Source organism: Argopecten irradians, chromosome 6, assembly GCF_041381155.1.
Source record: "Argopecten irradians isolate NY chromosome 6, Ai_NY, whole genome shotgun sequence".
Lineage (NCBI taxonomy): Eukaryota > Metazoa > Mollusca > Bivalvia > Pectinida > Pectinidae > Argopecten > Argopecten irradians.
The window spans coordinates 33,220,964-33,365,142 of NC_091139.1; the positions used below are offsets into that span (position 1 = coordinate 33,220,964).

The 144,179-nt window shown below is 35.9% G+C and overlaps 9 protein-coding genes across 10 annotated transcripts; 6 read left to right on the top strand and 3 right to left on the bottom strand.

Annotated features, from left to right (window-relative positions):
- The first annotated feature begins 26,472 nt into the window (after nt 1-26,472).
- LOC138325675 (uncharacterized) lies at nt 26,473-31,438 on the top strand. Its single transcript, XM_069271494.1, has 2 exons — nt 26,473-27,466; nt 29,275-31,438. Exons 1-2 carry the CDS (start codon nt 26,495-26,497, stop codon nt 30,961-30,963), a joined length of 2,661 nt encoding a protein of 886 aa, XP_069127595.1. The 5' UTR covers nt 26,473-26,494; the 3' UTR covers nt 30,964-31,438.
- A 1,995-nt stretch (nt 31,439-33,433) lies between these two features.
- Nucleotides 33,434-36,151, bottom strand: LOC138325676 (uncharacterized). The gene is made up of 2 exons (XM_069271495.1): nt 35,410-36,151; nt 33,434-34,562 (listed from the first exon to the last, which is right to left on the bottom strand). Exons 1-2 carry the CDS (start codon nt 35,738-35,740, stop codon nt 33,742-33,744), a joined length of 1,152 nt encoding a protein of 383 aa, XP_069127596.1. The 5' UTR covers nt 35,741-36,151; the 3' UTR covers nt 33,434-33,741.
- Nucleotides 36,152-50,586: 14,435 nt separating this feature from the next.
- On the top strand, nt 50,587-55,826 carry LOC138325677 (uncharacterized). The gene is made up of 2 exons (XM_069271496.1): nt 50,587-51,826; nt 54,018-55,826. The coding sequence occupies exons 1-2, from the start codon at nt 51,520-51,522 to the stop codon at nt 55,166-55,168; spliced, it is 1,458 nt and encodes a 485-aa protein (XP_069127597.1). The 5' UTR covers nt 50,587-51,519; the 3' UTR covers nt 55,169-55,826.
- Nucleotides 55,827-59,100: 3,274 nt separating this feature from the next.
- LOC138325678 (inositol monophosphatase 3-like) lies at nt 59,101-72,911 on the bottom strand. Its single transcript, XM_069271497.1, has 5 exons — nt 72,548-72,911; nt 67,865-68,030; nt 66,897-66,992; nt 66,280-66,459; nt 59,101-65,317 (listed from the first exon to the last, which is right to left on the bottom strand). The coding sequence occupies exons 1-5, from the start codon at nt 72,869-72,871 to the stop codon at nt 65,037-65,039; spliced, it is 1,047 nt and encodes a 348-aa protein (XP_069127598.1). The 5' UTR covers nt 72,872-72,911; the 3' UTR covers nt 59,101-65,036.
- Nucleotides 72,912-73,090: 179 nt separating this feature from the next.
- On the top strand, nt 73,091-87,249 carry LOC138325679 (probable ubiquitin-conjugating enzyme E2 W-A). The gene is made up of 6 exons (XM_069271498.1): nt 73,091-73,131; nt 75,065-75,156; nt 76,020-76,122; nt 78,349-78,504; nt 79,136-79,211; nt 79,663-87,249. Exons 1-6 carry the CDS (start codon nt 73,117-73,119, stop codon nt 79,674-79,676), a joined length of 456 nt encoding a protein of 151 aa, XP_069127599.1. The 5' UTR covers nt 73,091-73,116; the 3' UTR covers nt 79,677-87,249.
- Nucleotides 87,250-88,815: 1,566 nt separating this feature from the next.
- On the top strand, nt 88,816-105,729 carry LOC138325680 (neurotrypsin-like). The gene is made up of 8 exons (XM_069271499.1): nt 88,816-88,991; nt 89,336-89,498; nt 97,169-97,359; nt 101,788-101,929; nt 103,003-103,208; nt 103,802-103,943; nt 104,427-104,592; nt 105,280-105,729. The coding sequence occupies exons 1-8, from the start codon at nt 88,895-88,897 to the stop codon at nt 105,280-105,282; spliced, it is 1,110 nt and encodes a 369-aa protein (XP_069127600.1). The 5' UTR covers nt 88,816-88,894; the 3' UTR covers nt 105,283-105,729.
- A 4,437-nt stretch (nt 105,730-110,166) lies between these two features.
- On the top strand, nt 110,167-114,650 carry LOC138326344 (uncharacterized). Its single transcript, XM_069272463.1, has 4 exons — nt 110,167-111,515; nt 112,151-112,420; nt 113,160-113,348; nt 113,981-114,650. Exons 1-4 carry the CDS (start codon nt 111,470-111,472, stop codon nt 114,181-114,183), a joined length of 708 nt encoding a protein of 235 aa, XP_069128564.1. The 5' UTR covers nt 110,167-111,469; the 3' UTR covers nt 114,184-114,650.
- A 4,189-nt stretch (nt 114,651-118,839) lies between these two features.
- On the top strand, nt 118,840-124,046 carry LOC138325682 (uncharacterized). Its single transcript, XM_069271502.1, has 2 exons — nt 118,840-119,947; nt 121,793-124,046. Exons 1-2 carry the CDS (start codon nt 118,898-118,900, stop codon nt 121,808-121,810), a joined length of 1,068 nt encoding a protein of 355 aa, XP_069127603.1. The 5' UTR covers nt 118,840-118,897; the 3' UTR covers nt 121,811-124,046.
- Nucleotides 124,047-129,384: 5,338 nt separating this feature from the next.
- On the bottom strand, nt 129,385-135,753 carry LOC138325681 (uncharacterized). 2 transcript variants are annotated; one of them, XM_069271500.1, is made up of 3 exons: nt 134,427-135,753; nt 131,434-131,529; nt 129,385-129,625 (listed from the first exon to the last, which is right to left on the bottom strand). In XM_069271500.1, the coding sequence occupies exons 1-2, from the start codon at nt 135,474-135,476 to the stop codon at nt 131,449-131,451; spliced, it is 1,131 nt and encodes a 376-aa protein (XP_069127601.1). In that variant the 5' UTR covers nt 135,477-135,753; the 3' UTR covers nt 129,385-129,625; nt 131,434-131,448. The 2 variants fall into 2 exon arrangements, with proteins under 2 accessions (XP_069127601.1, XP_069127602.1); XM_069271501.1 differs by lacking the exon at nt 131,434-131,529 and having other exon boundaries at nt 134,427-135,715.
- Nucleotides 135,754-144,179: the final 8,426 nt, after the last annotated feature.

Below are 144,179 nucleotides of genomic sequence, written 5' to 3' on the forward strand. Positions count from 1 at the left end.
TTAAATAGTATCATGGTATTGAAATGACGAATAAAACATTTTCACACAAACACATTTAAAATGCAGTAAATCAAATTTCCATCTATATGTTTGATTTCTATTATCGATGTTTCATAACTCAACAATTGTAATAATTAACATCTTACAGTGTTTCCCGCATCAATCACAAATTTCAGGTTTTTTTCAGATTGTCGAAAGGCTCTTTCGCTTAGCATGGAAAGTTGTATTCTCGGAATATTTGTTTCATAACGGATTACACGCTGTATATTACTAGGGTTGCTTACAATTGACTAGGCATCGATTTTAGGGTCGTACATGTACATTTACAAATGCACATACAAACGCCACCGCTACGTACTGTAATAAAGATTGAACATTTGAATTCGTGTTTCGCCATTTGCAGTTCTCTCATTTTATAGTTCATGCATATAATAAAGATATAAAGAATGAAAATATTTCACATCCAGTTATTTATATTCAAATTAAGTCTATTATGCATATCATTGATGACAACGACGGTGAAGATAGTGATGCACATGCATACATGTATGTACACTGAAGATAACTGTAAAATTGCATTGCGACAATTTTCTACGTATATTTGTAACTGGTGTAAGAAATATAGTCATTTGATCACATTTCACATCAAGCAACTCTTCAATTTACAGTTTTAAACAAATTAATTATTCATGCAATGTATAAGTGTAAGCTAATTCATTCCAACGTAATATATAGGAAAGCATATTGCACACATCAAAACTTTGAAATACGACAGTACATATATATGTGTATGTGAAATGTACTGTCACAGTGTATGGGGCACAGGTAAGTTGGGTATAACGTTAATCTTGTTTGTTTGTTTGATTAATTAACGTCCTATTAACAGCTATGGTCATGTAAGGACGGCCTCCCATGTATGCGGTGTGTTGCGTGTATGTTGTGGGAGGTGCGTGTTTTGGGAGACTGCGGTATATTCATGTTGTGTCTTCTTGTATAGTGGAACTGTTGCCCTTTTTATAGTGCTATATCATTGAAGCATGCCGCCGAAGACACCAAGCAACACACCCCACCCGGTCACATTATACTGACAACGGGCGAACCAGTCGTCCCACTCCCTGTATGCTGAGCGCTAAGCAGGAGCAGAAACTGCCACTTTTAAAGACTTTGGTGTGTCTCGGCCAGGGGACAGAACCCAGAGCCTTCCTCACAGGGGCGAACGCTCAACTCAAGGCCAAAAGTGAGGCGGTGCCAAGGGAGGCATTAGGAAAGATAAAGTCAGTTAGGGAGAAGAGAAAAGAGAAGATCCTAAATTTAGTCGCCTTTTACGACCATGCAATAGGGGCAGCAGGTACAATTCTAACGCCCTACCTGCAGGGCCAAACGTTAATCTCCCTCCCAAGAAGGTGTTAATTACAGGTGAACTCCGCCCGTGGCCAGCTACAGGGGGTCGACACAAGGTAACACCAGTCGTGACCTATATACCTGCGCAGGTAAAATACCCATGCGCGTCACGGTGGGAATTGAAGAGATTCCAGGTACAAATAACAACGAACACATGTGAGAAGGTGCCCGTGACTGTTCAGATTTTATTGATATGAGCTTAGACGTATATCCGTGTCTGATTTGACACGCGTACAGTACGTGTGAAGGCTTACAATGTAACGTATACCCCTGCATAGTTCGAATTCTCTACACGTGTTCTACATGTAGTTGTAGGTATACTCGTACCAGAAACATATATACATAGAGATTGGAAACTCCTTCTTTGTCTATGTTGACAGGCAGAGGGACCTCCAGTTTATATGCATTTTCCCTTGGCTAACTACTTTTAAGTGTATTCTTTTAAACATGATATTTTTGCATCAACACAAAGTTTAAACATTATATCATGGTTTGATGTGATCAGTTTTCCCAATTGATGTTATCTAATATGATTTTTGAAAGCATGAAAATGAGCAATTTTACCTGGTTTTTCGAAAATCAGGCATTCAAAACCGGAAGTGCATTTTGTTTTATTAATATGTAAGTTAAAATATTATTTTTTCTTTCCAAAATCGTACTCAAACCATCTGAAAATTACTTAACTTTTATAACACATCAAAGTTATTCTGCTGTATTTAACTATTTAAAAGTTTATCTAAAAGCCCCTAGGGACATACAGAGGTACATCTGCCTATCGTAAAAATGGCGAAGTTGACAATCTCTATGTATATATGTTTCTGCTCGTACATTGCAAACATTTACATCATTTTATTCCATTTTCATATAAATACAAGTACTAATTAATTGCGTTTAAAAATATGTACATGTAAATGCCAAATCTCACCTATTCCCCGTGTTCAAACTCGTCATATTAATGATTTTTAAATTTCACGAATTTATTTACAAATCTCCCGAGTCTTTTTTTGCGTTCTTCGTACATCGAAAATATTTAACATAACAAGAACAATATTATGCAGCGTGTCTGTAATAACATTTTTATATTTTTATTATCTGTTTTAGCTATTTTCTTGTGTAATCTTTCAGTTGTCGTGGATTCTTCCTAAAATAATGCTTTTGACATTCATTTTCTGTAAGACAGTTTCGTTAATATTTGAATTGCTTTCGCAGAAATCATAGTAACAACAAACATATATAAGATATATGTTTCTGATAAGAATAATAAAAAAAGTGAAAATCACATTAAGTTTTGAAATGTCATTTAAATACGAGTATTTCAGAACGTTTTCACGGATAGGAGCGTCATGTATGCGATCTTGTTACTGTACATATTTTTATTTCAACCACTTCTAACAAACATATTTACATCCAAAAGAGATATAAAATGCAATACAATACACTTTATTCATTTTTTTATTTCATAGATGTTATGATAATCTCTTCTACACGAAGCGGTAAACGATCTTAGTAGATAAAAACGAACATTATATCTGGATCGTCAAAGCATCTCACCGGCATTTGGTTCTATTTTTAGTGGTTAACGTTAGCGGAAGTGGGTCCTGCTAACGATTAACGCAAACGATTGTAAACGCAACTAACGATTAACGATTGCTAACGCAAACGATAACGATTAACGATAAACGATTGCTAACGCTAACGATTGCTAACGGAAATAACGCAAACGAAACGCAAATTTGGGAACGTTAAACGGTTCAGGTACTGTACATTGGCAATAACTTGTCCGATAAAACACATAATTGGTTTAACTGTCCGATTTCCCACGAAACACGTGTCCGATATTTGCCTTACCTGTCCGGTAATAAAAGGAATCGCTTTCGGTAATTGGTGACACTCTCCTGCATATATCATAGGGAAAAATACCGAGAATAACAGAATGGAACAGCAGATCGAGCAAGCTTCTGTATGTATACGTAGGCTTCTATCGGACAACACAACATTTTAGTGACGATTTCATGTAAATTGTCCGAAGGTGTCCGATAAATGCCGCATCTACTCTATACAAAGTTCTGTTCCCCTTCCCCCAAGGATGCTTGTGGCCAAATTTGGTCACAATCCATGCAGAACTCTAGGACAAGTAGCGATTTATAGGATTTACCTTTATTTCCCCTATTGGGCCCCGCCCCTCCTGCCCCCGGGGGAGTCAGAGCCAAAATGTATACAAGTTCTGTTCCCCTTCCCTCTAGAATGCTTGTGGCCAAATTTGGTCACAATCCATGCAGAACTCTAGGACAAGTAGCAATTTATAGGATTTACCTCAAATTCCCCTTTGCAATTTGTGGATGAAAAACCAACCACGTCGAACACATATCCATTTGTTTATTTGATTAATTAACGTCCTATTAACAGCTATGGTCATGTATTTGTTTGTTTGTTTGATTAATTAACGTCCTATTAACAGCTATGGTCATGTAAGGACGGCCTCCCATGTATGCGGTGTGTTGCGTGTATGTTGTGCGAGGTGCGTGTTTGTGGGAGACTGCGGTATATTCATGTTGTGTCTTCTTGTATAGTGGAACTTTTGCCCTTTTTATAGTGCTATATCACTGAAGCATGCCGCCGAAGACACCAAGCAACACACCCCACCCGGTCACATTATACTGACAACGGCGAGCCTTTAAATCATAGGCCAAAATAACATAAAGTATATATAAAAAATCACATTTTCATGTTTATTTCTCAGATAAGGGATGACATTATGTACATCAAAGGCTCGTGTTTGAACTCCATGAAGAAAAAGACAAGTGTGCAATATATTTCTGCCTTACCACCAGTCCTAGTGACGGTCCTGTTTTGCAGTATAGTATGCCTTTTGTCGGGGTCCTATTGGATACGAATTTCTTTAAAGATGCTCCACCGCCGATATAATAGAGCATAAATGATATTCATCATTTGAACAATAATTGGTGTTTAATCGTGTATATATGTATAATTAACACAAAAAATTAAATAAAACAATTTATTTTGTTTTTGGTGCATGTGAAATCAGCACTTCATTCCATATAGGATATAGTACCACGTATTTTTTTCGGGATGCAATTAATAATTTTTCATATTTTTAACTTGAAGTAAAATCAGAAGCTCAAACTTTTCAATGGTGAGAACGGTGAAAAGAAAGTAACTTTTGTAACTGAAGTAAAAATACTAAATCGTCTGCTCCTGTTTTTGATAGTGAAAAATACTATTTGTCAGCGGTGGAGCATCTTTAACTAATTCATGTTAATACACGAATTTCTTATGCAAAACACTGTTGAGAACTACGGGGATACAAATATGTTGACTTGCATAAAGCAGCATCTTTGTCACTTTGTCAACGAAAAATAATAATCTTTGTTACATTTACTTACAATGTTATATATACATTCAATATTTATCCCCCACCCAACGAAGTTGGCGGGGGACATACAAATGGGTTCCATCCGTCCGTCCATACGAATGGTTTCCGGAGCATAACTTTAAAACCAGTAGAGATATTTCAACGAAACTTCATACACACATTTAGGTTTTCATTTTTTGTATTTTTAGCTCACCTGGCCCGAAGGGCCGGTGAGCTTATGTCATGGCGCGGCGTCCGTCGTCCGTCCGTCCGTCCGTCCGTCCGTCGTCCGTCCGTCCGTCCGTCCGTCAACATTTCCTTTAAATCGCTACTAGTCATAGAGTTCTGCATGGATTGTAACCAAATTTGGCCACAAACATCCTTGGTTGAGGGGGAACAGAACTTGGCTCTGTCCCTCCCGGGGCAGGAGGAACGGGGCCCAATAGGGGAAATAGAGGTAAATCCTATAAATCGCTACTTGTCCTAGAGTTCTGCATGGATTGTAACCAAATTTGACCACAAACATCCTTGGGGGAGGGGGAACAGAACTTGTATAAATTTTGGCTCTGGTCCCCCGGGGGCAGGAGGGGCGGGGCCCAATAGGGGAAATAGAGGTAAATCCTTTAAATCGCTACTTGTCCTAGAGTTCTGCATGGATTGTAACCAAATTTGGCAACAAACATCCTTGAGGGAAGGGGAACAGAACTTGTATAAATTTTGGCTCTGATCCCCCGGGGGCAGGAGAAGCGGAGCCCCTCAGGGGAAATAGAGGTAAATCCTTTAAATCGCTACAAGTCATAGAGTTCTGAATGGAATGTAACCAAATTTGGCCACAAACATCCTTGGGGGAAGGGGAACAGAACTTGTATAAATTTTGGCTCTGACCCCCCGGGGGCAGGAGGGGCGGGGCCCAATAGGGGAAATAGAGGTAAATCCTTTAAATCGCTACTAGTCATAGAGTTCTGAATGGAATGTAACCAAATTTGGCCACAAACATCCTTGGGGGAAGGGGAACAGAACTTGTATAAATTTTGGCTCTGATCCCCCGGGTCAGGAGGGGCGGGGCCCAATAGGGGAAATAGAGGTAAATCCTTTAAATCGCTACTAGTCATAGAGTTCTACATGAATTGTAACCAAATTTGGCCACAAACATCCTTGGGGGAAGGGGAACAGAACTTGTATAAATTTTGACTCTGGTCCCCAGGGGGCAGGAGGGGCGGGGCCCAATAGGGGAAATAGAGGTAAATCCTTTAAATCGCTACTAGTCATAGAGTTCTGAATGGAATGTAACCAAATTTAACAAAACAACAATGGGGTAAGGGGAACAGAACTTGTATAAATTTTGGCTCTGGTCCCCCGGGGGCAGGAGGGGCGGGGCCCAAAAGGGGAAATAGAGGTAAATCCTTTAAATCGCTACTAGTCATAGAGTTCTGAATGGAATGTAACTAAATTTGGCCACAAACATCCTTGGGGGAAGGGGAACAGAACTTGTATAAATTTTGGCTCTGATCCCCCGGGGCAGGAGGGGCGGGGCCCAATAGGGGAAATAGAGGTAAATCCTTTAAATCGCTACTTGTCATAGAGTTCTGAATGGAATGTAACCAAATTTGGCCACAAACATCCTTGGGGGAAGGGGAACAGAACTTGTATAAATTTTGGCTCTGACCCCCCGGGGGCAGGAGGGGCGGGGCCCAATAGGGGTAATAGAGGTAAATCCTTTAAATCGCTACTTCTCCTAGAGTTCTGCATGGATTGTAACCAAAATTAGCAACAAACATCCTTGAGGGAAGGGGAACAGAACTTGTATAAATTTTGGCTCTGATCCCCCGGGGGCAGGAGGGGCGGAGCCCCTTAGGGGAAATAGAGGTAAATCCTTTAAATCGCTACAAGTCATAGAGTTCTGAATGGAATGTAACCAAATTTGGCCACAAACATCCTTGGGGGAAGGGAAACAGAACTTGTATAAATTTTGGCTCTGACCCCCCGTGGGCAGGAGGGGCGGGGCCCAATAGGGGTAATAAAGGTAAATCCTTTAAATCGCTACTCGTCATAGAGTTCTGAATGGAATGTAACCAAATTTGACAAAACAACAATGGGGTAAGGGGAACAGAACTTGTATAAATTTTGGCTCTGGTCCCCCGGGGGCAGGAGGGGCGGGGCCCAATAGGGGAAATAGAGGTAAATCCTTTAAATCGCTACTAGTCATAGAGTTCTGAATGGAATGTAACCAAATTTGGCCACAAACATCCTTGGGGGAAGGGGAACAGAACTTGTATAAATTTTGGCTCTGATCCCCCGGGTCAGGAGGGGCGGGGCCCAATAGGGGAAATAGAGGTAAATCCTTTAAATCGCTACTAGTCATAGAGTTCTACATGAATTGTAACCAAATTTGGCCACAAACATCCTTGGGGGAAGGGGAACAGAACTTGTATAAATTTTGACTCTGGTCCCCTGGGGGCAGGAGGGGCGGGGCCCAATAGGGGAAATAGAGGTAAATCCTTTAAATCGCTACTAGTCATAGAGTTCTGAATGGAATGTAACCAAATTTGGCAAAACAACAATGGGGTAAGGGGAACAGAACTTGTATAAATTTTGGCTCTGGTCCCCCGGGGGCAGGAGGGGCGGGGCCCAATAGGGGAAATAGAGGTAAATCCTTTAAATCGCTACTAGTCATAGAGTTCTGAATGGAATGTAACTAAATTTGGCCACAAACATCCTTGGGGGAAGGGGAACAGAACTTGTATAAATTTTGGCTCTGATCCCCCGGGTCAGGAGGGGCGGGGCCCAATAGGGGAAATAGAGGTAAATCCTTTAAATCGCTACTTGTCGTAGAGTTCTGAATGGAATGTAACTAAATTTGGCCACAAACATCCTTGGGGGAAGGGGAACAGAACTTGTATAAATTTTGGCTCTGACCCCCCGGGGGCAGGAGGGGCGGGGCCCAATAGGGGTAATAAAGGTAAATCCTTTAAATCGTTTCTCGTCATAGAGCTCTGAATGGAATGTAACCAAATTTGGCCACAAACATACTTTGGGGAAGGGGAACAGAACTTGTTTAAATTTTGGCTCTGGTCCCCCGGGGGCAGGAGGGGCGGGGCCCAATAGGGGTAATAGAGGTAAATCCTTTATATCGCTACTTGTAATAGAGTTCTACATGAATTGTAACCAAATTCGGCCACAAACATCCTTGGGGGAAGGGGAACAGAACTTGTATAAATTTTGACTCTGGTCCCCCGGGGGCAGGAGGGGCGGGGCCCAATAGGGGAAATAGAGGTAAATCCTTTAAATCGCTACTAGTCATAGAGTTCTGAATGGAATGTAACCAAATTTGGCAAAACAACAATGGGGTAAGGGGAACAGAACTTGTATAAATTTTGGCTCTGGTCCCCCGGGGGCAGGAGGGGCGGGGCCCAATAGGGGAAATAGAGGTAAATCCTTTAAATCGCTACTAGTCATAGAGTTCTGAATGGAATGTAACTAAATTTGGCCACAAACATCCTTGGGGGAAGGGGAACAGAACTTGTATAAATTTTGGCTCTGATCCCCCGGGTCAGGAGGGGCGGGGCCCAATAGGGGAAATAGAGGTAAATCCTTTAAATCGCTACTTGTCGTAGAGTTCTGAATGGAATGTAACTAAATTTGGCCACAAACATCCTTGGGGGAAGGGGAACAGAACTTGTATAAATTTTGGCTCTGACCCCCCGGGGGCAGGAGGGGCGGGGCCCAATAGGGGTAATAAAGGTAAATCCTTTAAATCGCTTCTCGTCATAGAGCTCTGAATGGAATGTAACCAAATTTGGCCACAAACATACTTTAGGGAAGGGGAACAGAACTTGTTTATATTTTGGCTCTGGTCCCCCGGGGGCAGGAGGGGTGGGGCCCAATAGGGGTAATAGAGGTAAATCCTTTAAATCGCTACTTGTCATAGAGTTCTACATGAATTGTAACCAAATTTGGCCACAAACATCCTTTGGGGAAGGGGAACAGAACTTGTATAAGTTTTGACTCTGGTCCCCCGGGGGCAGGAGGGGGCGGGGTCCAATAGGGGAAATAGAGGTAAATCCTTTAAATCGCTACTTGTCATAGAGTTCTGAATGGAATGTAACCAAATTTGGCCACAAACATCCTTTGGGGAAGGGGAACAGAACTTGTATAAATTTTGGCTCTGGTCCCCCGGGGGCAGGAGGGGCGGGGCCCAATAGGGGTAATAGAGGTAAATCCTTTAAATCGGTACTAGTCATAGAGTTCTGAATGGAATGTAACCAAATTTGGCCACAAGCATCCTTTGGGGAAGGGTAACAGAACTTGTATAAATTTTGGCTCTGACCCCCCGGGGGCAGGAGGGGCGGGGCCCAATAGGGGAAATAGAGGTAAATCCTTTAAATCGCTACTTGTCCTAGAGTTTTGCTTGGATTGTGACCAAATTTGGCCATAAACATCCTTGGGGGAAGGGGAACAGAACTTGTATAAATTTTGGCTCTGACCCCCTGGGGGCAGGAGGGGTGGGGCCCAATAGGGGATTTAGAGGTTAATATTAAAATTCCTTCAGAAAAGAAACAATGAACCTGTATTCAGAACATTACTTGGCATTACAAACCAGGTGAGCGATACAGGCCCTCTGGGCCTCTTGTTTTCCGTAACCATGGAAACATTGCTGAAAATATCATATTTTGTACCAGGTTCGTTTCCGGAGCTTAACTCTAAAACCAGAAGAGATATTTCCACGAAACTTCATAGACACTTTGGTCTTATGGTCTAGTAGTGTCTTTTGCTATTTTAAGGTTTTCAATTTTTGAACTTTTTTCTGTAACCATGGAAACATTGCTGAAAATGGCAGATTTTTGTGTAAGAATCGTTTCCGGAGCACAACTCTAAAACCAGCAGAGATATTTCCATGAAACTTCATAGACACATTGTTCTTATGGTCTAGTAGTGCCTTTTGCTATTTTTAGGTTTTCACTTTTTGTGTTTTTTTTCTGTAACCATAGAAACATTGCTGAAAATATCATGGTAAATGGTAAATGTTACTTTGCAAAACTCCACCCATCTTTGTGTATATAGTCTAATATAAATGTCAAGGCTGTATACCTGATTCAACAATTGCAGCCCCGCTCTACTTGAATTATACTCCATCTTTCTTTAGCTCAACTTCCTTTTTCCTGGTTTTTTTTTTCATACACATAAGTCTCCACAATCAAACTTACTTCAGCTTTGATATCTCCATTGGCGGGGGATCTGAATGACTATGTCCTTGTATTATTTAAGATGTGGAAAATGTAATATAAATTCATAAATTATTCAATATACTTCAATATACATTAATCATTCATACACCTCCAGAGAATAATAATGTTTTTTTTTTTTAAAGATTAGCAAGGTCTTGCAACCCTGCTTGCTCTAAATGGTAAATACAGACTGACTGAGGCACCGGTTGTTGATTTATATCTGGTCACTGAAGATGAATGTTTCTATTAATCAGGTTATTCAACTTACATGATTTCATTTATATTTTTGGTAGATATTGTTATATTTGACTGCAATACAAGCGATATAAGAGCTTGTGTACACATAACTCAATGCAGTGTTTTTAGTTACAGGTAACAGTTCCTCTATACAAGAAGAAACAAAACGAACCTACCGCAGTCTCCCAAGACACGCTTCTCGCACGCCACACACTGCAAACATTGTGTAATTATTTCATGTACATGATATAATGTATTTACCGAGACATACCAAAGTCTATAAAAGTGGTAGTTTCAGCTCCTGCTTAGCGCTCAGCATACAGGGAATGGGACGACTGGCTAGCCCGTTGTCAGTATAATGTGACCAGATGGGGCGTGTTGCGTGGTGTCTTCGGCGGCATGCTTCAGTGATATAGCACTATAAAAAGGGCAACAGTTCCACTATACAAGAAGACACAACATGAATATATCGCAGTCTCCCAAAACACGCACCTCGCACAACATACACGCAACACACCGCATACATGGGAGGCCGTCCTTACATGACCATAGCTGTTAATAGGACGTTAATTAATCAAACAAACAAACAAACAAAAGTATGTATATAACATGTATTTTATTAACCATAATATGTTTTACTAACCTTATAAGAGGACCTTGCGGTAGATAAGCCTTTGGCTAAGCACGTTATCCTATCTAAATAAAGATTATTATTATTATTACAAGCTAACCGATATTTACATAATATATTCATTTTTCGCATTTTCAGTAATGTGGAAATAACGGACATATCAATTATTTTACATGATGAATAATTTGCGTGTCCCTGTGTTCAGTAGAGGTGACCAATGTTACATTTTACGGACGGTCCCAGTGAGAAAGGCTCTGGGTTCTGTCCCCTGGCCGAGACAATTGAAAGTCAATAAAACTTTCTGCTCCTGCTTAGCGCTCAGCATACAGGGAGTGGGACGACTGGTTCGCCCGTTGTCAGTATAATGTGACCGGGTGGGGGTGTTGCTTGGTGTCTTCGGCGGCATGCTTCAGTGATATAGCACTATAAAAAGGGCAACAGTTCCACTATACAAGAAGACACAACATGAATATACCGCAGTCTCCCAAAAAACGCACCTCGCACAACATACACGCAACACACCACATACATGGGAGGCCGTCCTTACATGACCCTAGCTGTTAATATGACGTTAATTTATCAAACAAACAAAAGAGATGGGTTGTTTTTATCTTGTACAGACGTTCCATCCACATATGCATAGTTCTTATTATAACTTCGAAGACAAATGTATCTGAATCAAATAATCGATGAAAAGTTACATAATATAAGACCATATGCACGATCGAGTGAATTATGGGTAGCAATAGGCCTAGAACGTACCTTGCAGGCGGTGTGTGGAATTTGCAAATTATTATTTGCCTAAATGAAATAAATGATTTGTTTTAACGTCTAGAATTGTTTATATTATGTAAATAATGAATATACAAAACCCATATTTCCAACGTTAGACATTTTTATCTGTAATAAATATCGATGCTGGTATCGTTTGTACAAACCTCGTAACTCTTTCCGCGTCGACGCCAAAATAAAACCTGTAAGCATACTTTAAGATACTGACCGTGTATCCGATGTAAGATAAGTACGTTAACACTAAGCCAGATTACTGCTCATTTATATGTATAGTGATTTTTTTAAGTAGATAACACTGTTATTTTAATCACCTATCTAAGCAAAAAATATGATGAAGTATTACCGAATAGAAAAAAAAATGTAAATGTAATGTACATGTAGCTGTGGTTTTAAAATAAAGAAAAGTGAAAAAATGATAATAACACATTGATCACAAATCAGAAAGCTTTTTGTTGTTCATTAATGGTATACTGTAATTTTGTTTCTTGTTTATTGATTTTTTGCCTGAGGGGGATATCGCCGACAGCATGCAGGCCCGTGTTGACGAAAACAACAGTTTTTATTTCATAAAGGTACCATGGACTATAAACCTTATATGCTGTTATAAATTGCACAACACTATCTTTTTTTAGAATATATCTTTTGATCGAGCCTTCTGCGTATGCATCGTATAACTGCAGGTAAGCCTACAGTCGATGTCTGGAACAGGTTCGATTTGATGCATTCAACTCAAATATATAAAAAAAGTTAATCCTATTTCCGAAACTTTTTGGACTTTGAGTCTTCAAAGATCGCTACTTTTTTAATGAAAATAATAATTAAAAAAAAACCCACGATAAATGGTCGCGACCCAGTACGTACCCCAGTTCATCGGTTTTGGATGGCGGAAGACCAAAATAGATTTTTTTACACAAAATATCAAACATATTCAATCCAACTCATTAATTAAATGTTTAAGAAGCATGTTAATGATGTTTTTGTGAAATGTTTCATGAATTTCATCTACTAAACGAAGTATTTTATCGACAAACGCAGTAAGATACAATGTAGCCGGCCTACTGTTTCTTTTTCTATTTGTCAAAATGACGTTTAAATGATAAAATGTTTCAAGATAGATTTCCACAATTATTTCAATCTGTGTTATATTGTATATGAGTGCAAATTGCCACCATTATACCGCAAATGAATGTTTATTCCTTCAAAACGCAAACTTGCAAGGTAGACACCCGGGCTCAAGTCTAAAAAGTGACGTCATGATGCACTGGATTGTTCGGGATCAAAAGAAATGGTGATCAAAACAAAGAAATTAAACATATTTACTCACATCGTAATATTTTCCTATCGCAACTATTACAGGATATTCTTGTTATCTTGTATCGAGTTCTATGTCTGATTTATCTCGATATTAATGCTGAAAATATCTTGTTTATTAATATTGTTCCGCTCCTTTCGTTGAGTTTAAAGTCGCAAATTCGAAGGGCGTCAGAACGCTTGTTTTCAACCGGAATCAACACCGTAGTGAAAAAGACCTTCCAAGTGAATATTTGCATCGGGGGAACAGGGACATAAAAAGTTTATTAATTAAAATACATTAATTTTCTGGAACACTTAAAAATCATTCTGATTTCGGAACAGTTCGAATTATGAAGATACCTCTTACAGTATTTCTATATTATTATTATTATATATTAAGTAAGTTAATTATATTAAGATGGCTGGAGTGATTAAAATAACGCATGAACCACTGAATTACCTCCACAGTAGTCTCGATGCTCTAGTCTGTTTCAAATTTCTATCAGTTGTCTCTTTATAAGAAAAACAACGTTGGCCTACGTTGGCCTGTAGTTGACATCTTTTGGGTCATCGCTGTACAAGCCTCCTTCAAAGTATTCAGAACAAATATAACTAGCATTTGTCGGACACCAATCTTCTCTGTTGGCTGCCTTAATCCACGCCTGGCGTTTTCGTTTATTCTTGTGAACCGGAAAAAATACACATTTTTTTCCACGGTCGGTGGAACTGTTGTCCTTTTTATAGTGCTATAGGCAACACGAATATACCAGTCTCACAAAACAAGCATACATGGGAGGCCGTCCTTACATGACAATAGCTGTTCATTGGACGTTAATTAATCAAACAAACAAACAAACACAAAACACGCACTACATATACGCTACAAATGGGTTGCTGTTATAGGACGTTAGTTAATGAAACAAACAAACACACTTATATGCAGCTTAAGGTCCAAAGACCCCATTTGAACAATTTTGAATTAAAAATGACTTTGAAATTGCCTGCACAGTATTTTTTATAAACTAAAAAAACTTGATAATAAATTAAGCCTGCTTTGAAAATAAGCCTGTTTAAAGTAACTGACGAATATGGTATACATGTTGAATTCCATAATGATGCCATCTGGTCTTTGATAATCTTTTAGATAAAATTGCAAAATGAAACCCCTAATACTTGTACGTAATATTTGTGTATACATGCGAGTGAATATATGGTCCCGCGGTCGATAAAGTATAATAAATTATCTAATATTTAGTCCAATTCTATATGTTCAAGAAAAAGTTGTACTCTTATAATTAATTGATATACGTATATATCCATTTACACTCTGTGTATTACGTACTACACAGTAGCTACGTATAATATACTATATTATACAGATATATCTTGTACATTTATTTTAGATATCAAGAATTACAATTTCATTTGCAGTTATAGAGTGGCACTTAAACAATAGAGCAGCCAACCCTAGATCATTGCCTATTGTTTGATTTGGTCAAAGTATCGCACATTCAGGCTTCACCGCACACACCTGCAGATATATGGAGCGATATGCTCGGTTACCTCACCTGTACGTCCCTGCAGGTAGGGCGTTAGAATTGTACCTGCTGCCCCTATTGTATGATCGTAAAAGGCGACTAAATTTAGGATCTTATCTTTTCTCTTCTTCCTAGCTGACTTTATCTGTCCTAATGCCTTCCTTGGCACCGCCTCACTTTTGGCCTTGAGTTGAGCGTTCGCCCCTGTGAGGAAGGCTCTGGGTTCTGTCCCCTGGCCGAGACACACCAAAGTCTATAAAAGTGGTAGTTTCTGCTCCTGCTTAGCGTTCAGCATACAGGGAGTGGGACGACTGGTTCGCCCGTTGTCAGTATAATGTGACCGGGTGTAGTGTGTTGCTTGGTGTCTTCGGCGGCATGCTTCAGTGATATAGCACTATAAAAAGGGCAACAGTTCCACTATACAAGAAGACACAACACGAACATACCGCAGTCTCCCAGTACACTCACCTCGCACAACATACACGCAACACACCGCATGCATGGGAGGCCGTCCTTACATGACCATAGCTGTTAATAGGACGTAAATAAATCAAACAAACAAACAAACCTCACCTGTAAACTGACTAACGAGATGGGATATTCCGTTTAAATACGAAGTCAGATACGTAATTGTATATAAAAGTAATAATTGGAAATAATTAAAAATGAAGTATAGAATATGTTCAGTTGCTTGCATTATACTTGCCCTTGTTATTAAGAAAATAATGACATTTTACTGTAACAAATGAATTGAAAAAGGAAAAGTAAGGGAGTTAACTCAACTATAGAAATAAATTTAAAAAAAACTCGTAAATAAGCCATACCTTATTTGACTACTGCTGTCGAAAGTAAGCCCGTTCTAAAATAAGCCGGTATTTGAAAATAAGCTTGTAATCTCTTGCCGCGTCTTAATTTCAAGTTTTTACTTTTAAGGGTATTGAAATATTAGAACACAAAAAATGAACAATTTTAGCATAGCAGCAAACATTTGTGAATGACAACCAACATTATATCCAGATTCGTTTCCATTTAAAATACAAGTTATTGAAGTAACGCAACACACAAGTTTTACATGTAACCCTTCTACCCTGCAGGTAGGATGTTAGAATTGTACCTGCTGTCCCTATTGCAAAATGACAGTCGTTTATTTTAAAGAACTGAAGGCCCTCCTATTCCTTGATATCCTCCAGACTTGACAGCCTGGTGAAAGTTGAACTCCGAAATGCTAGATTTGTGAACAGCTATCCGCATAAGGGTATTGAGGAGATAAGGAGACATCCTGTTCCTATCAGCTGTTTTGATATCATTTTGAGTTGGAAAGCCACGCTCACAATCTGCTGTTTGTAGTGGTACAATACAAGCTAGTTCATCTAATTTCAGTATGTTTTCTAATTGATCTTTGTGAAATTGGAACAGGATCTTCCACAAGATGAAGATGTTTTCTGTTGGATATCTCTGTTGCAACACCAAATGCTTCAGGAGCTCCCACTCTTTCTTGACTAGACAGGGAACAATGCACGGCTGTTTATAGAACGTTAAAATAATCAAACAAACAAGCAAACTGGGAACAATACACGGTACATATGAAGGATTTGTGCCATAGAAGTCGCACAACAAGTTAATAACCTTTCTGTGCGTTTAGCAGCAAAAGAGCTACCCCTTAAACCAAAATTGCCAGGACACTTATGACAGATGTGTCGTAAACAGGAAGCTTCCTTTCGATTTGTACAAAACAACACATTAATACAATCTTGCCTAATATCTTATGAATGTGGGGTTTTTTTGGGGGTTTTTCAGACACCGTGTGCTTTCTGATTTTCAGTGAGCTCCCTCTCTTTACTGACTGCAGTTCTTGCATGTAATTTTCATAATTCCCCGACAAATGTTCTAGTTGGCGTATACTACTGTTCACTAGTTGGCGTATTATGTCTGTGTTCCGTTTGGAATGACAGTCTGAGATTGGTAAGTATTAGATTGATATCCATTAACATACATTGTATAAGTGACTCCTATGAGTTAAAGTTGTGTGAGTTGGAAAGGGATCCCTTTTGTAGTTCCATCCTTTTATGCATGTTTTCCTTGCTCGAAGAAGGTGACCGTTGATGACCATGTATAGTAGATAGCCTACAAAGCACTTGAAATGCGAACCTTTCAATTGTTTATCATGCTACGATTGCTTAATTTTCTTACGGTTTTAGTTCAAAGATATGCGTCAACATTTTCTTGTATTTTTACAGGTAAAAGATATGCGTCAACATTTTCTTGTATTTTTACAGGTAAGGTACACCCTCAGCTGATTGGCTGGTACACCAAGCTAGTTTGTGGGTCATGCAGTGGATATTGTTGTGATAAGGTTGATCATCCTTCAGTCTCGCACTTACACCTGATTTGGCCCTGTCATTACTGATGCACTATCATACCCGGAGAATATTATTCATACTGATATATATTCTTTGGGCTGTCCAATGCATTATTATAAACAGTCACCTTTATCTATTTCAGAATTTGCCAGGAATTGAGTTTCAGATTATCACAAGTAATAAATCGGACATACAGTGATGTATAGCACACGTTTCTTTTGTGTAGTAATGTCATCACACACTTATGATACACTACAGTGTTACATTTACGAAGTTTATTCTTGAGCTCATTTTCGATAACAGAACTTGGAATTCTTCAACTGATCTTTCTGACTGATATGAATCATTATTACCTGAAAGTAAGCTTTCATAGTCATCTCACCATTGTAGTCTCATTAATTTAATCAAAGAAGTAAGTTCCAAAGCAATTTATTCCTTACAAAGCCAATAAGCCAAATAACAGCTTTCTTTTTCTTCTCAAACGCTGACTGAACTTTCATTTTCAAATCTTTCTGCTCATTTACATCAGACAGTGCGCTTACATGGTCAAATGAAGTTTGGTGTTTAATTAAAGTGGACGTACAATCTGATACATCGGTAATTGGATTGTGTTTGAAGTTTTCATACTCAGTGAACACTGCATTCTAGAATTATCAAGTTTTATCAACCAGTTTTTTAGTCGGGGAAACCGACGAAGTCGGTTGTACCGACTCCAGCTATCATGCATTCTCAACAAGTCAACTCGCCAACTCGTCTGGCGCCTGCATTGAATACTACTTAATGCTTTATCGGCATGGGATGGTCCTGGCCCCTTTACATATCCTTGCACTATGAAAAATAGTACCTAATTGAAAGTTATAATAACTCAGTACTATATTTAATATGTAACAGATATTTGCAAAAAAGAAAGAACCTAGCGCATTTTGTTTATAAAGATAAAGTTAATAAGGTTAGATGTATTACTACGCGGAAAGTCAATCATGCCTGTCAAAATATATTTTTACCTGCTGTGTATAATTGGGTTACTGAAAAAGCCATCAGTGAAGGCTCTCGCCGCACTCCCCAACCCCCACTAGGTGGATTTAATCATAAATTGTTGACATGAGTTATGTCACCAGACATTGCCCCCCCCCCCCCCCCCCCCCACACACACACACACACACACACACATATACGTTTGTTTGTTTTTTTGATTAATTAACGTCCTATTAACAGCTATGGTCATGTAAGGACGGCCTCCCATGTATGCAGTGTGTTGCGTGTATGTTGTGCGAGGTGCGTATTTTGGGAGACTGCGGTAAATTCAGGCTATGTCTTCTTGTATAGTGGAACTATTGCCCTTTTTATAGTGCTTTATCACTGAAGCATAGGTTTTTAAAAGTGACACCGTCTAATTTTAAAACCGCTGATATCAGGCATTTTAAGTAAAAGTCTATGCATTGACTGTTTAAACACATGTAAAAGGAAACTGCAGATAATATTTCATAACAATTCCCTTATATATAACCTATATAGATATGAATAAGACCTGTCTATACTGAGTATTTAGTCTATCTGTTTCTGTTTTGACGGTAAAAGTAAACCATTATTTATACATATATATATCAATAGATGTAAACGATCATTGATATGGATTAGCATGTGCAGTAAATAGGGTGCTTAAAGCTTTTTGAGTTTCAATTATATGTTTTGTATTTATTAGAATTTAAAGTGCAAAATATATGTAAAACAAGAGGCCCATGGGCCTTAGCGGTCATCTGAGTTCGGATACAGAATGAAACAAAGACACAAAAACACTATATATTGGCCAATCAGACCCTTGAAACCAGTCAGTGATTTTGTAACTGACTTTTCAATCTATGAAGAGTATCTGGTTCCATCAAATCTGTGAATTCAGAAGATTTTATTTTCTTATTTCAGTCATTTTGACCCCTTTTGGCCCCGCCCATCTACCCCTGGAGGTTGGCCAGGACCAATATGGATATGATGCTAAAATGCTATCACAGGGTAATAATTCTAACCAAGTTTGACCTATTGAAAATAAAGCAAATAATGCTAATAAATGTGTTTTTCCAATATCAATTAAAATATTTTTGACCCCTAATCAGAGGAAAGTCTGAGATGCCAGGGCCATAAAATTCACAATTCTTGTAAAGGGCCTTAAAAAGACCTTCTAATCTATGAAGAGTAGATTTGGTTCCATCAAATTTGTAAATTCAGAAGGAGACACTTGAAATTTCAGCCATTTTGACCAATTTTGGTCCCACCCTCTGGCCCCTGGGGTCGGCCAGGACCAATATGGATATGATGTTAAAATACTATCTCAGGCTAATAATTCTAACAAAGTTTGACTCATTTCCTATTACACATGACCAAATAATACTCAAAAATGTCTTTTCCCTATATAAACTATAGTAAACTTGACCCCCCTTCCCAGGGGGGAACGTGAGACCCCAGGGTCATATAATTCACAATTTTTGTAAAGGACCTCAAGACCTTTCAATCTATGAAGAGTATTTGATTCTGCCATTTCTGGAATTTCAGAAGACGATTTTTGAAGTTTTAGCCTATTTGGCCCCACCCCTCAGGCCCCTGGGGGGGGGGGGGGGGGGCTGGGACCATATAATTCACAATTTTGGTTGACCTTTGGCTATGGAAGATTTCTGCAAAATTTCAACAAATTTGGTTCAGTAGTTTTGGAGAAGAAGTCGAAAAAGTAAATTGTTTATCGCCATACGACGCACGACGGACGACTGACGACGGACAAAAGGCAATTAGAATAGGTCACCTGAGAAATTGTCTCAGGTGACCTAAAAAAATCAGTGCCTTTAAAGGCAACCTGGCATATGGATCGTTTTCGGGCGAGTGCGCGCAAGAAAACATTTAGTGGACGGTCAGCTTCAGTAATAAAAACAACAAGCTGGCCTTATTTTAATTTAACTTATGACAATATACATGTATCTGATATTATACATAGAAAACATTTTCAATTAAGCCTACAATGTCAACTGTATTATGTTGCCTCATGTTTCCCTATTTAGCTAGAAATGCTAGATAGGAAGGAGAAAAAACATGTATCCAGCGGCAATCCAGAAAAAAATTCCTTTAATTTTGCATTGAAATAAAGCAACATACATGTGTTACATTCGTTTTCATGAACAAGAAAAAATAGACTATAACATTCTTTAAACAAGAGGCCCAGAGGGCCTGTATCGCTCACCTGGTTGTTTTTTTTTGTAATTATCACAAAGACTCTGATAATTAGAAAAATTAGCAAAATTGACTCCAAAAGTTTAATTTTGAATCACAACCATACAATGATGCTATTGATACCATACAAATATGCTATCCAATACATAGGTTCAGAGACAGTAATTTATATGAAAACAGTTAAGCGTAATTGACCTTTTTGACCCCGCATCTATTGCTGTCTAAAGCCCCGGGGGTCAGCCCTATCATTTGTACAATTTCATATTCCAACCCTATAAGGATGCTACCATTGCATTATGAGTGCTCTTCCATGCTTAGTTGCAGAGAAGAAGTCGTTTATATGGAAATAGCTAAATTGACCCCTTTTGACCCCACCCTTCAGGCCCCTGGGGGGTCAGCCCCATCATTTGCAAAATTTTGAATCCAAACCCTTTAAGGATGTAACCATTGCATTATGAGCGTAATCCCATGTTAAGTTGCAGAGAAGAAGTCATGTATATGGAAATTGACCACTTTTGACCACGCCCTTCAGGCCCCCAGGGGGGGTCAGTCCTATCATTTGCACAATTTGGAATACCCACCCTATAAGGATGCTACCATTGCATTATGGGTGCTATCCCATGCTTAGTTGCAGAGAAGAAGTCGTTTATATGGAAATAGCCAAATTGACCCCACCCTTCAGGCCCCCGGGGGGTCAGCCCCATCATTTGTACAATTTTGAATCCCCACCCTATAACGATACTACCATTGCATTATGAGTGCTATCTCATGCTTGGTTTCAGAGAAGAAGTCATTTATATGGAAATAGCCAAATTGACCCCTTTTGACCCCGCCCCTCAGGCCCCCGGGGGGTCAGCCCCATCATTTGTACAATTTTGAATCCCCACCCTATAAGGATGCTACCATTGCATTATGGGTGCTATCCCATGCTTGGTTTCAGAGAAGAAGTCATTTATATGGAAATAGCCAAATTGACCCCTTTTGACCCCGCCCCTTAGGCCCCCGGGGGGTCAGCCCTATCATTTGTACAATTTTGAATCCCCGACCTATAAGGATGCTACCAATGCATTATGGGTGCTATCCCATGCTTGGTTTCAAAGAAGTCGTTTATATGGAAATAGCCAAATTGACCCCTTTTGACCCCGCCCCTCAGGCCCCCGGGGGTCAGCCCCATCATTTGTACAATTTTGAATCCCCACCCTATAAGGATGCTACCATTGCACTATGGGTACTAATCATGCTTGGTTTCAGAGAAGAAGTCGTTTATATGGAAATAGCCAAATTGACCCCTTTTGACCCCGCCCCTCAGGCCCCCGGGGGGTCAGCCCTATCATTTGTACAATTTTGAATCCCCACCCTATAAGGATGCTACCATTGCATTATGGGGCTATACCATGCTTAGTTTCAGAGAAGAAGTCGTTTATATGGAAATAGCCAAATTGACCCCTTTTGACCCCGCCCCTCAGGCCCCCGGGGGTCAGCCCCATCATTTGTACAATTTTGAATCCCCACCCTATAAGGATGCTACCATTGCATTATGGGTGCTATCCCATGCTTGGTTTCAGAGAAGAAGTCGTTTATATGGAAATAGCCAAATTGACCCCTTTTGGCCCCGCCCCTCAGGCCCCTGGGGGGTCAGCCCCATCATTTGTACAATTTTCAGTTAGTAGCCCATAAGGATGCTACCAGTCAAATTTTGTTGAAATCCGACCAGCGGTTATGGAGAAGAAGTCAAATTTTGTTGACGGACGACGGACGCCGGACACTGCGGTATCCCATAAGTTCACCTCGGTCCTTCGGACCAGGTGAGCTAAAAATGGATGTTAATATGACGTTAATTTAATCAATCAACAAAGTTTTCGTGATGTATCCTAATCGACAATAATCTTAATATAAAGAATGATCAGAGACTAGATTTGTTTACATGGACTTAGTCATCCAAATATAAATGGCAACAACAGCAACGGGGCGTATCCCTCAGGTGTAGCATCACAGGTGTGGCAGCAGATCAGATATTCCTAGCAGTTACTAGCGTAATCATACTACCGATCATTCGTACGTCATTAATTTGTTTAATGTCCGGGTCATTAAGAATATCAGGTTTAATGTCGGAATACCCGGACTTGTAGCCAGTACCAGGCAATTGCCCACATGGGATTCCAACTCGTGAATCAGAGGTGGAGGGCCATTCGCGACATTCCAACCACTCAGCCACCACGGTCCAAATCGGTAGATAAATAAATAAATAAATGACATTGAATCGATCTAATAAATGCATTACAAATAAATGAAGCATTTATACCTGTAATTACAAACTAATAGATAAACGCATGAATTATATACATGTAACCTCCCTCGGGATAGCACCATTAATTCAGAGAGTCAACAGCTGGTCAAGTTAGGCTATTAGAGATTTAGAAGTGTGCATCACGCGGCAGGGATGAAGAGTGCGGCTCTTTTGACAACAATGATGGCTGGGTCGAGTCACACTTATGAAGGTATTTATACGTAGTAGTATACTCGCTATCAAGCAAAACGCACAGATATGGGTGTGTTTAAAACAGTTTATTTGCAACAATTAAACCAATACAAGATGTATCCTAATAATTATGTTTATACCATTTAGAACTTAATGATACTTTGTGTGAAAATGTGCTCAATGTGATATAAATTTCTCAAAATATATATATAGAAGTAATGTAGTTATTGCATTAAATAGCATAATAAATGATGGTAATGAAATCGATTTAATGATGACAATTTACTTCTAGATTGATTTAAACAAGAGGCCCATGGGCCTTTAACGGTCACATGATATTTGATACAAATTATTCATGGCATTAACTAGCCAACTGATGTCTTATGTTCACGAAACAAGAACATAGATCAAACAAAGTTTCATTAACCGCTTGACGCATATTTATTCACGGTATCATGTTCACAAGGTCCAATAATTACTATTTCAAAGGGCAATAAATTCGTAACTTACAATCGAATCAGGCCGCTTTTCATTCTCGTTCGAGATCTTTCCGATGTTAGTCTACATACAAAGTTTCAATGAAATCGGTTTATATTTACTCAAGTTTTCGCGTTCACAAGGTCCAATAATAATTTTTAGTGAAAAAGGCAATAAGGTCGTAAATTACAATCGGATCACGCTTGATTTTCAAACTTGTCCGAGATCTTTCCAATGTAAGTCTACATGAAAAGTTTCATTAAGCTCGGTTAATATTTACTCAAGTTATCGTGTTTACAAGGAAATGTTAACGGAGGACGCAGTACGTACGACGGACGACGACCTTAAAATATCAAAATCAAGAAATTGAAGCATTTTTTATTCTAGATAACTAGTTCTTGAGATCGGGATTGTTTGTTTGTTTGTTTGATTAATTAACGTCCTATTAACAGCTATAATCATGTAAGGACGGCCTCCCATGTATATCGGGAATAAGTCAAAATTTTGTAAGTTACTACATGCTTCCAAAGCCTATCGACAGCATATATCCCGCGCACATTTTACCATTAATCATTAACAGCTAGTTTTAAAGGAGTTTATTTGCTGTAAGCTAATTATTGTATGATATGAGAGATAACTGACGATTTTAGACATGAAATAGTTATTGTATGATAAAGAGAACTGATAACATGCATTTAGTTCCTAAATTAATATCTATATATATATATATATCGTAAATTGACGCACTCGGGAGTCTGATCGCAGTCAATTATGAACAGAGAAAACTAAATTATTATTGTACCACGGAACACATTTTTTTATGAAATAAGATTTAGATCTACATCGCAGGTTAAAATTTAAAAAAAATCAGAATTATTCAATATTTGTGTACATGTATTCACATGTATTTGTGATAACTCAAAATGAACACGTGCCGAAAATTAATATTAATTTTTAGCCCACCATCATCAGATGGTGGGCTATTCAAATCGCCCTGCGTCCGTGGTCGGTCGTCCGCCGTCCGTGGTCCGTGGTCCGTCGTCCGTCCGTAAACAATGCTTGTTATCACTATTTCTTAAAAACTGCTGCAGGGATTTTGTTCAAACTTCACATGGAGGGTCCCCTTGGTCCATATTTGTGCCATACAGATTTTGAGGCTGATCGGAAAAACAAGATGGCCGCCAGGCAGCCATCTTTGATTTTGGCAGTTGAAGTTTGTTATCGATATTTCTTGAGAACTACTGAAGGGATTTTGTTCAAAATTCACATAGAGGTTACCCTTGGTCCCTAGTTGTGCATACAGATTTTGAGGCTGATCGGAAAAACAAGATGGCGCCGCAGGCAGCCATCTTTGATTTTGGCAGTTGAAGTTTGTTATCGATATTTCTTGAGAAACTACTAAAGTAATTTTGTTCAAACTTCACATGGAGGTTACCCTTGGTCCCTTTTTGTGCCATACAGATTTTGAGGCTGATAGGAAAAACAAGATGGACGCCAGGCGGCCATCTTGGATTTTGATAGTTAAGGTTTGATATCCCCATTTCTCAAAAAGTGCTGAAGGGATCTTTCTCAAATTTAATATGTAGGTTCCCCTAGGGCCCTAGTTGTGCATATTGTGATTTGGGATCGATTGATCAACAAGATGGCCGCCAAGGAGTCATCTTGGATTTCAATAGTTAAAGTTTGTTATGGCTATTTCTCAGATAGTACTGAAGGGATCTGTCTCAAATTTCATATGTAGGTTCCCCTAGGGACCTAGTTGTGCATATTGCATTTTGGGACCGATCGGTTAACAAGATGGCCGCCAGGCAGCCATCTTAGATTTTAATATTCAAAGTTTGTTATCGCTATTTCTCAGAAAGTATTGAATGGATCTTTCTCAAATTTCACATGTAGGTTCCCCTAGGGACCTAGTTGTGCATATTGTGATTTGGGACCGATTGATCAACAAGATGGCCGCCAAGGAGTCATCTTGGATTTTGATAGTTGAAGTTTGTTACCGCTATTTCTCAAAAGGTACTGAAGCAATCAGTCTCAAATTTCATATGTAGTATGTTTGAAAAAGTTTAAAAAGTAGAGAAAAGATCCATCTTTCCTTTGTCAGATATAGATCATTCTTTGGTGGGCGCCAAGATCCCTCTGGGATCTCTTGTTACAATTTATGTTCGTATTCTGTCAATAATTGAAAACGGGTTGACCAAATGTCGAACTCGGTTATCATTTTATCATTATACCGACAAGTACTGAGATATCTGGAAAAATGCCGAAAACTTGCTATTCTTACAAAAACTGTATACGTACGTAAAAGCGATAAATTGAAATAAAAAGAGGCGAGGAGTTAAAGTACAATGTTTTCAAATTGATACGCATCGAACACGAAGGCATCGTGTTGTCACAGACGCAATCTCTGTTGCTCACAGTACGTCACTTCCGGTATATTCTAAAGGTATGTTTTTGAACGGTGATTACTTTAACGCCTTTTATAAATGTGAAATGGGGCACCGGGATTTTTCATGGTTTATTAATGATATTATTTTTGGTTTGTTTCCGTATTACACTACCTCTTTAACGGACGACGCACGACGACGGACAAAAGTCTAAAAAGGTCACCATGACCTATGGTCAGGTGACCTAATTTTCTCAGCGACGCTATATCATGAAAATTGTTTAAGATTAAAAAAGAAAGAACATTTAAGAATCGATTAAATTTTAAATAAGGTAAATAGAAATACTCCAGTTATAGTCCCTGCTCAGTGTTTATTAGGGATTTTCACCTATGGGTGAAAAGACCTATTGCTTGTATTATGTTTTTTATTATTATCATTATGCATCCAAAGTTGTGTGAAGATACGCCAATGAACTTATTACCATAGTGTATGGCATGAGTTAAAGATATGACAATAATATTCTTATGTTAGTCAGTAATCCAATATTATCGCTATGATATCACTTCCGTTTTAAGCTTATTTTTTATATGTTCTGTAGAATAAGAAATAGAACATACAAGCGATGCAACACTTGTCTATAAAATGTCACCGTCCGGTTGAAAATAAAGATTAAAGTTCAAAAATGCAGGTTTTCCTAAACATCATTTAAAACGTTTATCTCTTTAAATAAATATCTACAGCATTCATATTGAGAGATGTTATTTCCATTTTTGAAATTAAGTAGCCGCGACAGAAAGTTTTATAGTCCTTATGTTTAACACCTCGTCAATTTACAGTAATTATTGCAGGCTAAATTTAACTCCCTAAATTATATTATTCACTCATTTTTTATTTAATTTTTCGGGTTTCGGGGATATAATTTTGATTGTATCAATGACCTACCAACCCAAACACTTAGGTGTACAAAACATATTATCCTTGCAAAAAAAACAAGCTAATCAGTATTGTACATATAACTACTGAAACTACTAAAAAAACGTCATTCAGGTTTCAGATGTGGCCTATTAACTTCATCAACAAGTTTAACATGTATGGTCGTAGGAGTCACGTTTATTTACCTGGCGCAGTCTGTGACCACTACCAACGACTTCTTACAATATAGAAACAGCGGCCGTCTTCCAAATATCGTGGAGTTGTTTGGGAAATACTGTCCTGGAGTTAGTCTCTGTACTGTGAACCAAACAGATGATCATGGATCTGGTTCCCGCTGCTGCAATGCCTGCAGTTGTTCTTCACAATGCTTTCAACAAGGTAACTGTTGCCCAGATGTACTTCAATATAAAAGCGATACAATAAACAAGACATGTGTTCGTCCTCAGTATCTGCCATACGGCGTCACCAATTCGAGTTCGTATGTCTCTTACGATGTCATTCACAAGTGTGCACCGGATTTCAAAGATAAAGCCATTACTGAAAAGTGCGAAAATATACCACAAAATCCCAAAACTTTCGAAGACTTTGTGTACACATTGCCAGTCTCCAAAATAAACTCGAGTCTATCTTTTCGGAATGTGTACTGTGGTCGGTGTAACGGGGAATCTGAAGAGGGTTTAGTTCAATGGAAGATTGAGTTAACGTGTAATTCCAGAGAGGACTTAACAACTACCTCCTTTGATGAACTGCTGCACGTGCTATACCGAGACAGGAAATGCAATCTTTTGTACCGTGTACCCCTTAATATCGGCGTCAGGCCCCATCCCTGTTATTGGGGACAGTTTACTACATGTAATCAGACCGGGAACATGCTCAGCTATAATGAAACTCTGGACGATATGTGCGGAGCTTTTACATCGGTATATGCAGACAGGTATCGAAATGCATTTTGCTACTTGTGTAATGATAACAACCCGGGCATATGTCCTGATCCTGGACAAGGTATTGGTAAATTTGATATGTTATCATTTACGGCTATCTTGGACTTTGGACTCTTTAGCTCTTCAGATTCTCCTCCACTGTCTGACACAAATAAGTGTTCAACGAATCAAGAGTATGACAGTTACAAGGTATGTACAACTGATAGTGACAAGGAACATCTTGCTTTTATGGTGAGAATAAGATTATTTGGAAAAGCATACTTGCTTTTTATATTTCTTTGGTTGTACTGTATACATGTTGCTTCTTTGTCAAGATGATAACCATTTTATTATCATTTTGTTTATTGTTCAAACAGTATATATAGAGGTTACACGGTTAGTATCTTACAATACAAGGTTTATTTCGGTACGACACTTAGGAAAGCCGAGATGACCAGGCTTTGCCGAGTCATCTCGGCTTTCCGTGTCAAGCACCAAAATAAAACTTGTATTGTAAGATACTAACCGTGCATTCTGTTAATTCTGAAACCATTATGACATTCAGAACGAAAGCAAATTGTCATTTATTTAATTGGTTTCGCTCGAAGATTCATTCACTATACCAAAAGAGAGTGGACTCCTTTTTACTAATATATAAGCGCATTCGCAAACAGTACTTGTAATTCTATTCAGTGTGTAATATCACTAAAACAATGTGAAAAGCCTAAAAAACAATAATTACCCATCAAAAAGTTACTTTACATTACATAACTTTACAATGAGCAAAGAAAAAGACGACACCGCCATACGAGATTTTCGATATCGTAAAAACGACGTCATTCCTGTGAATGTGACGTCACCTTTTAGCGGAACTGAATGACGTTTCGTTCATGGTAAGGTCAAAATTCGGTGACAAATTAGAAAATGTTCCGTCAGAAGTGGAACAAATCCACGTGACCGTATTGACGGAAAAAGCATTTCGTATTGACGAATAGAGCACACGTTTATCCGGGAGTAGTTATCCGTCAGTATGTTGGACAGTTGCAGGATAAAAAGTAATACATGGTAGGTTAAACCTAAATTATCTTTGCAGTTTACACACCAGTAAACAACAAATAATAAAAATAATTCCTTAAAACAAACAAATAACAAATTACACATGTGCGTGTATCGCCAGTCGTAAGGTTTGGTTTATTAGATTGTCGTCTTATTAATATCTTGGGTCATTTAAGGACAGCCCCATGAATATCTAGGTTTTAGGTTACGGTATGTTCGGGTTGTGTTTCTTTGCAAAAGTGGAAACAGTCGTCCAAATCCCTTTATGCTTGGAGCTGAACAGCAGCAGGTCGGCCAGGGAACGTCATATATGAAGTAGGGATCAGATCTAAAATTAGTCGCCTTTCAATAGCGGTAGCAGGTACAATTTTGACACCATGCCTGAAATTATTTCATTAATAAAATCATTAATCGACTTAATTAAATTGGAAATTCTGATGAATCGATGGGAGTGATAATTTTTTGAAATTGCTCAAATTTAGGAAATGCACGTTCAGACAAGGATGGTTAAATCAGATGTTTTATTAATGAAATAATTCCAAACGGTTGACGATACGCGAACAATAAGTAGGAAAAACTAGCGCGACTAGTATGGTTGCATTTGTAACATTTAGGAAGGAGTATCTTACCTTATGGCACTAAAATGAGAAAAAACTAAAAAATTAAGAGATGTTTATTTTAAGAGACAAAACTTAGATTATTCGAGCTCAGCATAAACAACTAGTTTTGGGGTAGACATTATAACACGATCTAGTGAGCATGTTGTATTGTGACCTCGGCTGAATACTTCATTGACATTGCCGTATATTACAAAGTGACGCAAATATACATGTACCACAACCTCCAAAAAACCTTTCATAACCGTCCATAAATATCCTTAGCTGTTAATGGGACATTAAGCTAAATCACCCAAGTAATTACTAGTATTAACCTAATTATTTGTTTTGTTGTTTATATTTCAGGGGGTTTGCAGAAACATAACGTGTGCTGTGGGATCAATATACGTTAACGGATCGTGTAAACGACAGTATATTCATGAAGCCTTCAAGTCTTATGATATCTATTTCAAGGTGACAACCGAACAGGAGTTCTGCGTAACAGCTATGGACCAGTTTGGTACCGAACTTAGGAAATCTATGTTATCTGCACTTAATAACTCTTCCGTCCTTAAGGACAAGATTTGTTCGTTTGTTGCTGTTTTCTTGTTAGGAACTCAAGAATGTAGTGAAAGAAATTCTTCAGCAATGGCATTTGTTCTAGTCCATGTAGGTTTATACTCATCTAGCAGACACTCTGTCGACCAAGTGCTGACAGAGATGTCGTTCCTAGACAACAGTCGTATCATCGTCGGGTCCCAAACATTTACTATAACAATTGACTCGAGATACTATGGGGATATATTGTTTGATTCGTCCGTTAACACCCGGAAATATACGGATTCAGACACGAATGAGATGCTTTTGCACCTTCCCTCTCATGATTCCAGTGCCAGCCCTTGTGAGAGCCCTATTCGACACATGCACGTAACGAAGTTAACATACTGCCGACGTTTATTCTTGTCATCAGACGACTACAATGTCGTCTTTCTACATGGATCCGTCTGTTTAGATATTATAAATTTATGTTTAATTGATGGGACGTACGAACTGAAAGAAAATGGGTTAGAAATGTGTGCAGATACTTATTTAGATCATATTCAGAACTATTCAGGTGCATTATCCATGAATACGTGCAACAGTAACATCAATGGCAATATATATACTACTTATGAGGTAACATCGCTAATTTTTGCAATGATATCGATAATTTCGCTGGTTTTAACAATAGTAACATATAGTTTGTTCAAATCTTTGCGAACAACACCCGGCAAAAGCAACATGCTTTTATCAATTAACCTACTTATCGCTCAGACTCTCTTCCATTTCGGGCCTGGGCATAGAACTTTATTATTTAATGCAGGCTGTGCTGTGGTTGGTTCTCTGATTCACTACTTTTGGCTATCAGCCATTGTATGGATGAACATTTGTTCCATTCACATGTTAAGGGTATTTTATATTTTCCGAACAAAAACAAATTTACTCGTTGATAAAAACAAGGAAATGATAGTGTATATCGTATATTCTGTTTTAGCTCCTTTGATAATTGTGTCGATAAACATTCTAGTTAGTTTGATAACATCTAACGGATCTGATTTTGGCTATGGAGGTTGTATTTGTTATATTTCATCTAAACTCATGCTCCTTTTCACATTCGCCATTCCTATAGGAATTCTTATTACAACTAACACTATATGTTTTGTAATAGTTGTTATAGCTATCCGGAGATCGCAGCAATCAAAACTTTCTTCTAACCAAGATCAAATATCGATCATTGTGTATATGAAGCTTTCTTGTTTGACCGGTGCCTCCTGGATATTCGGCCTACTGTTTACGTGGATTAAATTAGACTTATTTGGTTACATATTTGTTATCCTGACTGCAGGACAGGGTTTTTTCATCTTTTTGTCTTTTATTTGTTCCAAAAGAGTTCTGAGACTGTACCGTGAACTACGATACCCGAGTACCAATGAAAACAAATGTTCTTCAGGATCAAGTAAGTCTGGAGTGTCTTCCCCTCTGACAAATTCCCAAAAATATGTAACAAGAATGTAAGAACTCTGAGATTGTTACGGTAGGATTATCTACTCAACATGTTTGTAGGTGTTGAAAAGGTTGTAGTGATGTTCGACACAAAGAAACCCACTTGACTTTGTTACTTTTGATATTAACCTATTTCTTCTCTTTGACTTGGTTTATTTTCGGTCCTTTTTGGCCCCAAAATCGTTCAATCAGTAATTTAAAGATGCTCCACCACCGACATGGCATAAACGGAAGTCATCTTTTGAACAATAATTGTTGTTTAATTGTGTATTTATTATATTTCTAATAAACATAAAAACTAAAATAAAATAATGTATTTGGTTTTGGTGCATGCTCAATCAGTATTTCATTTCATAAAGGACATAGTGCCATGGAATCTTGTCGGGACGCAATTAAACATTTTTGATATTTTTTTTATCTTGAAGTAGAATTAAAAGCTCAAACTTTTCAAGTAATTGATGAATTTCTAATATCAAACGCAACTCTGAAATAGTTTTATTGCACATTACATTGTTAAACATCCAAACTATACATCAATTAAGCAAGAGACATTGGTCATTTAAAACTTATTTTTACTAAACTGTTCATCTAGAAAGCATAAAGTGCATCATTGCACAATCTTTTGTCGTACTAGATATTCAGTTAACTAAAGAATAAGATTGATATTGTGTTTAGAAAAACAAATCTATGACTACTAGACCAGTAATAAATTGAAACTACCGCCATAGATGAATCAGGGATCTACTAAATACAACATATATCTACTATATTTATTTTGTTGACATTCTTTCAGCTATTAAAGGGAGGACATTGCACAATTGTGGACAAATTCGCAGTTGTACCGATAACGGATTTGTATGTAGTGTAGAAATAATTACCACCGTTGCATCCTTTACACGATAGTTGCTGTCGATAAACTCTGCTATTTTTTATTGTAAAATTTCAATTTATTTGCCAACAAAGGGTTTTTATATGTATGAAATTCTAAAGATATGTTATTTACTTTTGGCGAACAATAGGAAGTGGTAAGCCGAAAAAGAAAAGAAGTAATATTCATACTGTTGCAATTTATTCATCCTAGATAAATGTTCTGATACTGCTCTCTTATAGATAAAATCCTTATTTCGGCATTGGATTAGGGTAGAACTTTGCGAGAAAAGTTTTAAGCCATTGAAAGTGCTCTTATTTCAAAAGTAAAATTTTGCATTTTCATTTTATTGTTAATTAGAAATCGTTTATTGGTAGATGCTATATCTGCATTACGACATATTGTAATTGAGTTTTCACGGTTATTTCCATCGTGACTGAAATAGAATAATATATTTTGGTATGTTTGGGTCGTTTAGTTTTTCGTCAAGTAACAGCTAGGGTTATGTTCGGACGTGGGAGTGGCACGACTGGTTCGCCCGTTGTCAGTATAATGTAACCGGGTGGGGTGTGTTGCTTGGTGTCTTCGGTGGCATGGGTCAGTGATATATAGCACTATAAAAAGGGCAAGAGTTCCACTATACAAGAAGACACAACATGAATATACCGCAGTCTCCCAAAACACGCACCTCCCACAACTTACACGCAAAACACCGCCATCCTCACATAACCATAGATGTTAATAGGACGTTAATTAATCAAACAAACAAGATATTAAACTACAGCGTTTTAAATATCTTCTGTTTGAATTTGATTTTAGTGTTATCTATCTCTTAATGCCTTAAAATGTCGACGAAACTTTCATATAAAAATTCGTGAAACCATGACCAAACAAAACATCGCCATCCCATTAATAAAAAAGAGAATTCGAACCCCTTACTTTTCAGTAGAAAATAGCCAGGAAGTAAGACTGAAAGGTATATATTTTAGAAGTTTATCAGTCTAGCGTGATTCATGAAAGACTTGTTTGCGCTATGGCGATATGCTAATTGCATTTTTGTACGTTGTTGATATAGCTTATTATGTGATTATGTCAATGAACTTTTTTAAACACGGTGTAGGTGATTTCAGCGGTATTGAATTTCTTTTAATTTTACATTTGGCTTTTATGATATATGATTTAATCATTTCTAGATAATTTGCATAACCAAAACAATGTTCCGTGAAATCACAAAACTAACCTGCTATATATAAATCGATATTCCTTTTCGGTCTTCCACTAAATAAGCAACTTATATATTAAAACAGTACTTTCAACTCTATTGAAGAGAGATACATATCACATTACGCTTTACACAAAAAAAGTTTGAAGCTCTGTTTTATGAATTGTTATTCCATAATCATCACAAAGGGTATTTGATGTTTAGCTTAAATGCTACCTAATATCAAAAGAAGATATTTAAATTAGTTTGTTGGAGTGTCTGATCTATCATTCATTGTACCCACTTCACCACCAACCAAAACCCAACCCCCGGAAAAATACCCAAAACAAACATAACTGGAATTTAATGATATCATGGTGTTATTCCTCTTATCGTGATAACATAACACGTGATTTTAGAAGTAAACTTATATTTATTATCTGTTACTAGGGTGATGGTCTCGTCATTATACTTATTTCCGGAGCACAATGACTTGTCAGTACTATTTGATACATCATCAGTGGGTGTACATTATTTAAAAAGTTATGGATTAGGACAGTCAGCGTTGCATAATGTATATATCACTGTTACATATTATGACTTTATATTGGACAGATTGAATAACTTGCCAATAAAGACCATTATACATCAATACATGTGTATGTTATACATATATAATTATTACATTAAAGCTATATTTGATATTGGTATCCGTGTGGTTTTAGACATAAATGTGGGTTGTGGTCACGCCAAACCTTGCGCTGTTTGTAACACTTTGCATGTCCTCACGTGGAGTGCTTTCATGTAATGGGCGACCACTGGTTTGAGTAATTTCCTGTCCGAAATTGAATTTAAATTTCAGATCCATACAGAACTCCGCAGCATTTTCTTGGCACAATTGCGTTGCCTTTCGAACCACTGGGTTCGTTGCAAGGTCGCTTTTATTCAATGCCAGTTGAAATTTAAGTGTGGATGTTATTGGAAGTTCTATCATGGTATATCCTTGAGGGTCAAGCACGCATCCAACCAAAGTTGTTTCGTCAAACAAATCTAATAGAGTGAAAAGACCGGTGAATGTTTTCAGCCGAGGACGCCTTCTTCCACTGAGAAATCTCACGAGAGCAGGGAATTTCGCTGTCCTGATTAGACAGTCGCTGTCTACTGACAATTGGCCACTATGGCTGTTTTCATTCGGTATAACCTCTACAAATTCGCCTGTCTGTGATAAAGGAATAAGAACGTCCGTGTTTTTCTCGTCCCTGCACTTCAGGTACCTCACCTGCTTTTTAGATCCGCCACGGATGGTAAGCAGCCTGCCTTCACTCTGAATGTGTGTAGTCCCCAGGTAAATACGACCTACTAGGAACACGTTGCCAGGTCCATAGTCCACTGTATCTTTGGTGTCGGGACTGGACCCAATGACGTTTGCCTTGAGTTTCGTCATTGTAATGAAGGCCTGTGCTTGGTTATTAACTAAATCTTCAAGTTGTTTAAAGCAGTTGTTGTCCTTCGTAGTACGTGAATTCAAACGGAGGAAGCGACCTGTGAATAGTAGAGAAAAAAATAAGTGTAAAACCCATTTGAAAATTAATGAAAACAAACACCTGTCAAAAATATCAAGTTTCTGGTCTCAATATTTATTTGTTCGCCTTTATCATAGAGATCAACTGAAATATCGTTTGTAAAATGTATTTCCCGTAACGTATAACATTGTTTATTAGTTCCCTGTTGGTGAAACCGGGGGGGGGTCATCTTCAGTCTTCTCAGTCATGTAAATACAGACGCAGTTATGGAACAGTGAATACTTGAATGTTATTGTGCATTAATAGATAGGTTGAGTAACTGTGAAAAAATATCGAGAACAGGTGAATAAGAAAATATCGAAAACAGATGAATGAGAAAATATCGAGAACAGGTGAATAAGAAAATATCGAAAACAGATGAATGAGAAAATATCGAGAACAGGTGAATGCTTTTTACTTACATCAGATTCATGCCAACAAAATATGATCAGTTATACGTGTATTAATGATTGCCGTTTGGGTATACAAGTCAATACAAGGTTAAGTAGCACTTAAGCGGTTAAAATCAAATAACAATAGCACTAAAATGCAGTAAAAAAAGAACAACTTCAAGTCGCCAGTATTGTTAAATATCAAAAGGTGGGCCTAGAATCAGGCGATTGAAAATCCTGTTTGGTTGTGCCGGATAACAATACATTAGAATATGTTCAAAAACCAAAAAATGAGAAACCAAACTATCATGGAGTATATGACGTCAAAAAGCTAATGACTTAAGTCCAAAACCAAATAGATATGGCATTATGTATTCGAGAAGCAGGATTTATTACACCTGGGCTAATTGTTTTCATGCAATATAATGAACAAACCATCGTAATCTGCAGGAATGACAATGGTTTCGTCTTTTTCTGTGTAGCGTTCGGTCTCGGGGTCCATTACAACATTGCGGGCGAGTAGTTTCCTGATAGTCCTTTTCTGGTAGAGAAACACCGGCTGTGTTAGGTTCACTGGAAGCGACGAGTTTCTCTTTGTCAAGATCAATTGCTGTGTACATTTCACAATCTGTGGAAAAGGAAATTGTTTAACGATTTGGTCCACCGTAAAAGACTGAGTACTCCACTGTGCCCTGCCTCCCTCGGATTTAGCAGAATGAGAGCGGGTGGTAGTGCCATTATGGCTGAGAGAACGTCTGGTAGACATTTTTAGGCAGTAACCACAATATGATTTCCTCTAATTTCACCAACACAAGTTCTGTAGTATCATGTATAACATTCCTAGATAAGCTCTCACTATGCTTTCCAAAAATAGTTACATTATGAATAGTCTACTAGTTGATATGCGATCTGCAAATCCAGGTTGTCCAGACTCCAAGACTGAAACCAGCACTAAGGTCAATCAGCGTCCTAATTCCAACAGAACACCAATTAATATCTTAATACACACACGAGTTATTGTCATCCGTCTATACAACTCTAACCTTTCGAACACTCGTATTATCGTCCACCGACATTCTATTCTAATCCTGTTCTCCAAATAGCGAAAACCTGCCAACCTGCTGGACTGGTTTTCCGTCGACAAATACCGGGTACATTGTTGTCGCACTGCCAGGGACCCATTAATACTATTTCCCGGGGCGATAGGACCGGTGAGGTCTTTTTCGAATGAGTAAATAATCAGATTATTTATGTCAGCCACCTCTCTATTTATACGGGCACCTGTGTAGTTAGCACGAACAGTCCACAGCATGCCACTGACAAAGGATGGTCAGATAGAGACATCATTGGGTTATTGGGTTTACCTTACAGCACGGTCGTTTATTGCTGATTCCATCATTATGTATGGTTTACTGGTTATCTAGATATATTGCTTAGGCAAGCATATCTATCAAAAATATTATACATTGATGAGAATTTACCCCTGACAGTATGTATAATTAGGCTTATTGTGAGCAATGATAACTACATGTAGAGTGAGGCTAGCGGTAGCATAATTAACATTGAAGCTACACCGCTCGTGAATATTTCTTGACCCCGTCAGTATCCTACACAGTGATGAACTTTAAAAACATAACACTTTTTAATACATTGGAAACCTGTGTATGACAGGGGCTACCCAACTGTGACTCTCCAAACAGTTAGTGAAATTGTAATGAGCAGTACACATGAGTTTGCAATGAAAATGGAACAACAATTGACAGGTAGGTATGTGGAATACTTAGCTGATCGATTTACAAACCGATAGTCACTGAAGACATATATAATATATATATTGCTACTCATCGCTGTTCTCCTTTCGTCTTCAGAGTGGATGGAAATGTTAAAAAGAGAGGAATGTTATATTTTAAACAGTAATAACAGTGAAAATATTAGATAAATGTAATGAAGATCTTGTCAATTGTTGAGTGTTTTCTTCATTTTCTCCATGAAAAACGATCGTGTGTACTGCACATCTCTTAAACGTAAATATTTTAATAACACTGGAAAAACCAGGTGCAAGCATAGTTATTTTCATGACACTCAAAGAAGAAGAGATACGACAACTTGAGTGGTTGTATAAGTCCACTGTGATGTGAAAACCACTGAGGTCAAGTCCAAAGGATTAAAAGATGAATACAAGTCAAATGATTGTGGTCAGTTATTAATCCCATTCTTTAGGGACAATAGCAATGGCTCCTTTCGGTAGACGTTGTAGTCACAATGGTTAATCTTTAGCTTAACATATGGCAATTGTGCTGGCAGTTATATGTATATTACATGCCACGCACGGCAGTTAATGCTACTAAATAATTTACTACGTCGTTCAATATTTTCTATAGCCGGACATCAATATTCAACCACATTAAACACCATTTGGAGAAATTTGATAACTATACATACGGCTTAAAGAAATATTCTATCCATTCTGTTGTTTCTCTATCAGATATACCCATATGTAGCGGGATTGGACTAGGTAGCTCATCGGTGACCAAGTAGCTCAGTCAGTAGATCATTCGACTGGTGTTCGGAGGGTCCCGGATTCGAATCCCAGTCTGACCGCTCCATTTTCTCCTCTCCTGTTACAGAACTGACGCCCAACTAAATAACCCACTGTAGTGGTGTTTGGAAGGGTCTCGTATGTCTTCAAGGACGAAGACTTCGAGAAAGGAGGGAGGAGCTAGTGTAGCGGGATTGGACTGGGTAGATCATCGGTGACCAGATCATCGGTCAGTAGAGCACTCGGCTAGTGTCCGGAGGGTCCCTGGTTCGAATCTCGGTCTGATCGCTATTTTTTCTCCTCTCCTGTTACACATAATTTGATGGATTTGGCAGTAATGTAGAGATAATTTTGATGTGGTAAATTTTGACTTAGTAGACCCTCGGCACAGAATTCGAACATGGCACATATTACAATATTAGTATCGTCATGCAAAGCAATTCAAATGCATTAAACGATATGTTTGTATTCGAAGTGTCTGACGTAAAATAACGCAATTATATTCAGTTCCGTCGTTGGAAAGCTACTATCACTTATTTGTTCCATTTGGCAGATGATTTATTTTATTTGCTATTATATAATAACATATACTGCTCGGGTTTGTAAAATTGTAGTTTCTGCTAAGCGCTCACCATAAGGTTGTCAGTATAATTTGACCGGGTTGGATAGTGTATAGTGTATTTTACAATATGCTTCTGATTTTAAATTTGTGTTCATTTAACGATTTTTCGAAACGAGTCCAAGAAGTTTTTATTTTTAGGAGCCTTGGCTAATAACAGCTTTACGTGTCTCTGAATAAACTAACCCCCCCAATAAAATCACCATAGCATATAGACTCCATAGACTACACCGTATATAACCTGACTGCAATGCCCAAATTATTTAATTATTCGAATTATGTTCTCATTATTGATACATGCACATTTTTGAAAATAGTTTCAAACAAAACAACACTGAGCGTTATTAATTATCTTCTAGTCACACAAGGATATATTTCAACTATGGACTTTATATATTTGCCAGGAATAAACCTAACTATCATGCACTCCCCACTCACAAAATATGGTATGTAATGGGTCCTTCCTTGACTGACCTTAGCTGTAATATTGGCGTTAAGCAATATGAAACCAAACCAATATTTGGCAGTATGATTGATTAGATAGCATTATCCCGTAAAGTAAACAAGAGTTCTCGTTGTCATATAAGAAGTCGTAGATAAACACATCCACACGTAACACTGTTTACACAAGTATTCAAGAGGTTGTCTTATGAAATCCTACAAACATAAATGATAGTTGAGTGAAAATTATGAAAATTCCTATCTAAATACCACAAAAAATGTCTTATCCAACAAGAAGCGATACTCTAAAAACACCAGGACAGTACACATTTCCTGCAATGGTGTTTTGCCCATTTTGTACAATATACGAATAGAAAAGTGTATGTTGATGAAACAAGAGGCCCATGGGCCTTAACGGTCATCTGACTCATGGCACAAAACAACAAAGTCACAGTATAAAGTATTGGTTAACGATTAATATAAACAATACAAGGAACTCCTTAGTTGAATATGTAAGTTTCTGAAAAAGGTAAATGTCATTTGTTGAACAAACTTGGTAGCCCTTCATCCAAATATGGTCAAAACCCATTCAAGGATTAATATAAGGAGGAGTCAGATTTTAAAGCCAAATTTCAGCAAAGCTCCCATTTTGGACCTCGGTCATACTATCCCCATGGGTCTTACCTCGGTCCTTTATAAAATATGATTGTCCTTTCCTAAAGTTCCCCCTTCTGAATCAATTAAAACCACTATAGACCAATTTTCGTTAAGATCGGAGACTGAAACCTTAAAACAGGAAGTGGGCCAGCGGCCATCTTGGAATACCAAAATCTTTACGAAAATGTTTGCATGTTGTTCGGCATCAATTAAAACCCCTATGGACCAATTTTCATTGAGATCGGAGACTGAAACCTTAAATCAGGAAGTGGGCCAGCGGCCATCTTGGAATACCAAAATCTTTACGAAAATATTTGCATGTTGTTCGGCATCAAGTAAAACCCCTATAGACCAATTTTCAATGAGATCGGAGACTGAAACCTTAAAACAGGAAGTGAGCCAGCTAAAATTAAGAAAATTTGCCCTTTTGGGGCCCCACCCCTCAGTTCCTAGGGTTCAGACCAGACTCATTCATATAAAATATAATTGTGTTTCCCCAATGATGCTTCACACCAAATATGGATAAAATTCATCCAAGGATGGAGGAGGAGTAAGATTTTAAAGCTAAAATTAAGAAAATTTCCCCATTTGGGGCCCCACCCCTCAGCCCCTAGGGGTCGGACCAGGCTCATTTGTAATATGATTGTCCTTCCCCAATGATGTTTCACAACAAATATGGATGAAATCCATCCAAGGATGAAGGAGGAGAAGGATTTTAAAGCTAAAATTAAGAAAATTTCCCCATTTGGGGCCCCACCTCTCAGCCCCTAAGGGTCGGACCAGGCTCATTTATATCAAATATGATTGTCCGTCCCCAATGATGTTTCACATCAAATATGGATGAAATCCATCCAAGGATGAAGGAGGAGTAGGATTTTAAAGCTAAAATTAAGAAAATTTGCCCATTTGGGGCCCCACCCCTCAGCCCCTAGGGGTTGGACCACGCTCATTTACATCAAATATGATTATCCTTCCCCAATAATGTTTCACACCAAATATGGATGAAATCCATCCAAGGATGAAGGAGAAGTAGGATTTTAAAGCTAAAATTAAGAAAATTTGCCTTTTTGGGGCCCTACCCCTCAGCCCCTAGGGGTCGGACCAGGCTCATTTATATAAAATATGATTGTCCATCCCAAATGATGTTTCACACCAAATATGGATGAAATCCATCCAAGGATGAAGGAGGAGTAGGTTTTTAAAGCTAAAATTAAGAAAATTTGCCCTTTTGGGGCCCCACCATTCAGCCCCTAGGGGTCGGACCAAGCTCATTTATATAAAATATGATTGTCCTTCATCAATAATGTTTCACACCAAATATGGATGAAATCCATCCAAGGATGAAGGAGGAGTAGGATTTTAAAGCTTTAAATAAGAAAATTCGCCCTTTTGGGGCCCCACCCCTCAGCCCCTAGGGGTCACACCTATCTCAAATATATAAAATATGAATGTCCTTACCTAATGATGTTTCACACTAAATATGGATGAAATCCATCCAAGGATGAAGGAGGAGTAGGATTTTAAAGCTAAAATAAGAAAATTTGCCCTTTTGGGGCCCCACCCCTCAGCCCCTAGGGGTCGGACCAGGCTCATTTATATAAAATATGATTGTCCTTCCCCAATGATGTTTCAAACCAAATATGGATGAAATCCATCCAAGGATGAAGGAGGAGTAGGATTTTAAAGCTTAAAATAAGAAAATTTGCCCTTTTGTGGCCCCGCCCCTCTGACCCTAGGGGTCGGACCAGGCTCATTTATATAAAATATGATTGTCCTTCCCTAATGAAGTTTCACACCAAATATGGATGAAATCCATCCAAGGATGAAGGAGGAGTAGGATTTTAAAGCTAAAATTAAGAAAATTTGCCCTTTTGAGGCCCTGCCCCTCTGACCCTAGGGGTCGGACCAAGCTCATTTATATAAAATATGATTGTCCTTCCCTAATGAAGTTTCACACCAAATATGGATGAAATCCATCCAAGGATGAAGGAGGAGTAGGATTTTAAAGCTTAAAATAAGAAAATTTGCCCTTTTGGTGCCCCACCCCTCAGCCCCTAGGGGTCGGACCAGGCTCATTTATATAAAATATGATTGTCCTTCCCTAATGATGCTTCAAACCAAATATGGATGAAATCCATCAAAGGATGAAGGAGGAGTAGGCTTTTGTATAAATAGTCTTACGCACGACGCACGGCGCACGGCGCACGACGACGGACGAAACACGATGACAATAGGTCATCCTGACCTTCGGTCAGATGACCTAAAAATGTAGTTGATGAATTTTAGAGCATTTTGTGTGATTTTAAACAAATTACACAGAAATATTGATAGGTGAGATTTTATTAATTAGATACCCAAACCTTCCATTCATAGTCCCCTTCTTTTGTAGCATGTCATCACTTAACAAGGATCCATTGTTTCCGGGTCTAGACTTTACAGCTCTGTAGCTTTATAAGTGTACGTTCATAAGTAGAGCATCATTTAACTCAAGTTATCCTATCATCATTTTAATATCGTAAACTAGTGCAAGTTACCCCCCTTTGTATTGCCGAACTAACGGTAACACTTTTTTATGATTTTCTAGCTAAAAGCAGATATTTAGATATAACACTACGTCTCTGGTTCTTAAACTGATAATAAGGGCACTGGTTTTTCACAAGAGTATTGGTATTGCATACACACCTTTGGAATTTGGATGAGGGAAAATGAGAGTGTGTTGAGCACGATGATTACAGTACAGAGTTTGACCATCATTGTGTCATTTTAAGTCGGTAAATTTGTAAGAATTATGGCAATTTAGCACAAGATATAGAAACATAACTACCACCCATGATCATCTATCTGTTAATATGTTTTTAACATTTTTATAGTCCATAGTTCTATTTCTGTACCTGACTTGATTCCCTGATCAAAGAAAATGGAATTGTTCAAGAAGAATGAAACGTCATTTCATACAAATGGTTTATGCTGGTAGTAACAACATTGTTACATAGCCTATACATAAATACATGTATTCATTAATGCTTTCTCCTAGATCTGTTTAAATCAATGATATTTCGTGCGACAATAAATTACATTTTGGCGCAGTCGATCAGAACCACCTGAATCAAATGTGTATATGCATCATTATTAATATGAAGTTTTACTATTGACTATTGTCTAGCTTGTAAATATTGTTATGTATAATAACAATGGACTTTATTTTCATTTGATTGCACATTGAGCGACAATTTGTATAAAATGTACAGTATTTACAGCATAATTGATAAACATACAGTAACTATAAATCAGTAATCAGAATAAATTATAATATCAAAATTACAAAATAAAAAAATAATATCACAGGCTAGAGAAATACAGAAAATTGACATAAGTGTACACATAAAAGTCATCCATTTACAAAAACTCTCATAATGCAATAAGTGATAATGAAATAATAAACACAAATATGTGTCTGGTATACATAGATATCAATATAGCAAAAATTAAATTCGACAATACATAGCATACATTAAAACAAGAAATAGATGTAATATGATAACATGAAATACTAAAATAGGAATTGAAGATTGATCACATAATAATTGAAATCTCGGTTAACGTTCTAGTCCATACATCAAATCAATGACTGCAGTTATTCTTTTTTTATTATTGATTTCAAAGAAATGCCTTCTGCATTCCACCTGTGTTCGGGTTTTTATCTGTGACCCTTGCGGGAAGGCTATTCCAATTTGACAAATAGATGTTCACTGGGAGCACTATAATCTACATCTAAAATAATTTGCAGTGTCCTTTTCTGGATTTGTTCAAGTTTTTTTTAACAAATTTCTGTGAACTGTGTCCCCACATGTTGAAATAAAAATCAATATATGGCAAAATAAACCAATTATGGCAAATGATTCTAGCCGACATTGGTAGGTTTGTATTTTTTTATTCTACACAGCTGATTCATTTTGTTTTTTGTATATCCCAAGAAAGAAAGATTGTCAATGATATCACACCTAGAAGCTTTTTTGTTACTTACGATTTCCATGATATACTTAGTTCCTCTGCTTACTACCAATTAACATTGTCTTAGTCTTTAGGTCACCTGAGACGAAGTCTCAAGTGACCTATTCTAATCGCCTTTTGTCCGTCGTCGTGCGTCGTCCGTCGTCCGTCGTGCGTCGTCCGTCGTCCGTCGTGCGTCGTATGTCCGTAAACAATTTGCATTTTCGACTTCTCCAAAACTGCTGAAGCAAATTCAATGAAATTTTGTACAAACCTTCTTAGGCATAAGGCCAATCAAAATTGTGAATTATATGGCCCCCACCCCCCAGGGGGCTGTGGGAGGGGCCAAAAGGGGTTAAATTGACTAAAATTTAAAAAATCTTCTTCTCCACTCACAGATGTGGTAGAATCAAATACTCTTCATAGATAGAAAGGTCTTAAGGTCCTTTACAAAAATTGTGAATTATATGACCCTGGGGTCTCTAGTTTCCCCCTGGGGAGGGGGTTAAGTTTACTATAGTTTATATTGGGAAAACACATTTTTGCGCATTATTTGGTCATTTGTAATAGGAAATGAGTCAAATGTTGTCAGAATTATCAGTATGAGATGGCCATTTAATCCTATTAACAAATTTTCTATGACTGACCCCCAGGGGCCTTAGGGGCAGGGTCAAATAGGCTAAAACTTCAAAAATCTTCTTCTGAAATTCTGGAAATGGTAGAATCAAATACTTTTCATAAATAGAAAGGTCTTAAGGTCCCTTACAAAAATTGTGAATTATATGACCCTGGGGTCTCACGTTTCCCCCTGGGGAGGGGGTCAAGTTTACTATAGTTTATATAGGGAAAACACATTTATGAGCATGTTTTGCTCAATTTTCATTGGAAATGAGTCAAACTTGGTTAGAATTATTATCCTGAGATAGCATTTTAATATCATATCCACATTGGTCCTGGCCGACCCCCCTGGGGGCAGAGGGGCGGGGCTAAAAAGGGGTCAAATAGGCTAAAACTTCAAAAATCTTCTTCTGAAATTCTGGAAATGGTAGAACCAAATACTTTTCATAAATAGAAAGGTCTTAAGGTCCCTTACAAAAATTGTGAATTATATGACTCTGGGGTCTCACGTTTCCCCCTGGGGAGGGGGTCAAGTTTACTATAGTTTATATAGAGAAAACACATTTATGAGCATTTGTTGCTCAATTATCATTGGAAACGAGTCAAACGTGGTTAGAATTATTAGCCTGAGATAGCATTTTAATATCATATCCATATTGGTCCAGGCCGACCCCATGGGGGCAGAGGGGCGGGGCCAAAAAAGGTCAAATAGGCTAAAACTTCAAAAATATTCTTTTAAAATTCTGGAAATGGTACAATCAAATACACTTTATAGATGAAAAGGTCTTAAAGTTTGTTTATAAAAATTGTAAATTATATGACCCTGGGGTCTCACATTTCCCCTTGGGGAGGGGGTCAAGTTTACTACAGTTTATATAGGAAAAACACATTAATGAACATTTTTTGCTCAATTTTCATAGGAAATGAGTCAAACTTGGTTAGAATTATTAGCCTGAGATAGCACTTTAACATCATATCCACATTGGTCCTGGCCGACCCCCTGGGGGCAGAGGGGCGGGGCTAAAAAAGGGTCAAATAGGCTAGAACTTCAAAAATCTTCTAAAATTCTGGATATAGTACAATCAAATAATTATAGATAGAAAGGTCTTAAGGGGTTTTATAAAAATTGTGAATTATATGACCTTGGGGTCTCACGTTACCCCCTGGGGAGGGGTCAAGTTTACTTTAGTTTATATAGGAAAAACATATTTTTGAACAATATTTGCCCAATTTTCGTAGGAAATTAGTCAAACTTGATTAGAATTATTAGCCTAAGATATAGCATTTTAACATCCATATCCGTCCTTGATAACCCCCTGGGGGACCAGAGGGGCAATTAAAATTTAAAAAAATACCTCTAAGTTCACATGTATGATGGAAGCAAATACTCTTCATTGTCTAAAAAGTCAAATTTATAAATCACTGACCAATTTCAAGGCCCAGCATATAGTGTTTATATGTCTTTAATTTTTTTCATTATTTGTTTCATTATATATTCTAACTCAGGTGACCATTAAGGCCCATGGGCCTCTTGTTATTAATTACCATTTTATTATCATTATACCAGCTTCTAACATTATTAAAGCCATTTAGTAGACATGTTGCAATGATATTTATGTGATTGTCTGCTTTTTGCATAGAAGTTTTGTCTGCATTCATAAAAAGTTGTCATTGTTTAGATCATTTACATGCACCAAAACATAAAGGGCCCTAAATGGATCCTAGGGTAACTCCATATATATGATTCCAGGAGATTACAAAGAGCATAACTAAAATTATACTTTCTGTCATCGATGTGTGAAGTAGAAATTACAGAAATGAATACACATGTACATAACTCCCCTTATCCAGCTCATCATGTCATCGGTTTTTTGAGAGCAATTAGTGCAGTTTAAAATTCATAAAAAGTAGACCGGACATTTTATAAAACGACAAAATGTACATTTCAGGAGAAAACTTCCACATGGTTTTGAACATAATTCGGTCATCAAATATTGATTTCATTATGCCTACAATTATCTATAACAGGTTCTTACAGTGTTTGTTTGACGGAATTTGATTTTTACAAAACCATGCACATTAAGATATTTTTGGCACTGACATGCTGGCGATTGTAAATTACAGGACACAAGGCATATAGGAAAGTATTTCAATCATCAAAAACAATCAGATTATATACTTTGTACACCACGAAACATGAAACGAAGAAATAAGGTTTTAAGGCACAAATTCGCATACGATTGCTATTTTCAGGCAAAACAAAGCAAATTTGTGGGACAAGGCTAAAGTCGTTATTATTTATAATTAGAGGGAAAAGGAAATACAAAAATCAGTCATGAAATTATCGCATTCAATATATGTACATTCTTATCGATTGGAACCCTTCCATCTATCTCATATTTGCATGATGTAATTTAAACTGCCATATGCATCTAACGCACTCGATGCGTCTCCTAGGTGCTAATAGGACGTTAATCTTATCAATCATCCAGCCAAATAAACACTTGTAGTACAAGCTATATACACCTGTAGCCACAATACCATGTAGTAAAAAATACGAGCCAACATATGCATAGTTATATTGCACAAACGACTCAAACACAAAATATACCGTAGAAACTATAACAATTATTCAAAAATGTGTTGATGGCTGAGGGGATATAACAGCTGTGTTATTGACTCTCCAGCAAATGACCTGGCCTAAGTTGACAAAATGTAGTGATGTTCAACTGAAGTGATATAAAGGCATACAAATAGTCACTAGTTTAAACGGGGACTGATACACAAATCCCCTGTGGAGAGCTGCGTTATTTCAGCCCAAACGTTATGAAGGCGGGTTTGTTTGTTTTCGTTACAATAAAAATTTTCATCTAAAATTTTATGTCTTGACAATGTTTTGGACTTACTTTGAAAAGACTCGATAGAAATACAGATATATTTTATAGTCAGAACAGCATTAATACTTCATACCCACCAGTTCTTAAGCATTTGCCTAGAATAAATTAGAAATGGTTCTACAAAAGACATAAATATTTCGGAATCTCAAGAATATATCCGTACAGCCACAACGTATTGTGAAACATTTTTATGTACAGTGACATTCTGATGGAGTTTCGATGAAGTCCCGTCATTCTTGTAAACACTTGTTGAATTGTTATGTAAGCAATTATTAGGCCATTATAGTTTAAGATAATATTCATGATATCATATATGTTGTTATGTTTTCTAAAAAGACGTGGTGTCATTGTCAATAACATCGTATAAAATTACACCCATGTTATTTCACGGTGCATTGATATTACAGTTTTTATCAAGTAATATAACTTTGAAAAAAATGAATCAATACTTAAAAGCTGAGTCACGGGTTGTTCATATAAAAGACTATAACTTTGTAGATGATGCGTTTTTGGTTTACCAGATAATGCACAGTATTATTCGCATTAATATTATGATTATTACAAAACCTGTTTTCAATGAAAGTTGTGTTTTAATGATGACACCGCCTGATTTATGAATTAGCGACGAAGCATTTATATTTAAAGATAAGTGCGTTACACATGTTTTATGGGAATTCCTACACATCATGATCGGACATTTAGGCCACAAAACAAAATAAATTCGATTAAAATTAAAGCTGTTCGGTTTTTTCTTTTAAAGATTCGTAAAATTTCACAAAAACATGTAAATATTTTTATTTAATTACCTGTTCTATAGGGGCGTTGCCACAGTAACAGATATCCACGGGCTGTAAACGACTATTTTGTCCGGAAGGCTGATTGAAACACCTCGTTTACAACTATTGGGCTGTAAAGACGCGAGGAGTCACCTACCTGATCAAGATATGTATCGTACATCTAAATTCCATTACGGCCCTCAACAAAGCCGAGAATTGGCCGGAGGACTAAGGCTCGCTTTCTCACTCCGTAGGATGCGTTATGTTAGGACTGTTCGTGTCTGATTAAGATACTATGGTAATACACAGTGATGTTAGACATACAACATCTGTATAAAAAATAACCAGTTATTTCTTATAAATATTGAAAACATATCTGATTGTAACGATTCACAAAAAGAGCCGGTTGCCTTACAAACATGTATTATGTACATGTATAATGATCCATAAAAAGAGCCAGTTATTTCCTTCTAGATTTCGGAAAAATCGTATTTGTTATAGTAAACCACAAAAAGAATGTTTCTTTTCCTTATAGATATAAAAAATGAAATGTATTATGTATAATGATCCACAAAAATAATTCAGTTATTATAAATATCGAAAACTTGTGTTCGTAAAAATAATAATAATTGAAATCAACAAAGTTTACTTATAACTATTGAAAAATAATCTTAAATTGTTAAAAGGATTCACACAAAGGGGCATTCGTCTCTTTATAGATATCGAAAGATACCAATAATATATGTCTATGTATAATTATCTCCAAAAAGATCTAATTATTTCTTCATAAATATCGGGAATATATGTTATAATTATATTTTTTTAAATACGTTAAATCTTCTATTGTAGATGTATTGTATATTCAATGATATCATAAATGAAACGTATACACTACTTGCTTTCATATACCAACACGTGTAATACTGGCTGGTCCAGGGTAATGCACTCATGTCGCCTGAGGCTGTGTTGCATGACTGTCCATGCAATAAAGCCTCATGACGTAACGGCGTCAACAAAATCTCTATTTCATCGGTAAAATTTTAATTTTTTTTTTCACAAATATGACTGGTTTTACTATAAAAGATGAAAACAACGGAATTTGTGTTGAAAGTATCACGTAATTTTTCATGTATGGTAAATGGAATTCCAGTCATGGATTTCTTCGAATTTAATTAAAAATGGCGGGATATTATAGTTGTAAAATTGCAATAAAACGTCGAGGTATGAAAGAAAAATACTCTTTCATAAGTTGATATGAAAGATAGGATACAAGCCTCGGGTTTTACTACATTTTGTGACCCTCGGGTAGAATATCCTTCTCCTTCATATCCACATCTGAAAGAGCCTTATAGTATAATCTCTTTAACAGTGTGTTATACATTTTTGTTATTTGATACTCTATTACGTCGGTGTGTTTAGCGTAATAAAAATCTTGAATCTTGCAACTGATCATCACAACATACAAACCTCAAGTATTTGGGGTTTTACATTTGGGTGCTTCTAGATCAATAAGTTCAGTTCTTTCTTCCTTTATATATGTTACCTGATTTTTTTGTGAAACATTGAGTTCTTCAGGGTGGCGTCTAATGGTCACCGTTCTTAGCATCGTAGTAAGTATGGAAATCGGAGACTGTTTGTGACATTTGTCAAAGAATATACATATATGGTTTTATACCGCCCTGGTCGAATCTAAAATAATCAGTAAGCACCACTTACACTATATCAGGGCTATATAATATCATATAGACATCGACAAAGGTCCATAATTGCTAATTATTAATATATCTTTATTTGGTATCCTGCTTGCACAATTAGAAAGTTTCGTTTATATAATTATTCGTTGTTTTCGTAGAAGCGAATTTCGTTTTTTGTAAAATTATTAGTTATAATCTATCGACTTCCCACGATTATTTCCACCAACGAAATAATTTGAAAGTTCCCAAACGACGACGGAGAGTATCCGCATACGTTTCATTTTATACAGTATTGAATTCTCATATGTCATTTAATAAAATATTCTCACAGTAAAGGAAAATGTATTTTTTCTGTAAAATAAAAAGTCAACAATCTATTCTCACATCATTTTGGTATACTATTTGAACACACTTATCAACACATTATGTACTGTATCCTTACTTATCAACACATTATGTACTGTATCCTTACTTATCAACACATTATGTACTGTATCCTTACTTATCAACACATTATGTACTGTATCCTTACTTATCAACACATTATGTACTGTATCCTTACTTATCAACACATTATGTACTGTATCCTTACTTATCATATTACATTGAAAATCTTAACAAACATTTATTGAGAAAATTTAATGACTCAAATTTCAAAACACATTTGTATCATAAATGTTAACATCGGGGTTAACTTAACTGTGTGAAAAGAAATATGAAGTTATTATACAAAACTGTGTCTATATATGAAAACACATTAATATACATGTATTGTTACATACGTGTACAAAAACATGCATAAATAAATAATAGAACATATATAAATTAAATGAACCAATGTACATAATGATATGTTCAGTATGTTATGTTATGAGCATTTACATTAGCGGTACATTAAAGTACAAATAATGTATAAATAAGTAAAATATATTGACAAAAAACAAAGTGTGAAGAAAACATATGTATGTATAAAATTATCACGCTAATGTTATGATTTTTCGGCACTTGCAAAAACAAAACTGGTTAAAGTATTAATGAGAATCCAAAGGACGCAAAACAGAAAAAAACACAAACTAACTCGAGAAAATTTTATCACGTATTTTTACACACATAAAACTAATTTATTACGGTGCAAATCGTGACAAATATCCGATAAGCCAAACTCGATAATATCTGTAAGTACACAGATATTTTAAGGCACACCAAATCAGTTTCTTAATGGTAACGAAGTGGCATAGAGGTGTTTCACTTTAAACGTGAAGATACATAATCAACTAAGCCACTGTCATAAGAAGAAAAATCTTTAAAAATAGAAGGAAATAAAATGCGCATACAGGTGCTATATGTGGTTTATCAAGCCATACGTTTGAAGCTCTTGTAGCCGGTCTGGATCTCGAACAAAGTGTTGTCCATTTCCACTGAAGTATTATATGTGTTACAATCACTTGGCATAATGGTTATTTATCACGTATAGAAATTATACACTACTAGTCCCATTTATAGAAATATTCATTGCTGGACAATTAACACATGTCTGAAGTAGTTTTCTATACAACTTGCACACCATATAACCTACGTTAAAAGGAGCCTGTTCACAAACGTGTCCACCAGAGCGAGACCAATGGGCTGGCTGACATATTGTAAACATGGTGGATAGACGACGTATAACTGGTATGGCAAGTATTCAACTCATCACCTTACCGGCGTCCATTTTTTATTAATCATGAATAAGGATATGTTATAAACACTCTTAAGATACCAGTTGTGTTACTCCGACCATTGTCTGTCTGTGATATTGAACGTCAACTTTGTATGCAGTTCCATGAGGACATGTCATGTGGATTAAGTTCTGTATGGATGTATATTGTGGGCCATTACACATGTCTTGAATAACTCAGCTTTAAAATCATCACAAGTTTTCCTTTGTGTCATATTATGAGATGTGGGATCCAAAACGTTTAGGTCGCTGTTAGATATGTTTTGTTTTCTCAGCGCTAACAGTTTGTGTATTCATATGATTATAAAGTGACAACGACAGAGTTTAGGACACGAATCTGTGTGCATTTTTACATTACCATACAGGAAATATTCAGGATTAAAGCTATGTAAACCTGTCACCAGGTAAGTAATACTTGGAGAGACGTAGGAACCACAAAGAGACTAAATAGCTGTATCAAATATATATCGAAACTGTAACAGTGGACGTTATTTGTGAAGCAACTGCTACTTTCCATCACCAAACCTTGAACTGAAGCTTCAGGAATCTTTCAAAGAAAGTCATGATAAACTGTTTTCGTGACATACGTTTTAAGCAATGCTGCGTTGGAAAGTGAATGTCGTGAAGAAATCCCATGATCGTATGACAACTGACTTCACGTGGAGCACTCAATCATTTACCTTAAAGGGAATCCAGACAAAGTTCAAACTACCATGTGTGGTCAAGTGTTGTTACGAGTCATGTCCTGTGGATTGGGACGATTTCCACTTTGACCTTTCGCAGCCTCTGTTGCTTCACAGCTTCCGAAGGGTAAGGAAGCTAAGGGTCAGATGTGTCCAGAAAAAAGACAATGGTCAATCACAGGAGTTTGGTCCTGTACTGGTCATCCCTGAGGACTATGATGGTAAGGAATTTAAAGTCTAAAATATTCATTTTCAAACATATAACGATCAAGTATACACTTTTATAACAAAGAAATGACCCTGCACTCTTGGTATATATTTCCTCTATTTCAAAACACCATGTTACAGTCATTTAGATGGATGTCTGGTAATGTCCATAAGAATTTTAAGATTTCATTTCGTTATGACATGGGTTATGTTAAAGCCTATTGGTTAAATTCAGTAGCGGATTGTAATATTAAGATAACTTTATTATCATTTTCATCTGAGATTATCTTATTTAATTCTCTATATTCTAACTAAAACGTATATACAAAAATATATCATATTAAAGGCCAGATGTCGATGATTGTAATAAGAGAACAGGAAATAAATAATATTCAGTCTCTCTAGATAAGTATATGGGTAAACATGGTTAGGTTGCATTTCATCATTTTAATTTACGAATAAAACTGAATATTGTGGAAATGATATATTTTACTAATATGTATATAATAGTCCAATGTTATTATTACATGTAGTTCAATCCGCATGTTTGAATTAAAACAACTTTATAATGTTATTTCAATTAAAATATTCCTTTCGCAATCTAAGTAAAAAAAGTTCATAATCAAATAGGTATTTATATGATGCAGATATGTAAGACATTTATAATGTCAAGCAAACAGATTCGATACCGCAACAACAAGACTTTACTTTTTCGTTATTTCGTTAAACAATGGCTCAAAACAAATCTTAGATACCAGCGGCGTATACTTATTCTCCTATTGTGAAAGAAACTAAGAAAAGCTAGTGTATGAACTCGCAGTTGCTCTATTGTTTGAAACACCAACATTGGAACCGGGCTATATGATACCAAGTTAATAATCTGTGCCATCAACTGTAGTCCGGATACGTTTTCTCTACAATGATTCGGGTAGAGAGCGGCAGGTGTTATTGTTATGTCTGTTCACAGTTAAAGACTCGGTATGCCTTCTTCACAAATGACTTTGGTGGGGAAAAATAGGAAGCGACGGTTGTGTTCCGCTCTGATTAACAACTAAACAGATTTAAAAGTTAATATACGTACCCAATAACTTTGTTTACTGAATTTTAACAACCTACGCTAAACAAATTCGGAAAGTCTAATAAATAATAAAGCCTAAATCTGAGGAGATACGCCCTTATCAATGCTGGGTGTTCCTAGGGACGGAAACTTCAATTTAAAAAACAAAAGCTGAAATAATAAATGATCATGAGGATGTTTACAGCCATTTGCAAATAGTTTGATTTATGATGATCGTTTGTGCAACACAACGTTTGTGTTAGAACTTAAGATATTAATGTTAAATATAATTAGATAATGAAATTGGTTGTTTTATGGTAATGGGTATCGCTACCATTTAAACGGAAAATACAAGAACATGCTTGTTTGGAATGTAAATTAGAGTGATATCAAACCAATGAGACTCCTATACATTTTTCTGACAGTAGTGCTCTTTATTAAAGGAGTGGGACGACTGGTTTGCAATATGACAGTATAATGTGACTGGGTGATATGTGCTTGTTCTATGTCTCTGGTGGAATACTTCCGTGAGATAACTCTGTCAAGATTCACACACGAACATACGGCAGTCTCCAAAAACACGTACGCACTAGACACACCGCATACATGGGAAGCAGTCCTTAAATGACCCTGGCTGTTAATAGGACGTTTAATTTAATCAACCAACCAATCTTTGTTAAATGAACAACAGAACAAATATCCGAGTTGTATTCGAGGATATGTCAGTGAAGCTAGAATAAAAATATTTTTGTAAGTCTAGGACGTATAGCTTGAAATATCGAACAAATAAACCAATAGATCAGAAGATGCGAAAGATTAGGTCCATTAATTCAATTATTTTTTATGTTGAGGTCCAAATCACTTAAAAGTCAAGTATTTTGAATCGTATTGTTAATTTTTTCTACTCCCTGAAATTCATATGTCGACACAAAGGGGGCGGAGTTTGTGGAGTGGGGGACCGACAATTCTTTACGCTACATCGATCTTCCGCACCATTACATAATATTATGTTACATATCTTTCCAGTATTCATTTTATGTTTAAATCTTAATACACTTTCCGGGTATTCAAACAAAGAAATCCCTTTGAAGGAAATCCTGAGTTTCTTTTGTGTATTTCTTTAGGCGTCTAATTTCATGTGTTGACAGGCTGGTTTTATGAAATGAAGACGGACGATGCACGACCAAAGATCCACAAAACAGTGGCGTCTCTAACTGGGGGACCTGTGTCCAAGTTCTACGTGGCATCTAGCATTAGTTACCTCGCTCTCTGTGGTGAACCAGGCAAAAATCCACAAACCGTGGACAGCAGGCATATGGAAGCTGGGGAAATCCTCGAAGGATCGCAAACGGCTGGAACAGCAACTCTTAAAAAGGTGTTGAAGGTGAATACAGACAATGTTCCTGGTGGTCAGTTCCTTATCTGCACGGACGAAAAGGATGATAAAATGATACTACCATTTTCAAAGAATGGGAAATTCTATAAAATAGCAGACGACAGTGGGGGGTCTGATGGGCTGAGGACGATATCGTATATAATATCAAAGAAAGAAGATTTTCCTTTTAAAATCAGACATGTGATTGGGGAGCTTCCCTCCTTATCAACAAACTATAGAAACGTGTTGCAGTGTTTGGATGTCATTGAAGAAGAAACTGTATTAGCGTCCACGCTTGACAAAATGACAATGATACCGCTAGAACTGCAATTAGACTCCCCGTTCAAATTCAGAATGGGACTGAATGAGACACAGATAAGAAAATCGGATAACTACGCCGAGGCTTTGCATATGTGTGAGACCGACGGTGAGGAGTATGTGAGAGGAATCAAAGTAGCCTTCACTATATCGCCTGAAAGTCCTCTCACGGCTTCTAGCACTTCCATCGAAAGTGATATTGAAGGTAGTTTGGTGTCGCTGGCAAAGGTTCCCGAACCTTTAGAAACCGACATTAACGAAGCCCCACTATGCAAACGGTCCGCTACAGCAATACAAAGTGAGGTCACCATGACAACACAGCAGGAACGAGCATCTTACGCAGAAACTGAATCGTCTATGGATGACGTCCCGTCTTGTTATGATACCGGAAGTGAAGTAGAGGAGGAAGATGCGCAGTCGGAGTTCATGTTTAAATGGGCGCCACCGGAAACGCTCAAACGTGTATCCTCTAAGAAAAAGACATTAGTAAAAGTACCCGTGCCACCAAAAGTGTTCAACAGTTCTATTAATAAAATCAACAGTCCGAAATCCTCACTGGAGAAAAATATCAATGCTGTATGGAATGAAATGCCAGATGTTGTTTAGCCAAGAGTCCCTTTCATTAGCAAAATTTTGGATCATATTAATACCATAATCTGTACATATGTTGTATATGTCATCGTCAATATGACCTTTTGCAGTTGTTTTTATTTAGATTCATTGAGCAATAACTCTTAGAATGAGCCATGCTTACTTTTTGATTATTGATTTACTCGTTCTAAACTGAGCATAGCAATAAACGAAAAAGTATATTTGAAGAGAAAAAAATGCTTTTAAAAACAGAATATGGATAAACGAAAAAGTAAAAAAAAATGAAGTGACATATGTTCTTAATTGACTTGACCATATATATAATGAACAAAAAGTAAAAAGAGCTCATTTTTAAAGACAGATGCTTCTGTCTTCAATAACACGTTAAAAGAAGTAGCTTTATATTGTCATTATATAATGTTATATTCACATGCAAAGACATGCGTTGCTCGAACTCTTCATGTTTCGTTTGAATTCCATACCAGTACTACGTAATAAGCAGGAAATAACCATTAATCCTCCTGTGCTCCTGACCATCGTGCTTTGAACTTTGTTTATTATGTTGCTTAAATAACACTCGTAATAGTGCAATATATATTTATACATGTATATCTGGTTCAAGGTTATTTAATATTGGCTTTGAGAGAATATAATAAAGAGAAAGATACATTGATTTGGTGTTATTTTGTAATCAGAATACATGTACTACAATGCTATTTGACTACCTGGTTTAGAATATATTGGTCCAGACACACATTTCTCTCGCGGGTGTAATACTGGCTGGTCTAGTGTAATACATTCGTGCAGGCTGACACTGTATCACACGAATGGAATGGAATACAACCTCATGCCGTCACTGCGTCAACAAAATTACACAAGAGATCTCAGAGGGATCTTGGCGCCCATCAAACAATGATCTATGTCTGGCAATGGAAAGAGGGATCTTTTCCTTGCTTTTCAAACTTTTTTCAAACATACTACATATAGAATTTGAAACAGATCGCTTCAGTGCTTTCTGAGAAATAGCGTTAACAAACTTCAACGATGATTGGCCGGTTGGCCATCTTGTTGACCGATCAGTTACAAAATGCAATATGCACAACTAGGGCCCTAGGGGAACCTACATATGAAATTTGAGACAGATCCTTTCAGTGTTTTTTGAGAAATAGCGGTAACAAACTCTGACTATTAAAATCCAAGATGACTGCCAGGCGACTATCTTGTTGACCGATCGGTCCCAAAATGCAATATGCATAACTAGGGTCCTACGAACCTACATGTGAAATTAAAAAAGGATCCCTTCAGTACTTTCTGAGAAACAGCGTTAACAAACTTTAATCATCTAAATCCAAGATGGCAGGCTGTCGGCCATCTTGTTGACCGATCAGTCTCAAAATGCATTATGCACAACTAGGGCCTAAGAGGAACCTACGTATGGAATTTGAGAGAGTTCACGGTGAATTTTAACATTACGTTTTACTTGATAGCCATTATGCTTCGTCCGTCGTCATGCGCCGTCCGCCGTGCGCTGTCCGCCGTCAGTAAACTTTTCACATTTCAATCTTCTTCTCAAGTTTGAACAATGGCATTGAGCTGAAACTTTCCTGAGATGGTCCTGACCAAGTGTTGTTATTTTTTGAGTCAGTCCGAAATCCAAGATAGCCGCCACAGCCGCCATCTTGAAAACACATTTTGAACTTCTTTTCAAGTTCTAACGGTGCGATTTGGCTGAAACTTGCATGAAATGATCCTGACATGGTCCCGACAAAGTGTTGTTATTTTTCGAGTCGATCCGAAATCCAAGATGGCCGCCACAGCCGCCATCTTGAAAACACATTTTGAACTTCTTCTCAAGTTCTACCGGTGCCATTTGGCTGAAACTTGCATGAAATGATCCTGACATGGTCCCGACAAAGTGTTGTTATTTTTCGGGTCGATCCGAAATCCAAGATGGCCGCCACAGCCGCCATCTTGAAAACACATTTTGAACTTCTTCTCAAGTTCTACCGGTACGATTTGGCTGAAACTTGCATGAAATGATCCTGACATGGTCCCGAGAAAGTGTTGTTATTTTTCGGGTTGATCTAAAATCCAAGATGGCCGCCACAGCCGCCATCTTGAGTAACACATTTTGAACTTCTTCTCAAGATCTACCGGTGCGATTTGGCTGAAACTTGCATGAAATGATCCTGACATGGTCCTGACAAAGTGTTGTTACATCTCCGGTTGATCCCAAATCGAAGATGGCTACCATTACACGATATCTAATTAATTTTCTATATGATTACTGCCAAGGTAATCAGATGACCGTTAAGGCCCTTGGGCCTCTTGTTTTAAAATGCTGGTTTTTCTATAAAGAACACAAACAACGTGATTTGCGCTAAAAATATCACGTAATTTTCATATATGGATATTTAATTTACAGCGGTGGTTTTCTTTGAACTCATTACTCAAAATGGCAGGCTTTCATACTTGTATAATTAATCAAAAGTTGACGTATGAGAGAATAATACTCGGCAAGCCTCGGGTTTTCAAACATTTTGACATCATATGCGAGTATGGAAGAGTCTTAATATTCCATTGGGATAGTTCATTGTATATCTGTTATGATACAATGTTTCTAGAGTGGCAATCGCCATAAAATAAGACCACCACTAAGTCCATGAAGCACTAAAAAGGAACAAGAGATCCACTATTTCCAGACACGGAATACACGAATATACTGCATCCTCCCAAAACACACCGACATAATATTAAAAAATATGTACTTATGATAGTGTAGAATTAGAAGGTACCTGGCATTCTCTGTTCATCATTAGACCACGTGTACGGTGGCTAATCTGAAAATATCGAAAATGTGTAGCTTCATTTACTATAGTACATAATAATGTAATACCATTGACTGTGATAACGTAGCTTTTACAGTACGGCGGACGGATAGCACTTCGCACAGATGGTCGTTGTCAAAACCTTGGTTAGTTAGACATGGTATGAATATTCGTTCTGCAAAAAATATGTACAGGTACATTATTGTGTGTTGCTGCATGTGTATAGTATTAATACAGCTACATTGTTATATATTTTGTTTTTATTTTATATATCTTTTTTGAGGAGATCGAGGGAGAGGGGGTTTATTAATTATGAACTAGATAAGATAATGTACTATATAAGTTTCTGGTTAACCTATACCGGTAATCTAGCTAGAATAAATGTAGCTTCATGTACATGTACACTGCATCTAAAAATACCAGTTATTTCACTTTCAATAAAGTGCCTATGTATATGGCTATAATCATTACATTAGTGCTGTTGCTATTTAAGAATGACACTATGAAAAATTGACAAGTTTAATTGTCCATGCACACTGTTTGGATTACTTTCATCCCCCTTATTACAATTGTTAGTAATTGTAAGGATCCATAAATTATCCGGAAAATTTATTAATTTATTTATTTCAAAATGCATTAAGTTATACCACAAATTTGAATATACTTCTATTTGTAAGGTTATACTGGAACATGTGTGTGTCATAGCACTGTAAAACTGAAGTGCACTACGTAGTGCACTAGAATTAACACTGTAGTGCACTAGAGTTAACACTGTAGTGCACTAGAGTTCACATTGTAGTGCACTAGAGTTCACATCGTTGTGCACTCTAGTGCACTACAATGTTAAGTCTAGTGGACTATGTAGTTCACTACATGTGCACTACAAAGTGCACTAGATACCAAGTTAAGTTTGCCCCCAACTTGTACCTCTCACAGGGGCTCGAGAATGAGAACATATTGCATACATTTCTACAATTCTTACAACACTAGATGTTTTAGGGTGGGTCTAAATAGGTTAAACCCATATACAGTAGCTCTCACTTTATTTCCAAGTTTTATGCTTAGTGCTTGCTGTTGTACGTATCATCGAAAAAATAACTCAATCAATAAAACAACACATTTTTGTTCATATTGAATATATTTATTATCAAGTGAATGACATATTGATATTTACTGACCACGATCTATATAACCGACCACATGAATCGTGGTCATTTTAAATGACCACTATTGACATTAACCCATACACATGATGATGTACAATAGATCACAATAAACAAGCACCAATTACAATTAACATGAAACATAACATTTAAGTAAATTTAATACTCTGACGAGACATTATGTATTAAATTTAGATATGCGAGTTAGTATCGTTTTATAACAATGAACATACAACGTGTATGAGCTTGTCCGTTTTTTTGAGGTTTTTAAAAAGAAACTAATGATATTAGCAGGTTTAGCGGACTATATGTAGCTGTACCGTGTCTTTATGATGCTTTAATAGAACCACAGGCGTCTGCTTCTGGAAAAAATAAATTAGCTCACCCCTACCATATGAACATATAGTAGGCGTAAGCTATCATATTTTGTCCAAAACCAGAAGCAGGCGCCTGCGATATAAGGTCATAGAGCTGGCATTGGACATTCTGCTCTATAAGAATAATATACTTACTTCCCTTTATTTGTTTCAAAAGTGAAACAAAGGGAAATAAGTCCGATTGATCAGAATGACATTGGATTTCTTCTATAATCACCTATTGTCAATTTTCGGCCAGGTTTTTATTATTGTCAATTGTCATAATTTATAAAGATAGTTTTTCAATGCATTATAAACCAGAAGTAGCCAAGTTAAATGATATATCCCCTAATTGATCATCGTCAATAATGTTATATTTAGGTACTGAAAATACATTGTGATTACTGGAAACAAAACTGGATGTCATTGATAACTTCCTAGGTCAGTACTAAATAAGGTATATTTCAGTATCAAAATAACATCTTTGTTCAAGATATTTTGAAATCAAATAAGCGTACCTAAAACAGAAACTAACCCCCAATCATACTGAAATTGTAGCCGATTGCACTGGACTGACTCAGAGTAATTTAAAGATGCTCCACCGCCGACAGAGCATAAATGATATTCATCATTTGAACAATAATTGGTGTTTAATCGTGTATATATATGTCTAATTAAAACAAAAAATAATATGAAATAATTTATTTTGACTTTGGTGCATGCGCAATCAGTACTTCATTCCATATAGGATATAGTGACACGGATTTTTTTCGGGATGCAATTAATTATCTTTCATATCTTTAAGTTTGGAGTAAAATTAGAAGCTTAAACTTTTCAATGATGGTAATGGTGTAAAGTAAGTAACTTTTGTTACTGAAGAAAAATACAAAATCATCTGCTCCTGTTGGTGATAGTGAAAAAATACTATTTGTCAGCGGTGGAGCATCTTTAAATACCACATATTTGTTCATTAGGCTTTATTTAAAATACAAGTTTTAAAACCAGATGAAAGCGATTTGACAACCAATTAATTAAGTTAAAAGAAACAGACTTGAAAGTCTAAATGTCTAGATTAGCCGCTGTAACACATGACATATAAGTATATGCTGGATACACAGAAAATTCAGGAGATTCAAAGTATCAAACTTTGTTCAGTGCGATGATTAATGGGACATAGATGTAGATTTTTCCTGAAGTTGAAGCTCGTTCAGAATACCCAAAGACAATAATCCAGATATTGAAATAAACACGAACACATTATGAGTTGCTCTCTTGTTGATACAGTAGAACAAATGCCACATGTTATTTCAGTTACAAACATTACTTTTTGATAAATGTGTTTTAATATAAGTTGGCTACAAAAGTGAGCTAATCACAAGACTATAGACTTGTATCAATATAAAAATTGGATATGTCAATACCTGTAAGCTTATTTCCACCTGATAAATTAACTCATTCACCCCTGCAAATTCATAAATGAAATATTCCAGCATTGGAATTTGAATACTTCAAATGTGTGCCAGGGTGTCAACGATTTAATGCATCAAGATTATTTGTAAGTGAATGTACAAAATACTTCAATCTTTGATTGAAATTGACAAAATTATTTTTTTAGTGTTCTTTAAAAATGTGATTTACTTATCAATCTAATAAACATTGGATTAGATTAATAACTCCATCTGAATCTCACTTAAACCTTCCCTATGTTAATCAGAGAAAGACAATGACTTGTGTATATAAACTTACTCCAAGATTCATACAAATAAGGAAACATTATCATTTTATTTTAGTATGCTCTAAATTTGTCATCCAGAACAACATACAACTCAACAAACTTAAGTTACAAAACATATTCAGCTAATGAAATTAAACAAGAAATATGAAACAAGTGAAACAAACAGTAAATAAGAAAATGTTGGTTTAGATGCAGCTATCATGGATTTCTCATTTTAATACAGGTACATAGAGTATATCACTCTGGCACTCTGCCTCTCAGTATCAACATTATATAGACACAGAAACAACACCAAACTAAATTCCAACGAAAAAAGTCCCAACCAGTGACACCATCGTGTACTGATATACAGTATAAATATTGTCTATACTCATGGAGTATACAAATGTATATGATAACATTTTATAACAGTATAAATGTATGAGTACATCACCATAACAGCTAGCTATATGTAGCTATATAGAGAGATTTGGGACAGAACATTCACATTAATATATTTACATCATTTGGACATTACATTATATATAATACTGAATCGACAATATTTGGACTTAAAAGTATATATATTGTCACATAATAATTCGAATATCCCTATTATAAATCAACATAAATGGAAGATAGCAATACCGGTGATTCAATAGTATTAGATCAACACTTTAAGCATAATTGAATCAAATCAATGAATTAACAGTATTATTAGGTCACAATTAAATTACTGAATTATCAGCATATCGAGCCTTCATATTGACAATTTTAAATTCCAAATATTCTATCAAGTAGCCAACATACGCCATGGACATTATAGTTACGTAAATTAATTAACAATACATGGATATATTAAGTCAACAACAAGAAACACATCATAATCTGATTGCCGAAACTATAGGAGAGAAGTTTATAATTTATTTTTAATTTATTGTGAATCTGTGTATTATCATAATTTTCAAATTACTTACTGCAATACATTTTCTTATTTATTGATGATCTGGATTTTTTTTCTGAAAAAATATTTTTTATTGGTTTTATTGGGATCTGAACTATAAGGCACTCAGTTAAATATTAGTCTTCAATCTTCATGTCAGAAGCATTGAAGTTTCAATTAAGTAATCACCAAAAATAAATTAATGGGATCAACAGACATGATAAATATTTAATCCTCTGTATATTATTGTATAATCCTGTGCCAGATTTAAACTGCTACACTTGGTTTCAATTTTCCTCAAAATTGTGATGCAATTACATATTCCTAATCTACAATTGACAGTTTCACACATTTTTAACAGACACACATTTATATACCTCACCCTGGATACTATTTAAGATTACAGTGAATCACATGTAAGGACAAATACAATTATAAAGTACCAATACCACACTACAGTATGATGAAGTAAAGTTGTACATATAAATGTACATGTCATATGTTTACACCTTGTGGAAGACTATGAATGTTTCTATACCAAATGTCACCATGTACATCTACCATATCTGTTTACAGTCATAACATAATATTAACATAATATATACAAACATACAGTATATGTACAAGTTGTTGATCAGTCAAAATATTTCTTTGTAATAATATCCATGAGTGATACTATAATATCTTTATCTATATGAAAATAAACATGTATATATAGGATCAATGTTTCCGGCAAAATTTTTCCTAAAAGGATTACCTCAATTTTGTTGATTTTCAGATTTTCCTTCTCTTACTTTTGAAGCAGAAAAACTTTCTGGCATAACTGATATTATTTTACATCATAAAGAAAAACTTAATAAAAAAAACCAGTTAATTTATGCACCATTAAAATGAGAGATTTAAGCTATATTATCCTTCCTGCCATACAAAACACCACATTATGAAGAAATCACAGACCAGATGCAAAAAGAAGAATTCTATTAAATTATCAGACCAATCAAACTGAAATATTGATCCTGTCTTTGCGTATATTGTAGAGTTATGCAAAGTTTTGCTCAAAATTAACATTACAATCAATACCAACCTGCAAGGGCAGATAATTCTGTAATATACAACTGGCTCTCTTGACTCCAAAACCAATCTGAGTTACTTCCCTTTGTTGATTTACTATTCTGATCTCTTAAATTATTTACTCTCTTCGGTTCCATCTGAATCTTTATAGTGACAGAGGACCATAAAGTGTCTGTATACCAAAGAGCACTATCTGGATTATATAGACATCAGTGGATTGAATAAGGAAGGAATGCTACTGTTATGTATGCAAACTTAATGTATCATCACATTTCTCAACATTATAAATCTACAGGATTGTAATATACAAAATCCTATGTGAAAAACATGCAGTAACTAAAAAATATAATGATGAATACAGTCACCGGAAATACAATATTGTTTCAAAGTTTTTAAACAAAAAAAATCTTTGTACTGGCAATGTAAAATAATTACACAACTTCAACTAGTAAAATTTTAATACCAGATTTGTGAACAAATAGGTTTCCAATGCTATTATAAACAAACAATAACAAAAATTACATGATCCTTAATGAAAAAAGATGTTATGTTTTGAAAAATGAATTTACTTGGACTATTCAGTCTATGCCTATATTATTAAAGAGTTAACCTTATGGGTAGCTATAGATTGTTTACGAGTACAATTTTCAATTTTTTTTTTAGAGGAAAGGTACATATGACACAATTTTTCATCAACATAAAATAATAACATCAATATCAATATCTTCCCACAAGGGAGATAATTCTGTAACATGCAAAGATAGAATTGAGTTTGCATCGCAATGCAGCTTTACATGTACAAGCACCTTGAAAGCAGGGCTGGTATTGATTATTGAGCCAATCATTTAGAGAGACACTATCAGAGAGCATCATAAACAGTCCTGTAGGAAAATATACAGAATACAAATATTAACGTTCCTAAATTATGAATAAAAACAAAAATAAAAATAAAAGTAATAAGTATTTTTCATCATTAATTTTTCATTTGCTGGCAGGGTAAAACTAAAATCTACACATGAACACCCTAATTTTTCCCAATATTCATACATAAAAATGTAAAAATAATGATATTTTGAAACATTGATGCTGGCACTAATAACTAAATGTATCCTAAAGCCTTAAGGCCCAAAACAATTTTTTATGCAAAAACACTTGAAACAAATGAGTCAGTAAGACTATCATATGCATAGTATAAATTATTGTTACATACATGTATATCTTTGAAAATAGCTAAACACCTACGAGGAGGTCACACACATATAGAATAAAATGGACAAAGCAGAAAATCATGCATGTGATTAGGCTTAATTATAAATTATGTTTCATTTTGTATCAAAGAAATGCAACATTTTAAGTGTCATTCGAATTGTTTTCAAATGTACAACTTAAATACTTAATGTAAATTTTCTTTACTTACATGTATACATGTAGATTTACTTTTCCAGATTTCTGTATGTTGCCATATTCAATACTAGTACTTTAATTTTCTGCCCCTGTATCTACTAACCTTAGAACTAAACCAAGGAAATAATTGATTTTTCAGAAGAAAAAAAATCCAATTATATCATAAAAGTGAAAAGAGACAATTACCAATATTAGATATAAAACATGTGGGTATTGAAAATGAAATATATTCGTATATATAATGAAAATTTTATACAAAATATAATGATACATATCATGATTATGTACACCACTAATTAAAACATGATGAGATCCGTAATTATATATATAAAACACCTAATCGCAGTTACCCTCTAAGCCAATTAGCCTCCAAAAAATAATAAAAAATAAAACCATGTAATTTGTTAATGTTTAGAACTGACAGACTTTTTAGCCTCTTCAGCAACCTTTGATAATTTACTAAGGTATTCATAATGATCATTACCCGCTGCTGTAACTAAAAGTCCATCGTGATTTTTTACATCACCTCCAGCCTTGTAATCAATAGTATCTCCTTCGAGAGTGGTCATTTTTCCATTTAAAGCGGACAAAACAGCATTGCCAGCACAAATATCCCATTTCTTGATAAGCGTTATATGTACATATGCATCAGCCTTGCCTTTGATCACTTCTAATGTCTTGTATCCTGTGAATAATCAAAACAACATGTTTTGACAGTGAAAAGCAAAAGTTCTGTATTTGCATATTACAGATTTATCTCCCCTTACTGGTACAAGCTTAGTAGGTCTTTTTTTTGTCAGAGAAAACAATACAAGTTTTGCTCACAAGATAACGATGTCACAATTGATACTTATACCTGCAAGGGCAGACAACTATATGTAATATGCTTAGACAAAATAATATAGCAATAAAAGCACATTTTCTTATGACAGAGAAAATTATTCTTATGTCACACCGCAATCTGATTAAAATACAGATCCATATTATCACTACGTTGGATAAGAGGATCTGAGAATATCCCATTAGGGGTCATGTCCAGGTGACCTTTGGAAATGGCCAATCAAATTGCTGCTGGCAAAATTTTGACAGTGAATTTCAGGGGACAAATTAGTTTGAAAATATGTGAAGAATTATTTCCGTGTACGTAGTCATCTCACCCAAAGAGCACAACAAAGCTAATCGTATATTTATGTTGGAGCAAATGGTGTTGTCAATTAATATAGTAATGAGCAGAATATGCATTTGATCTGAATTACACGAGGTATAAAAGTCATCCGAACATGACCCTTAACGGGATAATTTCAGATCCTCTATTGAACGGAGTGGTAATAAGGATCTGTATTTCAATCAAGTTGGTCACACCGGAAATATATATAATAAACCTGTAAAGTATAAATGTCTAATCTGAATATGAAATTGGGGTGGGAGACGAGAAGATTGATGATAAATACAGATCAATATTTTTAAGTGGATACAATTCATATATAATCAACAAGCAAGTAGTTTAAAATCTAGCATTTGTAACTTGCAATAAGGGTATCAGTTTGAGAATGACAAATTTCCAATACATGCATGCTTATAAATGAACATTGATTGAAAATTTAAACTATTCTGTTAACAGTTTTATCTGAGCGTTGGAGTGCTTACCTGCACCGCCAGCTGGTACTATTTGAGTATCATTGCCGTAGGCCTTTTTAGCAATTTTCTCCACTGGTCCACTGTGTGAGCGAGACACTATTATTTTTTTAGGAGCCTTCACTTTACTGTCCTGTGCATTCTTAGAGTTTCCAAGGTTTTCTGAATGGCCATAACCAACCCAGGCCCATGCTGAAACAAAACCAATAAAGATGCTATTGATACATGTCAATGATGTATACCATGAAATTGAAAACTAAAAGATTACATAGTTGAAATGGTTAAAGCAATATTTATTTTTCCTTTTCTTTTTAAGCAGAATATATTTTTACAACCAAATAGTACTATGCCGTACCAAATCAGGAAAATATCAGATTGTACAGTTGTATTACATGTGTGAGTACATGATTCAAACTATTACAATTTATTTTAATATGTCATCAAAAATAATGATTTTAAAAGAAAAAATATTACCTTTCATCATTATTTGATTTTCAATACGGTATCTAAACTATCCAGTTTGTATCAGTTTTGTATATTTGTATTATAAGTTTCATAGCTATATCTTCTCAGAGAGAGATACTCAAAATTAATTTTTGTTCAGTATAAGAATTTCTATTGAGGTTTACCTGTTTGGTCTAGGAAAGGTTTGTATATGACTCCAATCTTTGGTGAGCCTTTCACTGCTACACATATCATTACTGTGACATACTCTTGTAAGTTTTCTGAAATATAAAAGATGTAAGTTTCACATTACAAACCTGCCTTAGCGACCCCCTGAATTAATCTTATAAAATCTAATTAAGACACAAATTAAGTCCAAAAGTACAATAAAACACTATAGAAAAAGAAGTAAAGTGAAATATTTATATAAAGGCTTGTTCCTATCATCAATAAAGTTCACTGTGCTATGGTATGTTTTATTATTGATATGTTAATGACATTAAATATATATATATATACGATATAACATATTTCCTTAAGTTTCTTTTTTTAAAACTTATGACCTCACAAGTTACTACAGAAGTAAGACTTCAATTCAAGAAGAGATAAGATACAAAGAGACTGGAAGTCACTTTCCATTGCATCCTCGTCCCTCGATACCCCAGGGGTTTATACTACAATGTATCACTGACTTAATATTCACCCCTATATCACAGGAAAAAACCTGAAGGCTCTGTCTACAACAACAGATGAGCAGGTACTTTGGTCTTTTGTTTATTTGTCTGTACATGAAAATGTACATCAAAAGAATTGAATAGCTTTGATATTGAGTGTCACTCTCTGTAAATCTTCAAAGGAACTTTCTGCTAGCCTTTGATTGGTCAGTTTTTTTCTCCAGTATTGCCTTCAGTTTTCCTATGGCATTTTCAAGGGGTGGATATAGTGACAGTGATAGTAACCCATGGAGTATAAAGGATGGATCTATTACTGTAGGTCCAAATTCAATGCCTAAGTTCAACAATTATTGGCTATGAAGACAACTTTTATACTTCCCTCGAATGGTCTTAATAAGACCGGTTTGACTGTCTGGTAATGCAGAAAAAGGTAGCACTTGCATACACATGTATGTGACGATATGAACAGATCATTTTACCTGTATATTCCTGTGTGGCATCTAATGGATCTACCCACACTGCAATGTCTTTCCTAGGCACCATCTCATCGCCTTTAATAATATTTTCAACTTCTTCAAGTTTTTTGCTCACATCTTCAATTATTTTAAAATTGACAGGCTTCAAATCAGTTTCTTCTGATATTATCTGAAATGTAAAATGAAACACATTAATTCGTCAGGAAATTAATTAACAAAAATACATACATTGTATGTACATGAGAATATGTATATATATAAGGAGATGTATTAGTGGGCCTTGTGCCAAAAATACCTACTGACAGGACTTCGGATAATGTGCTTATAAGGTACGTGTTAATTAATTGGTGATTGCCATTCATAATCCAATTTTCATGCCTGGTTGCTGTTTTGTGTCTGCACCTTCTAACCTAAATCTCATTGGGAATGGGGCCGAATATTGGCCCCTGACAGACCTTAGAAAAAGCCCTGAAGTACCATTACAATGTGCAATCTAGATCCTAGCATACATGAACATAGTTTCACTTTTATTTCTAATATACATAATTAGATAACAGTTGCTCGGATATTCCTCTATTCTTATTTATATAACCACACTGTCGTAAACCCATGAGTCGCCACTCTATTGTATTGTACAAATGATAGAGTGGTGACTTGTTACATGGGTGCACGCGTCTGACGATGATAAATAATTACTATAACTAATATAATTATAATTAATACATACAGGTGCACACATGCTGGTCAATGTAACTGCCATAGGCCCTATTTGAATGTTTTAGAAACATTAATTAATAAGTCAATATTTATGCTTTTAAAATTGCGATGAACTTCCAGCTATGTAAATACTGTATTGTGCTTGTGAACTCCATTGTCCAAACGTTCATGCAGTTCCTCAGGGTATACAAGCCCAATGGCAAATTGTTTTTCTTGTGCACATGTATCAGATAATCTTATAGTCATGACCATATACATGTACAATGTATACAAATAATTAAACATGATCATCGAATGTCTCTAAAGGCTAAACAGATATATAATAAATCTGCTGTATATAAATCAAAATACATCATTATCAGTATAAGGTCTGAGATTGGACATATCAAAATTGTTTTACAGTAACTCTTTCAAGGAATAATCTACTGTATATAATAGCCACTAGCTAGTATTTTGTTATCGTAATTTATTGTAATAGTAATTATCAAATTAGTTATATTGACATACACTGACATGTATATGTATCAGGAGAGGAGAAAATGTAGCAACCAGACCAGAATTAGAACCTGTGACCTCAGAATGCTAGCTGTGTCAGTAGCTTTACTGATTGAGCTACCTATACCTATATACTGCTACAATCCTCCCTCAGTTAAGCTCCAACATTTTTTTTTTAATTTTGCCATCAAACACATATACAAGACCCTTATATCTAACCACCACCATGGGTAATTTTAATATTAGTCACCAAGTTTGAACAAGAGACTGACTGGCCGAAGGAGAAAGAATGTAGAGATTGATCAGACTGAGATTCGAAACCAGGACTCCTGAATACTAACTGGATGCTCTAGATCTACCTATTGATCAGCTACGTACATGTACCAGGTCACTGATGATCAACCCTACTGGGCCCAGACTAAACATGCTCACATACAGTGTAGGTAATCTGAAAAGGTTATCTAGCTAGTTATGATAATATGTTAATATTGGCATAACTGCAACATGTATGTCTATAGAGCACATTATATTAAGATTGTCAGAAAATTAAGATTAGTAGCATTTAGCTAAGTTGTAAGTTATGTGGTGTACATGTTATCAGCCAGGATATCAATTGAATCCACAACCTCACCAGGGGCGTAGCTAGGTATTGAAAGACCTGCATGCTTCGGGGTGCAGGGGGCGACAGCCTCCTGCTCAGGGTCCAGGGGCGAAGCCCCAGTAGGGGGTATGGGGGGCAAAGCCCCTCAGAAGCTGAAGGGAAATTGTTACAATGTAGTAGCTATTTTACCTCTATGGTAACTATTAAAGTATCTACGAATGGTTAAATGGAGGTCACGATATTTATAGGCGATAACCATGCAAAAATAATTCACAAAATTAGAACAGTGGTGATTTTATTTTGTCTACACTATATAATCGTACTATACTAGACTCCCCTGACCTGGCCCCGATTTCTCGCAACAAAAGTGTATACCGTACTTAAGTCGAAACTTTTTTTTTCTTGTGTAACTCAAATGAAAATTTGTGACTTAAGGATGTATTCTTCTGTGGTTTCAGTCCCGTTAAAGTCTCGTTTCGACATAGATCATAAACGTTATGAGATTTTCAAATATGATTTATCAATATCTGTAGCATGTGGTCTGTAGCAAATTTTGTCAAAAAATTACATTTCTATTTTTAGTAGATTTTTTTACACAGCGATTTTTAGAAATGGCCCATTTGGCGGCCATTTTGAAATTGTGTCTTTTTTGGCTTTCAGAAGAGCCATCGTTTTCCCATTTTTTACTTAAATTGTTTTTACTTAAATCATCACCGCGTCAGCATTTTCAGTTGTAACGAGTTAATTTTTGCTGTAAATCTTCACTGTGTTCATGTTAATTAAAATATTGAACATTAATGTGTGAAATGATACACTTTTGTCACTTTATTTTAACATTTAATGGTAATTTGAGCACTTTTATTTTTTAGTCAAAAATATTAAAAAATAACATATATTTAAATGGGGCAAAAAAGTAAGCACACGGACCCCCCATTTTTCTGCCTGATTTAGAAAGAACAACCCTTTTCCTATTGATATGCAAACTATTGACAAAAGTTTAATACCAGAACTTTTTCTATAAAGTATTAAATTTGACAAAAATGGCTGAAAATGGTGCATTTTGGAGCTCAAAATTAAGGGGTAGGGGTAGCATATGTTGTTATTTTGAGAAAAAATATGACTCTTATTAATCATAACTGATATATCTTTAATGAAGACTACTGGAAAATAAATTCTACAAACATCCATACATATCAAACACCTCATTAGGAAATTATGGCTTTAAATTCTAGTGTATGTGGTCAAAACGGCGAAATTCCAATAAAATCCACTATTTTGTCATTTTGGTATCTTTGAGTGACAATAACTCAAAAACGAGCACACGGACATATGTTTTTTCTTCCATTTTCTTTCATGGTATGAACTCCTCTTTCCAAAAATTTATATGAGAAAAAAAGTTTAATACAAGAAAATTTTGACTTCTCAGAGGAGTACATCCTTAAGTCAGTTTTTGACTTAAAGTTTGTTTCGGGAAATCGGGGCCAGCGCTCGAACAAAAAACACGGATCTTGGCTGTAAAAATTAGAATAGAATTTTGTACTGAGGACAAACTAATGGCGAATATTTTCAACAAAATTAAAATTAGTTCACGTGTTGGTTTGTTTACGACAGCTAATCAAAGAACACTGTCAAAATGGGGAATTTGCGAAAGAAGGGACCACGAACACCCAATAAAGAAATTAAACATTTAATTTATGACAAGTTTTCTACATATTCTGGTATATTTAGATGTCTATTTCTAAAAAAAAACAAAAACAAAAAAAACAAACAAATATTTTCTAAATCCACAACCTGTTCATATTCCACAAAAAAACAAAGTCAACTATTTTGTGAGTAACACATATGTACACCAGAAATCATGGATTAACACGCGTTTTATAACGGGGTGGGAAATAAACAGAAATTGAAAAATTCACATTTTTTTTCGTTTCTAAGGCCAAAAACATATTGCAAGTGCAATTTTAGATGTTTTGCTATCATTGTAACATAATTATTTGTTTTTAGAATATTTCTAACATTTCATGCTATATTGTTTATTTTGGTAATCGTAAGTGTGTATGTTTGCCTATTCAAAATCCACATTTGCTTTAGAGATTTTGGTAAAGAAGTCTAATATTGTCTTCGACATGATTCAAACATAGCCATATTTAACAACTTGGTAACCGGAAATATCAAATTTCTGGAATGGCCAATCTTCACTAAGTCTTTCAAATGTGCACAAAGTTATGTTAAGCATACAGTGGGTCATATCACATGTATTTATACGTCATTTATATTCTACAGCGTTACGTGAATGCAAATGTTGCGGGTATTTTTCTTGACTGATTGAACAAAAATGTTTAGTCAGATTATTTTTTGCATGCTCAAGCATGCAAGCATGCACGGGCACTATGCCACTGCCCACAGACCTATACAAGTGTAGCAGGTAGCTAGTAGCGATATTGGACTGGGTCGATCATCGGTGACCAGGTAGCTCAGTCAGTAGATATATACTCCAACAATGTTAGAGGTATAGCACAACAAGACACTTTTGATCATTACGTCGTGTCTAACCTCTAACAATAGAGGCATGATTCACATTGCGCATAAATAGGCTCGATAAGTCAGAAGGTGATATCTTTACCGCTACAACAGTAGCTACAGTATGCCACTACATTTTCTCCTCTCCAATTATTGTTGACTCAGATCATAAGCTAAAGGTAATTTTGAAATTCCTTCTACCGGAATTAAAGCTAGAAAGTGACTGTATCTTTACTTGCAACTAACACATAGTAGGAGCCTACAATAGTGGATTATATGAGGGACTACGTATTCAACTTTGGTTTAAATCTGGACACTTGGGGCAATATCAGTTAATTATCAATCAGTTATACCTGAACACCAGTAAATGCCTTAGACATCCCATACACAATGGCTCTATTCGATTCCATATCTCCTCTTGTTAACATTTCTTTGGCCCCTTCCGCTGTTTTCCCTTTCTCCTTTTCTTCTAAAGCGTTTTGCAGTCGTATATCTTTGACTTTTATTCCTCCACGTCGTGCCAGTTCGATGCTCGCTGAAAGGAGTTCTTTCATACTTACGCTAGGCTCTCTATTGAACCAATTGGGAACACCAAACGCATATATAATTAAACATAATGCTACAGCAAGAAACATCGCCGCCCCAACAGGATTTAGTTTTATGTTAGCTGGACCCATGTTGCCTTCGTGTGTGTTTTAACGGATGTGTGTGATGTGGCCGAAATGACACTATCCTTAGTTTCGTAAATTTCCGAAAATAAAAAGTCATTTTATATTGAAAATTAATTTTAGGATCAATTGTATATATATCTTACGATTTAAAAAAATGTATTTTTATATTAAATAAAATCTCAACAATTAAATGTTATTCTGTTTTGACGGTCACTATTGTACGAAAATAACTGTAAACAGGAACGAGAAATATGGCTTCCATGGAGGTGAGTAAAATTTTCCGGACATCTTTTACTTCCTTTTCATCGGTTTCTATTCCACATAAAGTTGTTCGAATTAAGTTAATTGGGTTATTTTATCACCACATTCGTTCTTTGAGTGGGACATATTTCTACGACACAATATTCATGTCATTCAAGAACGTGATCATCAGCTGATCATTATGGAAACCATCCATGTCCAGCTGCTGATCAGTGGCAGCCTTGTATCGTGTCTGACAGTCTGAAGAAGTGACCATTAGACTATGATCATCTTGTCGTTGGCCCAGTTAGACATTGTTTTCTTGATTTGAGTTATCAATGTGTACAATATACACAAAGAAAACAATATACAACCGGGAAGAATTAATATTGATATTGGTTTTCATTTACATTGACAAACATTATGAACATATCTCTTTTAGATATTACGTCTGTTATTGCATAGAACATTTTCTTTCAGTTACAAGACGTGTTTAATTTAACACGATATATAAATTGAGTGGGTGTAAAAAGAAAAGAAAAAACAATTAATCCTTTTAAATTTGATTTGAAGAGAAATGAGGAAAAAGTGATAGTTACACCATAGGTATTTAGCACGCTGATAAGTCAGAGACCTACTAGGCCTATAGACTAATATATAGATATATATATATTAGTCTATAGTGGGTCTTTGACTTACCAGTGTGCTAAATACCTATGGTTACACACAATTTTTTGGTGAATGAATTGAAGTCATCTTCTGAGAGAAGACACTTCCAAGTTTTGACAAGAAACGGTTAAACCTAATGCCATTTCCACTATAAATGCTTGACAAATTCATGTGTATAATGAATCATACAAAAACTTTAATTCTAGGGGGAGATAATCAAGTATTGGAATTATATACAATGCAAAATATGCCCAGCTGTGTATAAAGATGAGCTATATGGATCTCTGACACTGTACTATCGCATTATCCGTAGTTAAAGCCCCTCCCATGGCCATGCACTATACGTACATGTATACATGCCCCTTCCCTTTTCTGGAGAAGAATTGAGGTGTATAAACGCCCTATCCCATGGATTTAACGACGTTTTATAACATGTGATGCCTCTACCACCAGCATTGTATCCCATATTACATGCACTTGTAATATAAGTCTTTTACATGTGAATCACAAAGGATAAAAGGCATATGCATGTTTTATTGTTTAATGTTTACTGTAATAGATTAATTAAATGTGGCATGAGTACAGAAAGAGAAATATGTCTGATTTTGTTTTTCATCCACAAGTTACATTTTGGTTCACTATAAATAAGCACCCCTTAAGCTTTGTTACAATTATTGTTATTTAAGCACCATGGGCGGTTAGGGTGAATAGGGTATTAATTAGATTACATTGTTCCACCTGTAGCTGTGATTCAATGTACCAGCTGCCAATTAACTAAATTAATGAAATTAGTACTGTACAACAATGCATGTAACATATAACGATATTGAGTCTTTACAGCATATCAAAATACATGTATAATGTGATCTAGAACACAAAGTAAAAAACGTCTTCAAAACTAATTATAATGATAATTATTTAAACATTATTGTCAGTATATCTTTTGTGTTACAATGTACTGTTTATGAAATCATAGACATAAAATGGAAGCAAAAGGATATTTTTTATAGACATGAATGTCCTTCCATTTTTTGTCTATGACTTCATCAACCTAAAAGATATTGAGAATGATATATATGCTTATCGTCTAATTTGAATAAGACAAGTTTGGCCAATGACTTTGTTGCTTTTATGACGTCATAATAGTTATTATACTCAACATACAAATCTTTTAGTATATGCAAAAAAATCCCTCAAACTTCTTACCAATAGAAAATTAGAAATGAGTGTAACGTATGTTTATGAAATCAACACTTATATAATTATAAGCCTTTTCTTTTGTTTATACAGAAGCGGTTACAGAAAGAGCTTCTAGCTCTAACAAAGGATCCCCCTGCTGGTGTAAAGGTGGACTCAAAAAGTATATGTACAAATCTATCGGAGTAAGTGTAATCATTTCATGTTTGCATATTACAGAATTATCTGTCCTTGCAGTTATAGGTATACGTATTGATTGTGACATCATGTGTTTACGACCACATCAAATGACATATCTTTCACCCACAAAACAATGACATCACAATCAATACCTTTACAGAGTTTGAGCTTGGTGTATATGTTCCAGAAATGGAGTCTTTCTCAGGTAAAAAGGGGTGCCCTAATGTAATTGGAATGGAGTTTTAGAAAAAAGTGTGGTCCTTGTGGTTTTATCATCCTTGATACTCCAGGGGTTTCGATCACTTATGATTTCTACACCCCTGAACTATCTCACAGTAAAACTGAAGGCAGCTGATCAGATGAAAAAAATCTGAATGAATCACAGGCCTGCAAAGATTTCATATGAATATAACAGAGAGAGCGACACCAACTTCAAAGCCACATAGTCAACCACAGTGTACCGTTATTTGGCTCTTTTGAAGTACATCAAAGGAATAAATTTCTTGATCTGTTCTGTTACCTCCAGTTTTACTATGAGATAGCTATAGTCCAGGGGTGTAGAGATCGTAGGTGGTCGGAGACCCTGGTAGTGGAGTATCAAGGATGTGGTTTTATATGCTTAAAAAGAATATGGGGACGTCACACTGTAAATGCAAACCCTGCCTACATGTACCAAAAAGTGCAGAAAACTCAGATCTGTAAACTGCTAACTTAATTAAGACAGAATAAAGTGCTTGTTTTAAAACCTAAAAAATGTCTCAGCAACTTTGTTTACAAGTGATTAATTAATTTCCAAGTATTAACTAGAGTTTGAAGGTGGTTTGATTAATTAACTTGAAATACATGTGTTTGTTTTATATCACTGCAGGTGGACTGTTGACTTAGAAGGAGCCCCAGAGTCTATATACGAGGGAGAAAAATTCCAGTTAATGTTTAAATTTGGTGCCAGATATCCGTTTGAATCTCCTCAGGTAAAAATGGGTTTATATATAGAATTATGTTTCCACTGTAAATTATGTATTCTGTAGCAATTGCAATATGTAAAATAATAATTATAATTAATTTTTTCTTTGTTTTCATACTAAATCTGGCTTTCTTATTCGCCAATACTTTTTTTGCATACCACTATGAGAAAAAAAATCTGAGAATGGCGCGAAACCCCGACGCTACTGTGACATCACAATAGAGATATTGAGGTAACATATTGATTGGGAAAAAAATCCCTTGAAATATCACTAGAACGTTACATTTAAACCTACTTTATTTAATAAGATAGATTGTAATCCGCTACAATTTTTTTTCATATCCTGATGAAGTTAAAAAACAGTGATATCAATGCTTAAAGGTGCTCCACCGCTGACAAATGGTATTTTCTCACTATCAAAAATAACAGCAGACGATTTAGTATTTTTCTTCAGTTACAAAAGTTACTTACGTTACACCATTACCACCATTAAAAAGTTTGAGCTTCTTATTTTACGTCAAGATAAAAATATTAACTAGAAATATGTCTGTTAGACATTAAGTGCTCGCTAACTACTTCCTAACCTTAATTTCTGCTATGAAATCATCCTCTGCAACAGGCGTACAGAGCACTTTCGCTCATTATCCTTGGGACTATTCCAAGGAGATGGTTTACGCCCTTGGTGCATTGTAATAAATACTGTCCTTTACTTCACCAGAACTTTAAATGTGAAATAACTTTAAAGTTCTTTGTTACATAAAAGTGTGTTTATTATCATATTGATATTGATACGATACACTTGTTTCGCTGTTCAAAATAGTCGTCCGCTAGAACACCATCCAGTTTCTGTGTACGTGGTGACTTACCTGTGTCATGCTTGAACGCCTTTATGGGGTACATTAGATCTAGAGCTCAGACACTCAGACTGATATTTTATAATGTGATTTTTTATTCTGTTTCTCTTATGCAAAGCTGTGTAATTTTATAAATATTTATTAGAACTGCAGCAAATGCTGTCTATGGTCACAGGGTTTTGTAAGCGATAGTGCAACGTACACCTAGGACCTAGGATGATGTGAAATAAATTAAATATGTGGCCGGTACTAAAAATTAACCGTTTCGTCACTTTCTGTTATTGACTGTATAAAACTGAATTGCATTGTATTGTTCCGGAAGTTTCCAAAGTCGATCAGATGCTTAGAATATCGTGACCAATGCAAGAATTTGTATGATACGCCACTTGAAGTTTACACAAAACAAATGCGTTTAGCACTGAGTAATGCCATTGTTGTTAATTTATAGTAGATTATCGCTGACAAGTATATCTTAATATATGTTTTTGAAAGTTTGGTGTCACTAAATCATGACGAAATCTATTAAAGCTATTAGACACTGACTTCCGGTATTGCGTGCGCAGTTGGAATCTGAGCATAGCGGATGTACACAGACTCTACACCCGACTAGGAAAATAATAGTACGAGTACACTCGCACTAAAAATTATTAATTGCATCCCAAAAAAATTCTATGGCACTATATCCTTTATGGAAGGAAGTACTGATTGCGCATGCACTAAAGGCAAAATGAATTATTTTATTTCATTTTTTGTGTTAATTGGACATATATATATATACACGAAAACACTAATTATTGTTCAAATTATGAATATCATTTATGCTCTGCCGGCGGTGGAGCATCTTTAAATGAAAAAGAGAATGTTCAAGTGAATATTAAGTATCATTGTACATTGACACTCTATTTTATGGTACACATTGGCTCATTCTGACTGCAGTATTCCTTCTCTACTATTAAAGAGTTATCTGCCCTTGTAGATAGGAATCAATTGTGACATCATCATTTAGGGAGTAGACCTATGTTGTTTCCCCGAAAAATTATGATATTATTCTCAAAAAAACGTGACATAACTACCAATATCCACCTGCTGTAAGGGTTGATAACTCTGTAACATACAAATGCAGAATAATTAACTAATATCAATATGACATTTGGAAGGTACAACAATATTATCATATGCATACTTTATGGTACATTTGTATCTTAGATATGATTTTTACAAAATGGATATTTTGAAAATATTTATGACATCCATGTGACATGTTTAAGATTTTGATGTATAAACATGGGAATTGAACAGAAAGTGATGTTTAAAATGTTTCTATACATGATAATAGGTGATATAAATAGTTTATGATATGTTTATACTTTATATAACAGGTGATGTTCATCGGCGAGCACATCCCTGTCCACCCTCACGTGTACAGTAACGGTCACATCTGCTTGTCCATCCTCACGGACGATTGGTCACCTGCCCTGTCTGTCCAGTCTGTATGTCTCAGTGTTGTTAGTATGTTATCTAGCTGTAAAGAAAAGGTAAGATATCTGTAAAACTGTTCCATATTTGGCTATTTGTAAATTATAGAGTTATATGATCTTGCGAGTCGGTATTGATTGTGATATCACATGTTCATATGATAAGAGAGAACTTATCTTTTACATGTAGCTCGATCGGTTGAGCAACAGACTAGTAATCCAGAGGTTCTGAGTTTGATCCTTATTGGAGCCAGTGATTAAAAACTGATTTGTAACATATATTTTCAATGTAATTTGTAGAAATTGAGCAAAAGCTAGAACAACTGTTCTTAATATGTTCCAGCATGTGTTCATACATGTCATAAAATAAACAGTTTGAAATTATGACCTGACCATTTTTGTCTTTGCAATCAGTTATGTAAGATTCTAGAATTTCATACTAAGGGGAGATAATCTTGTGTTGAATTTTAGCTGAGAAATCTGTCTGATTAAATTTATTTGTTCATGGCTTAATGGTTGCCTCCTTTGCTTATGTGTAGTGCTTTGTAAATGAAGCCATAATAGAACAGCAGAATTTTATGAGATTAATGATTAGTGAACAATTCTTAATATCAGAATTTTATGGCTTACAATCTCTTCAATCTATTCTTATTGGTAATTTCTAGATTTTCTACATTTTTTTGTTCTACAGAAACGACCACCAGACAATGCATTTTATGTTAAGACGTGCAGTAAAAACCCTAAGAAAACAAGATGGTGGTACCATGGTAAGATAATCATGTTTTATGTCTTATGTAACTCATGTTAAAACATTGAGGAGGTATTCATTGAATTGTTACATAATATCTATTGTAGAGGCAATAAAAGAATAAATATAAGGAGATATGATGAAGTTTTTAATGTAAGTTAGACTCATGGCCGAAGGATTGATACATAGAAATATTTACAAACAAGGGCAGTTAACTCTGCATGCACACACAACTTCCTATTTGTTCTACACTATATCCAAGTCAATTAACATGAGTAATAGTGGACAATTTAATCAGTACCAACAGAATACTCTATATGGTCTTTGAGTGATACAAAGTTGGGACTGTTCTTGATGAAAGCTCAAAATTAACAAAAACATTTGATATATCACCTATATTGAAAATCTTAAGTTATGATATTCTTCTGAATGTACCTTCATCTGATTTGAGATGTTGTCCATCCTTGCAGATGATGATGTATGAAAATGGATGCTAGGGAACACAAACGGAGAGGTTGGACTCATTCTTGGAACCAGAAGTAGTAGGTCAGCCAAGACTATTCTTTATTATCCATGGTAACCACAACTACTGGTACTCATTGGAACCAGGATGTATCCATAATTAGTCACTTTTAATTTCCGCTTAAGACTGAGCTGCTGAGGCTGTGATGAAAATTGTCAACTTGTAATTAAACTTTTTACATGTACATTGCAAATAACACATATGTGGTATTGTCCGAGTTTGACTAGTAATAAAGTCAGTATTAACCCATAGCAAGGCACAGAATATGTTCTGAACTACATTGTATAAGGAAAAGTTAGAAAAGTGCACAGAACTGGACACAAAGACTGGAGATCAAAGATGATACCTGATATATACAACCATATATAAGTACTTGTGAACCCAAGATCTTCTAAATGAGCCTCAAGCTGGATGAAAGGCCTGCCCTTATGTACAGAGTTATCTACCCCTAGCAGAAATTGAAGATCTGTGTTGTTACCAATGATTTAGATGAACATTAAGTGTTCAGTTGTTACACATTGGTAGTTAATACATTGAAGGTCTAGGTAAACCATATTTTGAAAATTAATTGTACACATACATTATCGAAAAGTGTGTGAATGTAAAATTCAGTATTTTGAGGCTTTGACTCAGTCTAGAGAAATTGAAATATTTTTTGATACGAACTTGAATAATTTTCATGTACCAGCCAGTAATCATAAGCTAAATGTAAAAATTCAACTGTATTTACAGGGAACCACTCAGTGTCTACTGTTGAGTGTTAATACTTAACTTTAACCCCATTCAACTTGAATTTACACTCCTTCAAAACAAGACTTCACATTGAAGATTCCAACTCACTTTACTCGTAATGGTCCAGCTGATTTCATGGTTGAAAACCAGATGGCTAATGCTTAATATATTTCTAGATTTAATTTATTGTTGACTTCTAATGCAGCATGGTGAGTATTAAGACAATAGACAGCCGATGATTCTGATCTATCAGAGTTACTTCCCTTTGTTTTATTCCATTGGTAGTGAGGGGATGAAATCTAGTGAAGTAAACTTGGAAAAATTACTCATCGACAACTTAATGAGGGTTTACGATACAAAATTATGTCTATTACTGTTAGTTATAACTTTAACAATGACAAAAAGAACTGAATTTTGGCAGTATTGTCAAAAATAATGATATAAATTTACATTTACTGTGCAGTTAAGTGAATACACACAATCAAACTGAGAAGCCAAGTACTAGTCTACACTGTCATTTCATATTCTTTACATTTGTATCATCAGTACAACACACTGTACTGAAGAGTGATTTCTTCAACATGTTTTCATCCAAACATTATTAGAACGCCAATAAGAAGGAATTATATATATTACAATATCTGGAACAATGCACATGTTACATGTATTTGTTGCTTTTGATGCTTATTTCATCAAATTTGTGATTTTCGATAGATTTCATCAAAAAAAAAAAAAATCAAGAGGTCAACATTTCCGACCACTTACAGCACATGTAACTTTCTCTTTATTAAACTTGTCTGTAACTTAGATGTTAATTTATATACAGTGTATATAATAATACAGTTTTTTTACTAGGTTGCTTTGATTTTATAAGTAGTATGATCGAGTGCATACAATTGATTCAGATGTATGATCATATTGTAGTACACGTTAACACATTTACAAATGTAAATGATCAGAACTTCCATTACTCGAGTAGCATGTTTGTATTGGTGTGTATATAAGCCTGATATAGATGAATACTGTTTTAATAATGAAAGTATGTTGTATATATATCATATGTTTTTTATTTGTTTTTGTTAAAGATATTTATTTGTAGACATGGCAGTTTGTCTATGTAATGTAGTTATGGATTCATAAATGTCTTTCCAGAAGAAAAAAAACCTTATATTTGTGTCAAAATGGGAAAAAAAACAATCTTTCACTAAAATGGCACTTGTTTTTTCTTGCATATTTTTTGTTATTTCTACTTATTAACATATATAATTAACCTATTACCTATTATGCATGGGAGTTTTCACACGGACCTGGCTTGAAAATTTTTTGACAAACAGTATGCATACATGTGTATATATATTATACTATAATATATTTAAGCATTGATGTCACTATTTTTTAATTTTATCGGGGTATGAAAAAAAAATTGTTTGCAAACTGTGTGAATCCGCGTAGCGGATTCTCACAAAAGTTTGCAAACAATTTTTTTTTCATTTAATTAATTTAATTAACAATTAATTTTATTCTCTATTTGATAAAATGAAGTATGTTTAAATGTAACATTATAGTGGTTTTTCAAGGGATTCTTTTTTCCGAATCAATACGCAACGTCAATGTCTCTATTGTGACGTCACGTTAATGTCTGGGTTTCGCGCCATTCCCGAATTTTTCTCATAGTGGTATGCAAAAAAAATATTGGCCAATCAGAAAGCCAGATTTGGTATGAAAACAAAGAAAAATTAATTATATATGTATACTGTTAGTCAAAAAAAATCGTGCCAGGTCCCTGTGGGAGTTTTCATACCTTTAAGCAGTTATTTCATAAACATTTCTCGACACTTTTTAAATTGTATCACCTTATACATGTAGATACAATTGTAGATATCCATAATGTGACAGTTTCCCTCCATCCTCTTTAAAAACAAACCCAACTTCTATCCAAGGGACTACATTTTGCAGTGTGTGTTGGCCATTGATCATATGTTTCCCTGAAAAGTATGATATTACGCTCGCAAACACATGACGTCACAATGAATTCCTACCCACTAGGGCAGATAACTCTGTGATATGCAAATACAAAATATGTTGTGCCCACTTAGATACTATTTTACATCATACAAGTATCAGACATTGGTCAGTCCAATTGAAAACTTGTACTCAGGCGAATATATTGTCCATTGGTATCATCTTTCTGCTGCCAGCTAGCTTGCCTATCTTTCCTAACATACTAGATAATTATGTTATTAAGACAAATATTCAAACATATAATACATGTCACTTGAATTCATACTTATATCTATCAATAATCAGAATTTCTCATTTATAGAATGTGATCCAGTTGTCACTCAATGAAAACAAAATGTGTTTTGTACATTAATTAAGGCTACTTTGAAAAACAAAACCATGAAAAACTTTGTAAGAGCTTTTGTCTTCACTCAATTTTGATCCTTCAATTCTAAAGCTGATGGAACTTCATATATATATTTATGTCATTGGTGAGACAGTGTGTGACAATGTATCTACAATAAGTAGGTCACTGTAACCTACATTTTGACCTTTGACCTACATAAAAATGGACTTTGTTGTAATGTTTGTTTTAAATACTAAATCATATTTTATACTTAATCTACTAGATTTATCAATATCACTTTCTCTAATATGAATAATATGGATACTAGATATGACTCTTTTATGGTTCAGGTTTATCAACAACTATTAATCTACATGTGTAATATTAATGAACATGAAGGAGTGTTTAATCCTTACACATATGCATATCTTTGTAGTTCTATTCAATTGTTTTCAATTCAATTTTTGAACTTAAAATTAACTTCATTAGATGTTCAAAATGTATGGTAAGATTTTTTTTCTCAACATTTAGCACTGATAGAGAATACTTCATTATAATAGCACCACAAAAAGTCAACAAAATATGTTCTTGGTTGTATAGAATTGTATTTGAGTCAGAGTTAACCAATGAGCTGTATGATAGCTCTTTATATATATAATTAATGTCTGTAATCATTAAAGATAAAAAAAAAAATGGGGACAAATTTAGAAAATTTCTGAAGTTACACTGTGTGACTGGTAGAAACAATAATGCAGTGATTAATTAAAATCAAAACAGTACAGTTTCTTTGGGCAATGGGACCATGGGCAGAGTGTTTAATGTATCCCCACATTTTGCTATTAGCCCTCCATCTCTTGGACATGAGTTCAAAACTTGTGCGTTGTTGTCTGAGGTACTAAATTCAGGTTTGAGTTTTTCTCTGAGTTCTTTGGCTTTTCTTCTTAAACCTGGCATGTCTGTCACTTACACTGACAGTTAATTAGGTATTACTAAACCAATTTTTGCAATGCTTGCATTATACCGAAATTATATGCAATATTATCTTCACTGCATATGTTTTATAAACCAGATTGCCTGGTATGTAAGTTTAAAGCAGTGTGAAAGCTTAGTTCAGCTGCAATAGTTATTTCTAACAGTTGGTTTTATTAGGTCATCTGACCCAAAGGGTCAGGATGACCTATTGTCATCATGCACCGTCCGTCGTCGTCCGCCTTCCGCCGTCCGTAAACTTTTCATTCAAAGACTTCTTCTCAATAACCGGGAGGCCCAGCGTACTCATATTTGGCCTGTAGGATGCTGGGATGAAGGGCTACCAAGTTTGTTCAAATGAATGACATTGACCTTCATTCAAGGTCACAGGGGTCAAATAGGCTAAAATCCTTTAAACAACTTCTTGTGTATAACTAAGAGGCCTAGAGACCTGATATTAGGCCTGTGGCATGCTGCGATGAAGGGCTACCAAGTTTGTTCAAATGAATGACCTTGGCCTTCATTCAAAGTCAAAGGGGTCAAAAAGGCTAAAATCTTTAAAACGACTTCTTCTCAAGAACCAGAAGGCCCAGGGTACTGATATTGAGCCTGTGATATGCTGGGATAAAGGGCTACCAAGTATGTTCAAATGAATGACCTTGACCTTCATTCAAGGTCAAAGGGGTCAAAAAGGCTTGAATCTTTAAAACGACTTCTTCTCAAGAACCAGATGGCCCAGGGTACTGATATTGGGCCTGTGATATGCTGGGATAAAGGGCTACCAACTTTGTTCAAATGAATGACCTTGACCTTCATTCAAGATCAAATAGGCTAAAATCCTTTAAACAACTTCTTGTGAATAACAAAGAGGCCTAGAGACCTGATATTAGGCCTGTAGGATGCTGGGATAAAGGGCTACCAAGTTTGTTCAAAGAAATGACCTTGACCTTCATTCAAGGTCACAGGGGTCAAATAGGCTAAAATCCTTTAAACGACTTCTTCTCAAGAACCAGAAGGCCCAGGGTACTGATATTGGGCCATTGACCAGAAGGATGAAGGGCTACCAAGTGTGTTCAAATGAATGACCTCGACCTTCATTCAAGGTCAAAGGGGTCAAAAAGGCTAAAATCTTTAAACGACTTCTTCTCAAGAACCAGAAGGCCCAGGGTACTGATATTGGGCCTGTGACATGCTGGGATGAAGGTCTACCAAGTTTGTTCAAATGAATGACCTTGACCTTCATTCAAGGTTAAAGGGGTCAAAAAGGCTAAAATCTTTAAACAACTTCTTGTGAATAACTAAGAGGCCTAGAGACCTGATATTAGGCCTGTAGGATGCTGGGATGAAGGGCTACCAAGTTTGTTCAAATTAATGACCTTGACCTTCATTCAAGGTCATAGGGGTTAAATAGGCTAAAATCTTTAAACGACTTCTTCTCAAGAACCAGAAGGCCCAGGGTACTGGTATTGGGCCTGTGACATGCTGGGATGAAGGGCTACCAAGTGTGTTCAAATGAATGACCTTGACCTTCATTCAAGGTCAAAAAGGCTAAAATCTTTAAACAACTTCTTCTCAAGAACCATAATGCCTAGGATACTGATATTGGGCCTGTAGGATGCTGGGATGAAGGGATACTGAGTTTGTTCAAATAAATGACCTTGACCTTCATTCAAGGTCACAGGGTCAAATAGGCTAAAATCCTTTAAACAACTTCTTGTGAATAACTATTACTAAGAGGCCTAGAGACCTGATATTAGGCCTGTGGCATGCTGGGATGAAGGGCTACCAAGTTTGTTCAAATGAATGACCTTGGTCTTCATTCAAGGCCATAGGGGTCAAATAGGCTAAAATCTTTAAAAGACTATGTTGTATTGTGCTAATAGTCAGATGACCGTTTAGGCCCATGGACCTCTTGTTTTGTTTTTATTTTTTGTATTGGTTTCCAAATTAATGTATGCTGTATGCTCTTTATTTTGTAAGATTACAATGTCATGTTTGTTTGATTGTTATCATTTTAGCTAAAATAAATCATTTTGACCTACATGTTAACAAATACTGCTTCTGTCCCGAAAGAGTCCTGCTCCAAAAAGATAAAAATGTATGCCGAGCTACACGTGAATAGGTAGGCCGAGTGCTTATTGATACATCTAAAAATTGAAGATTGATATTTTGACTGTTCTTTAAAGGAAATAATTTATTGAAGAAATATTGATTACAGTTTGATATTGATAGTATCATCACAACCTTTTTTTGATTAATTTTTAAAATGCATATAGCCAGTTACACTGTAAATGTTCGCGAGGATGTCACGATTTTGTGGGACATATAGAACATGAACATGAAATCTGATCTCTCAAATATTGAAAAATGGTTGAACCGTATACGCGATATACTCTTAAAGCCAGATCTTTTATGAATCAAGATGTGCAAGGTTAGCAACTTATGCATTTACAATTGCCTGTTTAAAAATCTTAATTTCATAGTTTATCCTCAATATTTATTTTAGAATGACCGATGATTAGTTCATATTACAGAAAGATGATTAAATTCTGGTACGTCTCTTCATGAATAATACCTTTGTAGTGCCTAGTAAAACTAATACATTTTATTTGGTTTAAAATTTTAAATATTGTTTTACATTCCCATTTGATTGTCGTTCACTGAATTATACATGTAGGAGATTTTAGTTATGTTTGCATCTGTTTAAAGCAGTGCAACTCCACAGCTTTCTGAGACATAGATTTAAAAATAATTTATACTGTAACTGTACCTATTTTAGTGTTCTCCAGTTTTTCTACATTTTATTGAACTATTTATTTGTATACCCTAAAATCTCGGTAATCATCCTGAATCGAAAATAGACCAGTCTTGAAAGTAAAAAAAAGCCTAGTATTTCTTAGTCAAAGTAATATTTACATAATTTGCTACAGAAAAAAATGTAGAGTTGTGGCCGGATGGTTTAAAGGTGTTCTGTAATATTACAACATGCCCCCACCCCCACCCTCACCCCCACCCTACAACCCGGATTGCAGTTTGAAACACATGCTGAACAATTGCAAGGTATTCAACGTAGGCTTGTGTTTAAGTAATGTAGCTTCCCACCTGTCACTTCCATAAATGACCCTGGCTGTTTATAGGACATAAAAATAATTCAAATTTGGTAAAATGAATTACAAGTCTTCAGCACAACGTCAGTGCAAACACAGTTAAAAATACAATGACAACTAAAATATGTACAGTTACAGCAATGCATCCATCTTCATAATGCTTTCATATTTGAAAGCGTAGGTGAAATTTTTAACGAAATGGTTGATATAATAGTGTCAAACTTATTGTATTTTCCGTCTGTTTTACCATTTGTATATTTGGGATATTTCCTTGTATGTATAAAACGTTTGTGTATAATACGGTTTCATGTCCTGCTTATTTAAGGACATAAATAGGCGTGTGAAAGACTGAGAAACTGGATTAAAGTATTAAAATTGATATGCTTTCTATCGTCTGTTGATTAAAGTAATTAGCTGCATGGTAGTTATTTGTCTAAATTTTGCTGAAAAAATGAATGTTCTTAGTCAAAAACAAAAATGTATCAAATGTATCTTAGGAAATGTGTGGTCCCTACACTTATTTTAAGTCAATTCAGATTTTGAACCGTGGAATTGGCAACAACAATTCTTTATTGGAATAACATCCAATGTTTTACCTTAATCAGAGTGCGTAACTCAGGTATTCAGCGTGTGTAGAATTCTGTGAAAGAAAATTAATATCTGTCTTTACATTCAACCGTATTGGTTAATATAAATACCTTTGTAAATTTTCAAGTATATACAGATTTTATTACCGATTCAACGCAAGGTATACTGAATCGACCGACAAAACCAAGGTCGTAACTATCGCCAAACGTTCTGGCTCTGAAAAGAAGGCACCGTACTCAACAACAAAAAAGTAGACTAAATTATGCGTCAATATTGTTGTCATCAATAATATTGATTTATATGACGAAATGAATTAATATATATGCTAGGTTAAACGTGCTTGGAAATTAAAGCAAAGGAAAGCATAATAGCATAAATTGTTATACCCCTATGAAATAGTTTCTATATAAACTCTATTAACAAAAATGCCAATAAATGAACTGTTCCGTCTCGACTGTTAACATGTGCTGTTGGATTGGTGTGACTTCACAATGGGGTATAACAAAATTTAAATAAATATTGACTTAATAAGGTATTTCACTCCTAAATGCAATACAATGCCACGAATCGACTAACACCTTTTGCAACATTGTAAACATGCTGTAAAAATATACAATTGTAATTAATAATTTAGTCCATTTACCTGAACAATTACATCCTCAGACTGTAGTTAGTTATGATCGACCCAGTTAAAGCTTCAGGTTTTTTTTATTATATGATGCGTGCATGTCGATTGTTGCATGATTGGATCCAAGAAATCAACCAACTTGGTTGATTTATTGATTAAAATCCTGGCAACAGTGAAACAGCACTAAGACACTATAAAAAGGCGAGTACCGCTATCACAAGGATCGATATTCACACACGCAACATATTGCATGAACACAGGCGAGGCCATCCTTAGTTAGGGAATTTAACTTCAATCGCTATCAAAGTTACATAATGCATCGGTTTTTGCACTCATTTTCACAACTTTAAATGATATAACTGCTATGGACTCCTAAAAACAATGACGAATTCTATGCTCAACCTGTGTTCCTTCACAATGGCGGTCATCTTGAATTTTTGACCATCAATCCAGACAAATGAATGCATGCTACTAAACCTTTAATATAATTCGAAAAGAAGTTTAAGATGATAAAAAAACCGGACGAAGCATGATAGCTTTGGATCCCCTAACCTTCGGATCAGATGACTTACGAAACATCATTTGTGAGGCTATACATCTTTATTGTATGTCTTGTTAAGTTGACAAGGACGTAACCAGAGTGCACGGTGATTTGTACAATCTGGTCGGCTGGTTAATTAGTGAGGGGTAAACGACCCAGCATGGACAGCACCAGCTGTTCTCTGTCAAAAACTAGCTCGCAACATTACCCCAGTGTCTGTACACGCGATTAGCAGGAGGCGGAGGCGACCCGCAGATCAACTGACCGATGGAATCCTCTGTATTTGTAGTGTTTTCACTTCTTTTATTTAAGGGATTTGTTAATGCATCTGTACTACAGAACATCGCTTCTAACACGGACCATGGTAACGTTGATGTGTTTTAAATATTTCAAATAATAGCACCAGACATTGAATCGACAATGATGGTTTTGGAGTTTACGGTTGTTAGCATATTATTGCCTATAGACGGACAGAAAATTTTAACCTACAGAAAAAAAACCAACATCAACAATTGTTTATACGGCATCATATCAAGAGGTTGAAGTAATTTACATTATATACATAGAAGTTTTGTATTTCCATCAGCCTAAGGATGACCAAGCTTAGGTCGAACATTTGTAAATAAAGAGGCATTTGGATTATCTTCTCCCTGTGGAGGACGATTGTCTGAGAATTTCCAAATAGTATTTTTTTTTTTTTTGTTACAGCTGGAGACAGACGTGATGTGACCATACCTGTCCGTTTGGTAGGCTCCCCTAACGATGGAGAGGGGCGAGTGGAGGTCTTCCACGATGGTGTGTGGGGTACTGTCTGTGACGTTCTGTTTGGAGTTACTGAGGCCAAACTCGTCTGTAATATGTTAGGATACAGGTAAGTATTAAATATGACATTGTTTCCTACAATTCTCATTGGTTAAAACAGGGTCACGTGCAGGTCGATATTTTGCATTTATTATGTACTACATGTACTAATGTTACGTCAAAGTTAACCGATTCTAAACCTACGCTACGGTATTGCGCTTATATTGCACAAACATTGAATTCCTCATGGTGGTGTTTTAATACCACCGTTCTTCCCTTAAATGACTTACATATACATTGATGCTATTTTCATCAATTTTCATACGTACTATCAAGATTAACGATCTTTGTTTTTGTTAATAAACTAAAGTCTATTACAATGCCGCCGCGGTAAAATATGACACAATGACCTCAACAAAGATCCATACTTGTTCCTTTTATATCAACTTTCTAAAACATAAGAATATACAGACAGGTGCAATGAATGTTTAGGCATCTCCGTAATACATAATCAAAATATAATATATCATAATTGGCTGCAGAAAACAATACAACTATAACATAAGTTTTCAAAAGCGAATTTATTTAAGCGTCAAATTTGCAAATATGAATAAACATTTGCAAGAATTTACTAGTTAAGAACTGTAAAAGAATAAAAACGTTAATCAGTGTTTGGGGCACTGCGATATGCTGGTGTTGTGTATTGTATTAAGAACAGCTTTTGTTCATTTTATTTAGTATTTCTTTGTTTGATTAATTGACGTTCTATTAACAGCCAGGGTCATTTAAGGACTTCCCATGTATGCGGGAGACTGCGGTATCTTCGTGTTGTGTCTTTTTGTATAGCGTAATATCACTTGAGCATGCCAAGACACCAAGTAACACACCTCACCCACAGGGACCTGGCACGAAAATTTTTAACCAATAGTATACATATATATATATTATAGTATCAAGGGTATGAACTCGGCGGTCGAGAAAAACGGACCTATTTTTTTTTTAAACCGTGATTATTTTAATAAATGGGTTCTATACAGTATTGACGGATATCTTACCTTAAAGAGAAATAATTTATCTTTCCATTGAGTGCTACATGAACAAAATTGGCCAAGTATTGACGAAGTTATGGCTTGATGAATCGGGAAATTTACGAAAAATATGCTAGGTAGACATTTCCCTGTCCGGTCGAAATGTCGTCTCGGCTCTAATGGGTATCTCAAAAACCAAGCCAAAACCACAAAATCTACGCTTGTGGTGGTAAACAGTACTCATATCTGTGTTCATCCACAATCTCATTTGGAGGTGTCATGACCCGTACTTTGTAGAAACTCCATTTAAACATCGTGTAGCTCACTTAATTCAACCGTCACCGCCATGTAGTCCAGCAGATAACTACAGATTTTCAGAAGAATTGTGCACAAGGTGGTAAAAGCACCAAATTTGGCACAAATGTTCTTCATGGTATACTCTTTCATTTTAGCGATGGGGGCAACTTGTAACTTCCGGTGTGGGGTGATGGCGGCCATTTTCCAAGATGGCCGCCAAAACTGTTGATTTTATTGTTATGGTGACTCTAAAAGACACTTTGATTATTTGTTTTGTGCATTAACCCATGTTTTTATAACTGCATTTACTTAATTTAATGATTCAATTCTGTTTTAGTTATTTAAACTATGTACAAGACGCCACCGGAACAATCCAGAAGCAGCAAATGAAAAAAAAAGTGTTTTGTTCTACATATGTTTATACTATATATATGTGTTACCTTAATTTTTATAATCAGTCGTTATGTATAAAATGGCATAGATCATGTTACATAAAATACAATACAAATAAGGTGAAACGAGCTTAAAAAAAAGGCATCAGAAAACAGACATTGAAGCTGATGGTCCATCTGAGAAAAAAGCTACCAGAAGAAGCCTGTCATGTAAAACCACCATTGACGCATCAACATGTTTCTTTTGAGTTGCAAAATTCTGTAGTTGCACAACTACACCAATCATCAGCTTTTGCTATCGATCAACGTGTTCGCAAGTGTGTTATAAGGCTCCAAGATTTAGCTATTCTGGCAAAGTTAAGTGCAGGAGACCTGGTAGCTCAAGAAGTCAAATATCATACTAAATGTTTGGTAGCCTTATACGATAGGACTTCGCGAATGGGAACAGGTATTACTACAGAAACAGAATTGAATAAACGGGCGACCCATGGAGTAGAGCTTGCGGAACTCATCAGTTACATAGAGGATTCCCGATGTGAAGAAAACGTTGCCCCAGTCTCCAAGATGTCGGAATTAACTAAAATGTATATTGATAGAACTAAAAAAAACTGGGGTTGACCCACGAAAAACGACTACATAGCACCAGACTGATGAATAGAATTCTTGCTCATATTCCAGATATTGAGGCTCATAAGGAAGGACTTTGTTAGTGTTCCAGGATGATGTAGGAGCTGCTGTCCGCAAAGTTTGTGAAGAAAACTACGACCTAAATTATATGAAGATGAGGGCCGTATCATCAAATATACGTCAAGATATTTTGACAACGGAATCAATTTTAACACACATTTTCATATCATCATATGGATGTCAGAAATCGTCAGTGCCAAGATTTTTACTGGCCTATGGTGATGCATTGACCTGATATCAACAGAGAGGCATATTCGCAACAGACTCTTTCTGTTTCACAAATACTGATGCATAATACATTCAAGGGCGGGGAACTAAGTTCTGGCGCGCAGCGACATCATGCGAGAAGGGAAACGCCTTTACCCGGTTATCTCGGTATAATGGTTCATCGTCAGACTGGGAAGCGGAACCTCATCGATACCCTGTTCCATCTTGGAATGTCAGTTTCTTATGACAGAGTATTTGCCATATCGACAGATTTTACCAACTTACTTTGCCAATGTTACCAGTCGGACAATTTGGTATGCCCTCCCGCACTGAAGAACTTGTTCACCACTGCAGCGATAATATAGACAATAACCCCAGTTCGACAACAGCAAAAGATTCGTTCCAAGGGACCGGGATATATATCATCCAACACCCCGATAACGACAGATCAGGCCAGGACAGACAACCTTTTTACGTCACATCCTCACCGAAGAGCCTCTTGACAAGTCTCCAAGTCTCGTACACAAGCATTCCTCCATCTATTTTCTGCACGAAACCCCCAATACCGTCCAGACAATTTGGACATCCCTGATACAGAGGAAAACTACATGGAAAGTCGTCGTAAGGAACTCATGTACTGAACAAAACAAAATATATTATGACATGTTATTGTTTTTTATGCTGCTAAATAAAAACCAATTATCTGATTAGCAGATAGATATTTTAATTCTGTTAAAATATACTATATATCATAGGTGGCAGAGACTGTATCTAAGATGACTCACGGTGACCATGACATCGACGAGGAAACAGCAGTATCCTTGTTCGCGTTTCACGCACAGACAGGTCCCGTCTGAGAAATCGTCCCAGCATTAGCCGCTCTTCTATCGCTGTTCGATGATGAGGACAAATCCGTAGCAATGATTCTTCATTCGATTACTTTAGTACAGAAGTGCGTCCGGAAACTGAATCCTTGGCAGATTCCTGTCATCGCATTTGTTCAGCCTCTGCACGCCATCGCAAAACAATTCAGTTGAACTGGCCCAACATCTACGGACAGGACAAACGCATGGTAATGTTCGGGGGACTTCACATAGAGATTGAACAGTGTTTTGATTGCGTTAAAGGTGGTATGAACGCAATGGGATACAGACATATTCAATGTAGCGTGTTAGCGCTACATGTAGAATATGTCTGTATCCTATTGCGTTCATACCACCTTTAACGCAATCAAAACACTGTTCAATCTTTATATTTACATAAAAAAAGTCTACTTTTACGTCAAATTTAAAACGGTGATGGTTGCTAAGTTGGGTAACTACGGTAGTCAGGATGACCGAAGATATAGTTCCGATTGTTGAATGTTATAGCTACAGTTTGATTTGAAATATAACTATGACACCTTTAATTATTTTTAAATTATATTTTTTTCCAATTTGATAATGTACCAATAATGTCCATTTCGAATAAAAATTGAGATAACCGAGGTGGAGCGACTACCGGTATCGTTGCCAGGGTAGTGATGCGGTCCGAAGTGGAGCGAGCCGCCATATTTGATTTTCAACCGAGGGAAGTAATTGTGAAATAGTCTGTTGATCAAATGGTATGACTGTTGAGCTGCTGAATGTTTCTAATGTATGTATCGGTCTACGTACGCAATATAGACTAAATTTTTCATAGTCATGACTTTAATTTTATTGTACGGATGATAGACAAGTGTTTGCATGGTGTGTGACTGACTTAACTATGGAATTCCTTGAACATTCCTGAGGAAAGCCCCCGGTTGTAGACCCGACCAGCGATTCTTTTTGTTTTTTATTACCGTTACAATGCTTGAACACATATTCTGTTTTAATATCAAATACATTTTAATTGGATCTAATAACAACTCTTTATTATTATTTTGAATCCGATAACGATGAAACTTTGTTTACATTTCATACAGTAGGCCAACCGAGTAGGCTAATGACGAGCATGTTATTGTCTGTGCCGCCTAAGGATCAGTCTTGAGACAAATAGAAGACCGAAATCGTTTTTTTTAGTTTATTATTAATTCAAAGCAAATCTGTCATCTGTGAAAAGGTAAAATGTAAATTAAGTAATTATAGTTTATTTAGATTATCATATGACGCAAAATCTTACCGAAGCGTGAACTAGAAATAGTCCGATCCTACTTTGGGTTTGTATTCATACGTCATTGCGTTTACGCTAATTTGAACGCAACTCCCCTCCCGTTGACTATATAAAGGCATATGTAAATATATCGAAATGGCTATCTTGAAATTTTGGCTGGACGGGTCTGGATGGACGAGTGCTCTTGTGCAAGCCAATGTTGCTTCTCTGAGAACTGTTGAGACATTTCTGAAAGTATCAAATGTTCCCAGAACCAGACGCGCACACAAGGTGACTCCGTGCTCGTTATATATTCTCCTTCAGACTGCCTAAGAATTTGTTAACGCGAGTTCGGAAGAAGAGCCATCCGATTATGACACCTGGTGCAAGAAGATGGCAGAGAAGAGTCCCCAGTTCCAATACTGGTTGCATAACTTCACATGTGAACTGAACGCACTTTTGTTTGTACGATCCTTCAGGGAAAGGAACTTCAGTCTCTACTGTGAAACGCTGTCAAAAGTTCTCCCATGGATGTCCGCGCTGGACCATGTAAACTATTCAAGGTGGTTATCTGTGTACGTCAGGGATATGTATACACTGAACGAAGTATGCCATGAGTTTTTGGCAGGGAATTTTTTGATCCGTAAGACGAACCACAATTTTGGCAATAGACAACGCACATGAACAAAACAACAAAGTAGATCGAAAGCTGATGGAGGAGCAATTGGCTTGACCAAAAGCCCGATCGTCCTAAGACGATGGATGGTCGCAGGTCGCAAGATGGCAAGATTAGCAAAGGGGTTCGAGACTTTAGTTCGACCACAATCAAATACAACCGTTTCATATCACGAGGACAAAAAGTAGTGCAGAAATCTTTCCTAACAAACGTTAGATATATGGTGGAAACGTTGGACGAATTTGGAAACCCCTGTACAGATGATAGTGGAGACTTGCTTGTCCTGGACACAAAGGATATTGCGTCAAATACAATAGAATACACTGCCATGTGCTTCTGTGGGGCAATGTGTACACCACCAGTGTGAATTTTCTGGACAAGTTCGTTGGAAGTGTGATTGTAGAATATAAAATTATGGTTGACTAGTATTATTTGATGTTTAGCATGTACAATAGACCGTACATTGATGACTGACACATCGATTTGAAAAACTATTGCTTTTACGCTTTCAAAACTCATTTGGACAGGTGACCATTCTTTCGACTCAACAGTTTCGCTTCAAGTACCACGATCAAAAAGTTGATGTGACTCAATTTGTGATAGCTTTACAATATCTAAAATCAATTTGGGAGTTACTCAGTGTATGGTCCTTTCAACTATAATAATTTTATTTTCATAAAGGTGGTCACCTTGACTCACCAAAATGTTCGTCTCACATATGACGGTCTTCGTCAGGCTAACATAAACGCTTTAACACAATATGTACAGGAGCGTACACTTTTTAAAATGTTATTGAAACATTGAATCATATTCCAAATGATTAACAAATATTGTATATGTATAACATGTTTATAACTTTGTATGTAATTACAATTTTTCTAATCATGGTTTTCATTTCAGAACGGTTTTTTAAATAAATTCTTGCTATAGACTTGTGTTCTTTACTTTTCCTAATTTTTGGTGTAAATCAACTCTAACAAACATTTGGAAGTATTTAACAACAACAAAAACATTGATTTTGATAATAAATTTTCGAAGAAGTTGGCATGAATATCATATGTTGATGAAAAAAATGAGGTGGCAGCCATTTTTCAAAATGGCCGCCATGTTGGTCACGTGACATATGCAGATTGCCCCCATCGCTCAAATTATTCAGAATACCCTATAGAATAACTGTGTCAAATTTGGTGCTTTTACCACAAAGTGCACAATTCTTATGCTAATCTGCTGGACTAATGTTTATTTTTCTCTCGGAACGCTTCTCGACTTTACATATCTTGACTACATTATGCAAAGATAGACTGCGGTATCTTCGTGTTGTGTCTCCTCCAAAGGAGATTGTGGATGAACACAGTTATGGGTACTGTTTACCACCACAAGCGTAGATTTTCTGGTTTTGGCTTGGTTTTTGAGGTGCCCATTATATTAGAGCCGAGACGACATTTCGACCGGACAGGGAAATGTCTTCCTAGCATATTTTTCGTAAATTTCCCGATTCATCAAGCCATAACTTCGTCAATACTTGGCAATTTTGTTCATCAAGCACTCAGTGGAAAGATAAATTATTTCTCTTTAAGGTTAGATAGCCGTCAATACTGTATAGAACCCATTTATTAAAATAATCACGGTTTTAAAAAATAGGTCCGTTTTTCTCGACCGCCGAGTTCATCCCCTTGATACTATAATATATATATATGTATACTGTTAGTGAAAAAATCGTGCCAGGTCCCTGTGACCTCACCCGGTCACATTATACTGACAACGGGCAAACCAGTCGTCCCTCTCGCTCAATGCTGAGCCTTTATACAAATTGCAATTGGTGTGTCTCGGTCAGGGGACAGAAACCAGAGTCTACCTCACAGGGGACACGAGTCTTTCAGTTCAATGGTACGGGTCAAAGAAGTAATATCAGGATTTTCCAGATGACACGGGATCCAATTAAACGTAAGTCTGTTGGATACGAATTACTTCAAATGGTAAATATGGGACAAGGAAGTAATTCCAACCGTGTGGACAAAACAAAATTGTCAAATTTTCGAGGCGATCTGCCCCTTTATCAAGACAAACAAAACGAACACAATTACATAATAGGATACGAACAGTAATGCGGGACAAAGTAGACAAATATTAAAGTATACAGCACAATGGAGCGCAATTTACCCTTCGGCAAGTGGCAGCCGAAGGCCGGATCTACAAAAATGCACCCATGCTGTTCAGCAGAACGCTAAAATATGAGCGATGACTGGAAAGCACAGCAACAATAATTAGAACACAATCGACCCATAAATCGCAATGTGAAATTCATATAAAAATGGATGGCTTCTATCAATTTTATCTTTAGCTATGGCGGACTTGTCCAGCCGCAACTTACATACGGATTCGGACGTGGCCCAATCATGGTCGACCTTGACTGCCCTTGGAATGCCACAGAGCTCGTTCAATGCAGCCATATGGGATGGAGTCAAACCCCTCCTACAGTCTGTAACCACGACGCAGACGTGGGCGTGGCATGTAGAAGCACTCCCGCAGAAGGTATGATATCCGAATAATTTAGATAATTCATTACCACAAAGAAAACATTCTATTCAGACTTGCAAATTATGACTATTACAGATAAAACAGAGAACGATTAATCTTCTGGGTTGTCTGATTCTACACATATGGTGGCCGTATACATCTATAATTTTACTTCTACCATAATATGTCGTGTTGTTCCACTCTCAGGCCATTGTATAAATAAGGGAACTGTTCTCCTATATAGTGTTGTCTGGCGAGGTATAGTCCCCGAATCGAAGACGAGGGGACTATACCTCGCCAGACAACACTATAGGAGAACCGTTCCCGAGGGAAAGGGTCATCATAGATTTAGTACGTCACATGAAATTATGGCGTCATATATTTGTTCATGTGTTCATTCCCGGGGGACTATACATTGGTATAGTTCTCGTAGTCAGGTATAGTCTCCCGTAGTCAGGTATAGTATCCCGTAGTCACGAAGGACAGGGAACTGTCGCAAAATAGACCATGGCTGTTATCCAATCGTATTTCTAGTAATTATCATGTGATGTACTTAGTGGGTAAATAGACTGGATTGCCTGCCGTAGTTTTTCTACTCTCCGCTAGGTTTCGCTTCGAAAATACAAAATAATTATGAGCGCAGCCTAGCGGAGAGAAATGATACTAAGACAGGTATGACGTGCTTGATTCGAGATATACATTTAAAAATAGCGCGAAATTGTGTGTGAACATTTGTGACATCATAATCACTGTTACGCGCGTTTTCTATAAAACAAGACAACAACGGCGAGGTGTTCCTAAAGCCGTGTAATATAGCTAACTCGAACTGTACAATAAAACGTTTCCATGGAATCTTTTTATTTTAAATTTCTTATCTTATTTTGACCTTCTTCTAGATGATTTCAATTTAATTGTGGTAGAAACAGGTCACACAACACGGGGTTATTGGATATGAAATTTGTTTCACATCCGAAAGCTAAAGTTCGTATCTTTTAGAAACTTAAAAAAATAACACACTCGTGTGAAATAAATTCAATATCAACAAACACTCAATGTTTATCCTCGATATATGCCATTGTCAAACCGTCTCTAATGTCATATAATCGGTTTGGAGCTATACAAATGTATGCATGATATTCTTTATTTTCTAAATGTTATTCAGAAGACATTATACACAAGTCATACTACTTAAATAAAGACTTTCCATGCTTTAGAACATCACTAGAAGTACAATTTTTCAAAAGTGATACTTCTACCCCACTTTTGTCCATTGATAATGTCGTACTAGAAGTACGACTTTTATTGTACATTAGAAACTATACTTCTGGTGTTAGAAAATTGTTTTTATATGCCAAATACATAATAACATTGGTAATGTTATTTACAAAACTACCTCGGACCCGTAGAAGGTGAATTGTATGAAAGGCCGTTCATGTCAAAAACGTTAAACGTTAACGCGTTAAACCAATCAGAAACGTCGTTATATTGGCACAAAGGAAACCACGAGCATTTGCAGACTTAAAATATAATCTAAAAGCATGTCTTGGTAATAATATATATAGAGTCAGCAACTCGGTCACGTGACATACGGCACCGGATTGAAAAATACATTTATTCCGACTACATTTAACATGTTACAAATTATACACAACCGTGTTTCGGAAATGTTTACCTTTCATGTAACGTGTTATTCAATGCCAACACTTTCGTAAGTATATTGTTATGTATCATATCTGTCATTATCGGGACTATGTTGTTATGAAAGAGATATTAGTTACATATATATACGAACGATATACTTTCATAAAATTTGATTTTAATTTTTTTTGTATTACACATGAAAAATATTTGATTGAATAATGAAAAAGGTATGAATACTACTTTGAATAATTTTACATATGAATTTTACATTGTTTTTCTTTAAGTGATGAAATTTCACCGTTTTATTTATGACCCCTTATGATGTCACAAATTGGAGCTAAAATCCGTGCATTTTCTAAGTGGAAATTAGTTTATAAAACTCATTATTGAATGCAATCTTTGATTTTTTATCAAAATTTATTAATTAAAGTAATAACAAAAAACATATTGTAAGTCATTATATCAATTTAATGAGCAAAATAAAATATTTGTCAAATCAAATGACCAACCCTGATTTTACCACGACTAAATTACCTCCCACATACATCACTTCGACCATTATCACGGCCATAATTTTCAAAATCCATGTTTTCATTTGAGAAAGTCACTGCCTTCATAAGAACTTAAAGTAAAAAGGTGGTCCATTTTGAAATTCTGTACGAAATCAAAAGGAAAACAAACCAAGCAAAAGTTGGGAGGAAGACAACTATATGTATAACTTCACAGTTTTCTTCTTATGATAAAAATTAATTACACCAACGGAACAATGAAGTGTAAATAAATTCATACAATTCAGATAATGAGTATTACAGAATTTGAAAACATCTACTGTATTTCAGGTTATAAGTGCATTTAAAATTCTTTACATGGCATTGCATAGATAAATACACACATGACGTGTACGTCGATCTAAACCTTCATAAACATTTATACTTAGAACTTTTTTTGTTTGTAATATACTAGTGAGAAGGCGTCATATCAGATGGAATACAAGTTACAAAAGCATATATGCTGATATATTGCATGATGTTTGATATGTTATATGTAAAATACTGTAATGGATGCAATTTTAGAATCAATTTTAGGAAGTACAGTATGTGTTATCAATTTTCGCACTAATTATATACTAAATAATGTTGTACATGTTTATTATTTAATGGTATGCATTGCGCATCGTTGACCATGGATTTCACTCTTCATAAATTTGTTTTTAAACATTTCTGATTCGTTATGAAATTCTAGATACCAGAATAAAAATGCAACGCTATAATCATTGTAATTATTTATAAACCATCGACATTCAAACGAATGTTTTCCGATGACTATTATAAAAGAGAGATGGACACGGTAGATCTAGAGCTATTTAATCATTGCTATTGACACGTAAAATCACATTTAACTTTTAGACATCAATGAGAAGAAAATTGATTGCATATGCCAAATACATAATACCATTTGTAATGTTATTTACAAAACTTCTTCGGACCCGTAGAAAGCTTTATAGTGTATCATCAATCAATGTCGTATGTACAATTGTACTTTAAAATGAAGAAAGAAAGAACTTAAAATCTATAAAATAATGTAAAGCATGTTTGTCGAATAAAAAGTACGGGAAACTCATCAGCTGCTTACAATAAGATAAAACTAGTATTCAAGGTTCGGTGTGTTTAAACGAATTTTCTGTTTGCATTCGTTTCATTGTATTTAATGACCTACATGTACTAGCCAGGGATTTCAAATATATGGATTTAACGCCGGATGGAATCCAAAGTGTCAGGGAAAATACTAAATATCAGTCAATACCTATCTATGGTAGTAATAGGGTCTAGAATCCAATGGTGACTGTTAGAGAGGTTATTGTTAGAAATTGTTTGTTTTTGCCTTCTATATATTAGACAAAGAAGCCTATTAGTAATAATATAGACAGGTTTAGCGAACTACTTGAGTTCGTTCTCCGTGCGTCCATTAACAATTCTTGTTTTCGCTTTTTCTCAAAAAGTGCTGAACGGATCTTTCTCAATTTTCACATGCAGATACCCCTAGGGTCTTTGTTGGGCATATTGCATTTTGGGACCGATCGGTCAACAAAATGGCCGCCAGGCAGCCATCTGAGATTTTGATAGTTAAAGTTTGTAGCCGCTATTTCTCAGAAAGTACTGAAGGGATCGTTCTCGTATATAGTTTCCCCTAAGGCCATTGTTACGCATATTGCATTTTATTGAAGGGATCTGTCGCAAATTTTATATGTAGGCTTCCATTGGTCCCTAGATGTGCATATTGCATTTTGGAACCGATCGGTCAACAAGATGGCTGACTGGCCCCCATGTTGGATTTAGACAGTTTAATTTTGCAAAGCAATTGTCAGACACAAATCAATCTTTGATGGACGCTAAGATCCCTCTGAGATCTCTTGTCTGATGATACCTCCGCTTTCCTCCACCACATAAACCTGGTACGACCTTAAATCCCACTGGCTCTTAATAAACCAAACCAAAACTTTTCCATCCAGACCATTCAGGCCACACAAAAATGAAGTAAGTGTCGGTGTCTGGAACATCCCGCTACTGCCAGCTCACAGTTGATCTGTAACACAATCGTGAAGAAAGGAGGGTGTCAATTTGAGCTCTGACGGCAATGAGCAAAACGTTTACTTTTGTCTACATTTACCTTGGTGTTGTGGTCATGACATGACATGAATCTTTCAAGTAACAATATACGAGAGTTTGAACACGGAGGCAATTTGTCCGTTTTAAAATCTTTACGAAACCAAATGCTATTTTTGAATTACTTTACTGTTACTAGATGTGCCTGTGCGGCTGATAGGAGGGACGGGGCCACATGAAGGGCGTGTACAGGTGTGGCATGATGGACAGTGGGGAACAGTCTGCAACAAGGACTGGGACCCGAGGGACGCAGCGGTCATCTGCCGCCAACTTGGCTATAGGTAACTAAGGGATTGTTACTGGATAGACCACAATTCGTATAATACTTGTCATTGCTTTGAATTACTAACTGGAAGACGCTTTGAATCAGTTTTATGTAACCGATAGAAAGAAATGCGAGATATTAATCATCCTTTTAAATTTCAACACTGGAACTGAAGTGTGTCATTTTAAGATATTTTCTTGAAATATTGTGCCAAAGTCAATAGAATCGAACAAAAGGCATAGCCTTTACACATTCTCTCCTCTAAATGATGAAATAACTCTCAGTTCATACGTTCTGGGTTTCCCATTAAATATGTCATGTTATAGTACATATAAATCATTATTTTGGGATAAATGCAAGGAAGTAGAAAAAAAATGTTTTCATGCTAGGCAAATAATATTATGACGTTATTATGACGTTTTAAAGTGTAGCGCATCAGGCCCCGATTTCTCGAAACAAAAGTGCAGACTTAAGTCAGAACTTAAGTTTTTCTCCTTTATGTAACTTATGTAAAATATGTTGACTTAAGTTAGTTATTGACTTAAGTTTGTTTCGAGAAATCGGGGCCTGGAGAGTCTGTACGGAACATCCTTATTAACATCAAGCTAAGCTTTTCGATACTTACGTGTATTTGTTTTTCTTCTCGAAATTCAAAGTTAACCACTTTAAATCTAGGATGAGAATAGGAACCCACAACTGAAAGAGCGACATATTGGCCAATTCAGCTGGGTTTTTTTCATTTGACATCTTAAACATTTGCAAGAAATTATCTAAAATTTTGATATATTGCTAGACATGTAAACTGACATACAACAGTTACTATTAGATGTGAAGTCTATAGTGATATAAATTAAAATTGACATGCAAAATGTGAACAATATTGACGTGACCACGTCTGTTGATCACCGTCAATTGTAACCTTGGTCTAACCTGAACAATTAAAAACCATATACCCTCAAATTATATTAATGATGTGAAAATAAGCAAAGCGCGTAATAAAGATTGTCTGCAAAACTCTATAACTTCTGTATAGCCCATAGATTTAAATTCTTCATAATTGAATCTTGAATCAACCTTTTCTTGATACAGGCACGGCGGGGAGGCGATGATGTGGCCAGCTCGGTATAGTTTCGGAGCTCGACCTTCGGGACCAATATGGCTGAGCGAGTTGAGTTGTGGGGGTAAAGAGCCTCGCCTTGGGGAGTGCCCAGGTCTTGTCTGGGGCGAGGACGCCCACCAGTGCCAAACAACCTTTATGGACGCATCGGTTCGTTGTTATACGGAAAATATCGCAGGTATCAAAGTATAACGTCACTAACATAGTTTTATGTTTGTTTTTGTCGTTAATCAAGTAAGATCTCTAATCATCAAAATCTATTTGGTTGGGGATTACATGTACATGTACTAAACCTGGAAGTCTCACACATTAGTGAGGAACATGATCTAGGGCCTTCCTCACATGGACGGACGCTCAACTCAAGACCATATAAGTGAAGCACTGACAGGAGAGACGTTAAAAAAGAAGACAGTCCGTAAGAAAAGAAAATACAAGCCCCCTTTTTATTCATTCAAAATGGGCAAAAACGCTCAGCCTCACCAAATGTAGTTGATATCGCGTGTGAATCGCTTGCACGAAGAGGGATTTTTTTTAGATTATCTTTAGTTTGTGGAAATTTGTAAAACATTTGGACTGCAATTTCATTTAAACTGACTCTTAATTTGTCAAAGGGAAATTGAAATTATCTCAAGCTGAACTTAAATCACGAATTGAAATTAACACAAACTTTTGAACATTTGAAAACGAACATTGAAAAATAGACACATGTCTTGGGTTGTTTTTATAATATTTATATGTATATACAAATATTTATACCTAGTTCACTTACAGACTTCCAGATTCGCCTTGTTGGTGGTGAAAACAACAGGACGGGACGTGTTACTATCCATCACGGGGGACGTTGGTATGACGTGTGTGATGATTGGTGGGGAGACGATGATGCCACCGCCGTCTGTCGGACATTAGGATTTAGGTACACTTGTGCTAAGATTTTTAACTTCTGTGTGATACATCCCAGATTTTTATCATTGCTTAATTCGGTTTTAGTCTGTAGCTCGTATTTTCGAGAATTATGACAATCTGATATTTTGTATAACTTTTTTGTTCAAGGTAAGGTCAAATATAATTTAAATTGATTCATACAATAATAAGTAGTTTAAGAAAATTGTGTGAATTATGATCAACACCTTTGCCTAGATAATATGATATATTTTGTGTCGACATGAACTCCTTATGACTTCATACTTATATAGATTACGATAAGATGAGCGAGAGCTTTCACTCTTGTAATCAGACACAACACGAATATACCATAGCCTCCAAAAACATGCGCCAAGAACTCGCTTCACACACGCAAAATTCTGCATACATATAGATGGGAGGCTGTAAGACTTCTTGCGTGAACATAGCCTATGTCATTTCGAGCCATTTCCAATTATCAGACGCGCTCTTTCAGGAAGGGAAATGCTACATACATGCAGTTCAACACAGGGCGACTAAATGGGATAGGATGGGACATGGTTTACTGTGGATCGGGAGTGACTGATTTCCGCCATTGCTTTCACCGCGGTTGGGGAAGACATACATGCTATTATTACGAGGTGGCGGGCGTAATTTGTGAGGTGAGTAGCAATGATGTGTGTACGTATGTAGCTTCATCCCTTTAATTGTGTTACACCGATGTCACAATTTCCGAAGTGATTATGCACGATATAAATTCTTTGGCCTGGTAATGAAGAGTCATTATATATATATCAGCATTGATTATCCTTTATGGTATATAAAACCAACTGCAATAATTTTCACATTGTGATTGTTATTCATCGGTGCATATTTCACATCAATATACCTTTTGATTGATGAGATTTTCAACTGCCTTTATCGCACAATGCTTAACGAAACAATACATTTGTAATATACACTTTTAAAAAAAGGGGTTTCATGTTGCAGAATATTTCCTGCCATTGTGTTGAACGTCAATAAAGTTTTGCATATAATTTACTTTGCTGGTGTTACACGCCACAGAGAGTAAGAGGTTCAGAATTCCCCTATTCTTAGAATTTTTTTAGGAAATCATGTATTCAGGACGCTCCCACCTTCCCTTATACATTTGTACTAGGGTTTTTCTTTGAATCTTTTCAAAACCAACCTTCATTCTGAGAACTTCTTCGACAATTATGTATTTTCATCTTTTACCTCATTATAACAACTCTGAATTTGTAATAAATGTGTATTATGTAGATCAGTTCCTAAATATTTTGTTTAGTGCCAGTATTCATAAAATACCATACTCTCTTTCTGCCTTTCAGTAATCGCAGCTGGTCGGTCCGACTTTCTGAAGAAAAAAACATCACAATGTCATATATAGAAAAGCTCTGCTTACGTTTTCATATCAATAATGTTTTTTGTGTGATAATCATTGGAAAGAATACAACATTTTACTATGAACATATTATTGCTATAGATGAAACAAATGTATTTATCAATTTAAGTAGAATAATGATTATACATGTATACTATATTTTTAGTCGAATTACTTTTAAAAAAAATCTGAAATATACCATATGATTGACAAAATCAAATGAAGCGATTCGAGAACAGCACAGTTGTTTTCTAATTATATGTATATCCCTTACTAAATGACGGAGTATTGTCGACGAATAATTCATTATCATTCTTATGTTTCAAGTTAGATACATTGGTATTCTTTACTCAATATTAATCAATAAATTGATTTCATTAAAAGGAATTTGAAGTCACCTCTATTTACTTTTCAATATAATTTTTATCCAATTCTGTCAAAGGCGTTTATTCCACCATTGCTCGACTTTGGTCTTGATTTATTAAACGCGCTATTAAAACACCAACTTTGAATCCCTCGCCTGAGCAATGTAAGTCTGATGACGGTTATGTTTTTAAATATTAAATATTGAAATTATCACATGTACATCAAAAACGACTAAGATAAAAATTAGAAAATGATCAACAATAAAATCTCATTGAAAAAATAATATGCTTTGTTTGCAATATGAGGAATTTGTGAATCGTTCTTTTACTAAGCATTCGTCACCATGGATAACAATTACAACAACGTACAATTCACGTGTATTCATAAAGTAATTAATAATATAAAAATCCTCTCTGTAACTTATAAGGTGCGATTTCGTTATTGCAAGGGACATGAATATACCACAGCTTCCTAAAACGTACAGACATTCACATACACAATCTGATTGAAATACAGATCCTTATAACCACTCCGTTCAATAGAGTGATAATATGGATCTGTATTTTAATCAGATTGTCACATACCGTATCGTATTGCACACAATCGTACACTTGGGGCCATGCTAAAATGGCAATGGATGTTAATAGGACGTTAATAAAACAGCCTTTGGTGCCACACAAGGTTTTATTGGAGAGTCGACTTCTTAGCTGGCTTCACGTCCTATTAACGGCTGGGAATTTAAGGAGGACCTCCACTGTTATGTCGGTGTGGGTGTCTGTGTTTTGGGAGGCTGCTGATATGACCATAAAGAGTATTGTAGCTTGTTTGCAATGTTCTACCCTTCAACGATCTTACCATCTAATCTTCATACGTTTTATGTATTCAGTAATATAACTTGTTGGAGTAAGTAGATTGAACTGAAGAAGAGTGACTAATGGTCAAAAGATATACACTAAAAGGCAATGAAAACAAGAAAATTGGTCTTTCATATCTCAAAGTTTATCTCAAGATTTTGAAATATAAATACAAACCTTACCACTCTTGTTCGTCCTTGTGATTGTAATTAGTTCTATCTGAATATAAATTAACTAGTCTTTCATACAATCTGATTAAAATACAGATCCATATTATCACTACGTTGGATAAGAGGATATGAGAAAATCCCATTAGGGGTCATGTCCAGTTGACCTTTGGAAATGGCCAATCAAATTGCTGCTGGCAAAATTTTGACGGTGAATTTCAGGGGACGAAATAGTTTGAAAATATGTGAAGAATTATTTCCGTGTACGTAGTTATCTCGCCCAAAGAGCACAGCAAAGCTGATCGTATATTTATGTTGGGGCGAAATGGCGTTGTCAATTGATATAGCAACGTGCAGAATATGCATTTGATCTGAATTACACGAGGTATAAAGGTCATCCGAACATGACCCTTAACGGGATATTGTCAGATCCTCTATTGAACGAAGTGGTTATAAGGATCTGTATTTCAATCAGATTGTCTTTCATATCTCAAGGTTTTAGAATATAAATAAAAATCTAATCATTCTTGTTCTTTCTTGTGATTGTAATCAGTTGTATCTGAATATAAATTAACTAGAAGATTGGTCTTTCATATTTCAAGATTTTAAAATCTAAATAAAAATCGAATCATTCTTGGTCGTCCTTGTGATAGCAATCAGACCCATCTGAATATAAGTTAACGTCCCTAGATGCAGTTATCTACCCTTTAACCAAGGTGGAGGGAAAAGTTATCGGTTCCAGGTAAGATTTCCGTTTTCGGCTATAAAGACGGGGTAAATCAATGCCTAATTATTATCAAACAACGCAAATATCAGAATTTATCGATATAGGAAAATATCAAATACTTCATACAGCAAAATATGACAGAATCTTTAGAAAACAATGCGCCACCCAAACCGGCAAATGGCGGACAGGCCGATATACAGGTATCTGAACAACAAACTTCATCCCATACATACGCCGGTGTTGTTATATTGCAGTTCAAAACAACAAAACCCGTATTTCTCTCCTAAAGAGACATTTTTGGAGAAAACAAACCAGCAAAAGAGCAATGGCTTAACCATACGAAGGTATTCAAAGAAATAGCAAATGCCATCCCCCCAGAAAATCTGAGCGGCTTGCAAAAGAGTCGGCGGGCTCTGGCGCATATATGTCGACAACAACGACTTAAAAAGGATCTAATAATCAATGGAATGATACTGCGATAGCGCAACATACCAATTTATAAGTACAACCCTACCAGTAGCTACATGTACAATGATGACGACGCGGTGAAGATCAGGGATAAACTAACCCCATCTATGTTGAAGATAAAGTAATAAATAGTAATAGATGGTCGTCTGACTAACTTTGAAAATGGGGATAGGATCCTACGGACCAGGAACTTGTCGTCCCCACTTCCAGTGGTGATGACCATGGGTATACACCGTGCAGTTGTGAAACACCAAGGTCAACCAAATGAAAACACAAAATGTGGTAATTTTCTCGCTACAGGTCATTTCACACTTTTGTAAAAGTGAAAGAGTCTGTAGACAATGTAAACTGCTTCGACACGTACAAGCAGAATGTACACCCCACGCTGAATCAGACGATGACAGCTCTGACGATAGTCAATCAGATTCGGACTCTGAAAAGGAAGCCAAAATTCCAGTGACTGAGGAAGACGATACCTCTTACCAAGCAGACTAAAAAAGATTCCGCAACTCTCAAGTAACACTTGATTTCAGGAACAGATACTGAACCTGTTGACTTGAAAAATAAGGAAAAGAAAAAGGTCAAGGCAAAGGCAAAGAGGAACTCTGGCAATTCCTGCAACGACCTACAAGACGGACAGGATAATCTGGAAAAAAAACTCCAAGTAGAGGTCAGAAGTCCAGTAGTGTAAGTGCAGATGTCAGAAGTACTCTTTCACCTGCAGAACAATGGCAGTCCAGAGCAAAGAAAACCAAAGAATAGATAACATTTTATCTTTTATTAAGACATCAAAATAGTTACATATTATAACCCTAAATGCACGAGGGTTAGGAGAAAAACAAAGAAAGTTATAGATTATATGAATGGTGTAAATACAGAAAACTCATTTTACTAAGAAAAATGAAAAAAATATTAAAGCTGAATGGCAAGGAGATGCCTTTCATAGTTTTGGAACAAGCAATAGTAGAGGAGTAACAATACTTATAAAATAAAACACTAGAAAGGTTTTTTTTTAAACTCGCTACAGGACAATGAAGGGATATATCTTATGATAAATATAAAAGTAAATAATCAGGTATACACAATCATAAACGTATATGCACCAAATGACAGAAAGAATAGAAACACGTAAAAAAATATGAAAAGTTTAACCAAGAACTACTAATAATAGAAGGAGATTGGAATGAAACACAATCTATACCAGACAGGAAATCAGTAAGTAAAATCCAAGAGACCGTTCAAAGCTTAAAAACACTAAAAAAACAAAACAGCAGTGTAGATGCACGAATTGATTACTTCTTAATCTATAAAGAAATGTTACAATAAGTAATCAAAACTGACATAAGATCAGCTCTAATAAAGACTACTGACCTTCTGTTACCTACATAACACAGTTCATGCTTCATAAGTTCATAGGCTAATCTACAACCATGAAGACTCTATCTATAGTTTATGTCATATCTGATATTCTCACCAAGCACCGAACTATTATAATTATCATACCGTTAAAACAATATACCATTTTTAAACAACACTAAATTCTGCCAACATACCAGTCCAACTCAAATCCAGGCGTGCGGTCGCGATCGTGATCAAACGACATAGTCACATGATCGGGTCCCGTAACAGATCAACACGGAGCTCATTCTTCATCAGAAAGAACGTTATGAATATTATTTTCTTTAGCCAATATTAAACAAGTACGGATATTTGCTGCAGAACCTTGAATATAGATAATCTAAATAGATAAAAAAATACTTTTCTATACAATAGTAAAATCAAAACCAACCATAATTGCTAATTCCGAAGTGTTTATGTGTGATTTTTTTGTGTGAAGACTAGATTATCCATGCAGGTAGGAAACTCCCAATCGCTGGAAACAATCTTTTTTTCATACTGGAAATATGTTCTCAACCTTAAAGTTCTTTTTTATTACTGTTTTTTTTTTATATAAATATACATTTTACATGTATTTGGTAAATATTAAAAAAATCACCAATTAACACCGTTACAATATTAACTTGGCACCCCACAGAAAGACTAACAGAGGGAGAGTGAATAGGAATGAATGAATATGACCTGAGAGAGTGAGAGAAGATCTAATATTATAACAAAACTTCTTTATTAACTGCAGTAAAGTGAGAAAGAGAATGAAAGAGTATAAATGAGGAGAATACAATATAATGCCGAGATGAAAATAAAAGTATGAACAAATAATGCGACAGAAAAAAAGTACGATGATGAAATGGCTCCGTGCCAGAGGCACGAAATATAACATAAAAAGATAAATATTAGACAAGACATTAACAGCACAATTTAATAAATACTTATTTCACTACATTTAAGATTAAACAACTCTTTGTTTTATTTCATTTACTTAATAGTTATTTTTATATATTTTCAAAAACATTATTTTTTAACGATTATTAGTTATATATGGTGTGACGCTATGTATAAATTGTGTTTTAATACATGACGAGCCAATTCTGAGTACAAAAACAGTTAATGTCCTTTTGTCTATTGATTGCTACTTGGTGTTGTTTTGTTACTGCCAAGTTTGCAGCCGTGGTCCACTTTCAGTCTACAAGTTGATGTTTAAACATCAATAACGACGACCTTTAGTGTTATATGAGAATATTTAGAAAGTATTGTGTATCTATTGTCGGATTGAAAGCAGTGCGTGAATGCTTCCAGTAAATAACCATATCCATACTTATTGTTAACGCGTTTTCTGGGAAGAAAAGTAAACTAATATTTCCTGTAGATATCTGCTCTAGATGCGCAGGCTGTTTAACTTTCGTCAATTTAACAACCCAATCAAAAGTGTGGAGAAGGTTGCTAAGTGATTATGTGCATTAGAAAACTGATAAAGAACGTTAGTAGCAAATGTACGAGCAAACTGTTGGGAGACAAAGATGTTCAACTGGAAACTAAAGACAGAATAAACTAGAATCACCAAACACTGTAGTGGATCTACTATATATACTATCTAAGGCCACGTCTATTTTAATTAATGAAACCGAACAGGGAGAGTATAAAACACGTTCTCTTAATGACAGAAAATCGGATTTTTTTAATACACCAGCGGTCAGGATTACCACAAACGTAGAGACAATTATTTATAATCTTACATCAGAGCACCGATGTTGGCGACTTACCATGAAATTGATAATATTATAATTAGATATACAGGCAGCTGCTTAAGAGACCTAAAGCAAAACGGAACAAAAACTGTGATCATTGATATTGATTAGGAGGTGTGATATAAGACAAGTGTGGTTTAACTCAGAGAACATTGAGCAAAAGGAATACATAAAATAATTCTGTATAGTTACTTTTATTCGCAGGGAATTACATTTCGCCATATTTGCAATCAGGATCATTTCCAAGAAATCAAATATCCGAAAATAAAATTGAAAGAAGGACTAGTATGATAACTTGTTTATCTTATTACTATTAGGAATTGACATTAACGCTGACTTATATCCACGCTAAATAAAACAACTATACAATACATAGAGACATATTTGTGAAAGTTTGGGTAATCCAACTGTGATGGATCTAACAGGAATGCTCTTTGTTCTGCTGTCTTGGCATCAAGGTATGTATACAATTATATATACGATTTGCATTGTATTGTCTGTTTACTTGTCTTATTGTTCATATATCTTACGCAATATTACATTGTGAATAATATTACATTGTAAGCACATACATGTATATTAATGATAGTTGGTATGATAATGCATCGTTCATTTGTTTCAAGATCAATTACCGTTGTGTCAAAACAGTAATTATACGAAAGTATGTGTTCATGCCAATATCTAGTAATTCATCAGATCTTTGTTTTACTTCTATTTGGGATAAAAACAATTATTAAGTTTGTGAAGCTATTTTTTTCCTTGGGGGATTTTGCGTCTTAAATATTGTTTTGAATTTCTGAAACTGTTTAATCAGTCAATTTACAAACTTTTTTCCATGTTCACCATCTATTTACAAAATCTGTTGGCAGTGGTCTGAATTTTAACCTCTCTCATTAGTTTGCTGTATTTTCTGATTATAATATTCGTATATCTAAATCTGTCGTCTTTAATTCTTACTATGACAAAATTCCTAGTTTATAAATTACAATAATAAAAGACGGCAATATGGGTTTATTATTTTCAAATCTCCCTTAATGACTGCCTACATTCGAATAAGTTGATATACGAACTGTATTGATATTTACATTTTTAGCAACGCAAGCCACGTATTGGGGACACGCAGGGATATTTGCTAATACATCTGCCATTCCTTTAAGTGACGTTACTATGACCGTTACACAGGTCAGTCTCAGGACGTGCCTATTCCAATGTACGTACAATCCTAACTGTCTGATTGTGTCCTATGAAGCTTCGACATTAACATGTCTCGGATATCAAAGGACAGACATGATGAGATTTTTCAAACCTGAGGATCCTGATTTAAAACCTCCGAAAGAACATATTTCGTTGTATTTCAACTATGGTGAGTATTTCTTTTAATCGTAGAGAAAGCCTTTTTCGAAAAAATAGCTAACAGTATTTACGATAAATAAAATAATCACTGTATTAGGATCCTTATTGGCTTCCAAATCACTCAATCTCTCACCGAAATATTAAGTTATTAAACTGCTGTATTCGAAATATTTTCGAACATAAAAAGGATATTCTAGTACAACTCAATGTATGTTACACAACAATGTGTGTTAAAATATGACAACCAATGCTTACATTTACATTAAACTAGTCACTCCAGTTATAAAAATAAAGCAAAATAAAACTAAAGCATGAAAATAAAGCTTTTACATCTGCATAGAAATCAAAATCGATTGATTGACAAAGCCTCGTGTTAGATAATCTTAAGAATCTTACTTTTCGGGTTGAAATTCTTCTGTCTCTCCCCAATGGGGATAAAATATTCTATCAAATGGTATTCTCCCATTCTTGACAGGAAAAGACAGCTCACGCACTCTTGACAATGATATGACCGCATCGGTATATACGGAGACTATTGTCGACGATGTCATTAATTTTGACGCATTGAGGTGTCTCTGTAATGTCAATGCTATGTCATTTAGGATTCTATTGATCCGAGTATATGTCAAATTTTGTTATGGAGTTATAAAGTAGCTTTTAAAGTTTCTTGTCTACACCTTGAAAGACAATGCATCAGTTTGGTGTATTTAATGTAAGATCTTATATTCTAAGAAAGTATTTTTTTCCAGATTTGGCGATTTCTCTAGGATTTACTACCAATCTGGAAACTGGAAATTCTTACAAAATTTCCGATGTACGCATGACTCATTCGGAAGCGGAAAATGAGTGTCAAAGGTTGAACGCCGGAATTTTAAAGATTCATTTGCAGTCACAAATACACGAGATAAATGCAATTGTTTCTACAGATGCGGTTCTTGGTTCGTATAAAATTAATATTCATAGAGAAAAGAGTAATATCTACACATATCAATAATTTAACTAACCAACAATTATTGACACGGAAAAAGTAATTTTAGATTTATTTCTATGAAGATATTTCACATTTATGTGTTTGATAATTGCGCAGCCCGTAGTTTCCGACAGGCAGGAAGTGCGAAGCATTTCTACAATGTGAGGTAACACATATATGAAAATGTATACAAAAAAAAAACAATTGTCAGAATTCAATCCTACACACTGACAACTTCAGTTTGCGGCCGCTATTTTTTTTATCCCGTGTATCCATGTAAATGCGATGCTTTAAAGTAAACTCATTATAAAATCAAGCGATCCAAACGATCTTATGATCCAGTGAACGTAATATTTACCAGGCAGAAACGGAATATCTGTTACGGAAATAAAATCTACTTCTTCTCAAATGGGGGTTTGGGACAAGGATAGAGTTAGGCATACGAATAAAAAATAAACAGAAAATTATGATCCATTTTTTTTCCATAAATTGCACTCTAAGGCCTTGCCTTCAGTCATATTATGGGGGAAAATCAACAAAAACATATATGAACTATGATCATTATCGGTATGTATTAACTGTAATTGATTTTCTTTTCAGTGAATGAAAACGGTCTTCACGTGTCTGGAAAAGGAAATATGGGGTACTTTGTTTACGACACTGGAGAGTCAGTCCCACATAACCTATGGGCTATGGGAGAACCATTTATGAGTTTCACAGAAATGTGTGTAGTGGTGGGATCGACTGGTCTCAGGGTCGTCGATTGTAATCTTCAATTATTCGTTATTTGTAGTCTATTATAATAGTACAACTATACTCTTGTACCTACCCTGCTGTGTGCAATATCATGTGAATCATACAATTCACTTTGAGCAAAGCCTCTTCTGGTGAGAGGAATGCAGAACTGCTTCAATAGGCAGAGCGTTGTGGTAGGGCGATTACATGTACAGACACTGTGTGATCAACATAACGGGATTGGAACAACTGACATGTTCATTTACAGGATAACGTACTATGAGTGTCTATGCTGTTAATCGTCTATTTCCACATTTTAGAAGAAACATAAAACAAACACCAGATCCCTAAATACACATGCCACACACTTCAATCAACAAATTCGTATGTGTCACCCTTATATGAACATATCTATCATTAAGACGTTATTTTGAAGCCTTTCGATCAGCTAATCATAATATATATTTTTTCTGTAATCAATGGTTGGTGATTTACTTTGTGTTTGTAAATAAAATCTAACGGAGAATTTAATATTTTTACATTATTTTATTTTTTGTTCAATCCCATGGATTTTGTGTCTAAATTTAACACATAACTAGCCCGTCCAGCCATGTCATTGATGTCTTAAGACACATGTGTAATAACATTTTTGTTAAATTTCATATCACATTGCCACTCATGTAATATCCTCTATTAACTGCATTAAGCCATTTCGTAGAGACAACTGTAAGTAACAGTAAATAACTTATAAGATCACAAATAACTGAATAACCTATATGTTAAGGGAAATAACTCTTACATGAACTATCACCATTGTAAATATAACTTTTGATTTTAAAGTCAATGTCAAATATAGGACCAATAGCAAAAGTAACGACTCTCGAATATGTCAGCACTTTTATAGATTAGTAAGAATTAATGACCAAATTTGAAACAAAGTATACAATAGTTGCCAATATTAAGCTTGATACGTTAATTAAATGTAAACAGAAAATATAATTGTATTTGGGTTTTTTTCTGTTTTAAAGAAGGTAACTAGAACCAAAAATATAAAGGAAGTCGAATTCAACATTAAATTATACAGAATAAGATTTCAACACACGGATTCTCAGCGTATTTTTAAATATATCATTTTCAAGTAAAACGTTTTGTTAGAAACTTAAGGAATCATAACGACGGTACATAATCTTTGGAGAGAAAAGACTTTCCGTTTCGGATCCAGTTTTCCTCGACAGAGGGATCTTGGCTCACACCAAAGAATGATCTCTGTTTGGCATTGGAAAGATAGATCTTTTCTCTGCTTTTCAAACATTTTCAAACATATTACATACAAAATTTGAGACAGATCTCTTCGGTACTTTCTGAGAAATAGCGATAACGAACATTAACTATCAAAATCCAAGAAGGCTGCCTGGCCTCCATCTTGTTGACCGATCGGTCCCAAAACAAAATATGCACAACTAGGGCCATAGGGGAACCTGCATTAGAAATTTGAGACAGATCCCTTTATTACTTTCAGAGAAATAGTGATAACAAGCATTGTTAACGAACGGAAGGATGGACCGCGGACGAAAAACGATTTGAATAGCCCACCCTCTGATGATTGTGGGCAAAAAACTTATAAAAGTTAAAGATAATTATTGGTCCCTTTCAAATACGTATCCATATATACTTTTGCGTAAACGTATACCGTTTATTGCAAATAGCCCTATAGGAAGCCTGATCTGACCGTAAATCTAGGTGGAACAGGTAACTTACTCCACAAAACATGCAAGCCATATCTGCTTCATCCTTTTTGGCAATAACAACATAATCTGACTTTGTAGATTTAGATAAGGAAAAAATCCTTAAACACAATATGTTCAGAGTAAATCCTATCGTCACGGCAAGTTGTGTTAATTTTGAATTCGCCTACCATTACTTTATGACTGTATTGTATGCCCGACGACACGTAGTACTGTCCAGGAATGCATATGGTTCCATAAGTCAGCAAACTTTATTTTTTCGTGATTCAGATTTGATGAATTTTATTTGATGGCACTCGGATATTTTATTTGATGACACTCGATATGAAAACATTCTATATTCTCCTCTGTCCATCTTTACCTATCATTCCTTCTAGGACTCTATCAGTGATACAATGAACCACTTTCTTTTCGCGAGATTCATCTTTATGCGTCAATTTGTGAGAGTTCATAAAATGCTGATTCAAATGTTTACAAATAAAAAAGACATAACGACAAGTTGAAACTGCATGTAGGCTTAACAGCTTTTTGACAACAATAAACAATAGATGGGAGAAAATTATCAAATACACTGTTTAATAATATGTGTTTGTATTACCTTAATCAGTTTATTTCCGCATGCAGGTTTAACAAAATATAATGCAAAACGTGAACACGTATCGAGTTAGCTTATTGAATGTATGGCGCAATAAGGTATCCAGAAAATGTAGTGTAACCCTTAGCAAAAATATTCTGCGAATTGTTGTTGCCGTTTTTTTACCCAAACCATATCTCCGACAGCTAAGTATAATACTACCGTTCTAGTGCCAGTGTCGTGCACTGTTTGGGAAAATGTAATCCCAACAGCGACGCAATTTTTAACAATAGATAAATGCATGCTGTTGCTAGCAGAACTATCAGGTAGACCTGTACAAGTGAATGAATACAGTCCAGCGATTAGTGCCGTGAAGTGTCTATCTCTGGAGTCCATTCCTTATCTACAGGATTAACTCCAATTACCTTGTTGTTTTGTACACCACTTTTGATTTTAAATTTCCAAGTCATCTACACTGTAGTTTTATACCTATTTTGATATTGTTTCAACAATATTTCAGAATTTCACCTAAATCCCAATGGCTTGTTGAATGAAATTACACATGGTATGAATATATCCAAGATTTCCCTAGAGAGGTAGAAATTTCAAATCCTCTGAATTCAATGTAACCGTTCTGGGGGCACCGACTGTTGGGGAATCATTGTTATATGCGATCATTTTAGCAAGACGCTTTCAAACAAACGCTTAAATTGCAAGTTTCACATGTCAATTCTTTACCACATCAGACATTGGACAGAAATGTCCTTTTTGTAATAAAAGTCACTAACGTCACCTTATTATACCGCTTTAATTAAGAAATTAATATTCCTCTTTCACTGTCGGTGGACATGCTGACATTGAATTTACATATAGTTGTCCAACCCAAAAGCATGCTTCACGCATTCCGTTCATGAATGTTATTCATCTCATATAACACAGGCAAAGGTAATTCTATGTTGCCATTGTCTATATTGGATTTTTCATGGTTGAATGCACAATGGTAGAGTTACCTGAGCTAATAGACACAGGTAGAAAATTAGCTTATATTAGATATAAAAATGTACTTTATCAACACAAAGACTTGCTATATTTTAAGTAAGAGATAAGCCTCAAACTGTACGATATCTTGGAGAGAGAACAGATCTCGGCCTTGACGGGCCTCAATAGAGTTCTCTCTCAAACATATTGTACAGTTTTCGGCTTATCTCCGTAACTTTAAAAAAAGAATGTTAGTTAGAAAGAAAAGAAAAGATAAGATCCTACACTTAGTCTCCCTTTACGATCATGCAATATGGGTAGCAGCAATGTACAATTTAAGTCCGAGGTTTTAACCATACAGGTATCTTGAACTTCAATTAGACTGTTAACCTATATTTCAGATAACCATACCGCTGTCCCTGGGAGACACCAGCACTTACCTGTGTATATGATGAGTATAAGTCTTCAGTCATAACTATGTTTACGATTACTTTAATAGTTTCTAAGCCAGTTAAGGAGATTTCCTTTTATACCATATTTTTCAAGTTTAAATGATAAGCCAGTATGCCACCGTTCTTCATTTAATTACCGTTTACATAGGATAATACTTTTGATATTTGTTAAACGAATACACATCTAATAGACTAATATAAAAATTAAGGACCTTTGATTAGGTCCATATGGTTATTCAGGGTGACGTCTATAGCAACCGTTCTTCATTTAATCAACATAGAAATAGAATAATTCTTTAGATATTTGACAAACGACTACATATCTAATGGACTAAATTAAAATATTATAAAAATTAAGGACCTTTGATTAGGTCCATATGGTGTTAAACCGCCATTTATTTTATTTAATTCTATCAGTATAACACCATATGGACTTCAACAAAGGGCCATAATTGATAAATATCGCGATAGGTTAAACGTGCAATTACTACAAATAAAATAACTTTTTCTATTTTTTTCATGTCTTTTCTCAGCCACCGTACATACCTTATCCAATCGCAGTTACAACATATATGTATCAGGTTCTCAGCGGGATCATCTAAATACAAATACCTCAATATGAGCCATAAGACCAGTATTGCAATGCAACTAATAAGAAAATTAAAAAAAAAAAAAAACGACGCCGAATTTAAACATGACATTTGGTCTTTGACTTTGTTCACGTTATAGCACTCGAAAGCCAGCCTAACTAAATTTGTGACACGGACTTTAATGTGCATTAGCCACGACGAAAATCATATACTATTAAAATACATAATGTAATCCTATTCTATTATGTACATACATTGCAAAATATTAACTTCCGTGCGTTCTGTCATAGACTGTGAAATTTGCCTTCGTGACGCAACATTACAAATGTTTTGTTCAGGTCCATTAAACCACAGTCGTGTGCGCCATTGTGTTCTAGGTGGGTAGGCATCAATGTTATCTCCAGTTAGATATGTATACATGTGTATACATTTAAGGTAGAGTTATGGCGTATGGCGGATTACCTGCGCTGAAATGGTCGAATACAACGTATAGTATTCAGGAAGTGATAGAAAATCAAAACTTTCAACTTCCTATGTTGGTCAAAGTAGAAGAAGGGATATTAAGCGAGACTGATTCTGAAACATTTTCTACCGACGATCTCATTAAGTTCGATTGTATAAAATCTATACCAAAAGTCGTAGCTTGTTGTGTGGACTGGATGGGACAATGTACCACCCCCGATACCCTTCGTGAGGATGCACACGGCTATGTTGAGAGGAACATGGACTTAACCATCCCTCTACGGTACAAGGGCATGGTCAAAAATTATCACCCAGAGGCTGGCATTAAGATATACCGTAACATCAAGGAAGTGATCAAAGACCGCCCGCGATATGTTATGACTACTAACGGTATGGTAACAAGAGGAAAAGTTACAGTACCGAACAATTCAACACTCGAGGTTCTTGGATGCATTCCTGGAAAAGGTGTCATTTTTCAGTTGCTAGATAAATATGGGACAAACCTAGAGATGAATATTGATGACAAGTGTAGACTACGTCTATTGCCTGACGATACAGAATACACCTTACAAGATGCCATCCATAGATTTGGGTTTCCTCAGTACGTCACATTCGTGAGAGATCGTAGTCTGAATATTGAGACTTCTAACGTACAGGAGGCGGCAGAACACTCCAAAATATTCGAGGGCACCGTGAAAATTAAGAGGATTGTTGAACTGAAAACAATAATTGGTCACTACAAGCCTCCGGAAATGACGTCGATTGACACCACTCGTCGATGTCAGAGAACGTTGGTGATCATTCCCCTCGAAAGTCCGACGGCGAAAGAGATCGAAGTCAGAGTTGCCCTAAACAATGAAGACGACGACGACTACGAATTGATCATGGCCAGGAATTTTTCCAATACAAATGCAGTAAACGAGGAAAATATTGACGGAACCATCTACATGGACTTTCTCAAAACACCAAAAACAGCTTTTGTTGAGTATGAGAATATCGCAGATGTTCCTCCACGGACGCCAAGAAGATCGGTAATACGTTTTATATATTTTTCTCTCAACGTGTTTAAGGTCCAATTTCAGGTCTACAGGCCTTTAAGAAGTATTTAAAAAAAAACCTAGAATATGGCACCAATGTGACATTGAATGAACAAACTTGGTAGTCATTTATGTCAGCATACTACAAGCTATATACTCATATAAGGTATCTAGACTTTCTAGAACGAACTTCACCAGAAATCATTGGAAAACTGGAAAAAGGTCCATGTTATCTTGAATGTAGGTCAATCATATTGACAAACTCGGTAGGTATGTTTGTCAGCATGCTACAAGCCTATTATTATGTATCTTGGCCTTTCAGAACGTCAACAAAATTAATTTGACCCTTTGTTCCCTAAGATATCCAACAATGATACTGACAAAAGTTTTAAAACGGAAGTGATGTCATAGCGGGCATATTGTATTCTAATTAACTGGCAGAGACTCTAAAAAACGGAATTAGAAGAATAAGAAAATTAACGAAAACAATAGGCATTTGCGTCATTGGTGAAAAACCCTTATAATAAGATAGGACAATTTATTACAATGGCCTAAGATGAGGTTACACCACAAACAAATGCAAGATTCCGTGGATAACCTTTGTTAACAGCCGTCAGTTTACATTTCCTTTTTAAAACTCAAAAGCCGTTTAGAAATAGTTGTGAAACTTTTTAAAGCCATGGTCATTTACCATGCATGCAATATGTGCTGGTATATGATTATCTGTATAACTTGGGAGGCTGCAGTATGTTCGTGTTGTGTCTTCAAGACGTAACAACACATCCCACCCAGTCACATTAAACAAGACAACCAGCGAATACTTTTATGAAACGTTTCTATGACTAGTATGACGTGTACACTGTCACCTTCATTTCAGAAGAAAATCTACTTTATTGGCTTTTGGTTCAAGTTGAAATTATAAATTATGTGTTTCGTCGTACATATGTATGTCCGCGCGCCGGATTCTTCATAATATACCAACTGTTTACGCGACAACAAAGCCAAACAATATATTAAAATTGTATATGAAAAAGAAAGAAACAGAATTTTGTTAGATTACTCGTATATCTTAGTCAAAATACATGTCTTAATATTTTATTAAACGCAAGCAAATCAGTAGTGTAATCAAAACCGTTAGTATAATCTTGCAACCATATACAATCACAAGACAATCACAACTTGTGACCCCATAATTGTTCACGTAGAAAAAATACAGATGTTGATTAATGAAATGATCACTGTAAACGTGTGCTACGGTGCAAATTGACTCCTGGTTAAATCAATCCGTAGCCTAAGAAAAGTTATGGCTTCCTCCCCACATCCCACCGTTTGCATGCAGTCGAAGACACCGAAGAAACACACCCCATCCGATCACATTATACTTGTTATGTATTTAGATAATGGAATTGGAGATTGCAGGACGGAGGGCGGGACTAATGCAACATCAACTAAGCTTTGATGGGTTCAGAATTATCAAGAAGTCAAATAAAATGGATGACTTCACAAATTGCCATATATAGTTGGGCTACATGTGGATGTGATGAGAATCACACCAGGCCGCGTCGAGCAGTTCTTGTATTGGCTATCAAATACGGTAACGCTTGTCCAATCAGAAGACCATGCGTTTGTTCTCGGTCAGGTAACCGTGTCTTATTCATGTATGGTATTGCTGGGGCCGTGATTATGTTACACACACGCGAGCCGTCTGTTAGAGGGAAGAGTAGCAACGGTTGACCTGGACGTATTATTACATTTTCGCCCTAAATGAAGATTTTAGGCATTGCTTGTTGTATTTTATTTTTATCGTACAATTAACGTGGTCTATGTTCATTTCAACAGGCATTGGACTTTCGGTAATTTATCAACGATGCGATTAATGCTGCTGGAATCATGGAGCCTTCGACAGTGCATGGGATGACTGATATGACCAATAGACTTTAACGAGTAAGACTGTGAACTCATGTTCTATACTATGAAGCGTTTACTTACAGGAATATTTTATCTCCGAGCACGCTTTTGAATCACTTCATGCAGGTTTTTTTATTGCATTATTGTTTTTGTATGCCTTATGTACGTTTAGATAGAAAAATACACGCAGAAATAACTTTACAATTACTAATAATATTGTACAGATGTGAAATGAAATTTTAGACCATAGCTGGGCTGCATGGTCTGATAGTATATACTCATTTCAATGCATTGTAGATGTAAAAAAAAAATGTTTCTTGAGTATGAAATTTACGGCACCTAGAACATTTTAACATTTTATCTTAAAAGTTTCCAAATAATATTGATTGATTGTAACAGTTGTATATTTTCAGTATATTATCATTATTTTACTTTCTAAACTCTCGACGCGATTGTAATAATTAAGTGTAAGCTAATTGTATTTTAAATCTAGAGAATTGTACATCCAAATAATTCAATTTTTTATCGCGCCTTTTGACTGTTCCGAAAATAGTTGGTACCCGCGAACTCAAATGAACGATTTTACTCTTCTTACGAGACCGACGTTATCCACACATTCCTCTATATTTACTTAATAATATATATATATATATACGTGTACATGTATGGGTGTAACTGAAGAGGATAAGAAGTCTAAATACTATATTTCATTTTGAAATGTCCTATCTCCAATATTTGTCATACTTATGAATTTATGATATAGAGTGATAATGAATATTGAATTATTGATAAACATATTTATTGATGCTCTCGTGTAATCTTGAAGTTTTAACATACTTTCTTGATTTTAATGTAATTAGTGATAGCCTAAATCACAAATATTCGCCATTAACGAATTTTTGCAAATTATTACATAAACATTCATTATGAAACGTAAAACAAAAAAAACATTAGCGAATCCCGTGTTATTGTGAACAATTTGGATGGATGCCGTTTGATAAACAGGTCTGATCTGTACGCTAGTCCGTCTTTGCATATTACATATATAGTTATCTCCATGCGGAACGTATTCATTGTGACGTCTTTATTTTGTAACAAAACTCGCGTCGTTTTCCCTGAAAAGTATGACGTTACGCTCACAAACACGTGATGTTATAATCAATAACTACCCGCAAGGGCAGATAACTATGTAATATGCAAAGACGGACTAGCCATAACCGAGTCAGACTCCCGTAAGGTTTACAAACGCAACACATAGCTGTTCCTATTTACGTGAGAGAAACCATGCGGTCATCTATCAAGGTAAAATACTATCTAATAAGAGCGACTGGAGTAGTTGCAAACGACGTCACCTGACCCCTGGCGTTAGATCGGCCTGCAAAACGTAGAGCTATCTAGGCACAGAGCTATCTAGTTTTGTTATCGACACACTGGCCACATAGTGAAGACTTACTGACAAACCTCGTTAATGGGAAATACAATAACTTTCACAAAAACATGTTTATGTCTTATGTAAATCGAAATTTCATTGCATGCTTTGACTAAATAGAGGTTATTCCTTGTTTTCTTATGAACACCGGTTATATTTTATCGAGTGAGATGAAAACTCTGTTATTCGCACGAGTAAGAGTAAGTCTCTATCTCACGAGAAGAAATATTACTGGTATTCGTCATGATACAATGATTATTAAATTTTGTTTTTGCTTACATTTACAGAGGACCATCACTACTAGTTCCGTCATTGTACATTACAGAGTAATTGGCCCTTGCGGTTATTACGTCGTTTATTTGAGAGCATAAAGTCATGTTTCTGCACACACAAAATATGACGTCATTTTCGCGCACAAATTACTATTAAGGTAACAATTATTTCCACTGTCAATGCTGTATTCCGATTGGTCAAAAGCGAGTGAAAATATCCAAATTGATATTTTCACTGGAGTGAAGTATATATTCATGTTCACCGTAAGACTGTCAAAACAAAAACCCCCAAATACACATGCCACACACTTCAATCAACAAATTCGTATGTGTCACCCTTAAATGAACATATCTATCATTAAGACGTTATTTTGAAGTCTTTCGATCAGTTAATCATAATAGATATTTTTTATGTAATCAATGGTTGGTGATTTACTTTGTGTTTGTAAATAAAATCTAACGGAGAATTTAATATTTTTACATTATTTTCTTTTTTGTTCAATCCCATGGCTTTTGTGTCTACATTTATCACATAACTAGCCCGTCCAGCCATGTCATTAATGTCTTAAGACACATGTGTAATAACATTTTTGTTAAATTTCATATCCACTCATGTAATACCCTCTATTAACTGAAGTAGGCATTTCGTAGAGACAACTGTAAGTAACAATAAATAACTTATAAAATCACAAATAACTGAATAACTTATATGTTAAGGGATATAACTCTTACATGAACTATCACCATTGTAAATATAACTTTTGATTTTAAAGTCAATGTCAAACATAGGACCAATAGCAAAAGTAAAGACTCTCGAATTTGTCAGCACTTTTAAACCTATATTCGCGTCGTCAACTGATCAGTTGACTACGCTAATATAAGTAGGTTTATAGAAGATATTTCAAACTAGGACCTATTCTGAAAAAACCTAGACTGGGATAATAGTTTCCATTATTATAATACCACATTGCTTACAAATAATAGTATGTTCAACACTTCACTTACTTTAACGTTGATTCTTCATTTAAAACGCAGTAGATTGTAATAATGTTATAAGTTTACTGCCGTTAATATAGAACTATTTTCAATATATACATTTTACATCATCTGGGACAACTATGATGCCTTAAAGACAATCAAATGATTAGTTGTGTCTCGTTAATGTATATGTTATTATTGTAGCTTATTTGTTAAATATTTAATTAGCAACATTAACATAATTTTTGTACTGACACGACAAAATATAAGAAAAATACGATTGAAGATTCACTGAGAAAAAATATCATGATTATCCTACCTACTGATCTAGATCAAAGGGAATGTTTTTGCATTTTTACCTTTTTAAATGTCGTGCTGACAAATCATGTGTTCTTTAAAAAGAAACATACAAATTTCGTTTTGATATTTTAACTTCGGACAAGGATTTTGTTATAATATACGATTGTTTGGTCGGTTGGTTCTCACCAGGGAAGGTTGAAAGATCGTATTTCATGCCCTGTAGTCTATACTCCCAGCAATAAAGACCAGCGTTAGAAGCGTTAAAATTAACCTGTTGCCCCTATTGTATAATCGTTAAAGGCGATTAAATGAGGGATCTTATTTTTCCTCGTCTTCCTACCTCCTTTCTAACGTCTCCCTTGACACTGCCTAGCTATTTTGGCCTTTCGCTTGGAGCTAACCTCTGTCAAAAAGATGCGATTCTGTCCCCTGGTCGGGACACACCATACTGGTAGTTTCTGTTCCTGTTTAACGGTCAGTATAAATAGAGGGAGGGACTTGATCCGTGTTTCTGGCGTTATGCTGCAGTGAGAGAGCACTTTAAAACGGATGACAGGTTCACTATCACATAGATACACATCCCAAAATAAATAAGCACCTACTTAACACACAAAACAAACCACATACAAGAGAGGGCCTCCTTAAATAATCCTGGTTTTAATAGGATGTTAATTAAATCAACCAATCAACCTATTCATGAATAATGAATTATCCAACACATTTGTCCTTTGCGATTACCCAGGAGGTGCAAACCTTGCGAGCTGCCAAAGACCTCACGGAACCCATGATGAAATACCCAAACGCTTCTGAGGTAATCGATGACTATAGCTCTGATACAGTCACAACTGGACCGGTACAGGGGTTGAAGGATGTTTATTGTCAACAAGAAGTGTGCAAGGTAAATCTGGACTGATGACCTCGGGTAGCTAGCAATGTATACATTAAACGTGTCTCAGTTTGATAATTTGATATATTCTTTCCCATGAGTCAATTCATTCTTAATTCATGGTTTTATAAAGTATTTGAATTGATTAATATATGGCAAAAACAATTAACAATACATGTACATGTTTATGAATAGCATGATTCATACTTGCAGATGGCAATTTATCTAGGATACGAAGAGTACCTGACATCGGTGAGTTTGAAATTAATCTGTATGTTTAGTATAATAAGACAATTGGATTTAAAAAATATCACAAACCTCTTTTTCACATACGTTATAATGGCAAGTGTTTTGGTTTTTTGTTTGGTTTCGGTTATTAAATTTACGTCCTATTGACAGCCGGGGTCACTTAAAGACTGGCAACATAGATATGGTGTCTTGCGTATGTAAAGTGCGAGGTGATGCAGTATATTCGTGTTGTGTCTTCTTGTGTAGTGGAGATCTTGCCCTTTTTATATTGTTATATCACTGAAGTATGCTGCAGAGGACACCAAACAATACAACGCCCGGTCATATTACACTGACAACTGTCGAACCAGTCGTTCCCCTCCCTTAATGCTGAGAGCTCGGTAGGAGCACTTTTATAAGTGTAATCTCAATATATTAATATTGTTTAAGGTCTCACTCCAGTGAAAATATCAATTTGGATATTTTCACTCGCTTTTGACCAATCGGAATACAGCATTGACAGTGGAAATAATTGTTACCTTAATAGTAATTCGTGCGCAAAATGACGTCATATTTTGTGCAGAAACATGACTTTATGCTCTCAAATAAACGACGTAATAACCGCAAGGGCTAATTACTCTGTAATATACAATGACGGAACTAATTAATTAATTATTTAATTAATTAGTGATGGTCTTCTGTAAATGTAAGCAAAAACAAAATTTACTATTCATTGTATCATGACGAATACCAGTAATATTTCTTCTCGTGAGATAGAGACTTACTCTTACTCGTGCGAATAACAGAGTTTCCATCTCACTCGATAAAATATAACCAGTATTCACAAGAAAACAAGGAATAACCTCTGTTTAGTCAAAGCGTGCAATGAAATTTCGATTTACATAAGACATAAACATGTTTTTGTGAAATTATTGTATTTCCCATCAACGAGGTTTGTCAGCAAGTCTTCACTATGTGGCCAGTGTGTCGATGCCAAAACTAGATAGCTCTGCGCCTTTGTATATTGATGGGGCACGTTTTGCAGGCCGATCTAACGCCAGGGGTCAGGTGACGTCGTTTGCAACTACTCCAGTCGCTCTTATTAGATAGTATTTTACCTTAATAGATGACCGCATGGTTTCTCTCACGTAAATAGGAACAGCTATGTGTTGCGTTTGTAAACCTTACGGGAGTCTGACTCGGTTATGGCTAGTCCGTCTTTGCATATTACATAGTTATCTGCCCTTGCGGGTAGTTATTGATTATAACATCACGTGTTTGTGAGCGTAACGTCATACTTTTCAGGGAAAACGACGCGAGTTTTGTTACAAAATAAAGACGTCACAATGAATACGTTCCGCATGGGAGATAACTATGTAATATGCAAAGACGGACTAGCGTACAAATCAGACCTGTTTATCAAACGGCATCAATCCAAATTGTTCACAATAACACGGGATTCGCTAATGTTTTTTGTTTTTGTTTCAAAACGAATGTAGAACAAACAATTTATGTAATAATTTGCAAAAATTGCTTCACTGAATTGTCATTGGCATTCAGCTGCCCTACTTATAGGTTGTTAGAATTGCATTTGCTGCCACCATTGCATGCGTAAAGAGCGACTAAACTTGGAAGATTATTTTTTCTATTCTTTCCCTATGACGAAGGCTTTGGGTTCTGTCGCCTGGCCTGCTAATTAGCGCTCATCGTATAGTGAGTAGGCGGGCGACTGGTTTATCAATATATTGTGTAGGTGGGGGTGTGCTGTTCAGTGTTTATGGCGTAATTCTTCAGTGAGATAGCACTATAAAAAGGACAAGCGTCCAACTATACAAGGAAATAAAACATTAATATACCGTAGCTTACGCAAACAAGAGTTGGCCCTTCTAAGTTCGAGTAGCGACGACATGCACCTTTCTATTGTTAAAAGTAGTGTAAATGTTGGATTATTGTATTCTCACATTGGTTTTGATGAAGGTTCTAGAACGATTGTGTTATCTTTGGCTCTCGGAGATAAAGTGTGGATCCGAAACACGGACAACTCGCCGAATATCTTTGCAGGAGGATATACAAAGTTTTCCGGATTTCTGATACCGCCTTACAATAGGTATGTTTGTCCAACTGAATTACATATATCCATAAAGTTTTGGATTTGTGTTGTATTAATCCGCACATATGGAGTCTGTCGTTAAGTGACCCTAACAATTGAATCGACCGAACAACCAGCTAAACGTCATGACAACAACCGCTTGAGGTCTCCACAATACACGCTATGTCTCGTGACTGCATGCTTATTTGAAACGGTATATTCGTTTTTTATGTCTCCTAGTAACACAGGAAACTCCAATTATGAAGTCGCAGAAGCATACAGTCACTGAACGGAATAACATATCAATATATACTGTTACGTCCTATTTCGCTGTAACATACAGTCACTGAACATAATAACATATGAAACGGGTCAAATTATACTGCAACGTCATTGTCTACTATTTAAAATAGTCGCAAACGTCTATTGAGTCTATCTGGTTTGGTTCTTGGCACTAATAGGTTATTACTAGTTCGACACTTGGAAACTTTCTTTGGCAGACATAAATAACTCAAACTCGTAACTAAATTACAATTTATAATATTTAATGGTACAACACATTCATCAACATTCACATCCACGCCCTAAAACATATGTCTAAATAAATTCCCTCCAAAACCGGAAGCTATTGCAGGTTAATGGCGAATATTTGTGATTTAGGCTATCACTAATTACAATAAAATCAAGAAAGTATGTTAAAACTTCAAGACTACACGAGAGCATCAATAAATATGATTATCAATAATTCAATATTCATTATCACTCTATATCATAAATTCATAAGTATGACAAATATTGGAGATAGGACATTTCAAAATGAAATATAGTATTTAGACTTCTTAACCTCTTCTGTTACACCTATACATGTACACGTGTATATATATTATTAAGTAAATATAGAGGAATGTGTGGATAACATCGGTCTCGTAGGAAGAGTAAATCGTTCATTTGAATATTCGCGGGTACCAACTATTTCCCAAACAGTCAAAAGGCGCGATAAAAAATTGAATTATTTGGATATACAAATATCTAGATTTAAAATACAGTTAGCTTACACTTAATTATTACAATCGCGTCGAGAGTTTAGAAAGTATGATAATATACTGAAAATATACAACTGTTACAATCAATCAATATTATTTGGAAACTTTTAAGATAAAATGTTAAAATGTTCTAGGTGCCGTAAATTTCTCTTTTTTTAAACATTTTTTTTACATCTATAAAGCAGTGTAATGAGTATATACTATCAGACCATGCAGCCTAGCTGTGGTCTAAAATTTCATTTCACATCTGTACAATGTTATTAGTAATTGTAAAGTTATTTCTTCATGTATTTTTCTATCTAAACGTACATAAGGCATACAAAAACAAGAATGCAATAAAATACTTGCATGAATTGATGCAAAAGCGTGCTCGGAGATAAAATGTTCCTGTAAGTAAACGCTTCATAGTATAGAACATGAGTTCACAGTCTTACTCGCTAAAGTCTGTTGGTCATATCAGTCATCCCATGCACTGTCGAAGGCTCCATGATTCCAGCAGCATTAATAGCATCGTTGATAAATTACCGAAAGTCCCATGCCTGTTGAAATGAACATACACCACGTTAATTGTACGATAAAAATAAAATACAACAAGCAATGCCTAAAATCTCCATTTAGGGCGAAAATGTAATAATACGTCCAGGTTAACCGTTGCTACTCTTCCCTCTAACAGACGACTCGCGTGTGTGTAACATAACCTAGGCCCCAGCAACGCCATGCATGACTACTCCTGCTCGATTCGTTCTGAAAAGCGGCTACCGGCGTACGCCGGTCACGTGACCGGGCGACAACCGGGCGATCTGGCAAAACTAGCATAACCGGCGTATTCCAATATGACGGACATTTCTTCAGAGCTTTAGTAACATTTTGATTTTTGCATCAAACATACAAAGACTGAATGTAAGTTGATCAAATAGATAGCATGGTATTCTAATTTGGTTAATATTGTGACAACACGATGTTTTGTCAGTGTATGCAGTTAAATCTATTTATGATAAGGATGTATCACTTACGGTTGATAGATAGATAGATGTTCCTACTGATAACCGATTACTTACGAGGTCTGTTTATTGTGTAAAGATGTCAAGTAATCGATGTATTGAAGCACATGTTTCTGCTACAGGGCGCAGCCATTATTGTTATGACAGCTGCGGAGCTGGCCGATAGCTTATAATTAGTTTCGTATTTTGTATTACTAGTGCTTCCGGTTGTTGCAGACGATGTTTTGAATGTGTGGTGTAAAGGAAAGTGAGTTACTAGAGTTATATTACGTGTATTAATGTTTATAGAAGATAAACATTGTTTTGTATGATTATTGATGTTGGTTAGAGATTATCCAGCGAGTGATCCAGCAATTTCCAGCGAATCCAGCAATCGCTTCACGTGCTAATATTCTATAGATGACGTGATCTTTGAAACCAGTCAGTCTGCGTCTGTCTGTGTCCGAGGTCGGTTGTGTTTGTTGTTGTTAGTGTGTAGCGATGGACAGAGAGGTGATTTCCTCAGTTCCTGAGCTTGTAATGTTTGTGTATCATGTTACATGTAGTTTATATGTGTGGGGATGGATTTATGGGATTATTCATGTTAATTTTAGGAATTTATTTGGTACTGAGAAGCTGGAAATACTTTGTAAAGATGCATCTGTTACTGTTACGTTAGGTTCAGTTGTTATTGGATTATATTTATTTATTGATGTGAAGTCTAGATTATAATGAAGATGTCAATAGATAGTTGGAATGGAATCTTGAGTATGTTTGGAGATGGTGAAATATTGCTGATATTGTGAACCTTTATTTTATGTGTCTTATTAATAAATGTCTAAGTTTGTACCTGTATTTTGGAATCCTGGTTGTTTCTTAGAGGATTTAAGAACTATTCAGGTGAATCTATGGTGTAACTAAGTCGTCAATGGTTAGGGTAGTTAGGCAAGAGTCTTCTACCCCTCAAATACTTATGTGGCGGTAGCCGCGCTACCACTGGTTATTTTCAAGTCGGTTCAGGATACAGAGTCCTGACCACTTGACCGTCACAATATTATGTTATGGTAAACATTTATTACGCTAAAATTTCCGTTAGCACGAGTAAGAAAAATATTTCTACTTGTACGTTTACAACTTTTACATTAGACAAATTAAAATGGATTAAATAGTCGACGCATGTGCGTGGTTGTCTCTGTTTCATAATAAATGAGTGATTGTTTTTCAGATAGTAATGGTAGAGTTAATAATAGAATGTGTATTTGGAAAAAAGCGATATTGCCAATAAAAAATAGCTTTCGAATATTCGTATTATTCAATTCCGGGCCAAGAAATTCATAAATCATTAGAGTTTAAAATCAATAGGATACCGTGACTGGATAATGTCATGTTGTTGTTTCGCCTTTTGGAAAATGAACAACCCCTCCATTCTCATTTTTCTTCATCGTGCATGATACACGTGTAAGCTGTTTTATTCCAAAAGAACAAATATAAGAAATTGCATCATACTACATTAATCTCTTTTGTTGAAGTTTCTTATGAAATAGAAAATACATATGGTGGCCTATATCTGCCATGTCGCATTGTCGTTCACAAAATCGCTCCGCGCGTTCCTGTTGTAATGCACATTTGATGTAATGTATGGTGCATTGTAATTTATATTGTAGAATTACATACATATAATATGAGATAATGTTCTAGCATTACACGCCAATCATTGTTTATTCTTACTAAAATTCAACAGATCGCTGAAACACCGATTAGTAAAGTATGAGTTATCTTAATAAACTGGGTTTAAATTGATACCTTGGTGTGGCATTGTTGTAACTTTATGTAAACTATTTTATTCATTCATTTCTTACTACATGTCACCAGTAGAATTCTTTTTCTCATGTCTTGACATAGGAATTAACAATGCCCGTACAATCATATTCACTTTTGAGCATTCTTTCTGAATTATGTATTTACAATGTACATGTAGGTATAATACTGTACATATAAATCTATTTTCTTATGTTACACTCTGAATTACATGTGTTTGACGAAAACGATTCATTACAACTTTAAAATGTGTTGTTTTCGAAAGTGTAAAACCTCAGAATAAACCTTAAAAATATGTTTTTATTGTTATTGATAAACAGTCCAAGAGAAGTCATTGAAATTTCATGTACTTGGAATAAAACATTTAATTTTTATATACATTAGATTTACAAATTTTATTATAATCAGACTAATAGAATGTACATGCATAGGCATTTGGTTCTATAAAATGCCGCGACACCGTACGTATTGCACTATATAGAGAAAAAATATCTATAGAGCAAAACCTGGGATATATATATATATCTAAGTCTATACATCACTGCACATCTCGATGTATTCGCTTCATAAATGTATATCTACATACCTGTGTGTATCAAAAGAGGTTTCAATTCCTGTCCGTTAATGAATACAACAGGAAAATCATAATGTTTGGAGAATTTACGTCTGAACGGAATGAGTTTTGCTTAAAGAAAGTTTCGTCTACAAATATCTAACCTTTATTCCGCCATCTTGCGCCGGTATTAGCCGGTGATTCAAAACCGGCTGATCCGGCGTACGCCGGTCGCGCAACCGGCGCACTTTTTCATTGAATCGAGTGACTTAGCCGCCTCGCCGGGTCGCCGGCGGCCGCCCGCTCTTGACGAATCGAGCAGGGGTAATAAGACACGGTTGCCTGACCGAGAAGAAACCCATGGCCTTCTGATTGGACAAGCGTTACCGTATTTGATAGCCAATACAAGAACTGCTCGACGCGGCCTGGTGTGACTCTCATCACATCCACATGTAGCCCAACTGTATATGGCAATCTGTGAAATCATCTAATTTTTTGACTTCTTGATAATTCCGAACCTATCAAAGCTTGGTTGACGTCTCATTAGCCCCGCCCTCCGTCCTGCAACCTCCAATATCATTTTCTAAATACATAACAAGTATAATGTGATCGGATGGGGTGTGTTTGTTCGGCGTCTTCGACTGCATGCAAACGGTGGGATGTGGGGAGGAAGCCATAACTATTCTTAGGCTACGGACTGATTTAACCAGGAGTCAATTTGCACCGTAGCACACGTTTACAGTGATCATTTCATTAATCAACATCTGTATTTTTTCATCTTGAACAATTATGGGGTCACAAGTTGTGACTGCATATGGCTGGAAGAGTTATACTAACGGTTTTGATTACACTACTGATTTGCTTGCGTTTAATTAAATATAAAATGTATTTTGACTAAGATATACGGGTAATTTAACAAAATTCTGTTTCTTTTCTTTTTCATCTACAATATTTATATATTGTTTGGCTTTGTTGTCGCGTAAACAGTTGGTATATTATGAAGAATCCGGTGCGCGGACATTCATATGTACGACGAAACACATAATTTATTATTTCAGCTTGAACCAAAAGGCAATAATGTAGATTTTCTTCTGAAATGATGGTGACAGTGTACACGTCATACTAGTCATAGAAACGTTTCATAAAAGTATTCGCTGGTTGTCTTGTTTAATGTGACTGGGTGGGGTGTGTTGTTACGTCTTGAAGACACAACACGAACATACTGCAGCCTCCCAAGTAATACAGATAATCACATACCAGCACATATTGCATGCATGGTAGGCTATTCATAAATGACCATGGCTTTAAAACATTTCACTACTATTCCGAAACGGCTTTTGATTTTTAAAAAGGAAATGTAAACTAACGGCTGTTAACATAGATTACCTAAGGAATCTTGCATTTGTTTGTGGTGTAACCTCATCTTAGGCCATTGTCATAAATGTTCTCATCTTAATAAAAGTTGGGTTTTTTTACCAATGGTGCAAATGTCTATTGTTTTCGTTAAGTATCTTATTCTTCTAATTCCGTTTTTTGTAGAGTCTCTGCCAATTAATTAGAATACAATATGCCCGCTATGACATCACTTCCGTTTTAAAACTTTTGTCAGTATCATTGTTGGATATCTTAGGGAACAAAGGGTCAAATGAATTCTTGTGAAGTTCTTGAAGGCCCAGATACCTAATAACAGGCTTGTAGCATGCTGACAAACATACCTTCTGAGTTTGTCAATATGATTGACCCAAATTCAAGATAACATGGACCTTTTTCCAGTTTTCCAATGATTTCTGGTGAAGTTCGTTCTAGACAGCCTAGATGCCTTATATGAGTATATAGCTTGTAGTATGCTGACATAAAAGACTACCAAGGTTGTTCATTCAAGGTCACATTGGTTCCAAATCCTTAAATTTTTAAAATACTTTTAAAAGGCCTATATACCTGAAATTGGACCTATAACACGTTGAGAGAAAAGTATATAAAACGTATTACCGATCTTCTTGGCGGCAGTGGAGGAACATCTGCGATTTCCTCATACTCAACAAATGCTGTTTTTGGTGTTTTGAGAAAGTCCATGTAGATGGTTCCGTCAATATTCTCCTCGTTTACTGCATTTGTATTGGAAAAATTCCTGGCCATGATCAATTCGTAGTCGTCGTCGTCTTCATTGTTTAGGGCAACTCTGACTTCGATCTCTTTCGCCGTCGGACTTTCGAGGGGAATGATCACCAATGTTCTCTGACATCGACGAGTGGTGTCAATCGACGTCATTTCCGGAGGCTTGTAGTGACCAATTATTGTTTTCAGTTCAACAATCCTCTTAATTTTCACGGTGCCCTCGAATATTTTGGAGTGTTCTGCCGCCTCCTGTACGTTAGAAGTCTCAATATTCAGACTACGATCTCTCACGAATGTGACGTACTGAGGAAACCCAAATCTATGGATGGCATCTTGTAAGGTGTATTCTGTATCGTCAGGCAATAGACGTAGTCTACACTTGTCATCAATATTCATCTCTAGGTTTGTCCCATATTTATCTAGCAACTGAAAAATGACACCTTTTCCAGGAATGCATCCAAGAACCTCGAGTGTTGAATTGTTCGGTACTGTAACTTTTCCTCTTGTTACCATACCTGTAGTAGCCATAACATATCGCGGACGGTCTTTGATCACTTCCTTGATGTTACGGTATATCTTAATGCCAGCCTCTGGGTGATAACTTTTGACCATGCCCTTGTACCGTAGAGGGATGGTTAAGTCCATGTTCCTCTCAACATAGCCGTGTGCATCCTCACGAAGGGTATCGGGTGTGGTACATTGTCCCATCCAGTCTACACAACAAGCTACGACTTTTGGTATAGATTTTATACAATCGAACTTAATAAGATCGTCGGTTGAAAATGTTTCAGAATCAGTCTCGCTGAATATCCCTTCTTCTACTTTGACCAACATAGGAAGTTGAAAGTTTTGATTTTCTATCACTTCCTGAATACTATACGTTGTATTCGACCATTTCAGCGCAGGTAATCCGCCATACGCCATAACTCTACCTTAAATGTATACACATGTATACATATCTAACTGGAGATAACATTGATGCCTACCCACCTATAACGCAATGGCGCACACGACTGTGGTTTAATAGTCCTGAACATAAGATTTGTAATGTTTTGTCACGAAGGCAAATTTCACAATCTATGACAGAACGCACGGAGAAGTGTTAGGATTTAGTACACCGTAACAATTAGTTAATATTTTGCAGTGTATGTACATAATACAGTACTGTAGAATAGGATTACATTACGTTTTTTAAAAGTATATGATTTTCGTCATGACTAATGCACATACAAGTCCGTGTCACATATTTAGTTAGACTGGCTTTCGAGTGCTATAACGTGAACAAAGTCAGAAACCAAATGTCATGTTTAAACTCGGCGTCGTTTTCCCTCTTCAACTTTTCTTATTAGTTGCATTGCAATACTGGTTTTATGGCTCATATTGAGGTATGTATATTTAGATGATCCCGCTGAGAACCTGATACATATATGTTGTAACTGCGATTGGATAAGGTATGTACGGTGGCTGAGAAAGGACATAAAAAAAAAGAAAAACTATTTCATTTTTTGTAATTGCACGATTAACCTATCGCAATTTATCAATTATGCCCTTTGTTGAAGTCCATATGGTGTTATACTGGTAGAATTAAATAAAATCAATGGCGGTTTAACACCATATGGACCTAATCAAAGGTCCTTAATTTTTATATTAGTCTATTAGATGTGTAGTCGTTTGACAAATATCAAAAGAACTATTCTATTTATATGTATATTAAATGAAGAACGGTGGCTATAGGAGGTCACCCTGAAGAACCATATGGACCTAATCAAAGGTCCTTAATTTTTATATTAGTCTATTAGATGTGTAGTCGTTTGACGAAATTTTCATAGACAATTTAGCGGGGTTTTCACTATATTTAGTTGACAATACCGTCATTGCCAGGTAAGTTAAGAACTAGGTAATGCATGGGTTTTGAAGTTTTAACCAATAAATGACCTTGACTTTCAGCCCTGAATATGAGTGTTTTAGTGAAGATCTGCATGAAGTTTCATCAGCCGAAGAGAACTCTCATCTTAATCCAATTCATATTTCCAAATTCGTTCGAGCAAATGATAACGAGATCGAATGCGTCTTAACGTCATCTTGGATTTTGTCATTTGAAGTTTCTCAGAACGTACAAAAGGGATCTTTCTGAAATTCCATGTAAATGTTCCCCTTGGTCCCTAATTATGCATCTTGCATTTTGGGACCAATCGAAAAACAACATGGCCGACAGGTGGAGGAAGCAGGGAAAGAAGGAAAAGCAGAGAAAAGATCAGTCTTACAAAGATCCAATAAAGTTCCCTCAATGGTGGGCGCCAAGATCCCTCTGGGATCTCTTGTTATAACAAGTTATTTTTAGAAAAAATATTCCCCTGTAGATTATCTTCAAATAACATAATTGCATGAAAGCTGTAAAACCAATGATAAGTTAGTTATGACCATTTAAACAATTTATTTATGATATGTGTATTTGACCCCTGTGAACTTGAATATGGGTCAAGGTCATTCCTGGTATCTGACTTTATAGCCCATCCCCTGGACAACTTATATATGAAATATGAAGATCCTAGACCTTACAGAACTTCAGGAAAAAAGTTTTCAAGTTATGTTAAAAACAGGACCTTTAACATTTGACCCTTACTGAAAACCGGAAGTTGCCATTTTTTGTAATAACATGTAGAGAGAAAAAGTTTACGCTTAAAATTATCTGCAAAAAATATTATTGGATGAAATCTGTGAAAAGAACTGTTAGTGAGTTATAAGCATTTTTATATTTTAAGATATGACGTCATAGCGGCCATTTTTTTCTTTGATGAAGATGAAAATCATATCAAACGTCAGAGAACATTAGAGGAGTCTTTTCTATAACAATTACAGACTATATAACTCATTCAGTTCGACAATATATAATGTTAAACATTTTGGCGGGAATTTAGCAAAGATCAAAGGATTGTTTTTCAAAATGGCATACAGCATTAACCGGAAGTGCTACCGAAAACTGCCCTGCAGGTAGGGCGTTAGAATTGTACCTGCTACCCCTATTGCATGATCGTAAGAGGCGACTAATTTAGGATCTTATCTTTTCTTTCTTCCTAAATTACTTCATTCTTCCTAACGTCTTCCTTGACACCACCTCACTTTTGGCCTTTGGTTGAGCGCTCGCCCCTGTGAGGAAGGTTCTGGGTTCTGTCCCCTGGCCGAGACACACCAAAGTCTGTAAAAGTGGTAGTTTCTGCTCCTGCTTAGCGCTCAGCATAACGGGAGTGGGACGACTGGTTTGCTCGTTGTCAGTATAATGTGACCGGGTGGGGTGTGTTGCTTGGTGTCTTCGGCGGCATGCTTCAGTGATATAGCACTATAAAAAGGGCAACAGTTCCACTATACAAGAAGACACAACATTAATATACCACAGTCTCCCAAAACACTCACCTCGCACTACATACACGCATCACACCGCATACATGGGAGGCCGTCCTTACATGACCATAGCTGTTAATAGGACGTTAATAAATCAAACAAACAAACAGAACCGAAAACTAAAAGACACCAAATTCATCAGAATGACATTCTGCATCGATATGTAAAAAGAAATTTCGCAAATTCAAAAAAATAAAAATTGGTAAACTTTGATCCCATAGCGAACTTTTTTGTTTGACCTTTGACCTAATTGCTGTAATTGAATAAAAGTTAGTCTTTTATACGATCTATATAAAACATCAAAAATATTTGCTGTATCTTAAACGGTTTTTGAGTTATGGCTGTTTTAAACTTTTTAGGTATGACGTCATGGTGGCCATCTTGGATTTTTGACCTACATTGGTCATTTTGTTCACCCCTTCAACTCATGCCATACAATATAACAATAAGGCCATTGGCATACCTCTTACCATTTTGAAGATCTTTTGGACACAAAAAAGTGTAAAATTAATAATAATATTAATAAAAACAGAACAAAAACCAATAGGTTTTTTTACCACATGGTGAAAAGCCCTAATTATCCCATGTAAATGGTACTCAAATGGAGAACGGTGGCATACTGGCTTATTATTTAAACTTGAAAAATATGGTTTAAAGAGAAATCGGGTAGACTTTTTATAGGACCGGGGTCAAGCACGGGCTACCTAGGGTCAGCTAACATGATTGGTTGTATATTTTTAGTCTTTTAACGTCAGTGTCACGCACCTATAGGTTGACATAGTGCAATTTTAACCCGAACTGCCGTAGGGCGAGAATGGAAGAGAATCTCCTTTCTGGCTTAGAAACTATTTAAGTAATCGTAAACATAGTTATGACTGAAGACTTATACTCATCATATACACAGGTAAGTGCTGGTGTCTCCCAGGGACAGCGGTATGGTTATCTGAAATATAGGTGAACAGTCTAATTGAAGTTAAAGTTACCTGTATAGTTAAAACCTCGGACTTAAAATTGTACATGCTGCTGCCCATATTGCATGATCGTAAAAGGTGACTAAGATAAGGATCTTATCTTTTCTCTTCTTTCCAACTAACTTTCTTTTTTTAACAGTACAAATATTGTATTCTCCCAGCTGAACAGTGATGTGTATATATGTTTGTGAGATTGCATTAAATATATTTATTATTTTTCTGGATTTTTTGTCACTTCTCATTGGTCAAAAACACGCCACGTGATCACCGATAAAAAACTATATTGCACAAATTTTTCCGGAAGTAGTTTATAGAAAAAGTATATTGCACGGTTATTTTTAGCTAACGTTATCATCTACGTTACCAAAACGCTTCGTGTTCCTGGCGCTTTGAAACAAACGCTTTGATGACCTAAGTTTGAAGCGTAACCACAAAATGTTACAGACGACGTTGAATGTTTCGGTTTCTATCAAAGATGATGATGACTTCCAGCTGATAACTTTAAATTTTCATCATAAACACGGTAGGAAATAATCGAATAACATTCATTAAGCATCTGGAGCCATTGAATAGTGAATACGTTTGATATTTATTTTTTAAAAATCCACCTAGACTAGTAACAACATTAGGCCTAGGCTAATCCTACTGTATGTATACGATTTTTATTTTACGGAATGGAATACTAAGCATAATAAAAGCGTGAAGTGCATTAATTGTGTTATGATCCAGAATAGCAGAAATGAGAAACCAGTAGCTAAATTCAAAACACAATTTAATTATATATACAATATTATATAGAGATGGTTTACAATATCTAAAGTAATTGGTGGTGGTACAAGAGTAATACGATGATTTAAAGTGTTACTTATCTGTATGCGAATGTCCTGGTATAATCCTTGATCCTTCCAGGTTTCAAATTAACAATAATCACAAATCCACGAGGAAAATGAATGTCCACAGATGATTTGTAAAGTTCCAGGCAATATGAATAAATCCACACAAAGTGTTGTAATAATCCAGAGATAAAGTCACAATAGCTCTCCCAATAGAATCTTATATGGCGCTGTACAATTCTTGATATGTCTAATTACAGGTCTCATTACAGCTCTGATTAGCCTTGGACAGCTGGTGTATATATAGCTAAACCCTAATTCAGGAATATTGGAGAACCTTCTACTTCTAGAAATATCTAACTAAAACCAGTAAACAAATAAACACACAGAACTTTCTGGAAATAGATCAATCTAGATCCCTACTTATAATCAACAAGTTTACAAACAAGTATGTTTATACATGATATTATTCTAGAAAGTTCTATAGCCTAAATTAATGATATGACCTTTATAGGATGTATTGAATATAAAGCTATAGGAGTTATCTCACTTATCTAATAACTACATTTTATTTAGTGTCATACATAACACACCCCTCCTTAAAGAAAAGAAAGTTTTCTTGAAAAGAAAACTTTCTTGAAATATTAAGTCATATTTAAATCCTTGATAAAGCATCAGCTAGAATATTGTCTTTCCCTTTGATATGTTTGATGTCAAGATTGTACTCTTGCAAAGTCAAACTCCACCTGAGAATTCTTTTGTTTTTGTTTTTCATTTTCCCAATGAATGTCAAAGGGTTGTGGTCGGTGAAGACCAACACAGGCACAATTGTAGTGCAGAGATATACATCAAATTGGTTCAAGGCCAAAATCAACGCTAAACATTCTTTCTCAATGGTAGAATAATTTCTCTGGTGTTTGTCAAACTTTTTCGAGAAATAACAAATTGGATGGTCAATTTGTTCAGAACCTTCTTGCATCAAAACAACACCAACACCTACATCGCTGGCGTCAACAAATAGTTTAAACTGTTTATTAAAATCTGGAGCAGTCAGAACTGGTGAGTTTGATAATATGGCTTTCAATTTCTCAAAGGCAGACTTACATTCGTCTGACCAGACAAATTTGAAATTTTTCTTTAACAAAGCAGTAAGTGGAGCTGTTATAACAGAGAAATTTTGACAAAATTTTCTGTAGTATCCAGCCATACCAAGAAACCTCATCAGCTCTCTCTTGCTTCCAGGAGTTGGAAAATCTATAATTGATTCTACTTTGGCCTGAACAGGTTTAACCTGCCCCTGTCCTACAAAATGACCTAAAAATTCAACAGTTGCATGACAAAATTCACATTTCAATAAGTTTACAGTCAATTTCATGGTAGTGAGTCTCTCGAAGAATTCGCGAATCCCGCGTAGATGGTCTTCCTACGTGTCGTGGTAGTTGATGACGTCATCAATGTATCCATCGCAGCCTTCCAGGTCTGATATCACGCTGTTGAGAAGACGTTGAAATGTTGCCGGGGCATTTTTCATTCCAAACGGCATAACTTTGTACTGGTACAAACCTTGCGAGGTCACAAATGCCGACACTTCTTTAGCTCTTTCTGTTAATGGCACCTGCCAATACCCTTCCAACAGGTCAAACTTGCTTAGTACGTACTTGGCTTTGCCAACTTTGTCAATACATGAGTCAATCCTTGGAATTGGATAAGAGTTTGTTTTGCTGACAGAGTTTACTTTTCTGAAGTCAGTACAGAATCGGTATGTCTTGTCTGGTTTTGGCACCAGAACACATGGAGAACTCCATTCACTTTTGCTTGGTTCAATAATATCATTGTCCAACATGTATTGAATTTCTTTCTTTAAATGTTCTTCTTTCAAAGGATTGACACGGTAAGGATGTTGCTTGACAGGTGTCGCATCCCCCACATCCACGTCGTGATAGATAGCATCTGTTTTGCCTGGTGTATCCGGAAACAAATGTTTATACTCAAGTATCAGATCTTTCAGTTCATTTCGTTCCTTTTCCGATAAATGACATAATTTCTTGTCCAAGTTCGCGAGCACATCTGAGTTCCGTAACTTAACACCACAGTCTAAACCTACATCTTGTACACCACCATCTAAGTCTAATTTACAAATATCAGCTGTACTTTCACTTTGTGATGGTACAGAGGCCAAAGTAGCAATAGGTTGAGAGGTCTTGCTCTCTTCTCTATCTACATATTTCTTAAGCATATTAACATGACATAATTGAGTTTTCTTGCGCCTCCCTGGAGTTTGTACAATGTAGTTAACATCATCGACCTTTTTCTCAGCAACATAAGGTTCAAAATATCTAGCTTGCAAAGGCTGACTCGGTATTGGTAATAGAGCCAAAATTTTGTCACCTGGATCAAAACTTCTTGCACGGGCATCTTTATCATACCATGTTTTCATTTTGGTTTGAGTAACGGCCAAATTTTCTTTTGCCAATTCACATGCCCTTGTCAACCTTTGCTTAAAGCTACACACATACTCTAAGAGATTCACTTTAGAATCTTCGTCCAAAATTTTGTCTTTCAAAATTTTCAAAGGACCACGTACAGTGTGTCCAAACACAAGTTCAAAGGGACTGAAGCCAAGAGATTCTTGCACAGATTCTCTAACGCCAAACAACAATATGTGTATACCTTCGTCCCAATCTCTTCTGTTTTCAAAACAATAAGATCTCATCATATTCTTCAATGTCTAATGAAAACTTTCTAAAGCACCCTGAAAATCTGGATGATAAGCACTAGACTTATACTGCTTGATCTGGAGCTGGTACATGACTTGTTGAAAAATACCAGACATGAAATTCGAACCTTGGTCCGATTGGACAGCTTTTGGAAGACCAACCAATGTAAAGAATTTAACTAAAGCCTTGACTATGTTAGGAGCCTTAATATTTCTGAGTGAAATGGCTTCAGGAAAGCGTGTGGAAGCACACATAAAAGTTAAAAGATACTCATTCCCAGACTTAGTTTTGGGTAGAGGACCTACATAGTCTATAATGACTCTACTAAATGGTTCCTCAAATGCTGGATTGGGGTGCAGAGGTGCCACAGGGATTTTCTGATTAGGTTTCCCTACCACTTGACAAGTATGACAAGACCTACAAAAATCAGCCACATCCCGTTTCAACTTGGGCCAAAAGAAGTGATCTAAGATCATGTTATAAGTCTTGGTCACACCTAAATGCCCTGCCATAGGTACATCATGAGACAAACTCAGAATATCTTGCCTATACCTCGGTGGGACAACTATTTGATTGACAACCTTCCAGTCTTCTTCGGGAGACACATCAGGGGGGCGCCACTTGCGCATCAACACACCTGACCTACGGAAGTAACAAACCGGGACTTTCTACGCCTCTTCCTCACTCAAAGCCCAATAACACAGTAAGGAGATTTCAGGATCTTTTTCCTGTTCTACTATAAGCTCCTCTCTTGACAAAGATGTTTTACTCATCATGTCAGCCAAAGAAGTACCTTTGTTAGGAACAAGTCTATCACTATCAAAGTCTGCAGGATTGCTCAAAAGATCACACTTGCCCCCGACATCCTCTATATCATGAGCCAAGAAAGTGTCACCTAACCCTGGACTATAATGATCCTCAACTACTGCAACATCAGAAACCTTCTTACTCATTGAACAAGTTACAGCACAAGAAGGGAAAATACCAGGAAATTCCTGTTGAATAGTGTCAGCATCACCTGTTTTATCAGGAATACTGGACACTAAGGGATCTACCCTAACTTTCTCTCCAGCCAAGTCATTGCCTAAAATGGGAGCGACACGCCCTCTATGGGAAGTTCCGGTCTAACACCAATGGTGACAGGCCCAGTTACTAAGTCTGACTTTAAATAAACACAATGGAGAGGCACATTAACAAAACCTAACTCTACACCTTGAAGCAAAACACTACTACCAGATGAGGTCTCCTCAGACAACGGCACTACACCATCTAATATTAAAGAATGAGAAGCCCCAGTATCTCTCAAAATCTTCACAGGTTTCAAGTTGGTGATATCACTAGTAAGTGAAACATAACCTTCAGAAATGAAGGGAGAGTACTTCCCCAAGACACTATCAGACTCTGCGCTCTTAATCTCAACAGACACCATAGAATCTTCCACAATATCACTAAGTTTCTGACTAGGCTTTGACATAGCTAACACAGAAGGAACTGACTGTTTACGCCTTTGCTCCTTACGCTGGAGAGAATAACATTCAGACATAACATGTCCTACTTTCTTGCAGTAATTACAAACAGGACCAGAAGGAGACCCCACACCTGCCCTATTATCTGTTTTAGAATCAGACTTTGTCTTATCACCTAATTTAAGTTTGTCGTTAGAAGGGCCACTAAAGGTTGGGTTCCTAGGCTGACCAAATTTACTAG

Bases quoted from the DNA above. Each gene is read 5' to 3' on its own strand.
- LOC138325675 (XM_069271494.1), top strand. From the start codon at position 26,495: ATGGTCGTAGGAGTCACGTTTATTTACCTGGCGCAGTCTGTGACCACT. The intron at 27,467-29,274 runs GTATGTACAACT...TTTATATTTCAG, and splicing joins AAGAGTATGACAGTTACAAG to GGGGTTTGCAGAAACATAAC.
- LOC138325676 (XM_069271495.1), bottom strand. From the start codon at position 35,740: ATGTCTACCAGACGTTCTCTCAGCCATAATGGCACTACCACCCGCTCT. The intron at 34,563-35,409 runs GTTTGTTCATTA...TACTATTCACAG, and splicing joins CATTCCTGCAGATTACGATG to GTCGCTTCCTCCGTTTGAAT.
- LOC138325677 (XM_069271496.1), top strand. From the start codon at position 51,520: ATGCTGCGTTGGAAAGTGAATGTCGTGAAGAAATCCCATGATCGTATG. The intron at 51,827-54,017 runs GTAAGGAATTTA...ATGTGTTGACAG, and splicing joins CATCCCTGAGGACTATGATG to GCTGGTTTTATGAAATGAAG.
- LOC138325678 (XM_069271497.1), bottom strand. From the start codon at position 72,871: ATGGGTCCAGCTAACATAAAACTAAATCCTGTTGGGGCGGCGATGTTT. The intron at 66,993-67,864 runs GTAAAATGATCT...TTTATATTTCAG, and splicing joins TGCCACACAGGAATATACAG to AAAACTTACAAGAGTATGTC. The intron at 65,318-66,279 runs GTAAGCACTCCA...GATTATTCACAG, and splicing joins AGTACCAGCTGGCGGTGCAG to GATACAAGACATTAGAAGTG.
- LOC138325679 (XM_069271498.1), top strand. The intron at 75,157-76,019 runs GTAAGTGTAATC...ATATCACTGCAG, and splicing joins ATATGTACAAATCTATCGGA to GTGGACTGTTGACTTAGAAG. The intron at 76,123-78,348 runs GTAAAAATGGGT...TTTATATAACAG, and splicing joins ATCCGTTTGAATCTCCTCAG to GTGATGTTCATCGGCGAGCA.
- LOC138325680 (XM_069271499.1), top strand. From the start codon at position 88,895: ATGGAATCCTCTGTATTTGTAGTGTTTTCACTTCTTTTATTTAAGGGA. The intron at 88,992-89,335 runs GTAACGTTGATG...TTTTTGTTACAG, and splicing joins CGCTTCTAACACGGACCATG to CTGGAGACAGACGTGATGTG. The intron at 103,209-103,801 runs GTATCAAAGTAT...GTTCACTTACAG, and splicing joins TTATACGGAAAATATCGCAG to ACTTCCAGATTCGCCTTGTT.
- LOC138326344 (XM_069272463.1), top strand. From the start codon at position 111,470: ATGGATCTAACAGGAATGCTCTTTGTTCTGCTGTCTTGGCATCAAG. The intron at 112,421-113,159 runs GTGAGTATTTCT...ATTTTTTTCCAG, and splicing joins TTCGTTGTATTTCAACTATG to ATTTGGCGATTTCTCTAGGA. The intron at 113,349-113,980 runs GTTCGTATAAAA...TTTTCTTTTCAG, and splicing joins TTCTACAGATGCGGTTCTTG to TGAATGAAAACGGTCTTCAC.
- LOC138325682 (XM_069271502.1), top strand. From the start codon at position 118,898: ATGGCGTATGGCGGATTACCTGCGCTGAAATGGTCGAATACAACGTAT.
- LOC138325681 (XM_069271500.1), bottom strand. From the start codon at position 135,476: ATGGCGTATGGCGGATTACCTGCGCTGAAATGGTCGAATACAACGTAT. The intron at 131,530-134,426 runs GTAATACGTTTT...GGAATAAAACAG, and splicing joins CACTGCCGCCAAGAAGATCG to CTTACACGTGTATCATGCAC.